The sequence below is a fragment of the Trachurus japonicus genome, chromosome 6, assembly GCF_045865225.1.
Source record: "Trachurus japonicus isolate A0001 chromosome 6, Traja_1.0".
Classification (NCBI taxonomy): domain Eukaryota; kingdom Metazoa; phylum Chordata; class Actinopteri; order Carangiformes; family Carangidae; genus Trachurus; species Trachurus japonicus.
The window spans coordinates 5658338-5797420 of record NC_140912.1 but is presented as its reverse complement, the minus strand read 5'-3'; the positions used below and the strand labels follow the sequence as shown (position 1 = coordinate 5797420).

General features: G+C 41.8%; 9 protein-coding genes and 1 pseudogene across 14 annotated transcripts; 4 read left to right on the top strand and 6 right to left on the bottom strand.

Moving 5' to 3' along the window:
- Positions 1 to 3354: 3354 nt before the first annotated feature.
- Positions 3355 to 11288, bottom strand: LOC146985465 (uncharacterized). Its single transcript, XM_085780433.1, has 2 exons — positions 11094 to 11288; positions 3355 to 3719 (listed from the first exon to the last, which is right to left on the bottom strand). The coding sequence occupies exons 1-2, from the start codon at positions 11143 to 11145 to the stop codon at positions 3355 to 3357; spliced, it is 417 nt and encodes a 138-aa protein (XP_085636559.1). The 5' UTR covers positions 11146 to 11288.
- Positions 11289 to 17760: 6472 nt separating this feature from the next.
- LOC146985464 (transmembrane and coiled-coil domain protein 3-like) lies at positions 17761 to 32354 on the bottom strand. The gene is made up of 4 exons (XM_085778460.1): positions 32132 to 32354; positions 21288 to 22291; positions 20511 to 20646; positions 17761 to 19647 (listed from the first exon to the last, which is right to left on the bottom strand). Exons 1-4 carry the CDS (start codon positions 32195 to 32197, stop codon positions 19342 to 19344), a joined length of 1512 nt encoding a protein of 503 aa, XP_085634586.1. The 5' UTR covers positions 32198 to 32354; the 3' UTR covers positions 17761 to 19341.
- Positions 32355 to 34619: 2265 nt separating this feature from the next.
- On the bottom strand, positions 34620 to 43804 carry nr2c1 (nuclear receptor subfamily 2, group C, member 1). Of its 4 annotated transcripts, none has more exons than XM_085778454.1 (14): positions 43678 to 43804; positions 42124 to 42258; positions 41750 to 41983; positions 40121 to 40199; positions 39842 to 40021; positions 39596 to 39746; positions 38793 to 38889; positions 37633 to 37820; positions 37115 to 37268; positions 36876 to 36997; positions 36618 to 36760; positions 35821 to 35958; positions 35622 to 35727; positions 34620 to 35507 (listed from the first exon to the last, which is right to left on the bottom strand). In XM_085778454.1, the coding sequence occupies exons 2-14, from the start codon at positions 42193 to 42195 to the stop codon at positions 35336 to 35338; spliced, it is 1836 nt and encodes a 611-aa protein (XP_085634580.1). In that variant the 5' UTR covers positions 42196 to 42258; positions 43678 to 43804; the 3' UTR covers positions 34620 to 35335. The 4 variants fall into 4 exon arrangements, with proteins under 4 accessions (XP_085634580.1, XP_085634583.1, XP_085634582.1 ...); XM_085778457.1 differs by having other exon boundaries at positions 37633 to 37817; XM_085778456.1 differs by lacking the exon at positions 43678 to 43804 and adding an exon at positions 43482 to 43621.
- A 2572-nt stretch (positions 43805 to 46376) lies between these two features.
- On the bottom strand, positions 46377 to 66122 carry LOC146985462 (FYVE, RhoGEF and PH domain-containing protein 6-like). Its single transcript, XM_085778459.1, has 21 exons — positions 65994 to 66122; positions 61215 to 63075; positions 57569 to 57710; positions 56856 to 56935; positions 56509 to 56539; positions 54401 to 54552; positions 53043 to 53199; positions 52790 to 52877; positions 52187 to 52237; positions 52045 to 52103; positions 51898 to 51969; positions 49778 to 49846; positions 48993 to 49076; positions 48805 to 48884; positions 48607 to 48709; positions 48385 to 48531; positions 47371 to 47476; positions 47139 to 47233; positions 46929 to 47057; positions 46704 to 46843; positions 46377 to 46624 (listed from the first exon to the last, which is right to left on the bottom strand). The coding sequence occupies exons 1-21, from the start codon at positions 66004 to 66006 to the stop codon at positions 46588 to 46590; spliced, it is 3696 nt and encodes a 1231-aa protein (XP_085634585.1). The 5' UTR covers positions 66007 to 66122; the 3' UTR covers positions 46377 to 46587.
- Positions 66123 to 69136: 3014 nt separating this feature from the next.
- LOC146985461 (uncharacterized) lies at positions 69137 to 80161 on the bottom strand. The gene is made up of 16 exons (XM_085778453.1): positions 80068 to 80161; positions 79881 to 79969; positions 79297 to 79796; positions 77872 to 78142; positions 77125 to 77337; positions 76852 to 77001; positions 76460 to 76580; positions 75220 to 75345; positions 75007 to 75114; positions 74519 to 74690; positions 74005 to 74224; positions 71719 to 71799; positions 71210 to 71582; positions 70746 to 70865; positions 69934 to 70076; positions 69137 to 69284 (listed from the first exon to the last, which is right to left on the bottom strand). The coding sequence occupies exons 1-16, from the start codon at positions 80122 to 80124 to the stop codon at positions 69152 to 69154; spliced, it is 2877 nt and encodes a 958-aa protein (XP_085634579.1). The 5' UTR covers positions 80125 to 80161; the 3' UTR covers positions 69137 to 69151.
- Positions 80162 to 80713: 552 nt separating this feature from the next.
- LOC146985460 (methionine aminopeptidase 2-like) lies at positions 80714 to 88973 on the top strand. 2 transcript variants are annotated; one of them, XM_085778439.1, is made up of 11 exons: positions 80714 to 81159; positions 81915 to 82028; positions 82257 to 82319; positions 82909 to 83011; positions 83727 to 83888; positions 84126 to 84307; positions 84545 to 84639; positions 85877 to 85973; positions 86065 to 86168; positions 88163 to 88278; positions 88385 to 88973. In XM_085778439.1, the coding sequence occupies exons 1-11, from the start codon at positions 80982 to 80984 to the stop codon at positions 88635 to 88637; spliced, it is 1467 nt and encodes a 488-aa protein (XP_085634565.1). In that variant the 5' UTR covers positions 80714 to 80981; the 3' UTR covers positions 88638 to 88973. The 2 variants fall into 2 exon arrangements, with proteins under 2 accessions (XP_085634565.1, XP_085634566.1); XM_085778440.1 differs by lacking the exon at positions 81915 to 82028 and having other exon boundaries at positions 80838 to 81159.
- A 3792-nt stretch (positions 88974 to 92765) lies between these two features.
- Positions 92766 to 96368, bottom strand: LOC146985459 (netrin-4-like; annotated as a pseudogene). Its single transcript, XR_015036050.1, has 7 exons — positions 96354 to 96368; positions 95788 to 95915; positions 94333 to 94498; positions 94099 to 94211; positions 93886 to 93954; positions 93334 to 93504; positions 92766 to 92902 (listed from the first exon to the last, which is right to left on the bottom strand). The product of XR_015036050.1 is annotated as a netrin-4-like (transcript).
- Positions 96369 to 102378: 6010 nt separating this feature from the next.
- Positions 102379 to 110629, top strand: cpa4 (carboxypeptidase A4). The gene is made up of 11 exons (XM_085778450.1): positions 102379 to 102444; positions 103100 to 103181; positions 104051 to 104185; positions 104352 to 104450; positions 105716 to 105817; positions 105970 to 106071; positions 106268 to 106378; positions 106546 to 106636; positions 108231 to 108430; positions 109257 to 109341; positions 109970 to 110629. The coding sequence occupies exons 1-11, from the start codon at positions 102380 to 102382 to the stop codon at positions 110155 to 110157; spliced, it is 1260 nt and encodes a 419-aa protein (XP_085634576.1). The 5' UTR covers position 102379; the 3' UTR covers positions 110158 to 110629.
- A 465-nt stretch (positions 110630 to 111094) lies between these two features.
- On the top strand, positions 111095 to 129192 carry smc1b (structural maintenance of chromosomes 1B). Its single transcript, XM_085778452.1, has 25 exons — positions 111095 to 111250; positions 111614 to 111802; positions 112346 to 112458; positions 112917 to 113120; positions 114296 to 114534; positions 114708 to 114960; positions 115230 to 115370; positions 117629 to 117711; positions 117812 to 118019; positions 118215 to 118400; positions 118540 to 118731; positions 119030 to 119176; positions 119283 to 119420; positions 119637 to 119753; positions 120070 to 120176; positions 120438 to 120579; positions 121159 to 121304; positions 122029 to 122182; positions 123607 to 123687; positions 123804 to 123957; positions 124083 to 124237; positions 127536 to 127687; positions 128210 to 128279; positions 128665 to 128775; positions 128866 to 129192. The coding sequence occupies exons 1-25, from the start codon at positions 111142 to 111144 to the stop codon at positions 128986 to 128988; spliced, it is 3714 nt and encodes a 1237-aa protein (XP_085634578.1). The 5' UTR covers positions 111095 to 111141; the 3' UTR covers positions 128989 to 129192.
- Positions 129193 to 130277: 1085 nt separating this feature from the next.
- On the top strand, positions 130278 to 137129 carry borcs5 (BLOC-1 related complex subunit 5). Its single transcript, XM_085778438.1, has 4 exons — positions 130278 to 130569; positions 132363 to 132506; positions 134274 to 134431; positions 136105 to 137129. Exons 1-4 carry the CDS (start codon positions 130512 to 130514, stop codon positions 136336 to 136338), a joined length of 594 nt encoding a protein of 197 aa, XP_085634564.1. The 5' UTR covers positions 130278 to 130511; the 3' UTR covers positions 136339 to 137129.
- The last annotated feature ends 1954 nt before the right edge of the window (positions 137130 to 139083 follow it).

The window sequence follows — 139083 nt, the reverse complement described above, 5'->3', positions numbered from 1 at the left end:
GGTTATGTGAAGTGAGGAGAGAGGAGAGGAGATGGTGAGAGCAGAGTGGGTAGAGAGATAAGAGGGAAATGTCAGTTGTCAGAAAGGTGACAACTTGATAAGCTGTTCAACCTTGAGGCATGACTGAATGAGGATGACACAAGCAGTTTTGTGTGTCTGTTGAATACAATGAGAGCAGAAGAAGCAATAGTGTTAGATTTGCTAGTTAATGAACTCATAAATATCTGTTTTCATTAGACAGTGCATCTAATAACATTTAAGGACAGCTGAGATTTAAAAAACCTTAACATCATTTATATTGCCATCAAATTGGGTACATATATATATGTAATCCTATTTGAAAGTATGGCATAATCCTCAATCCACATTGTTCTGGTACAATTGTCAGTCCATATTGTTTTGTGATCAATTTGCTGCAAACCTGATATTCCACAACAGACAGCTGTGTTTACTGCTTAATAACATAGGCTCATATTGGAAGGCTTGCATGTTAAACTAACATAAAGAACATCATACATAAGTGTTTTAGCATAAGTGTAGTGTTAGTATTAAGCGTCTAAAGCTTGTTTAGGCACAGCAAGCATGATTGGTCTTTAGTTCTAAATGTGTCATTAACTTTTAAATATCACAATTTTTACACAGGGGGACACACAGCAAAAACTCAAATATCCTACCAAGAATATTTGTCTTATTTCTAGTCAAAATGTCATTTCTAGTCAAAACAAATCTCATTATACTTAAAATAAGACTCATCACATTAAAAAGCAGCTTGTTTTTTAGACACATTTTTTAGACATATTTTCACTTGAAATAAGTAGAAAAATCTGATAGCGGAGCACGTTTTTCTTCCTTATTACAAGTACAAAAAACTTGCTTTCACTGGCAGATTTTTCTACTTATTTCAAGTGAAAATTAGTTTGAAACAAGTGAAAATGTATTATTTTTTAGGTGATGAGTGAGGTGATGTGGAAATAGATCAATTTTGACTAGAAATTAGACATTTTGACAAGAAAGAAGACACATATTCTCTGAAAGATTTTTTGCAGTGCATTAGGAAGACATATTGCTAGCATGGCTAGCTGTCCAGAGGAAAGTTAGAAAATATACTTAAAGCCATAAGTTAGTTTGTTGTAATTGGCCCCTTAATCTGCAAAACTAACCCCTGGTTTGACCACATTGTCATCCTTTTACTTTTCTTATTTCTGTCTTTTCCAGCTTCCAACTGCTTCAGACCTTCTAGTCATAAGGCAGCGTTCCTCATTCTGCTTGTATAGTATTACAAGTTACAACTAGTAAATAACAAGTGAATGTAGTGTAATCTACAGTCAGAAATGTACCCAAGTTGTTCTTTACCCACAACACAGTCCGGAGCCCCTTACCACCTCCAGCCCAACAACAGCTGCCAGTCAGTAACCTGAGCAGCTGACCATTCCCAGTGGGACAGTGACTTCTGGTTGTGGGACACCCAGTCTGGAAGTTTCCCTCAGCCCGCCCTGCACGCAGTTGTCTGACGAATGCCTTCACCACTGCCAGACAAACAACTGAGCTCACCGTGTCATGTTTTTAGGAGGACACACAGTCACATTACACACACACGTACTGATCTCACTGTAGCACCATACCTGAGGCCTTACTCACTGCTAGTGTCTCTGAACATTACGCTCATCATTTCTAAGATATGATGTGATGCTCCATTTAGCAGCTATGAGGAGCTGACCGTGTCAGTGGCTGCATATAAACATTTACGTTTCTACATGGTCAGCTCAATTGTGATGAACAGGCAATGTCTTAACTGGAAAGTTATGTTGTTCAGTATAGGGACAGGGCTTTTTTCTGTCACTGTTAAGCTTGCACAGTAAAACTCAAAACAAAATCAGGAGATAATTTCCTGAGAAAAGTGTTTTTTAACTTGTGAAAGTTTCCATAGTTTTTACTGTACAAACACCAAAAGGACAAGGACGGACTTGCAGTTCTGACCATATAGAGATTTTGCTCCTACAGATCAGTGTTAAATGGAAGAGATGTAAATGATTCCAAGACCCCTTCTCCTTGTTCTTGTCTTAAAAGAAAAAGAGCAGGTAAAATCACCATGGCAACCTCTGAGCACAGGGGGCATAGCTGTTTTGAAGTCATGGTTGGTAATCCTGTTCAGAAACACGTCTTGTTATACTGGGTGAAATGGTCCTTCTATCCTGAGAGAGAGTAGTCAGTACATTCTGGATTCAGAAAAGGAACGAAAAATAATCAGATCTCTGTGGCAGCTGCAGGACTGACAAAACTCTGACCAATCCATGCTTTTCACTCCGAAAAGGAAAAACCAATCAGATGCCTTCATGTCTAGTTCTGCCTACGCCCAATCAAGCTTCCATCTCTCTCTCTCTCTCTTCCTCTTGCGTGCACGACCAGAGTCTTCACCTACGTCCGCAGAAAAGCCACACTCCAGTCTGCTGGGTGGCAATGTAGCTCTGGCAATGTGCCTTTGGTGTCTTCACCTCTCTGGCTTCAGAGAGAAGAGACTTTTGAGCTAGAACCGTTTTTGTCCACAAGGTTGGCAGCTCCCTAATGTCAGTGTGATCCTGTAACTGTAACTCGGTGGTGCCACAGATTTTAGGCCTGTTTTTATGCTACTTCACCTGCTCTTGTGCTTCTTAGCCTAATCAGCCCCTCATTAATTTTATTAATTATTTTCAACAATTCAGCTCTTTTTACATTTTAGGTCATTCTCATATTTGCTGTTCTGTACATTTTTTTTACAACTTTTTTTTACACTAATCTTCAACAGGCATTTTCAACCATTTCATGTCTTTCATCCTGCTTATACAAGTTCTATTTTGAATCTTCAGTGATTGTCTTAGCTACTTCAGTATTGATTCAGTAGTGTTTTTCTGCTATCACTGTACATTGTAATGTGATAGCAAGGTTTTCACTACTCTGCCTTTTTAAATTTCTGCTGCTTCATTAAAGATTTTAGGCCATACATGTATGTTTAGACTCACAAATTCCACATTTCAAATATCAATTAGGCCGTCTCTTTAGCTACGTCCGCATTGCTTCAGTAATTTCATGCAGCCTTCAGCATTCACATGCATTCTTTTCAAGAAATGCATTTTGGCATTTTGTAGTTGTTACTCTTGCCAAAGTCTGCATTTCACAGGAAAGCTGGGAGGTGAAATGGTCACAGTGTAAAAAAAAACATGAGAATACGGGTCAGGTAGTGGTCAAGTGGTGGAATTTCTCTTTAATTGCAATAAAACTCCCAGGATTGGAGTATGCGGTGGGGTGCTTGAAGATGCATTAGGACCAGATCTTGAGTTATGATCAGGTAGCTGTTTGTAAATAATGGATTAAAGGTTGTTATGAAGAAAGAATAAAGATGAATGATGTCTCAGTTGTCTCACCTTGCAGCTCATGGAAGCTTTCTTGGTGTTTGATGGAGATCTCCCTGGCATCCTCCAGCTCCAGCAGCAGCTGCAGCACCTGGGCCCTCAGCTCCTCCAGCTCTTGCTCCTCTGTCAGCGGCTCATGCTCCTCTTCCTTGCTCCTCTTTTCTTCCTCTTCGTCTGCTTCCTCCTTCAGTTGCTTCTCTTCTCCCTCCTGCTCCTCCTCTTGAGCTCTCTCCTGGTCCATCTCCTCCTTCTCGTTGTTCTCCTCCTCCTCCTTGGCTGTTATCTTGTTGTCCATAGTGGGGCTGCTTTCTGTTTTCAGATCACACAGGTCATCTAATGGACAGATGACAGCGTATATTAGAGAGGGGTGTCTGATAGAGAGACAGACATGGAGATTTACAACTGACAAACCCCTCTGTCATCAGTCATGCTTTAAATGCAGCATAGATTTCATTCACATTGTTTTTCTTTGAATCAACAGCACCATCTTGTGATTGAACTTGCATGTTGCTCAGCAGATAATATCCAGCTTGTGTACCCAAATTTAATGTGTTGAAAAGTAACAAACAGCCCTTAAGGAGATTAGAGCAGAGGCTGTGATTGAAAGGAAACAAGAAAATCACTCAATTGTGGAAACATGATTCGGTATATAGCCTATGCTGAAAACTGTCAAAGTGCGCCAAAGGTTACATATCATTTGGATGTCAAGTGAAAGGATAAATAAATATGCAGCACATATTACACATTGTAATGGTGACTTACTGAAAATCAGACATCATTTTGTTTCATATTGCTCAAGATGCAAAACTGTGGGTTTAAATTTTTTTCAACCAGTAGGTGGAGTGAGTGAGCTAACACAATGCAGAGAGAGAAGAGGGGGAGGTGGGACAGTATGCTGAGGCAATCACTATGACTCACCACCCAGCAATGCACCCCAAAGTCCATAATAACACAAGCTACTACTCAGAGTAGGAGCGATGTGACAAACAGATGTCTTTCTCCTATCACAGTGTCACATCATATATGTGTGTTTGGGCTTTTCTGTAAAGGTTTTTCTTTGTCTTTGTAGACAACGTGGCGTGGGCTGGGAGCTGTAATTCATATGGGTCAATAAGGCCTAATGGGACATTGTATATAATGGAGGGTAATGCAAATAAACTTGATTTGACATAACCACGGCTCTTGTTTGCTAGAGCAGCTAAGGCAAATAAACAGGGAAATAAAGAGGTCAGAGGGTGCAAAGGGAAGTCATTTTGCAGCACAACAACACAACAGCAAATTCCCATTTGAAAACCCTTTTTAGTTGTATGAGATTTGCTGTGAAGGGCTAGAGCTCAATGGAGATTATATTCACTGGAGTTGTTTTAAAGTTAAACCATTATTTGTCTCCCATTTTCTGTCTCATCAAATTAAATTCTTCTTGCGTCACCCACACTGTGACCGGTTTTCCCATATTTCTCATTAACCTTAATATAAATTAGTGTTACATTGCACTTCAATGTTAGAGTGGTCTTCAAGTGCAACAAAAATTGCTGATTGTACTCAGAAGGCAAGTGTGAGGGTGAGCGAAGGGAGCAGTGCAGCCAGAGACAGAATAAAACATTAACTAAAGATATACCTAATTAAGAGTGATGTGTAATCTTGGCTCAGGGGACACCTCAATTTCTTGTGGTAATTATTTCTTTTCTTTTTTTTGTTCCCGGCCCTCACTAGATGTGACTTGCGCTTCCATCACAACCAAGCACGCATGCCAGATTTTCATCATATCTATCTCTGTGACATTAGCAGGATCCTCATTGTCTCCTCTCTCATAATAATGATAATTTTAAAGAATGGAGTTCCTGAGAGATGTGTGTGAGGTTTCATCATGGCTGGACTGTTTTGTCATTAAACACTGATCCTGATCTAATGAGTTAGTCGTAGAGAGGAGCGTCTGGGACGTGTGGCAGTGTGTAGTGGGCTGGAGCTGCTTGTACAGCCGCAGGCAGCTAAAGGCCATCAAGAGACAAAAGACTTCCTACTGAATATCACTCATATCCAAATCCTGCAGTGGTGTCCAGCTCTGGGTTTAATGACTTGGAGAGCTTTGGCTTGAGTGAATTCTGCTATGTTGTTGTACATTAACTTTGTAGAAGTTTTCATCAGTATCCTTCAGTGGACACAAACTACAGCTGATCAGGAACAAACAGTAAGTAATGTGCACAGTTTTACACACTGGGCATTGAGAAACTGCCACGGAAACCCCTTATAGGGATAGTTCACCCAAAATTCAAATTTCACTCATTATCTACTCACCCTCATGTCAACTAAGAGCTGTGAGAATTTTCAGAGTCCTCCGTGCCTTCTCTGAGTTACAGGGGGGTCCGTGCAGCAGTATTTGTACATATAATGGTTGTCAATGGATACCAACTTTCTTCGTCCAAAAAGACACACCAAAAAACATCCAAATACCTCTATACTGCTCGTCTGTAATGTCCCTCTTGTATTGAAGACCCGGCATGAGAAATTGTTCTGAAAAAAATTAAATAAGTCTATATTTTAAGCTTGTTTGTAGCGGAAGCTCCCAGTGTCTCGGTTCACTGCTTCCTGTGTCAGTGCAAATCAGAACAATTTTTCATGTCGGGGCTTCAATACAAGAGGGACATTACAGACGAGCAGTATGGAGGTATTTGGATGTTTTTTGTTGTGTCTTTTTGGACGAAGAAAGTTGGTATCCATTGACAACTATTATATGGACAAATACTGCTACGCGGACCCCCCCGTAACTCAGAGAAGACACGGAGGACTCTCACAGCTCTTAGTCAACATGAGGGTGAGTAGATAATGAGTGAAATTTGAATTTTGGGTGAACTATCCCTTTAATACTAGACAGATGTAGAGGGCAAGTTGTTCAATTTCCTTTGACAGCATGTTGACAAAATAACAAGTCACTATCATATTAGAGTGCCTCTAAACATATTGTGATCTAATCAACCTTATACAAACCCTTAATAGAGCTTCACCTACTATCCTTCCAGTGCTCCCATAAGCCTTGTTAATCATTTCACTACTTAAAACAAGCATTATCACCTTCCCTTGTGAGTGAATGTCAAACATAGTGTGCGGAGGAATCAGCTGCCATGACACCTGTGATCACTCCACTGCATGCTTGGCACAGTGCTGATCTCCAGTCACGCTGGGATTGCATTAGACATGGACGCTGCATGCATACAAGAGCAGGGACGGGCAGGAGAGTCATCTTATAGGAGCAGCATCACAGCTCCAGGGAGGGGATGGCTTTATCTAGCCACCGCACATTCCTTCATAATCACATTGCAGCAAAACTCATCGAGAATGCCAATGCAAACTTTGTGCCTCTTCAGAAAAAAGGACAACAGGCTTAGTGTTCTATGTAAGCATTTCAGAATACTTGTCTGAGATCACGTTTGTGGCAACACAAGGCCTTTGCTTTGCTTCTGACTTGGTGATCAGTGATGGATTGCGGAGCGTAATCAAATTTGCACACTGCAAAACCGAGGATTTTAGCAAACAGATGCATCCTGGAAGAAGGACGGATGTCAGACTTGAGAGCTGTTTCAACCTGGCAGCACAGGGAAGCTGTTTAAAATGACAAGAATAATTCAGCAGTGTGAGTAACAGTTAGTTATGCAGCATTATTCTCATTTTGCCTTGAGTCTTAATACTTCTTTATCTAATAAGATGGAGTATGAGTCAAAAATAGACCTTTTTAAAATGAGTCGTCTATCCTGTCCATATACATACATTATATCATCATCAAATCAGTGATCTGTGATCTGTGAATGTGGCATGAGTATATGAGTCTGTATGTAAGTATTCCTGTATTGATGTAGTTGCTTTTCTGCTCTGGCGCACTTACTCAACACAGCACAGGGAGGGGGAGGAGAGACCGGGTGAGAGCAAAAAAGCAAGGAAGGGAAGAGAGTAAGGGAGATGCAAGAGAGGAGAAGAGTCGAAGGAAGATATACACTTAGTATGTGAGTTTGTCTCTGTTGTCCAAGTCCAAAAACTCGAGGGTGAAGAAGAACAACAGTGGTAGGAGAAGACAAAAAGAAAGAAATACAAACCACAGGAACCTGAGCGTTGGGTTGACTCAATTAGGTGTTCTGTTATTCAAATGAAAAATGCATGTTTGCACTTCACAAGGGAAATAAGATAAAGTGGGTCAACAGGGTAGCAAAGTGTCACAGAATGCAGAATGTGCTTTTATCTGGCCCTACAACATGAGCATGCACAAAAAAAAGCTTCCATTAACAGTGAGCGTGTCGTATTCTAGCCTGTGAAGACGAGCAGGACGGAGGAGAAGGCAGTGACTGACAACATGCAGAAAAACAAAATGTTTGGGGCTTAATAAAGTAAAGTAATTCTCATCTTTAAACTCTGGGAAGAGAAGGCCAAGGCTGGGTTCACTCCAACAACAGACCAAATCATTAGTGAATGATAAATGATATGAAATGATAACAGAGACAGCAAAAAAAAAAGAAAAAAAGATTTTGAGTAAGGCATGGGAACATCCTCCCACTTTGGTTCCACTTAAACTGGTGTGAACGTGGGCTGGTTTTAGACCAGAACCAGAAGCAGAACCAGAACCGTGTGTGTCTGAAAGCATTTACCAGGATCCACAGTCTGACATTCTGACATGCTCACATTCACCTGACACGCATTTCTCTTTTATAGTTCCCCACATAATCTTACTGCTACATACCAGTATTAACAAATACAACCTCATCCACAATTCCTCCAATACCCGGGTGCCCCCGGAACTATAAAAATGGTGACTGTTGCCTGGGGAAACCTTTTGCCGGAACACCCTGGAGACGGTAGGCTACCATTTCACATGATTCCCGATGCACTGACACTTATTGCACAACATATATACCTGCCGGTGTATTATATGCTATATATATATATATATATATATATATAGCATATAATATAAATCCCATGTCCCTCTCTTGCAGGTGGAACCATGTGGCCATCATAGCACCTACCAGCACAGGTAACACTTTTCTTTTAAGGACAATAAATATAGAAAACAGTCAGTAAATATGATAACTATATCTATACCAATGGGCAAACATGCAATGTGCAAACTGTCTTGTGCAAATCCTATTATTTAAGGACATATACCAGTTAAAGTGCATGGTGCCATATTTACACAACCTCACTACAAACTCCAGGGAACGAGGTGCTCTTCATTACAGTGTGGTTGTTGATAAATAGCGACAAAGCAAAGCATGAAAACAAGTGATGAGTTAATTATACATCTGATCACAAATCAGTGCTTCCCACCTGAAAGCAATCTCCATGGTGGGATTGACATCACTGAAATCACAGAGGAAAGAGAGGATAGCACAGCTCACCATGGAGCTGCCAACTTCAAAAAGGATAAAGACCCAGAGGGAGAGAAAAGGAAGACTAATTACAGGATGACATGAATGAATTCAGAGCATTTCTGCAAGGGGGTGAAGAAGTTAAGAAACACCCATAGAATAAGATGTAGGAAGGAGACACATGCATTCACAAACCTTCTCTATTCACCTGAATGTTTTAAGACTTTTTTTCCATTATGCAACCAAGAGAGAATAAAAGAACATTGAGTTATGTCAGGGACCTGCAGAGTGCTTTGAAAGCTGTTTTTTTTGTTTTAGAAAAGAAGCTTGAAGGTCTGGTGGAGGAAAATAGGACTATTGTTGGGGAAAATGTCACATTGTTGAGCCTGAGAGTGGAAGAGCGTGTAAGATTAGTTAGCATTTTGCTCCTTGACCGGTTTATGTAAAACACTGATGAGGATCTTAAATTTTTGTTTTTCTCAGATGTCACTGCAGTTCCCCTATCTACAAAGTTTTCCCAAAGACAGCGACTTTGCTGTAGAGAAAAAAGTTCTGCTTGTACCCCGAGGTACAAGCAGAACTTTTTTCTATACTAATACTGCTGATGTGAATATTACTGTTTGAGGGGCACAACACTGAGAGGAGTGGACTGAAAAAAGGAGAGGAGAAATATCGTGTGGGCCGAGGCGCTGGCAAGTGCAAAGGTTTGTGAGTCTCTGTGTGTGTGTTTAGGGGTGCGTGGGCACTGAAGAGAGAAGAGGATTGTGACTGGAAGAGGGGGAAGAGATAGTGAGTGTAAAAGCAGAGAAAAGATGGAGAGAGATGGTTTGTGAGGAACAATATGGTGATGGGTAATTGTAAGATACACAGACAGCTTGCAATTGTCAAATAAGATGGTGATGGTGTTGTATTGATCAGTGCAAGTGTGAGAGTATCTGTATTCCTTGTTGGTAGATAAGAGAAGTAATATTAGTAGCACTTCTCACAGTGCAGTGTGGAACTCATCTCCAGCAGGACAGAAACAGCTCTCCGGTTAAAAGCCTCGAAAATAACAGTTGGTCAGGATGAAATTACCTTTTTTAAAGAATTAAGACTGATCCAACATCACTTATCCATGTGATCCGTGGATCAAAATCAGTGAGTCCCATCCATACAGCTGCAACTCAATCAACTTTTGATTTTCTGTATGTCTATCCTTATTATGGTCAATACGTCAAGATTCATGCTACATTCAGCTGCAGATGCTTGTTATTATAGCCGCTGAGGTCTAAAAACACGCCTCAGGCTGTGATGAGAGGAAAGAGTTCCCAAGAGTTAAGATAACAGGAACAAGCTTGTTAGGGAGGAGGAATTCCTCCTGAGACAGCATCCATGTTATGAAGGTCAATACAAAGACTTTACATAATAATATAAATGTTTCAAGGAAATTACTCACCAAGCAGCAAGTTTTACAGAGCAAGAAAACTTTAAAGAATAAATCCAACCAATAAGTGAAAGTTGAGTTTTAAGGCGGCACTACGCAGGAAGAGGAACCTGGCTGCTGGTCAGAGGGCCGTTGACCCGTGGTACTCTCTCAGCCCCTCAGCACCAATAAACATCCTTCTAGCTGTGTCCCACACACACAGATAGTTGCTCTGTCTGCATGGTCATTCACAACACGCAAATAACACACACTTCTTCCTTGTTCGGGCCCACAGACACAAAAAAACATTCCACACATTCTTCTCTTGCTCACAGTCACACAGTACTGATTCTGTATAAATGCATCCACTGATATAAAGTTAGCAAGGAAGCTCAACTGCAGCATTTTTTTTTTTTACATAATAAGCACTCATTTGTCAGCAGAAAATGATTCAAGTATGGAGTATAAAAAATTTCAAAGGTGAGGTAAAACAACATCTTAACACTGCATAACTGCACACTGCATCAAGCCTCAGAATAACATATGCATCACTTCTAACACAACCTGGACTAACGACTGCATTATTTTCCTGCCACCGGCTGCCAGTCATCCATTACCTGGCAGTGTGTATAGCCTCCATCAAATGTGAACAGATGCCATAGCTGACAGTAATGCCCACTCCTCAGTCAGTCTGGCAGCTTGACTACAGCTCCTAATGAAGACAGGCTTCCACATTAATTGCCCCACCACGTACCTCTCTTTAGCTCTTCTGCCTCCTCCACCCCTCACTTATAAGGTGTAAACACGCTTTCTCAAGCCCGAGATAAACATCGACCCCTCTACCTTCATCATATCTGATCTGTTAGTGCAGGGCTAAAAATAGCCACCCCACTACCCAACAACTGCAACAGCTTATAGCAAGATGAACAACACTGACAAGACAGCCGCACAGACCTGTAGAGTCCAGAGCCTCCTCGATGAGTGGAGGTAAACGCAGTCCATCCATAGTCCCCCGCTGTAGCTGCAGTGAAGAGGGAGAAACAGAGAGGAGAGAGTGGGCGAGAGAGGGTCAGAGGCTCCACACGCCCACTTCAGCTGCAGAGAGAGAGAGAGAGGAGGGGGGAGGGGGGGGGGCAAACACACGGAAAGTACTGAGCACAGCGTTAAGTACTTGCACACATGCAGGCATTGAAGTCTGCACACACACAAACAGGCTGTACCTCGAGAGAATTTGGGAGGGTCCGGGGAGCTGAAGGCTGAGCTCCGGAGCATGGGAGAGATGCCGAGAGAGAGAGAGAGAGAGAGAAGAGGGGAGGAGCACAGAGGAGGGAAAGATGCTGTTTTCCAGACGGAGAGCTCCGTTTCCATGCATGAACCTCCCTCTCTCTCTCTACTGCTCTGTTTACACGCTGTTTACCAGGCTATTCACTTGAAAACACAAGCAAATTCTGCAAGGATTAATGGAGTTGCCTTTCACCTCATGTCCTATCAGGGAAAAATTATAGAGCTCAATCCATTTGTATGGAGGAATCAACATAACAGTTACATCCCTAGTGAATTAGACAGTTAGCTAATGCAAAATATGCTTTATCAAGTGACTTCCAACCATCCAGTCAAGTTCCTGATAACATTTAGTCAAGGATGTCAAAACATGTCAGTATAGTATGACGAAACAAACTAAGAGATTTCCAAAAGGAAACTCTGATCATCACTTGTCCAAAACTTCTTTTCTTCTTGAGGCATTCATCTGTGTCTTTTCTGAACACACACCTTCGGGCTCTAAGGCACATGATTTCATAATGAGACTCAGACAGGTTGTAAACACACAGATGAAACAGATAATTTCCCTTCCAATGTTCATTTCCCCCCCTGCCCTTTCTGAATCTTCCTCTCTCTGTTTACTGTCAATAAAGAGTGGCTTCACAGACAGACCATCAATAACCTACCTACCCCATCACACACACACACCTTTCACCACTCACATATCTCTTTATCTCTGTGTCCGTCTCTCTCTGTCTTTTTGCTGCTACTGCGTCTGGCGACTTGAGTGCAGAACATCAGAACCCAGAAATGTGTGGTGTGTCGCCAAACAGTCCGAAACAGACAGAGAGGAAGTGGGAGGTAACTGTCTGCTCGCCCTGTAAGAGGATATTCCTATCAGAGTACTGTCAGAGTGCAGGAAGTGCTTTGCAGACACACAAGTCAAACATGCCCACATATTAAACCTGGTGGCATTTGAAAGAGGAACTGTTTCAAAAAAAATAAAAAGAATAGAAGTTTGTATGACAGAAATACAACGAGGCAGAAAGTCTGTCCGAGGCTCAGTGTGTGTCTGTTTGCACCTGTGGTTTCTCAGGGACAGACAATGGGTAAAAAGGCAACTTTCCTCGGGCAGCTATTCTCCCCAGACAAGAAGACTGAATGTGCAGGCATCTTTTAACTTCACATCACCAGGGGCGGGTCTTCCATGGTGGCACAGGGGGGCACCTGCCCTCCCTACAATCTGATTGGCCACCCTGTGTGCCCCCCCCCCTCAATGGTCACTGACTTGTGGCAATGTGACATGTCAATCATTGTGTAAAGCTCTTCACCACTGTATGTTCACTGTAGCTACAAGCACTAACTTCTGACTAAGGCTCTTAATCAACTGTATACAGCAAACATCCCACTGTTCTGTCTAGTAAATAAAGAAAATGCATGGTGTAAGATTGTTGTCGTTGTCAATTTCACCATTTGAGTGATGCTTGTTCTGGTTATTCTACATACATTGACTGTTACACAAAACACTGAGATGTTTATTGTTCAGGGTTGAGCTCTAACTACTGGGTAAGAGTATAAGATATTTATTTCTGTTCACAGTGAGAATTTATTGTGTTGCTTATTCTGCTAAGACTTCTTATTTACAAGATAGAGTTGATTAGTGATTGACTATAATTCTAATATTGACAAGTGGAAAATGAAAACGTCACAATGTGAAAGATTCAATGTGGCCAATAAAAGCAAGATGAAGACACTGCCTTCATTTTTGTTACTTTTGGCTGCCCCCCCCCCCCCAAATTTACTGTTGTTACCCCCTGTGCCCCCCACCAGAAAATACTCTGGACCCACCCCTGCACATCACCCTACAGTCTCCTCACAACACACAAGACCAAAATGTTTTGTTGGATCTGTCATCGTGCCACAGGTGTCATTTGGCTGAGGTCTGTTGGCCCTTCTGGAGGAGTGTGTCGGAGATGAGCTGTTGGTTGTGAAACAGAGAGAAGTCCCACAGAGTGTGAGGTCATGTGAAGGGAATCTCTCCTCTCTCCTCATACTGCAGTCTTTGTTTTGTCCAGATTCGACAAGTCATACGCACGGCGCCCACAGTTACATTTTAGACCGCAGGAATGTTAGTCTTCAATTAGCATGGATATAGTCGCGCACGGACACACAAAGGGCCGACAGTTTCTTAAAGTATCTGCAGTGCACATCTATGATTTTACATCACAACAAGATCAGAGCTGTATCCAGTGACACTCAGTGACTGGGAGTGTTTAAATGGATTAACAGAGACTCTTTTTGATTTTGCTGACATTGAGCTTCAAGGCACAGCGGTGCAGTGGTTACCCTCACAGCACCAGAGTTGGCCTGCTTGGGTTTCTCCACAATTCCAAAGACATGTAATTCAAAATTGTCTGTGGTTGCATATGTAAAGTATGAATGCTTGTTTGCCGCTATGTATCAGTGCCTTTATCTACCTGCAAAATCCAAGTTTCATACTCTCTGTTTAGCTTTGTTTTGGTCTCCACCAACCACTGAATGAAGCTTCTGTCTCTTTAGAAGCTGAAAGCTGTGTCCTTACCTAATTGTAGGGGAGGGAGCATCATGGAAACAGCTGACTGTAATGGCTGGAAACAAGGTTAATGAGAGCAGGGAGACCAAACTGAAGATTTGAAAGCTATAGAGTATTATGAATAAGAGATGCCCTATAACCATTACTTCATCATGAAGCACATATGAAGTGCATATGAAGACCTTAATTTACTATAACAACAAAAGATTAAAAGATCACCACAACTGACTACCTATTGGCACTGGTCAGATACCCCAAACCCTATCACAACTGTTCAGCTGACATCATTTCCTGTAGATACACCAGAGGGATGAACAGGCTGCAAAATGTCTCTCCTGTGTCACTGTATCATTGTCAGTGTCAGCTGGCCATGTAATGGAACCTCAGAGCTGTAAAGACAATGATTCACCCCACAATCCACTTTACACGACCGGGCTGCCAGCCTTTAACTCTGTGGTGCTCTGTGGTTGCCTAGCAACTCCAGGAAATCTGAGGTGCCTTTGAATTAGGGCATTTTAGGTGGTGATTTATTTGAAGACCTTGATGATAAATGTCTCCATTAATCTGAAATTTTCTGCCTCTTCATTATTGGAAGTTCTAATTCTAGTCCTAGACGCCGCAACGTCAGCGGACTGCAGGGCTCGTGCCAGAGGAGTCGGTCTGAGACTGGGGCTCTTTGCTACGTATATATGCTGGGTACATTTTTATGTTATAGTGCAAAAGCATGAGGGAGGGAACATGGCCTGTTTCCATGACACCATAAACAGGAAATAGGAAGGGCCCAGTGCTGCCAGAAGTCTAAATCAGTGTGGAGGTTGCCATAGAGGTCACAACTTTCCCATAATGTAATAGATTTACAATCATAAGAGACTGATACACACAAAAACCATGCTCACACATAAAAAAAACATATAATTAAAATGACCAAAATGAGACCAGTTAAGGCAGTGGTTAATCAATAATCAATCATGTATCCACTAATCATGTGAACCACATTATGCTTTTCATGTCTGTCACTGTCTTATGTCCATATCCTGTTTTCCAATGCTTGTTATTGTTTGTGCTGTTTCCCTATGTTCGCCATTGCATGTCCTGCTTTTTAATGTCTGTTACTGTTTGTGCTTAATGTCATAGCTATATGTATTAGCCTATCTGTACTATATGTAATCTACTTTTCTTTTCTTTTTCTGTCTGCATGCCAGTGTTGCTATGTGTCACCTGCCTTCATGAGCTGTTGTTATGTACATGTCCTAGGCTATTTGTTATTATGAGCTTTTAGGTAAATTGATATGTAATTTCAGCTGTATTTTAATGCATTGCTGAAAGCAGAAGTAAGAGGAATGTTTGTGTCAATATAAGTCTTAAATAGTTCTATCTTCCAACAGCAATCACTTACATAGAGTGTTTGGTCTGAAACACGGGTCTGTCAGTCACTCTGCTCTGCTGTAAGCCGAGGAGAAAACTTTCCTTGTATCCTACAACCTTTATCCAATGAGGAGAGAGAACGGCATAAAGGGGCGGTCCTCTCTGTGTGTGCAGCCAAGGGATGCACGTGAATGTGGTGACGTAGGGACGAGGGCGGGGACTGCTAACTCCATCGGCTGACAGGAAGTTAGCCAAAACCACCGGATCGCTTACTTCTGCTTTAATTGTTTTTTTGGTTCTTAGGTTGCCTGTAACATCTGGCCAGGGACAACGAATGAAAATTAGCCTTACTGGCTAACTCTGGCTCATTTGCTGTTTTTTTATTTATTCTGTTGATCAGTGTTGCACTGTCCCTGTCAAATAAACCAATAAAATTAAACATTGCCTTAAGCTAAATGTATTTTACCTAATCTAATATAATCTATCACACTTCCCACTCTCTCCCTCTTAGGTGTAAAAAAAAAAGAAAGAAAAAAAAAGAGTGTCCCTCTCACTCACCCTCAGAGCAGGAGTGCTTCTGTGGCGGTTCTTTTGGCGGCCTCTTCCATGTAGGTCCCATCTCCTACAGTCACCATGCCAACTTGTGTATGGAGGAGGTTTAGCTGCAGGCCCAAAGACACATGATGAGGTCCTGGGATAATTAACAGCTCATTATGGAGCCCAGTGAATAGGCCGATGAGCTCCAGGAGCCACATGGGAGCGTGCAATGGAAAACACACAGGATCCGATCTAACATCAAAAGGAAGTGCTCATGTTTTAGATCATCACACAATACAGAGGAGGGAGAGACTGGGGAAGAAAATATTGCTCTCCATTCACAATGACAAATATAGCTCATAATCCCAATTCTTAAGCCCCTGTGTGAGTGCGTGCGTGCGTGCGTGTGTGCATGCGTGGGTGGCTGTGTGAGTGTGTGTGTTATTCAGGATATCTGCATCACACAGATCTCTGTATTTTTTTCTCCCCCCCAGAGGCCTGAGTTGCTCCACAAATGCATGAAACACAGTCCACCTACACAGATGCACGACGCACCGACACATGTGCATGCAAGTCACACCTCATGCAACGAATCCTGTCTTTAACACAAGCTCTCACAAAATACAGGAACTCTGTCCCCAGTTCAACTATCCGTCTATCATGCTCATCTTTTCTGCTCCTATCTCTCCGTGCTGGCAGGCCGCTGCGTCTCTGCAGGCAGACACTAGTCCTACAGTCTAAAACATGGACACCACCCATGCCAGGTGGCCTATATATTGTGGTGCAACCTAATGTATCCATGCATTAGCTTCATCTGGTGTAAATAATGTATGTGTCCCTGCATCTAAACCTACTGCTCCCTGAGTGAAACAGGGCATTGACACTGATACTGCAGTACTATAGATTTCACATATATATTGTAGCTGTATGAAATGTCATTTTTTAATATTGTGGCTGTAATGATACGGTTGGAACTGTGCTTGCTCATCAAAGTGGCAATAATTGATTGCATCTCTCTCTGATCATCTGCATCTCGGGAGCCATATTAGTCACCGTGTGACCTACATTTGATGTTTCAGAGAATACAAATAAACATGCTGCAATGGAGCCATGCACTTGAGAAATGTGTAGAAAAGCTGTGGTTCAATCTATATTTGTCACAACAGCAGAGGCTGGTCTTCAACAGTGAGATGTTACTGCCTTGTCTCCATTTTCAGTGTTAATGTTACTCTTTATGTTTGTGTGAGGTGGTGACAGTGATTTAGACAGAATAGTAATTAATATTTTATACATAAACATGCAAAAAATCTTGCTGGTATGTGTGCAGCCTTCCAAATTAAAATCTCTCTCATGTCAACAATGCAGCACCTACACCCCCTAGTGGTGGTGAAGAAGAGAAAATGTGGTACTGTGAATACAAATGAGATGTGTGCCATGTTAACGCAGTTTAACTTATTAAAAATGAAATGCTCATGAGGTTTTTCTCATTTCTCTTGCTGAGTTTGCATACACCTCAATGTCTTTTTTTAAATGAGACATAAAGTAATGTCTGATTTTCTGACAGTTCTCCTCACTACCCAGGACCGTTGTGTAGGGTAGAAAGGTGATGATAATTCTAGGGGCCCAACCCCAGTAGTCTAATCTTTGTATGACTGATTTATTCTGCATAAGACCCTGACTAATAGTAATGCTGCATTAGCATCAAAACAAAGTAAATAAAAATTGATAATACATAGTCTAAGAAAAAAAGTGGACAAGTCAGGGGACAGGGGCCCACTTTAGTATTCTTTCAGGGGGCCAAGAATTCCTAGTCATGGCCCTGTCACTACCATGATGACTTGATGACATACCAACCTCTCAACACTCACTTTAAACATCAGTCCCACTTTGATTAAAAAGGTTGTTTAATTTAAGAGAAATTGTCAGAGAAAGGCACAAAATGCATAAAAATACAACTGATTGATGTCAGTCCACTGGAGATGAAAATAGAATGTAAACCCGATCTGTAGTTCTGCAGGTAAACCTTCCTAATGCGTCAAAATAAGACAAAAAAGACATGATACAGTCAGTAAAACAACAGAAAGGCCAACAAACATCAACATATTGACAAACATTAAAAAGTGGTCCGTAGCTTCATGTGAGATCCTCATAGGAGACATTTGTAAGACAAACATGTAATAACACATTAGTCAGTCCATGAAATAGGCTCAGTTCATCACCCAGAGCCTGTGATGTCCTTCTCGATCATCATTGGACCACTAAAGGCTCTTTGTTGCTCTTTTAAAAACAACAGAATTGCCTTTTCTTCAGAAAAGGCCTTGTATCACAGTATAACCCATTCACTCTCTATCACATTATTTGTAAATGACAAACATCAAACTGGGCAAAGCCCACGAGACATGTAAATACAGAGAGCCAAGTGTCTGACTCAGTTTTTGTGTTATTTGGGTGTGTGCGCATGTGTGGCTGCACTGGTGAGCTGGCATGTGTTGCTGTTACCAGACTACCAACACAGTAATGCAGTTGGATTGATTTTTGGCCCTTGAGACAGGAGACAGCTGGTCTTATCTGGGCCCAGCAGTGGCTTGAGTGGTTATAGATCCCCCATGCCAGCATTGATGACACTTCCAACACCCGCACTGTAAAACATTGACTTCCTACACTTACACCTAAAAGAAGTGCTCTTAAAGATCAAATATATTGCACAACAGGAACAGAACAAAGAATAACTTTAAAAGATGACTGACCACACGGGGCAGACAAGACGATCAGAAATATGAAAATTAAGCATCAAGAAAATTGGATGTCTCTGTGCCTCTGTAGATTCCTCATTAAAAAACATACAGATTTCTGCCTATTATTTTCAGAAGACCCTCTCTACTCATGTCTGTAGGCTGTTAGTTTGGCACAAAGTCTTGAAACAGGAGGGAACAGCTAGGCTAGCTCTGTGTGTCTGCCTGGCAGCACCTCTGTTAACAGACATTAGATTGGTGTCCTCATCCAGCTCTCAGCAAAAATACAATTAAGAAAATTTCCCAAACTGTCAGGCACCAAGCTCAAGGTTTTCTTAGTGTCTACATGTGTGAAGCAAAATGAGAGAGAAGAATCATTTGCCTCATTTTTACCTCATCCATGGATAATTTCCCTGGAAAGAGTTCCATGGTGCTGCATTATAGTGAAAATACACTTCTTAAGTGATTAATTCTTAGCAATCACTGGGGAGGCAACTACATTGACTGTTATATAAATAGAATTTTAAAGATTACATGAAATTATTAGCTACATTCAAACTTAAGACAAAACACAGATCAGAACTTCATTTTAGTCTATCTTTTAAAAAACAGTGACTTCTGTAAATGCATGGTGATCGAGTCTTCTGACGATTGTACAACCAATCCTCTTAGACAGTCGTATCTTGACAATTGACAGCGTCCGTGTTATTGTTGCTGTAGTATGTTCTCCTCACTGTCAGCCGAGCACCAGCACCCTGTCTACGGTATACTGTAAACAGTCCCAGTGCTTCCAGAATATGGTCAAAAAGCAAATCCCCAGGAAGGTAGCTACCACGTGGTGTCGGCTCCTCATCAGCGGAGCGGCAAACTTGGCAGCGGTGGAGACGCAAACGAGGATGACGGTGATGATGGCCAGCATGATGTTGATGCTCTTCCCCAGCAAGACCCGGGCGTCGTGGGTCTCGAGCTGGACTGTCTGCTGCTGCTGTTGCTGCTGCAGCTCCAGCTTGGATACGCGTGTCTGACATGACTCAAGGGCTTCCTAAAAAACACAAGAGAGAAAGTTGGAGGTTTGTGCATGATATTTTTCTGACCTTTTAATACTCAATTACCCAAAATCCCCCAAAAGACTAATTATCAATTAAGCTTCAGTTCACTGACAAAAAAAGAAGCACATTTGTGCTCTTAAATGTCAACTGGCAAAACAGATGTTTGTTTTGTAAAGAAGGAAGTACACACAGGCAACTACTACATTTACATGATGGCCCCTTCTATTACTATCCGGTGACATTTTCCAGCATCATATATCAACCATGTTTCACCAGTGTATTGAGATCTAGTTGGAGACCTATTGATCCACCAGAATGTCCGATTTTTATGAACCGGCCTTAAAAGTTTGAAAAGAAAATTCAAATTGCACTCATTATCTACTCACCCTCATGTCGACTAAGGGCTGGGAGAAGTTTCAGAGTTATCCGTGGCTTCTCTGAGTTACAGGGGGTCTCGGCGTAGCAGTGCATGTCCATATAACGGTTTGTTGTTCAGAAAAAAACAAAATAAGTCTATATTTCAAGCTTGTTTGTAGTGGAAGCTCCTCTTCCTGGTCCGTCCAATACAAGACGGACATTACATATGAGCACTATGGAGGTATTTGGATGTTTTTTGGTGTGTCTTTTTGTTACGAAGAAAAGTGGTATCCATTTGCAACCATCATATTGACAAGCAGTGCTGCATGGAGCCCCGCTGTAACTCAGAGAAGCCACGGATAGCTCTGAAACTTCTCCCAGCCCTTAGTCGGCATGAGGGTGAGTAGATAATGAGTGAAATTTAAATTTTGAGTGAACTATCCCTTTAAAGGCTGTAGTATACGATACATATGAACTGAACAGATGTATTTTGATATACCTGTATATCTCTGGCTCTTTCGTGTGCCTGGTAGGCCACCCTCTCCTCAATGCTGGCCAGCTCTTGCTTCAAATTAGCCATCTCATTTTGGTGAAGCTCCGTCAGGTCGTTAAGCTGGTCTTCCAAACGCTCGTACCTATTGATAAATGCAGAAGATGCAGTTATAGTATATTACATCCATCCATCTATTGTTTATATTTATGGTGAGGGTGGGATACACTCTGGACAGGTCGCCAGTCTATTGCAGGGCCACAAATGCACACTCACAATCATGCTTATGAGTGATTTAGAGTCACCAACTCGACCTAGTGTGCATGTTTTAGAGTAGAGTAGAGTAGAGAATAATTTACTCATCCCTAGGAGGGAAATTCAAATTAGTCCAGTAGCTCACACAACAATGACACAAAAAAGAAAGAAAGATGAACACAAAAAACATTTTAAGAAGTGTTATGTAACATGATTGCAGCAGGAACAAATGACCTCTTACATCTTTCAGTTTAGGACTGTGGGAGGAAGCTGGAGAGTAAACAAACAATCAAACTCAGATAGATAGATAGATAGATAGATAGATAGATAGATAGATAGATAGATAGATAGATAGATAGATAGATAGATAGATAGATAGATAGATAGATAGATAGATAGATAGATAGATAAAGATGTAGAGATAGAAATATAGAGATATAAAGATGTAGAGAGAGAGAGAGAGAGATCATACATAAACATCAGGCGTGCTATATTATTGAGGACAATGAACAGTTAGTTATAGAAACATACCTGAACCTCTCTTCCTGCAGTGTTTGGCTGACAATGCCGTACTCTCTCTTGAACTGAGCCTTCAGCTCCTCCATGTCCTCTTCCAACTGACCCTGGACGTCTTTGATCTCCCTGACCTCCTCCAGGCTGAGGGCCAGATGGCTGTCTCCCTCTGCTGGCTGCCCCTGGCTATGACCCTGACCCAGACCCAGACCCAGACCCTGACCCTGAGCCTGCCCCACCGACCCTCCTCCCCCCGCCGGGTTCCCGTTACTGTCTGCCGAGATGGAGGCGCTCCCCGAGGAACACTCGTCATCGCTGGGGTACTTGGGTTTGCCCACCATGGAGGTGCTGCTGCTCAGCCCCTTTGCTGCGCTGTCGGTGGGCAACGGAGAGGAAGTATCCAGAGTGGTCTTGAGGTGGGCGATGTTGTCAGCGCTGCCGAACTTGTTCCTGATGAGGTTGGCGAACTCTCTGGGTTTGCTGAAGAAGAAAGGAGGGGAGAGGGAAACGCCCGGTCCGATGGTCTTGATCTTGTCCATGGTTGGGTGTCGGCCGCTGCCGGTCATGTCCTTCAGCAGCTCTCTGGCCGACTCCCTGGGTATGGTGCTGTGTTTGACGGTGGACAGGTGGGGGACCGGGCTGTGGTGGATCTCATTGTCCTTCATCTTTCGGTGATACTGCTCCAGTTTCTTTTGCATCTGAGCGATGTTCTGAGCCGATTTCTGGTTCTTCTTCTCAAATACCTGCTTGATGCGCCCCACTTGCTGCTTGTCGGCACTGTTGACCAACTTCAGATACTCGGCTACATTTTCATCTCGCGCCGTTTGCTCGATCTTCAGTTGCTCTGTGACTTTCAGGATCTTCTGCTGAAGGCTGTCCAAGCAAGAACGACTGCGCTGGACCTCATGGCCGAGAGCAGGGCCTGGACTTTCATCAGTGAGGTCCAGATCCAGGTTGTTCTCTGAAGAACCTCGCCGCATTGACCCAGAGCTGCTCAGATAACAACCCTCAGTACTCCGATCCTACAAGGAGGAGAAACAAACATCAGAAATGAAGCATTTACAGGTATTGTCACCAATCACCAAACAGTCATCCATCGCCAAAAATTCAAATTCCATGCATTCAAATGTTTTCTCAAATTAATTGTAATTTTCCCATTTTCAGCAATCAGGCATGTTATGATACTGTAGACAATTAGTTCCCAACCTGGGGTCCGGGCCCCCTTAGGGGGCGTCAGAGATTTCAGGGGGTCCACAGAGCTTTGTCTGTTCTGAGGTTGTGAAGTTATCTATATTATATTTCTGCATATTGAAATTTTAAAATCCCAATACCACACCCAATTGGATAATCCAAATCATGTATAAACAAAGACAATAGGAACAAAAACCTACAACCTACCTGCTTATAGGGACATGATAACAATTATGACACAACAAGGAAAATGGACAGGAAGATAAAATAAAAATAAAACAAAATAAAATAAAACAAAATAGATTAATAGATTAATAATTCAGAATGGATGCTAAATGTATGGGGCTACTCATTGTAAATACATGACCTTCTATCAAGTCTACTTTTGCAAATAAAAGTTTGTATCACATTATTGATTATTGATGCATCTGAGCACAGGCAGGGGTTGTGGATGGGGGGGGGGGGGGCTGGCAGGGGGGGCTTCAAGGAAAAAAGGTTGGGAACCACTGCAGTAGACAATTGCATCATGTATACAATGTAAAATAAACAATTTATTAGATAATTTCAGTGGATTACAGTTTATTGATTGATTTTAGGTGTTGCTATGGCCCACAGACTCCATTATGTCAATCATGGTGTCTCTACAAAGCAGCTAGTTAGTAAAAGGTTAGTGAAGATGTCTGGAATGGAAAAAAAAACAAGTTGTTGTAATAATTCTTTAATGGTTTCTCTCCCTCATGTTTGAAATTCTCCATGTACCATTTACATGTAGTTGTTGCTCCTGCACTGTCCTGCACCGTTCTCCCTGTGAAACCATCTGGGCGTGTGTCTAACGTCCTTATTTGGCACATCTGCTCTGTTTTAGTGGCCAGACTTTAATCCTGTCTGTTTATTGTACCGCCCGCACATGACACAGATTATAGATCTCGGAGCATAGTTATTAATGTGTATGAAGGGAGTCGAGTACGTGCACCAAATGTAGGCCAGTGATGATGTCACACAGGTCAGGAATGTGGGAAATCCCTTTTCCAGACAAGGTCTCCTAGTTTTACAGCAAATGACCCTTTTCTTAAACGAGGCTCAAGATTAAATTCAGTTCGATGTGTCAACATTTCACTGCTGCACAGAACTCTCTGCTGTGGATTTCAGGAAGTGAAACAGAATAAAAATAAATACTGCACAAATAAGCAACTTTAACTATAGACAGGAAACTTGAAGAGGCTCCACTCAGAGGAAACCAGCGAATCAAGAATTTTGTTTTGTCTCAAAGCTGCATTTTTAGAACGTACATGTTGTGTTACGAGAAAAATAGCAAGTGGCCTCTGAATCTTGCACAGTGCAACAATGACAGCACATGTAAGCTGATAATGCCTAATACAAAGCACTGAACAACAAGCACTCTGGGCTGTACAAAGCTGAGCTAATCCTTTACAAATGTAACACTGCTAGTTTCAAGCAAATAAACAGATCACATCTAACTCAAGCAGACTTAGGGCTCAGGCCGTCTTAGCATTTCCACATCAACACGTAATAGCTAAATATCGCAAGCTTGTACAATTGACTAATGCATTAACCAAGTTCAACACACTCTGACGCTCCTTGACACATGACTGTCAGGTGGAACTGAAGAGAGGGTTTAACAATAATAAGGATATTATGTATGTATGCCAAGACACACACTGGTACACACACAGTGAGTAACATAGGCTACAGCTGACACTCGGACTGAAACAATGACACATTCAGTAGCACTCTAATGATTCATTTGGATTTAACTTATCCAATTACACACGTCCCTCCCCGTTTACTTGCCGCTGGCACTATGACGTCACACTCATTCAACAAGTCAGACTTGTTTTTGAGGCCGATACCAAGAGCAGCAGGAATTTAGTTTGTCGTCTCTGAATGTGTTTTCACCACAATGTGCGACAAAGAAACTGCTGTTTACTTGTTTTAACCATGCAGCATGGCTCGATCCGTCAGACTGAGATACCTCAACAACCAAAGAATCGATTGCCATTAGGTTTTTGAAGGGACACTTGTGTTCTCCAGATGATCAATCCTATGGTGATGACATGTCTTCCACCTTTAGATTGACATTTCATAAAATGTCTAAACCACTGGGATTAATTAACACTTAGGTCCACAACCAAATAACTGGCAAACGTATGACAACTCTGTAACTCTGTAAAATGGGAAGTATCACTGTGTGCCTGTAATTATACTGTACATATATTATGTAAGTGCAGTGTGTGAACAGAGAATGCTGTTTATTTCTCCAAGCATGCATGGGGTATTTCATCCTTTGTCCTCATCCCATTCTTTCCCCCTCTCTGGCATCTGTCCTTCTTGAACACAGGACCCTTTCTCTGCAGAGAAAAGAGCAGACTTTGTATGTCCTACCTCTGCTCTGTCCAGGATTCTGATGGAGCTGCTGCATATGGATTCACTGGAATGACGTAGCCTATAGCCTGAGGAGACTTGCACCCAATTGCAATCCCTCTTCTCTCGGAGACCATGCAATATGCAATATCTCTTGTCAAAAGAGGTTGACACGTAAGCTGCCCCTTTTGCTAGATCTGAAAAAGAAAGAGGAGCCCAAAAAGGAAGTCTGTTGCAGGCTGGTGTGTAGGTTGTTGTTTTATTTTTCAAACACGAAACACAAAGAACAGTTTGACCAGACAGCTTGCACTACATGCTATTTCTGCAATACTGGAAATAAGCTAGTTCCTCAGGCAGGCAGTCTCCTATAGCTTTTACTTTGAAATCTTCAATATTCTGTGCTGCAGCATTAGGGGCCAGATAGGGGTGTAAGCTGATTTGATCAAGGTGCTGTGAAATCAGCATTCAAGGGAAGAGAGTAAAACCGATGAAACCGTGACATGGCAGCCACCGACATCACTGTTGACATCACTGCCTGCAACAAAAGCAGACCTGGACCGGGTTGGGAGATTTTTTGGAAAGAGCACAACGTATTCACACTCATGCACCTGGAGCCGTGGCTGTTGAGCCCAAATTGTTTTGCACAGCTGGAATGGGAGGAGTGCACTTTGTGCCATAAAAACATGATGATTCGTGAGAAAAGCTCAAATAACATCGATTTTAAGGTTCTTTTACTAGTTTTTAGATGTCTACATGGTCTTGGGCCCTTTTATTTATCTGACTTACTTTTACCATATCAACCCTTGCAGACCCTGAAGTCCTCCAGTGCTGGCCTTTTTAGCTATTAGCCAAAGTTAGATCCAACTTGGATCTAACTTGTTGTTTCTTTTTCCTTTTTTGTTTTGTTCTCTTTCTTGTCTTTGTTGTTTTTAGCCTCTGAGGCACATTGTGTTGCTTTTAGCATGAAAGGTGCCATATAAATACAATTTGAATTTGAAATTTGAACATGGATAACACGACTCAGATGTTTTACACACAACAGAACCCAAAAGCAAGTTTGACATCCAGTGTCCTGATGAGAGGGTCCACAGTCCACACAAATGTTCCCATTTCAGTGTAATAAGCCCAATTCCACCACAGCTGCTGCTGACTAACCACTAACTACTGGAGCAATCTGAGTGGCTCTGTGGATGAGTGGGTCTGCTAAATGAATTAAGCTCACGCTGGTGAAAATGTCCTTCCAAATGTGCTGAGGAGCTGCTGCCCTACTTTCACTCTGTTAGTCCCAAACACTCAGGCAGGGGGTTTTGAGGTAGGAGGGCAACACAGAGCAATGGAGGTCTCTGGTGAGGGCTGGAGCTGACAGTGGGGGTGAAAACTCAGAGAAAAGATGCTCCGACACAGCAGATGGCAGCAATATAGTCTGACAGTCAGGTGGACAGTACTAAATGTCAGAAGTTGGAAACTGGTTAGAGTTTTACCACAAGGTCATCTATCCCTGACCTTGATCTTTTGTCTAATTTCATCTAGAGCTGCAACAATAAATCGATTAATCGAACAATAATCGATTATTAAATTAATCGTACATTATTGAAGTTTTTTTAAGAAAAAAAGTCAAAATTCTCAGATTTGATCTTCTTAAAGCCCCAGTATGTAACTTATTTGGCTTTTTATTAGTAAAAATCAAATATGTCTTTCATAAATACGTATTTCACTGAAGTCGAATCACACCCGCATACAAATGAAAGCTTTCTGGTACCTTAGAATGAGTTGTTACAAGTCGTTACAAATACATAAGTGGGCGACGCACCGAACCGAGGCGGCCATGTTGCATCGCCATTTTTTACATTCAGTGGCAGCGTGACCGTAGGTAACCACGGAAACTCAGCGGAGCTGTCGGCTCGGGGAGAAAGTTTTCCAGGTAGCGCCTGTTAAAACTGTCACCACTGTGTAGTGTGAGGAAGGACGGAGGCACTGATGTTGCATTCAGGTGCAGTCAGGCAGACGGCCGTCGGCAAACCAACCGGATGTCGTTTTACTCCACGAGAGAAAGACGGTAAAACGTGGGTCAGGTAAACAATACGACATCACCATGACAACATATTGTCACGCCTGTATTGTTTTGCCTCGTGCTGGCGGACCACTTGTTTACATAGACGCTTGTTTATCCTGTTACATGCAGCGTCTGTTGTCTGTCTGACGTCTGCCCGATTTCACGTGAATGCAACATCAAGAATACGTTCCGATATGCAACCACACCGCTAGATGGGGGGAATTCCTACGGATTATACCTTTAAATGTGAATATTTCTGGTTTCTTTGTTCCTTTATGACAAACTGAGTCTCTCTTTGGTTTGTGGACAAAATACATTTGAGGAAACACTGAATGATATATATTTTTTTTACATTTTATTTATTTATTTTATAACAATTAATTGATTAATCGTTTAAATAATTAATAGATTAATCGTTAGTTGCATCACTGATGTGAGAGGACCTTGTTATTTGCCTTTTCACAACAAACTATACACAAACTGTGTCTTTAAATTAACATGCCAGACACGCACCGTCTTCTGTGTGACTCACCCAGTGATAGTGTGTCAGTAGAGCAGAAGAGCAGACGGAGCATTACACAAACTGAAACTCATCAGAGATAAAGGTGACGGGAGAACAAAGAGAGAGGATCTGCCCAAAAAACAAACCTCAGCAGCGGCACACATGACCTCAATCATCATCATCATCATCTGGATCTACAGTAGTCCTCTGTTGCCACGGGTGCTTCCCTTCTCCTCAGCCTTGTATGAGCCCCCTGTCCCTCACATTGCCCTACATAGCACATGTCTATGAGGCATTATGACCTAATTAATATTATCTGGCCTCACCAGACAGCATAACATAAGGATGCATTAAGCATAAGCTGCATTAGCCCCAATCTTAACTCAACGAGCCAGAGCCCTTGTGTTGTTCAGCTTGCAAAATCTGCCCCAAATTGTTGCAACTTTTTTGGCACAAAGTCAGAAAACTGCAGATGCTAGTTATCTTGCAGTACAGTGTTCTCTTCCCCTCTCTCTTCAATGATCAATGATCTACAAACTCAATTTTTCCACACGTAAAAAAAAAGAAAAGAAAAAAAAGTCTGCTCACTGCAATACCAGAAGAGATGAGACACAGGAATCAAGAAGCAGTTCAACTTTTAGCTCTTGAACTGGAGTTATGAAAATGATTTAGGGTGGGGATGCAATGACTGTAAACTAAATACTGAAGTGTATTAGTGCTATTTAAATATTGGTTAGGATTATAAGAACATACAGTAACTGAGCCCGTTTCTCATTATCACACTCGCTGCCCCTCCCTGGGCATTATTACAACCACAGAAAAAACATCTGCTAACAGGAAGGCACAGTCCCCTTTACCAGGAAGTCATGTTTTTACCTACTCACAGCTGTAATCTAGCAAAACCATCAGCTCACAATGTAAGATCAGGTCATGCGGGCAAACAAGCACAAGTATTTACAGCGAAGTGGGTCATAGGGTGGAACTTATTTATCATTTTCTGTGTTATTGTCTCCCCAGACAAACAGAGAGAGGGAGAGAGATTCTCCAGCACAATATCTGGTCAGACTCAGCATACATAACCCCAAACAAAGACCAACACTAACAATGTACTGACTCACCGACCATCAACTACAGGTTGGAAAAGGTCGGCATAAGAAAGAATGGAAGCCCAGAGAATTAAGAGTCTGTAAACACAGTTCTTCAGGAGAAATAGAAGCTGAGGCCCTTTTTCTCCTCTCCTACCCCCTGCACCAAACTGAGAGAGAGCTTTTCCTACAGCAGATCACTGCAGCAGATCCATCGTATCAGGGAAAACATGTGATGAGTTAGCTGCACAACATGTAACACTCTGCCATGAGACTAGAGAAACACATGACAGCTGATCACAACCATTATTGCTATGATATAATATTGTTGTTGTTTTTCATTTCATTATTTTATTATTATTATCGTCATCATTTAATATGAACTGTATATATATTTTTCATTATATATAACAACTTGCAACTGCCTTTTTTTGGTTGTGGTATATCCTATTTGATTCTATGAATTGTATTTGTTTTGTTTCACTGATTCTTGATGCTTTGGCAACATAGCTCTCTTAACATTCATGCCAATAAAGCAAATTTGAATTGAATTGAATTGAGAGAGAGAGAGAGAGAGAGAGAGAGAGAGAGAGAGAGAGAGAAAGAAAGAGAAAGAGAGATTGCAAGAAAGAAAGAAAGAAAGAAAGAAAGAGAGAGAGAATAGAGCTGGCACAAACCATCCCTTAAGAAGAGAAGAGAGACACTGAGGGGAAGAAGCCCGCAGTGCTTATTGGTATTCCCTCTAGCTGATCCTCATGGATACAGATGGTCTCCCACTCTGGGCTCACACAGGGAACCACAGAGAAGAAAAAAAGAGACAGAGAGAATGAGAGCAACAGGGAGCTCATCTGACCCAACACATCTCCCCCTCCTCCTCCTTTCATCTGCATCCTGTGGTCACACTTTGATTGCTTTCTTTGGAGGCAGAACAGTATTTCTCATCAGAATAAAAGAGGAAGAAAGGACGAGCACCAGAGTATACATTTTTAAGATTTCTGAATGACTAATCCTCAGGAGGGCAGTGAGCTATGAGCTATTGTCTCATAGACAAGCTGGCCCAGGATTAAATCAATAGCCCATTAACACTCCCAGCATCTGCCGCGGCCATGGACTGGAGGCGTATTGAATAGGATTCAATTAATAAAAAAATATGCAGCTATGTTCAATGTACTGATTCCAAGTGAGAGAGTAAGTACAACCCACTCACTTGGTGAAGAGTCAAGCAGCTCATTAGCCAAGAAGAAAATAATATAAAAGGGAATAAAACAGTGTACAAGAGTTCCAATTCAATGATTCATAATACATGGAATAGGCTGATGGTTATGTAGATATAATGGCTGATATGTTTGCCTTTGGCCTAGAAATGGCTACTACAGGTGAAGCTAATGGTTCATATAAGGACAGACAAGTCACCGAGGAATGGCACACACAAGTCTACAGAGTCACTAAGGGTTCAAGACATTTTCTGAAAACAAGCCACACAAACACGATTGTTGCATCATCTTTGGCCTCTAACCCACTAAATTCTGCACAAATGCCTTTTGAGAGACAAAACTGATATGTAGTTTGCGGTTACCAAAAAGAGGAAAAGCATACAGATGTTCTAATATATTGCATTGTGGTAACACAGAGGCTACAGGGAGTATCAGACTCCTTTCCATTTTTGCACATTTGAGTTCATTTTAGTAGAAAATTCATTTAAAAAGCTGAAATTCATTTTTAGGACAGGTAAATTGCTGTCAGGAGCCTTCCATTAACCAGAACTTTGACCCTTAGAACACATTAAGAAATGTTTTCATGTTGTTATTATGGAGTATTGAGGGTATTAGAGTCTGACTGAGGCAAAAATTGTAACTTCATTCAATGAAATGAAATGTACATCACAATGAAATGAGGCAACTGAAGGCGTCCGAATACTTCCTGAAACCACTGTCTAATAGCTGACATAAGAAGCTGGCTCAAGTTATTTGTGAACAATTATTCTACAAAGGAAAACCTTTATCCTTTTATAGAAAGGACGGTTATGGCTAAACCTGATGCAGATACTCAGAGGGCAGCAGGGGAGGTTTTACAAGGAGCTCAACATTCAAAGGAAGACCCAATACTGATCTCTTTTGCAATGCATATTATGCTATTGATAGGCAAACAAAACTCAATTTCTACTTTAGAATAATAAAAGGTGACTGAGCGGGTGTGAGAGACATACACTACAAGGAGAATCAACATGCAGCATGATATACTTGACTTTCTGGCTGCACAGGAATCACACATGACCGAGTATTCCTCTCCCCAGTGTCACTGCGACCTGTCTTGAACATGCTTAGGTTTATCTGTCACAGCCATTAGGGGATTTCATCACACATACACACCCATAACCTGTTAGTGTTAGTTTAAATGTTTTTTTGGGAGAGGCTTTTAAGGAGAGATGAAGCTGTATATAATTATTATCATCTCTTCCTGGTGGTTTTCAGGTGAACTGAAAGACTAAGTGATTTGACAATTAGTCCTACATGATATCAGCAAAATGTGCAATGACACTGTTTAATACTGTGATGCCGATATGACTTACAATAAATGAGCACAAATTTTAGTATGAATATAACCATATGTTCCAGAGTCTTTCTGCTTTAACAAGTACCCTGCTAATAGGTGCCCTGAACCACTGAATAGTAGAATAGAAAACATTTGAGCATACTTTTATTTATCAGTTAAACAGAACATGAATTTAACCCTCTCCTGCCTCCTCTCCTTACTCTAAATACAACTAATCAGTCATCCCTAGGCTACTAACAAAAATTCTAGATGAGGAGGTACATTTAGATACATAGTCTGACAGTAATCAGCACTTTTGTCTATGTGATCATGATGACCTGGCTTGTTTGCTTGATTCAGAACTGCCTTCGAGGCAATAAATGTATCTGAGACACCAGGCTTTGGAGGTGTAGGAACTACAGTAGCCTATAAAAAAATCATATAGATTAATACAAGTTTCATACAGGACGGTTTAAGTGGACTAAAACATATAGCCTACATGGTCTATTTTTTTGGTTATTTGGCCTAGGTCTTCTATGTTAAAATCCAAAAAGATGCCTACCAAATTCAGTTCAGCTGGCATATTTATGTTTAATCTTTTCATCACCTGACACAAAATTTACTGGTAGGCTATATATCTGAGACAATGATTGAATAATTTTGGCAATTTAAGACCAAATCCTAAATTTTCAAACCACTGGATTATCCAAAAATCTTGGTGTTAGGGACAGTTGGCCTATTTCTACCATTTCGTAGGCTAATATTATATTTTTAAAAAAATGCAAGATCGATCTACAATGCATCTCTAGGCTACTATATAGCTACATCTTCGGGCATCAGCACAGAAATCCCATGACCCATGAACACATCATTTCAGTACGACAACAGCAGCTACACAGACAGACAGACGTGTGTCCCTGTCTCTGAGACATTGCCCGTATGTGTGACCGGCTTCTGGGGCTCTTTGTTGGAAGAACCTGCAGCTTTAACCGCATCTTGTTGGGTCGGGGACGGGGTGGGAGATGAGGGGAGATGAGGGGAGTCCACCAGTGTTGAGGTGGACCAGCTGTCCTCAGAGACACACTAACACTACCGCTGCACTCACAATGACACTCACCATCCGACTGCTGAAGTATTTCTCCACTTCGGATAAACTTCGCACGGACACGTTCGCGCTGGGCATAATAATCCCGTGGAGGTGGTCACACAGACAGACAGGCAGCAGCCGCCGGGTCTTCACTGCAGAGCCAACACTTGTTCACAACAACTAACAACGCCTAATCTCGTAGCCATGTTTCCCTCTCTCACCCTCACATACCCCAAACACACACAACACACACACACCCTGCTCTGCTCTCTCCAACGTACAAAAACTATGTGTGAATGTAAACTCCGCCTTTTTGTTTCTGCAGACTCCCGGAGGAGGAGGGGTTAACTGTCCCAGCGCACGTGACCAACACAACAGCCTCCTCATTGGTCCACGAGCTGTTTCTTGAGTAATCATAATTCTGCAATATACCTTCTTTATACAGTCTATGCAATATACCCACAACGGTTTCAAGTGTACAGTCCACATCTTTAGTCTAGTTCTGTTCATTTTCATGTGGTTTATGTGGTATAGGCTACATTTTTCAATTAATAAAGTTGTCTTTTGTCATTTGCAATAGTCACCAACTCTACCTGTGCATGTTTTAGGACTGTGGGAGGAAGCTGGAGAATACACAAACAATCAAACTCAGAACCTCAGATAGATAGATAGATAGATAGATAGATAGATAGATAGATAGATAGATAGATAGATAGATAGATAGATAGATAGATAGATAGATAGATAGATAGATGACAGTCAGACAGAGGCTAGAGATAGAAATATAGAGATAGGTATAGATATAAAGATAGATATATATATAGAGAGAGAGAAGATAATTATGCTGAAGAAACCACATACTCTCAGGTCGTCATTTCACACCTAAAGATAGCCGAGTCTAAATTTAAAGGTCTAAACCTTTACCTGAAACAATCGTTAGAAAACTACATGAAAACCAATACAGTTTGAGAGTGGTATGCATATCTGAAATACATTGTGAGGACTAATATGCATTAGTGAAATGAGGAAGGCAAAAAGTGTACATTGAATAAATATTAACTATGATTGTAATTTGTCTGGTACTCCTTATGATGAATAAAGCATGAACCCTATAGAGTATACTTGTAATGAGCCGTACAGCCCATCTCTTTTCAGTCTTTTGAAAATCTATAAAATTAATACTGAATGTAAAAGTTGCTTGTTATTTTTCATAGAGTTCTCACTCTGCTTTGTTAAACCTTCATGACTTACCCACAAACAGTTAAACCCGAACCCCCACAAGAGGCCATGGGAACCGTCCAACTGGCCCTTTCACTAACATTCATTCAGCTTGGAATGAGCTAATCCACCTGACCACAAACACAAAAGCCTATGTTGCATCACAAATCCCTTAACCTTTACAGATACAGACATATGGACAAGAGATGACAAGCATATGTGCTTTTGTCTGCACAGAGCATACACTGAGCACACCATACATTGACATGCATTAACATCTGAGGTTCAAAGAGGTCGAATCAAGCCACACAGAATGACATGATAGGGGTTGTGACTTTGGATGTCCAAAAACAGCATTCAGTCATCAAGTTTAAATGCTGCCATAATCAGCTGGAGAAGTTCAATGGGTAACTACAGCAAAAGAAAGCTTACACAGGAACTGTCCTCTCTTTATCCATATTATCTGCTGAGCCCTAATGAAAAATTGATAGGCTAGTAACACTCACTGAAAGTCTAGGCCCACCTTCACGTCACTTGACACAAAAACACAGCAATAAGTCGCTGGGGTAGGACGCAGAGTTTTCATTATTTATTCAAAAGGAACACGTTTACAATCTGGTGTGTTTATGGAAGCAGGGACAAACTAGTTACTGAGTTTTCTTCATAAATGTATTGAATACATTCCCAGAGCCCAAAGTGCAAAAGAGCTGTTGTGAGTTTTACTCTGCAGCTCTATCCACACCATTTAGTAAACCTGCTTCCTGAAAGAGCCTTAATGTGTCACATTCTGTATTAACTAACCCTAACCACTTCAATGAGGTAGATGCTAACTTGTTTACAGGACACCAGGGGTCACCACCCCAGAATCAAACTATACATTTGGTCAGTTTCAGGGACCAAGTTTTACTTGGACCTGGTCAACAAACACCACAGAAATGCCACTCACTCTCAAAGGGATCTGAATGACAAAGGTCAAATATTTAGTTTGGTGCATTTTTGTCCATCTGACATTATGTCAGAATTAGACTAACTTTTTCACTGTTTAAAAATGCAGTAAGTTTAAAGGTATTCTGCAACTGTTGACTCAGACTGTCGACTTCTTAGTTTTTCCAAACATGACTAAGCACAAGTCCCACACATTGTATTTTTGGAGGCCTATTTTGCAGCCCAGAACTGCTGTGCAAAATCCTAACACAGCACATACAGTATCTAAAAAGCTGAACCTGGAGTAAAGACTGGGAATCAGCTTCAGTCAGATGCAGTCCATCAAAATGAAAGCTCAACCGATAACAGGGAAACGTGATTGAAAGACGTTTTTATTGTCAAATGACTTGACAATCATTTTCTGTCCACATTAAGTTGTCCAAAAGGTTGAATCTATGAATTACCAAGTGGCGACCATTCTTGGTACATTCTATTTACAGATCTATATACACAATGACCTTGGGTTCACATGATGTCAAATAGCTGACAAGTGATGCTGCCCTATCCTTTGGATTGGCAAACAAATAAGAAATTAAGGTTATAACTTTTAGCAATAACAACATCTCACAAATCAATTCACAAGACACGTTCTTTTTCTTCATAATCATTAGAAAATAAAAAAGCATGGCCATGTAGGAAAGCAGTGAAAAAGAGACCATAATTCTTCAAAGTACAAACAAGATCTGCAGAAAAGGAAAGGCTTGGAGGCAATGAAGCATAAAATACTATGTACAATAAAAAGCACAATCTACTATGCAGAATTCAAGGGTTCGTTCCTCAATGGGCAGTAATTGGAGGGCTTTCTTGTCACTGGCGTTGATTTCTTTGCTCTCTTTGTGAACTGTGCTCTACTGACTAGTTACCGCACAGTCAGAAGGAGGAACAAGGTGAGAGTGAAAACAAAATTCATAATCGGATGTTGTCATAAATACAGTATGTTATGACCACTCAGAGACCAGTCTGCAAGCGCTCTGATTGGCTAGCTGTTGAGTTTCCACAGCCCAATGTTGTTATTAAAGGTAGCCCATTGCGTCAGACGCCAGAGACTGCCTGGCTATTATAGTCGGTGGACTCCATTTTCAGGATGTAAGGGATGATGCTGTCAATCTGCACATTGCCGATGAGCCCGGCGAAAAACAGTTCCTCTGTCACCGCTGCACTGATCAGCCTGAGGGCTGGAAGACGCAGCAACAGTTTGGATAACCTGAGAAAAAGGAGAAATGTAAATACAACAAAGCAAGTACTGTATGTATTAGTGCATCACTGCCATTCCAGCAGTGACTTAGCATTATGCAGGATAGAGGTAAACAGGACAAACCGATAGGAATCTTCTGGGTAGGTCCTGGTTACATAGTCCTGCAGCTCCATATAAGCTTTTTCCTGGAACCTCTCAATCTGTGGGGTGTTATCTATGCCTGGGTGGTCTGATTAAGAAACATACACACAGCTGGACATGAGGATACAAAAAGAAATTTGAAGCCATTATCATTTTGTAAACTGGCCAGTCATGTACACACCAGGACTGAAGAGAACAATGGCTTTGAGGTAGGCATATTCATAGGAATCTGGTGACAGCTTGGTCATGCTGTTACAGAACTCCTGCATCCTCCAGATGTGCTCCATTACTAGTTTTACCCGTTCTGGGGACAGTTTATCTATTGAACAAATAAAAAACAAAACAAGTTCAAAGGAAACAGAAATACAAGGAAGAAACTATTATGCCCCTTTCCCAATGGCCAAAAAACCTGTTTAAACCTTCTGACGGCGTCCATGTCAACCGACTCTGTAATCGATGCGGGTTTTAATTGGCTCGCCTCCAATCGTCATGCAGTGGGAGCTTTGCACCCTGGTCAACCTGCTAGTTCACATGATAATGTATAGTGTGTAGCTACCCTTTTCCATCTCGGCCACAAATTCCATTTGATTGCATTTCATCAGTGCTTGAAAAGAAATTTGAGCGTGTCAATGATTTTGAGGAGGGACAAAAGTCCAGAACAGGAAAAGACACTGACCACCACCTCACTAGCTTCCGTTCTACTGTTCATGTTAACTTAGCTGTTTTCTGTCGCCGCGGTGGAGGTGAATGGCCACGCAGCTCGCCAGCTGGAGATCAGACCTTGGTTTTCTGGCCAGTGGGAAAGCAGCTTTAGTGTATTTGTTGCAAATTTAACACCGACTGTGTCACAAATAATGAAAACATCACATTTTTAAATGTCATCATTATTATAAAGTTCAAGTATGCAAAGGTCAGTTGAATTGCACATTTGAAATTGGTTTGAAACAGGCAGGCAACAACAGAGTCCTTCCTACCTACCTTCCTGTAAGCTGGTCTGCAGATGGCTGATAATGGCACTTAAGATGGTACCAACATTCATCACATTGGAACACTGTGCCAGACCCAGGGCAAACAGTTCATTCCAGCAGGCTTTCATCAAGTTAATGTCATTGTCTTGACTTCTGCAAAACCAAAACGAATTCAGATCTGTTATTCAAATTGTAATTTTTCTATAACTGACATTTATTGACAATGATTTAACAAGGTATATCTATGAAACATGTGACAAAGGCTTACCCAAGGGTTTGAAAGGCAGGTATGGAGCGTGCCCAGTGCATAGAGAGAAAAAGTAAGCGGGAGGCTGACTCACAGATGTAGTTGACATTGAGGTACTCTGGCACAGGCAAAGGCATCATGAGCTGTAGAAACAAGTAGTAACACAGAGGGAGCAGACATTACTCAGTGGAAATCAACATTGTTTTTCAGTCTAATTTTAATTTCCTCCTGAGGGTCTGGGTCAGCATCTGCACTTTTACCTTGAAAGGGATATGGCTGTCAGAGAGTAAAGGTCCCTCCAACTCCACCACAGGACCTGATTGGTCTCCTGACATCAGCTGCATTGTGGCCTCCAAGGAGTCCCCTGTTGGACCATCACCAGGGTGCAGGACTTTGGCCAGGGTATCGAAAGCGCTGGCATACACAAAATATGAAAACAGTATGTTCACAAAAGAGTCACATTTTGTACATTGAAGCTCATTAAGAATAGAAAATAGAGTATCCAACAAAGTACCACAGTGCACCCTAGACATAGTCTAAGATGGGCTATTTTTTAATAGACTACGACCCAATCTAATTAGGTTTGTTAAAGCAGAGTCAGGAACCACATGGCCTTGCAGGAAATTCAATTAAAGCTTTTTGACAAACAGAAAAGAAAAACAGCAAACAGCCTCTGGGTTTCTCTCCAGTGCTCCTGTAGATCTCCATCCACTGTATCAACTTTTTCAAAGACTGGTTGGTATCAAAACTGCTTGATTCATTATGGCATCTCCCTCACCGAGTGATATCACTTGCAGTTTGCTCATCTCCTTGGATGTCTGCTATTGAGCCATCGCCATTGCTAAGTGTTTCAACTCCCATCAGGTCGTTGCCGCCGTCACTTGCCTCCCTGGTCTTGTTGAGGTGGGCCAGGGAAGTCACTACGTTTGCCAGCGTACCAAGGTCACCTTGAGATGGATCCTCCTGCTGTGGATTCATATTTAACAATGATTATTAAATATGCTTAAAAAAAATACCAACTTTGTATTTCTACATTAACTGTTTCGCGACCATTGACGAGTAAACTCGTCAAAACGTTTTTTTTACAGATTACGATAATAACACTCTGAGGTACCCTGTGTGTGAATATGGTAGTCCTCTGATATGTAAAACTGTTTTAAACTACAATCAAAACATAATGTTTTTTATAAACTGTGTGATCTTGGGTTTGTTTGAGTAATCGTTCTCCTTGAACGCTGCTCTGGGGACAGCGTGCAGCGCTGTGCAGCTGTCAGCTACAGTGTTGCGACTTTCTCGCTGAATCTGGCGACTTTCCAAACCCTCTTGGTGACTTTTTTTTTTACAAAAGCGACCGACGACAAATCTGTCGACTTTTTCCGGTGCTGTTACAAACGTTTCTGGTTTGGAGACTCGGATCTGAAAGCACGTTATCACTGCTGTTTTCACGGTGCAGCGGAGCGGGCGCTCTGCAGCAGGCGCTGTGCAGCGGGTGCTGTGAGCCCCCCCGCCCCAGAGCACCCACCGGCGGCCAGTCACACAGGAGTGTCACCGAGCTGCTGCGCTGCGGCCAGAGACCCACACCGCTGCACCGCTGCTCTCCACGCTGCCACACCCCCCAGAATTGCCTACAAATAAAGTGCGTTTTTCTCTGAAACTAGAGCGGGAGCTCCATTTTTGGAGAAACCCAGCTCTCTTCTTCTACTTCGTACCCACGAACGAAACGGCGGAAAAACTCGCCGTTTCTTCGAGGAGCACGTTGGAAAGTCACTCTTCAACCACGTGAAGACCGTTTGTTTCTAGGTGATGTACAGAGTTCGGTTCGACGTGAGAAAAAGGTAAACAAATAGCCAAAAACATGTGGTCCGGAGCGGATGTGCTGAGGAATTAGTGTGGTCGCGAAAGAGTTAACAAAGAAACAGTTGATTTTATGAGTGTCACCTTATCAGGGGATGCTGGGATCAAGATGGTGTTTTCCAGCTTGGGGAAGGGTTGTTGGATGTTGAGCAACATGCTTGATTCGAGCAAACTTGTAGATCTGCAGTGAGAGATTTGATTTTTCATATATTTTTCAGACTGGGCAGTAGCAAAAAAAAGATATTATGAAAAACATGGCTTTAAATATTATTATTATTTCATATTATTGCAATATTATCAGAGGGTGTCTCCTATAGCACATTTTGCCATGTTGACACATACACACACACTCTCACCAGCCATACTGCAACAGTGTTGGGTAAGAACTTGCCAAACCATAAACAACACAAACTGAATGTTTTTACTGTAGAAAAAAAACACCACCCAGTTTTTTTTCAATTGTAATTTAAGATTCTAGATTCCTGCATGTTTAGCATGGATTTGTCCTATGCTTTAACTTTAGAAAACACTGACTAAATTGTAAATGCTTCTTGTATCATGTTACATCTTGTTAAATGATCAAAGTCATCCCTCAAACTCTTACTGCTTTATTAGATCTCAACATTCTTAACCATATAATGGTCAGATAATGACACTGCATCAGAAAGGTGCTCATTCAGCTCTATAGTCATTTTCTATAGTAATTATTCAGGTATATTCCTGCCTTCAAAGACAAAAGACAGCATGATGCAGTCCAATACAATGTCAAAGTTATTAGAAATGTAACAAAAATATTATTATCAGCAGGACTATTTTGTGTTGAATTAAATTGTAGAGGTGTATCTGATGATCTGGTATGTTAGTGTATATCGTTATGTAGTATGTACCTGGCAGTTTCCTTGTCAGATACAAACGTGGGTGTGGCAGCCAGAGGGCTACACAGGTTCTTGCGGATATAGATCTTCTCAGTGGAGGCAGCACAGTTGACAGATTTCTCTCTGGTGGTCACTTCCACAGGCTTTCTCTCACACTGCACAGCTAAAACACAAAGACATTGCACTTTTTTGTTTACACAAGTCCTAAATAATGTATCCACAACCTCTATCTATATGATAAATATTATAGTTTCTTACAGTCTTGCTTCATGCCCAGAGCTATGCAGCGCTGCAGTCGACAGTACTGGCATCGGTTACGGTGAAGCTTGTTGATAGCACACTCTCCGGAGCCCCTGCATGTGTAGACCAGGTTCTTCCTGATGCTGCGTTTGAAGAAACCCTTACAGCCTTCACAGCTGACGGCTCCATAATGACGGCCTAAAAGAGGAGGGAGAAAACAGGGTCGCATTGATGAACACTTGCTTAATTATTACTGAAATATCTTGACATTTAATGAAGCAAATTGTAATGTCCTACCTGAAGCCTTGTCCCCACAGACAACGCAGTACTCCACAACAGGCTTCACCATAGACTGGTCTGAGCCTTCAGTCACAAACTGAGAAACAATCCAAGACAGTGGAATCATTCACCACAACAAACATGTGATCAAATTTAAGTGGGGTACACACTACAGGATAATGTCCCTGTTACGATCAAAGCCAGCAAAGGCCCGATTATCTGATGTTTGCAAACGACATCGTGTCTGATGTTCCTGTGGTGTGGGGTGTGTTAAAGGACAATTCCGGGCAAATTCAACTCAGGGCTGTATTTTCGTAACATTTTAGGTCTAAAAGAAGGAATCTGAAGATTTTCAGTTTAATTGCTCCTGTTTTGCGGTAGTTGTGTCTGCCCCCGCATCGCCACGGCAGCAATGAATGGGAGTGGATGTAAGTTCCGCTGTTTAGGCTGTTTACAGCCCTCAAAGCCGCATTTTTTTTTCCACAGACAGCGTCAGATGGCGACTCAAACATGCACCGAGAAGTTTATTTACTTCAAGCAAGCCGACATGTTTGTAAACCTAATTCAAAGTCTCCCAGAGTCTCGTGCGAGACCCAGTTGCCGTGCGCGGTGTGTTCAGGTGCAGTGGGAGCTTCCGTTTGTGTCATAAACACAGGAATATCAACCATTGACTTGCTTGAAGTAAACAAACTTCTCGGTGCATGTTTGAGTAGCCAACTGACGCTGTCTGTGGGAAAAAAATGCGGCTTTGAGGGATGTAAACAGCCTAAGCAGCGGAACTTCCATCTGCTCCCATTCATTGCTGCCGTGGCGATGCGGGGACAGACACAACTACCGCAAAACAGGAGCAATTAAACTGAAAATCTTCAGATTCCTTCTTTTAGACCTAAAATGTTAGGAAAATACGGCCCCGAGTTGAATTTGTCTGGAATTGTCCCTTAAGAGTGATTCTGTCCGGTCCGATCCGCTCGGACGGCGTCGGAAGGAAAGATCGTAGATAATGAACATGTTTAATATTTGCGACTAGAAATCCTGTAGTGCGTGTGGTGTTCCGAGCGGAGCCGAGCATGCACGGTGTTATAATGTCATGTGTACCAGACCGACAGCCAATCAAGACGCGAGCTGAGTCAGCTGACTGACTTGTATTTACCTGTTGCCACGGTGACTCAGGTATCAAGGCCAGGGCGCACAGCGCTGCTCTCCAAGCTACTGTATCTGTAATACTAGTGACTCGCGCTGTAACGCATACAGCCACATTCCCGCCGTCTCCATGACTTTTTCTATGATCGTTTTGTTTTTCTGTGTGTTTTTTCAGACAGTAATAGGTCGAAAGCAACCACCATGGCATCTTGCTGTTCGTCCGCCATGTTTGTTTACACTGAAGTCACGTTTGACCCCACGAGATATGGAATACTGAACGTGAAGAAGCTGAAACTCTGCTGAAGAATCGGTTAGTGTGTGGTGTGCACTACGGAGCACACCACTATAAGATCAGCAGAGAGAGATCTTGTGCAATCTGTCCTTTGTTATGATCAAGTGTGTGGTCTCTTAATCTGCGAAGGTTTGAAGAATCCTGTAGTGTGTACCGTAACATAACGCATTCATCAAAACTGACTGGAAGAAGTTAGTAACATCCTCTGGTGATACCTGAATCTGCTGTCCTGCCAGTTCAGGGGAGGCAAACAGCAGCTGGTTGACTCCAGAGCCATCTGGAGTAGTGAGGATGACCTTGTTGGGTGAGCCCTCCTGCTTGGCCAGGATCACCTTCCCACCAGGGGAATAGTCAGCATTTGCAAGAATAAACTGCTGCTTTCCAGGAGACGACGGCTCGAGCGCTGTTACAATCTGAATCTTCTGGCCAGTCTGCTGATCCGTTACAATCTATTTAAAAAAAAAAAAAAAAGTCACAATGAGGGATGCAGATGCTGTAGATCCATAAACAGTGACTGGGGTTAAATGTATTCATGTGCACATTGAGCAGATGTGTTTGTTCAAACGTGGTGTACAAGCCATCACATCACCTGGATTCTGTGTCCTAAAGCCATGTTGTTGTCTGCAGACACAAGCTGAATCCTCTGAGTCTGTCCATCCATTCTGATGCTGAACACACCTTCCTCCAATGCTCTTTACATCAGTGCCCCATGAAGCAGGCACACCTATTGAAAGACCATATGTCATACGTCTTATTGAATACTTTGAACTTCATACAGGGATATTCTCTATATTTTACCAACTTAGATTTAATGCTTATCAACAGGTGCACATTTTCATATTTATATTATATATTAATATTTTCGTAAAGGCAGAGTATTTTCCCTAAAACAGCTATGCAGTGCAGTGCTCTCATTGGGAGTAGTGTTTGTAAATGTATAATCGTTAACAAGTTGTATAGAGAAGCCAGATGTGGGAAATTGACTGATATTAACTCGAGTAGTGCTCATGGTAAGATAGTAACTCATCACACACGTTAGCTGGAAAACGGACCTCCATGGGGGCGTTGATGTCAATAAAACAATAAACTAGAACCTGTTCCTATACTTTGATTTGGGCTTAATACAATTACCGATAAGAGAGTACCTAACAGCTACTGAACAGCTACTGTTATTCTGTTCTGTTTACTCACTGCACCTTTAACTGGGCCACAACTTTAATCTATATTTCTAATAATGTTGATAGCAACCACAGTGGAAATCATCATGAAATTACCTGCGATTAACCAGCATTATTCTGCATGTATCTAACTAATGTTAATGTGTGGCCTATGCTAGTCATTCTAGCCGGCGCTAGCTCGAAACTGCACTAATGGTAACGTTAGCCCCATCTTAAAATACACCCAAATATCACTGTAAAGGCGACAGCAAACAAGCGGTAATGGTGTAGAAGTTACACAGACAAGCTCTTGACGGCCAACTATTTCAAATCGATACGGAAGATAAAGGTATTTCTTTTCCTGTGGGTGAAAGGTCAACATTGAAGGGTTAAAGCATGCTAGGGTTCAAGGCCCGTGACGCCGAATCGCAAACTCAACACGGAACTCCGGTGTTGACAACCGGGCTAAACTTGCATTACTTCTTGCTCTGGATATCCACGTTACTTGGCATTTCCGCAACACAGCTGGCGATGCAACACTAAGAGGCACCGCTGTCGCATTTCAGACTCAAATGAGTAGTGTGGTAATTAAGTTAGCGGGGACTGGTTAGCTACGCTAGCACAGCAACTAACATCAGCTAGCATCTACGCCGCTAGCTAACGCGGCTAAGCTCACTAGCATGTTCGCTACCTGTGTTCCTGCAGCCGAATTGCCGCCAGTCGCGGTAGGTAGACGTTTGCTAGGAAAGCAGCAGCTAAATCGCACACTAATACCAACACTATCACATACTTGCCAAGTTGTAGTGTTGTGCGCCGAGGTTCAGACTACCACACCAACAAGCTAGTTTAGCTTCAGTTAGCCTGTAGCTAATGGCAGCTTCCCCGCTGTAGATGTGCTGCTGAACACTCCCTCCCCTCCCGTGTTACCGTCACTCGTGTCTCTTTGAAGAGCCCCTCGTGTGTCCGCATGAGTAAATGTTTCTTACCTGTCGAGGAGCCCTTAGGCCAGATAGCGTATTAATTTAAATAAATTAATATTTTAACTGTTTTGATGCAGTTGGTGGGAGGGTCAGAGTTCGTGACCTTTTCTCATCAATAAAATGACTTGTACACATGCGCACTGTGCTAGCTCCCAGTCTGCACCGGCTTGTGATGCTCGAGCCGCAGAAGAGACCTGTCAAAATGCACCTATCTTCTTATTTGCCTTCGGTTTTAACAGAACTCGTCTTGAATCTCGTAAGCACATCATACCACACACAGTATGTAATGACAATGACAAATATATGTTTTAGTTGTATGCCGTACGGTTGTGCTACAAGCTGTCACTACAATAAAAGCAGACCCATCGTGCTGTTATATTTTACTTAAAAGTCGAGCGCAACTCACCGTCATTGGATGGATCATGTAGCAATTGCCACTTTCTAAAAAGCAGTATGATATCGCACCTTGTCTCCAAAGGCAACTATTATCCTCATTTACAATTGATTTATGATAATTAAAGGCATCTTTTGTGTTAACAAATGAGACCCTCCATTAGACTGTTTGATCATTAATCTTCTGGAAAAGGCCTGCACTACAGGACCAAACACCATTATTAATTTGTACATAGAGATTGAAGCTGTTGATGTATGTAGAACATTTTATCATATTTAATGAGAGAGCAGTTTTGATAATAGGGGCTAGTTAAAAAGTCCCCATACTTTTGAATTAAAACTAATGTAGGCCGATGTGTTTCTGTTCAGTCCTACTCAAAAGGTGGTAAAGGGTTTTACAGTTTTTTTCATAAGTCACAAGTTTTTTGTGGATATATAAACGTCCGTGTGCCACCATTAACAGGCCTTGTGTTTCTCAACATCTAAGGCAACATTAGAAAAATTCTGTCTAGTCATTCATCTGCAACTCCAAATTTTGATAAATCATGAGTTCTATAATTCTTTGTGTCTGGAGGTGTGAATCTCAATAGGTAGTATGGATTTTGGTCCAGATGTTCAGTAGCCCTTTAAAAGAATCTAGAGTACATTATCAAACAGGAGAGGTATTCACAAAGGCAAAGTGTTCTGCAAAATGATGCAAAATTTGTTTCAATAAATTCTTTGTAACTTATCTAAAATAATTAGTAAATGGTGTTTTAACACTAAACCTTACCTTTAAATAATGATTTATCAGAAGTGGTACCAATATCCTGATTTCATATGATAGAGAAAACAACAATTCAGACTTTTTTGTTAACTTAATTGCGATATGGAGAGCGACCCGTCTCTTCCTGCTTGTACGTGGCTCTTAAAGACTCTGCTGTTAAACAGCTGCTGCTTTCTGCTACAGTAACATGTTTTTAAGCTGAAATTTGTGTGATTGCAAAGTATACTGTTTCTGGAACAATTGAAAATACTGGTGAAAATAAAGTATTCATTTAATTTGTTACCCCCCACACACTGTGTGTTCTATTTGTACAAATGATCATGTGAGGCACAGTAAAACAGAAATTTATTAAAAGGTCAGAAGTGAAAAATTAGATTCATATACACTTAATAACGTTATAACTAATCAATATTTACAAATTAATTGTACAGGGATGTAATCTATTCTGTGTGCAGCCCTTTCAGTAACTTAAGTGCAAAACACATTATGGTACATTTATGTATAGATACAGTTACTGTTTGTCCAAAGACTGAATATTCCCCTGATACACCAGTAAGATTTGAGATGAGACTTAGACTACAAGTTACACAAAAACCTGAGAAGTGCACATTGTGTGCTCTATAACCAAATAATTATAATTCCCAAACAGAAAATGTCTGCATGATTTGTTAAGACTAGCTATTCTTGGGGAAGTGTGAATCAAAATGACAGTATTGGTTACAAATCTATAATCTATACAAATCTGACATTTAACTTCATTGTCAAATCTGTGCTATGGACATTCACGCAGGCTACTAGACAAATAAATTAAAAAGATTCAACAAAATCAGTGTGTAAAAGTCTCTAGAGGCAACAGATGATTGTCAATCATTCTTAAAGGGATAGTTCAATATTTTGGCAAATTGGCCCACTGCCATAATCCCTATAGTAGCTATTAGGAGTAGGTTTGTTACCTTTAATTGTCGTTGCAAGCTATTTTTAGAACGGCGGAGCGGAGCCATGAACTGCTCAGAGCTACGCTACGGAGGTTAATGGGATTTCTTGGTTTCCCTCATCAAACTTATCATCAAATACACAATCCAACAACTCCAAAACGCTCTGGTGGACAAGTTGTGACCTGCACATTCACCACGCTATGAGATAATAATGTAAAGTTACATACAGAGTTGTTTTCAAGGTAAATCCATGCAAAACCGCTGATGCACGTTCCCATCAGGGGCAGTTTTTCGGCAAGCAGTCTCTGTATTTGCTTTGAAAACAACTCTGTCTCATAATGTTACGTTATTATCTCATAGCGCGGTGAATGTGCAGGTCACAACTTGTCCACGAGAGCGTTTTGGAGTTGTTGGATTGTGTATTTGATGTGTTTGATGAGGGAAACCAAGAAATCCCATAAGCCTCCGTAGCGTAGCTCTGAGCAGCTTGCGGCTCTGCTCCGCCGTTCTAAAAATAGCTTGCACCGACAATTAAAGGTAACAAACCTACTGCTAAGACTATAGGGATTATGGCAGTGGGCCAATTTGCTAAAATGTTAAACTATCCCTTTAAGCTGTAGCCAATACTACATAAATGGTTAACATACAAAAATGGTTGTTCACTGTGTGTGCTCTAAAAACTATGCAAACTGGCACAAACCTGATAAAAACAATACATTACTTTGTATGAGTGTTATTCCATATGGTGTCTCCACCGGAGCACTGAGGTAAAACATTTTCAGGCAAGGTCAGGACAATACCTTGACATGTATCTTGAATGTATTAAAGCACAGTGGCCTCTTTGAATGAGTTGATCCATCTATATAGGTAAAAGAAAATACAATTAATATTAAATGCCGTCATATGCAATAATGGGTAGCATCTCTTTTACACTATACCTCTGGACTGTTGGTTCATCATCAGCTTTAAAGATGAAGTAAAGTGTGTTTTTGTGGTACAGCTTGAACTGTAACTTCTCAGTAGAATTTTCTTTTAACATAAATCCTAACAGGGGCTGACTCTCTAAGGCTGCAACATCCTGCATGAAGACAACAAAGAACAGATGTTGGATGGACAAGAAATCAGTTCCATGTTTGTCCAATTATAACATTACATAACCTTACCTCACTTGCAGCGTATGTGTACAAGACTTTGTCTTTGATGACAAACCACAGCCTCTTCCCCTGCTTCTTATTGCCCTTGGACCTCTGTAGATACCCACTCATGGATGAGTTGTCCGTGTTCGCTGTCACCTGAAATGAGTAAAAGTTATCTGACTTTTCTGGCCATAATAAACAAACAATGGACCCAAATCAGGACAAAGTATCAGCTACCTCTGTGAGGGCAGCAGGTATCTTCTTCTGCTTCCTGGAGAAGGCAAAGTTAGATCTGTTTCCAGGAGATACACCTGATAATAGGGACTTTTCATCTGAAGAACAAATGTGCAACAGAACGTGGTTTAGTACACAGAGAATGCACAGCTGTGTTGAATTCAAGGTGACAGCATAACGTGAAGAAAACTGTATATTATCACTGGAAACAATGTTAGAAGGAAGTCACTCATACTTGTTTGCTGGTTAAGAACGAGGAAACACTGGTCACACACTCGAGCTGACTGGTTCTTAAGGTATTCAAGGCAGTATTTCTTGGAGGAACAGGACTGGCACACCACCTGGTGGGATGAAAAAGCACAAGATACAAAGTTTTTCTTGTTTGTAATTTGATTTGTTTCCTGTTCTTATAGGCACAACTAGTCCTTTTTAGAAACAAGCTCATTTGCTTTCTTAAAAAGTTAGATGAGAAGATAAATAGATGAGATTAATAAATGTCTGTACAGTAAATATGATGGAAACAGGACACACAACTTAAAGGTACATTGTGTAGGAATTACTCCCGTCTAGCGTTGCAGTTGTATATCGCAAGCAACTCAATCGTATTTGTCATGCTGCATTCACGTGAAATTGGGCAGACGGCAGACGGACGACAGCCGCTGCTCGTAACGGCATAAACAAGCCTCTATGTAAACAAGTGGTCCGTCAGCACGAGGCAAAACAATACATGTGACAATATGTTGTCATGGCGACTTCTGTGACTAAAATGACATCTGGTTTGTTACCGACGGCCGTCTGCCCGACTGCACGTGAATGCAGCATCAGTGTAACGCTCCATTCCTCCTCACTGCGTTACCGCGGTGACTTTTCACAGACGCCACCTCCACCTGAGCCGACAGCTCCGGTGTCTCCGCTGAGTTTCCGTGGTTTCCTACCGTCACGCTGCCACTGAAGGTAAAAACATGGCGACACCACATGGCAGCAGCACCGAGCTTACCGTCTCCATGGAGATATGAATGATATGAACGGCTCATTCAGAGCTGAAAGGAACACTTCAGTTTGTTGATGGGGGGATTACTGGTTAATGAAAAACAGACTTTTGAACAAAATAATCGATTTTGTGAATAGATAACAGGAGAAGTTACACAATGTCCCTTTAACCTTTTGTCATGGCCTGTATGGATGAAATAAAAAAGATGTAATGTGTTAATGTGTTGAGCGCTAAAGATGCCACTTTTTGTCATCTCACCTTTCCACAAGCTCGGCAGTGGTGTCTCCTCCACGTTAGGGAGAACTCAGAGGTGCAGATCATACACATGGTGGTCCGCAGGTCAGGTATCCATATTGGGGCTTTGGAGCCCAAAGGATCACCATCACCACTATCACTCAGCTCCCCCTGAGTGGAAGTACAGAACCTTTAGTTTTGGTCCCCTTATACTTTTCAAACAGGGGATGTATAGGGTGTGTTTACCTCTTCTTGAGCTTTTCCTGATGTAAAACTGTACTTCTTTCTGGTGTAGTCATTGATTGCTTTGGAAATGGCCTCGAGCCATTCATCTCGCTCTGTGGCTGAACTGCAGGAGGAGAAAACAAAGTGTAACTACACAGTGACCTAATGCTATGTAATAATGAATAATGAAAGCAATATCTTTGGTGTCTGATCAATTACCTTGCAGAGAGAATGAAGGAGCGCTCCACACTCTCAATGTTCAGCTCATTCTGATAGGCTTCTTGGCTGGGTTTGCTAACCTGTAATTATTTTCACCATGAGTAGTGATGTGTGGCAGTGTGTAGCTTATCTTCTGTTAATGTGTATGTGAAAATATGAGAAGTGTGAGAAAATGAGAAAAGTCTCACCCTCATCCCAGCTAGACACAACATGTTGTTGACCTTGTACTGGCCTGACTGGACAGGAGTGGTGTACAGCAATGTGTCATTGAGCTAAAGGAAACATAACAGACATGTCATTAGTCAAGTCTTGACAAATATAATCTTCTTCATGGGTAACATGCTCTGTATAATCAATGGTTTGATCACCTTTACACTGCAAAAACTCAAAATCTTTCCAAGAATATTTGCCCTGTTTCTTGTCAAAATGTCTCATTTCTAGTCAAAACAACCCCTTTCCACTCATCACCTAAAATTAACTTGTTTTTAGATAATTTCCACTTGTTTCAACACATTTTCACTTGAAATAAGTAGAAAAATCTGCCAGTGAAAGCAAGTTTTTTGTGCTTGTAATAAGGAAGAAAAACTTGGTCCACTATCAGATTGTTTTAAGTGAAAATAGGCTTGAAAGAAGGAAAACGTGTCTAAAAACAAGCTGCTTTTTAATGTGATGAGTCTTATTTTAAGTATAATGAGATTTGTTTTGACTAGAAATGACATTTTGACTAAAAAATAAGACAAATATTCTTGGTAAGATATTTTATTTTTTGCAGTGTAATCACCCATTACAGCAGCATAACACAGAAATACAAGGAAGTATTGACTATACAAGAAACCCGTCAATAAAAAGGAAGCCAGATGGAGCATGGAACCTGAGAACCTGCATCTGATCATAATCATCCTCTGCAGAAACAATGGGGCCAAAAAGAAGATGGGGGAGTGCAAGAGAGGAAAGAGACAGATGTGTAGCCTACCAGGAAGAACTTTCGGGGTTGCATGACCTTCCTGGCCAGTTTCATCAGGACACCCTCTTTCAGGAAGATCTGCAGCACAAGAACACATTAAGTCATGTTTATTTATTGTTTCACATCTTTAATCATTTTCTGAATGATCAGGATGGAACCATCTGATGTCATTCTTCAAATCAAGCACCATATTATAAAGTTGGTGCTAAAGGCAACAAACCATCCGTTGAAAAAGGTTTACAGCCAATAATGTTGAGGTTTCCTCTTCATCATAATAATCATTACTCTGTTATTTCATTATAATGATATGAATCTTTATATTTTACAGCGTTTTACAGAGGGTCTAGTTAATTTTGTACCTTCGGAAATTTGAGATGATGTTACTTTGTCAGCAATTATATTCAAGGTGCCCAAAATGCAAACTCTGAATTAACTACTTGGCCAACTTGGAAGAAGTCTAAAGAAGATGGAAATCTAGACATCTGCTGTTCCATGACAAGTGCCACAGCATCTCAATCAGATTCAGGTCTGGACTTTATCTAGATCACTTCAAAACCTTCATTTTGTTTTGTTTTTTAAGCCATGTGGACTATCATTGTCCTGCTGCAGAACCATAAATGTGTTTGACCTTGAGGTCATGAACTGACAGCCGGACATTCTCCCTCAGGATTCATGGTTCCATCAATTCCTGCAAATCATCCAGGTCCTGAAGCAGCCAAGCAGCCCCAGACCATCACACTAACACCACCACATGTAACTGTTGGTATGATGCTCTTTTTATGAAATTATGTGTTAGTTTTACACCAGATGTAACAGGACCACCTTCCAAAGTTCAACTTTTGTCTCATCAGCATCAGTCCACAGAATATTTTCCCCAAAGTCTCGGGGATCATCAGGGTGCGTTTTGGCAAAAGTGAGATGAGCCTCTGTGTTATTTTTGGTCAGCAGTGGTTTTCACCTTGGAACTGTCCCATGGATGCCATCTTTGCCAGGTCTCTTTCTTATTGTTGAATCATGAACAAAGGCCTGCAGGTCTTTAGAAGTTGTGCTGGGTTCCTTTGTGACCTCCCGGATGGGTCTTTGGAGTATTTTGGTTGGCTGGCCCCTCCTGAGAAGGTTCACCAGCGTTCCAAACTTCCTCTATTAGTGGATAAAGGCTCTGGCCGTAGTTCACTGGAGTCCCAGAGCTTTAGAAATGGCTTTGTAACACTTTCCAGACTGACAGATGCCAATGATTTTGTTTTTTCATCTGTTCTTGAAGTGATGTGTTGCTGTTTGAGATCTTTTAGCCTCCTTCACTTTGTCAGACTCAACAGGTCTGGCAGTGATCAGGTCTGGGTGTGGAGGGTGAACATGAACTCTTTTCAAAACATTTAGTTTATCACTTAGTTCATGATTTAACAAGGGGGGGGGGTTACTTTTTCACACAGCGGCAGGTAGGTTTGGATTAGCCTGGCTCTCGCCAGACCCTTGTAGTTCAGCAAAGCTACGCCAGAGGCGCTACGCTCAGCTTCGCACAAGGGTCTGGACTCGAGGCCAATGCAAACTTCTTCCCCGGAGCAAAAAATAATGAACCAATCAGGATCGCCGGGCGGGACTTTCTGAGGTGTGACGTAGCGCTGAAGCGACTGTTTGAGTCAAACAACAATGGCGGCTCGCAGTGAGTGGCTGAAGTAGCACGTCATTCAAGATAACGGACAAGTGGTTTATCCAATCACATACAAGATTTTTTTACAAGGCCCCGCCTTCTGAAATGAATCGCCTATGGAGCAGTCCCAGACCCTTGTGTGGAGCTCAGCGTAGCTTTGCGGAACTTAAGGGTCTGGCGAGAGTCAGGCTAGGTTTGGATAGCTCTTTTCCCCTACTAAATGAAATCATGATTTATTTTTATATAGCATTTTATATTAACTTTGGTTATCTTTGTCTAATATTAAAATTTGTTTGATGATCTTAAACATTTAAGTGTGACAAATATGCAAAAAGAGGGGCTTTTCTTTCACGGCATCGTAGATACATGTCCTTGTGATTTACATTCATGACACACACACACACACACACACACACACACACACACACACACATACACACAAAACATAAATCCAAATATCAATTATACAGTAAGAGCTTACTCGTCCCGGCTGAACTATCTCACGGTGGCCACTCAGACTGCACTGCACCTGGATCAGTTTCTGGAAATTATCCTGAAAAAGAAAAGTAGAAATAAGTCAAACCTTTGTGGAGAATTTTGTGAAGAGTGTGTGATGATTGTCTCTTACCCCATGTTTCATGATGTCATTGGCATGATTGGCCACCTCTTTTACAAGAGCAAGGGCAGCTAAGTGGAAAGAAGTAACATATATATGACTCACACCACCACATGGACTAAATGTATGGAGATGTAAAAGGTCCTCGGTTTACCTTCTGTGTCCTCGTAATCATCTGAATCCTCAGATAGGTTTTTCAAATAGTCTGAAATGACAAATATCACAAAGTCAGGTCAACGATGCGACCGAATGAGTGAGAAAGTAAAGTACTCTGGGTCACAAGTGCTCAGTGTTGTGTTGTAAATTCCTGGAATGTAATCTGAAGTTAAAACCCTGGATACAAATGTTTGCAGGTGCTTACATAATGAAATTATACAAGAGCGACATGAGGAACATTCTTCACCTCTGGCACCGAGTGATCAATCCTGATGTATTAGACTCATGACAACCTAAGCCCACTTATGTTAAAGCTTGTGTTATGTCACTAAATCTGATTTGGACTGCACCGCACTTTTATTATCTGAGGATTGCAGGGGCAAGACAGACCTATAGACTAGTTTGTGTTCCTGCATACAGCAGGGGGCAGCATGGTGCCTATGATGTGACATCACAGGCTGGTTGAACATACAGCATTGAGGAAGCTCATATCTACATGGATGAAGGGATTAAAAGCTTAACAGTGACTCAAGAATGGTGTGCTAAAAAAAATGGATTCACGGTATGTAGTGCAGTGAAACCGAGGCTTCATGTGATATACCTGTGAACAACAGCTGATACTGAGGGATCCTCTGGACAGGCTTCAGGAGGAAATGCCTCAGAGCAAAGTTGGCACAGCGTGGACTTGTCTTGAATAAAAAAGAATAACACAGGAAATGAAAAACACCAATTTCAGGAACAAACAGGCATACACCGTTCTCTGCACAGACATAAACAATGAAGTGTCATTGATCCAAGTCACATGCCCTCACCCTCCCCGGCACAAAAAAAACAGGTCGAGCCAGTGTTGTCACCTCAAATTCCCGCACCACAGCTCCAAATGCTGGGTTTTTTTTACTCTGCTCTTCCAGTAGAGCCACATTCTTGTCATACTCGCGGATGTAAGTGGAGTACATCTTTAGATAGGGTCCTTTCTTCAGGAAGATGTCTGCTAGCTGCGAATTCTCATCCCTGTACAGAGAATAAAAGAGAGAAAAAGCATTGCAAAGACTTGAACATTATTATTTATGTTTAGTCACATGTTTGGGAGTGAGTGGAGAATACCCTGCAGAGGATATGTAGGCTACAGTTCGTCTTTGTGTAACACAAACAATACAAAACATCTCTCTTTCTCTCTCTCTCTCTCACACACACACACACACAGAAACACAAGATAAACTCACAGTAATTAGGCTAAGCGTGTGTCACATATCTGGAGTACCTGAGTATGGTTTGTATCGGCCGCTAACATCAGAGAATGCCGACACCCACACATCACACCAATATGAAATTGTTAACATTTAACCCACAGGCTAGAACAGCCTCCATCTGCTGTGTTCACATCATATGGGATGGATGGTAGTGATAGAAAAGATTCTTCAGTCAATGATTTACAGTCTACAGTATCTGACAACTCAAGAAATGTAACTGTTATATGATGGACACCTCCAATTTAGGGAAATACCAAGTGTTTTCAGAATGATGATGATTTGGAAGTTGACATGAACTCACTTTACAAGTTGAGACTGGTAATTACAGTAACTGAAATACTGTAATACTGAAACTGTTGGTATGTTGTTTGCTCACAATCTATACGCTTAGCTAAAAAGATATTTTAAACCAGTCCTTTATTTTTGATGATGAATATCATTATTGTGGAGGTGACTTAATGCTTAGGATAGGATTTTAGTTCAATTTTAAGGTAGTTAAGATTTGCTGCTAGACATTAAAAAACCTTAACAAACTGTTCCAGACCTTTACTGTATCTACTGCTCTAGATCAGTGTTTTTCAACCTTGGGGTCGGGACCCCATGTGGGGTCGCCTGGAATTGAAATGGGGTCGCCTGAAATGTCTAGTAATTGATAAAAATTTTTACTGATATTTTTTTTTTTAAGTAATTATTATTCTTTTTAAAATTATGATTCAAAACTCCAATTGTTTTCTATACTTTCACTTTCTTGAATATAAATCGAGTTCAAATAAAATGCAGCATATAAAAATATCTGAGCTGGTGCATCTTGATTGACCGCCGTGATCACATGACTGCACGTGATCGCAGGGTTGCCAGAAATTTGTGATGTCAAAATGGGGTCAGGAGCCAAAAAAGGTTGGGAAGCAGTGCTCTAGATCACTAAACATAAATGTAAAACCACTTGTGTGATCCTGTTGTACCATTTGGCCAGTCTCTGCCTCAGCTCTCTCAGCAGGTCTTGGTTGAGTTCGTAGAGTTGTGGGAGGTAGTAGAGGATCTGGTTGAGTATACGCTCCTCTATTACAGGCTTCCCACTCTGCTGAGATGCTTTAGACACCGCCTCCCGAAAGTCCTGCAGGTCAGAAAGTCAGACAGATAAAGTCAACCCAGAGTAGCAACATTTGCCTGAGTCTCTTTAGATTTTCTCCAAAAATCCAGTTCAGTCTGAGATTCTCCAATAAAAAATAGAAAAATAGAATTGAACTGAACTGAAGTACCGACCTAAACATTATCTGTTCTCTAAATTTTGTAACATGGTTCCAAAAAGAAGCCTATATTAGATGAGCTCCAGCAATATAAAACAAGGAGGTCAAAGAGAGAGGAATGCTGCTGACCCATGACCTACACAGACCTGACTTGCATTAAGCATCCCAAAAATGTACAGAATATGAGCAAAAAAATGAGCACAGATGAGCCTGAGGGCACAGAACAGGTTAACATGTGAGGTCACTTCCTACTACAACAGCTGACAGTGATGGAGGTGGCTCATGTGGTTGTTAGTGAAACATGATGATTCAGAAGAGAAGAGATTAATCAGCTTCAGAAGCAAAGTGAATGTTTCTTTGTGTTATTATTAGACTTTACAGAATACGCTTTTATTTTATCTCTACAGTAAGCTTTCTCTAGTTCTGCCTAAATAACTTCAAGTCATTTTTTGTTTACTGTCATGATTTTTTGTGGTGTAGCAATGCTGCCCTGTTGGTCCATCACTCTGACATATACAACTCTGAATATCAGTGGGTGGACTGAAATGACATTTTTCTGATTCCCTCTGAATGAATCCCTCTGATACCGGTCGTATCCTGACTTTTTTAGCACCACTCTGACATTTATGGTTTTGAGTGAAGTGTCTGGACAAACACTACATGGACCACAATACCATGAAATTTGAACATACAATCATAATAACTTTGGTGTCCACCTGATGCAAAATATCACAGCAGGTGAGCGTGATGATGTTAGCATTTCTCTAACCTCATAGACAGTGGCCATGGCTGTATATTCATTTTTAATTATCCTTTCTTGGGTTGTGCTCTATATTTGATGACCTGTCTAAGTTATATTATTCTATCTTAGTTTGGTTACTTTTAGTCTGAAAAAGCAAGCAAGTTCCTTCATCAGTTCATGTGCTGTAGCCTACATTATGCTGTATAGTTATTAAAAGTGTCTACAGATGCAGACTGTTTCATTTGTGAGATTAGAAGTGACCAATTGTTTAGGTTGTTGTTGTACCTGTTGCCCCACATTGAGTTTAGTCAAGTGTCAACATCTTAAAGGAAACAGAGCACAGAAAGAAAACATCATGACTCAGTTTACGTTCAGTGTTAGTTTGATTGCATAATGAAATTAATACTGCCCTACAAAGGCAAAGCGCAGTATCTGCATTTTTTCAAATTTTTGTTTTTGACCAATCAAAAGTGTGGCATATTTTCTTCAATCTGGTAGAATTAGATATTGGTACTGCTGACATTTCCAGAATTATTGGGCTTTTTATTTTGCTGTCCATCTAAAAAAAAGCACTGTGAAACCGAGGCAAAGTGCAGTATCTGCAAAGAGTACTGTACTCCCTACATCCTATAATTTACTCTATAATTCCATTGGAGTAAAACCAAGCCAAAGTGCAGTATCTGCCATAAAACCAAGGCAAAAGTGCAGTATCTGCCATAAAACGCTCAAAATTGGCCAGAAACAAAATACATTTAATTCAGTCCACCTTTATCTAATCAATTATAGACTTGGTAGTTATTCATAATTTGATGCTTAAACCTGACAATGAAAAACACAAAAAGCTGTTTTTCTCAGTCCGGCATTTTTACAGATACTGCACTTTGCCTTTGTAGGGCAGAATAGTGTTGGGGGGGGTTAAGTGTAATGAAAACACATATGGACACTGTGAACTCTCACAGAAGACTGATACTAGATAAAAACATATAGAGAACACAAGCCTGTCCTCATCACAGCAACATGAAACCAGATTTTGAGTGAAGCAAATCACATAAAGGACGGGTGATGTGTGTGTGGTTCTTACAACATGAAGCAGCTTCAGGACGTCAACAAACCTGGAAGAGAAAACAAAGCACAACGCAGCAAGTTCAATAACATACAATTATAGCGAAAAAATTCAATGGACAGATGTCTGTCCAATAGTGGTTTGTGTTCCACAATATACAGATCTCAAGTCAGTTTTCAGTTATAAGAGAAATAGTCTCAATGAAGCAGTTGATACATAGTATGTGGATCATTAGAGAAATAGGGTCACTTAGACATTAAACCCATCTGCTTGCCTGGACACCTCCACTAATAAGTGAGAAAATGTTTCTTTTTCCTTTTGTACTTTGAGTGAACCAGTGTTTTAATTTAGAAAAAATGACTTACACACTCTCAGAGGACATGATCTCTGTAGCGATGTGGTGAATCTTGCTCTTCTTCTGTCCACCCTGGTGCAAAAACACAGACTTTTATTACAGTGCATTTAGAATCAAGGCACTTATTCATTTCATACAAGACAATTCTACGGTGGCCCTGAGGTGCAAATCACAACAGCAAATTAGAACAACAACACAAAAAGAGAAAACACAACGGCAAATTAGAAAACATAACGGCAAAAGAGAAAACACAACACAAAAAGAGAAAACACAACGGCAAATTAGAAAACACAAAACAAAAAGAGAAAACACAACAAAATAGAAAACACAATGACAAATTACTAAACACAACAACAAATTACTAATTACTTGCTGTTGTGTTTTCTCTTTTTGTGTTGTGTTTTCTCTTTTGCTGTTGTGTTTTCTCTTTTTGTGTTGTGTTTTCTGATTTGCTGTTGTGATTTGCACCTCAACAGCACCACGGCATTAGTATTGGCTACGTGTTCCTACAGTAATAAACTGGAAACTGAGAGTACTTTCAGGAAGATATTTGTCATACATAACGTCAGTGAACACGAGGGAACAAAGTGTCAGAAAGAAGAAGCGTTTCCCCTTCTGGTTCAAGACAAAACCTTTATCTCTCAGAACAAATCCTGGCAGAAATGTTTCTCGGCGCACAGCGGAAAGAAGTCATAAATCATTAGCCTGGTGTGCTCTCCTCACCGTGCTCTCCTCCTCCGGCTGCTCAGCCTCTCCTTTACTGGAGACGGAGCTGCTGTCGTTCTCCTCGTCTGAGGATGAGATGTTGGCTATGATGTCATCACTTGAGAAACCGTCACCCAGGGAGACCTCGTTGGCAGAGCTGCTGAAAGGACAAGGTGTTATGGTCAGGTAAGAATGGAGACAAATACAGAAGCATATGCACATCCTGTGGACACACAGAGGCAGCTGCAGTGCAGACACGTATTAAGAACAAAGACAGCTGTACAACTGAACACAGCTTTAGTCATTCAAACGGCAAATACCGTTTTTCTCAATTGCTAAAACACTAAACCCTACAGTATTGTCTGAACCAAATGCTCAGTTGCCTGAACCCACTGATTGAATCAGTCGCTCTTTTGGCAAAACCATCAGCACTTTTCACCTGTTTAGACACAACTTGCCAACACATTTTCATTGTGATGCACCTGTGTTGCATAATGCTGAGCACAGGTGGCAAAAGACACCACAATTCAAGCACATGTTTCACCGGCTGAACACAACAACTCAAAATTGATCACACTTGTGGCTAATGATGTGAGGGAACAAATATAAACCAGTTCAGGATGAAGTCTTGTGGCCTGACCCAGTACGGAGAAATGATGCTGTGGCTGAGTAATGCACTTCTCATTTCTATATTTTTGTACTTTATTTTTATGTAGGCTTACTGCATACAAGTGCTTAATGCACAAGATTTCTGTTTTTTTTTTTTACTAAAGTATGCACAAGTGCTAAATGTACAAGTTTTTTGTTTTGCAAGAGGAGAAGATGAGAGACGACAGGATGAAGGAAGAGAGGATGAGGGAGGGAGGGAGTGAGGGAGAGATGAACTGGGAAGAAAAAAGAAGAAGGAAGGAAAAGGGGATGAAATGAATGTGGGGAGGGAGGGAGTGAGGAGGGTGAAGAAAGGAGAGAAGTGCTAAATGCACAGTTTTTTGTTTTGCAACATGCATTTAGCCTACAGTGAACAATAAACATTTATTTCTACAGCTTCATGTCCTGAGCATTGTGTTTTCTATGTAGTGTTTAGTGACTGCTCAGTAGTGGTTTTAATTTTGATTCACTCAGGGCAGATTTGACAACATACTTCAGTTTTCATTACTTCGGCACAGATTAAACTGTTTAGAGGTGAAAGTTTGGTTTTGCAATAAGAAGAGTCTGAGGTTTTGTGAATGTAGCTTGAAAATTGGGGTTTGTGCTCACAGTTTAGAGAAAAGGAGAGCAGCTTTTGAGAAATGTGTCTTTAGCAATCGAGAAAAACTGTAATTAGACGGCTGCAAGAAAGTGAGGATGTCATTCATGGAAGAGATTAGGCTGAAATAGAAACATCTATGTCAGCATACCATGAGTGGGAGTGTCTACCACTACCTCTCCAACATACCCATACCACTAGACACAGCTGGAAAAACAAAATGATAATCATGAACACTATCAGATATTCCTAGCTCTGGTCCAGCTGTGCAGTTCAGGTCACAGAGCAGCAGTTTGGCTAAATGCTGCCAGGCCCAAAAGAAACTAGCTCTACACTGCAAAAACTCAAAATCTTATCTTATTTCTAGTCAAAATGTCATTTCTAGTCAAAACCAATCTCATTATATTTCAAATAAGACTCATCACATTAAAAAGTAACTTTTTACTTCTTTCAAGCATATTTTCACTTGAAATAAGTAGAAAAATCTGTTGTTGGATCAAGTTTTTCTTTCTTATTACAAGCACAAAAAAACTTGCTTTCACTGGCAGATTTTTCTACTTATTTCGAGTGAAAATTTGTTTGAAACAAATGAAAATTATCTAAAAACAAGTTAATTTTTAGGTGATGATTCTTATTTTAAGTGAAAAGAGTTTAGTTTTGACTAGAAATTAGACATTTTGACAAGAAATATAGACAAATATTCTTGGAAAGATTTTGCAGTTTTTGCAGTGTAAACCCAACACAAACCACTTGCTGCTATCATTACACACTTTCCTCATTGAATCATGCAGCTGGCAAATAACACAATGTGAAAAGAGAGAGAACCACACCAGAAAGATACTACACATCCAAAATACTTCAATTCCCTGAGGGAGCGCTTCATATGAAGGCACCTCCCTCAACTAAACTGCAGAAAAACACGCTGACCCCAGCTCAGCTCAGCAGCAAACCCAATAAGCCAGAGTCAGTTATGTTACATACTGTGACGTACTTATAATAGCTGATGTATTTGAGTGCCACTGGTCTGTATTTGTGAGCCGCTCAACGTGTTTCCAACATGTGATCGCCACACTGTTCAACACACTAAACTGTGAGAGGCTGAGTGTACAGTTACACAAAGTGTAATCCTCATTTTTCCAACTGTCTTCTGCTCTTTCATAACACATTCTACTCCAAAAACTATAAACATAGGCTACAAGTTTAATTAAGCTAATTTAGCATCAAAGTGGTTGTTGTGGCCAAACTCACTCACCCAAAATCTTATTCTCTCACCTTCTCCAGGGCTGCTGTAGCTATCAACAGATCATTCTACTTTTTATCCTAGGATTTGTGCTTTTAAAATCACATTCTGAAATTCTGCTCCAGTGGTTGTGCTGCAGAAACAATGTCTCTGTTCCACTGCTTCATTCACAGAGCTGCTTGTCCATTTGTAACTATTTCTTTCATATGAACAAGTTTGGAATTTGTTCAAGACAGGCTTCAAAGATCATGCACGGCAACAAGGAAGGAACGAGGAACAGCTGCTGCGTAAATGCAGCGCAATGCACCTGTGGTTTACTGTCAAAACCTGGTGCTTATAGAATGCTAAGAAATGTCAAGAGCAATACACACATGCCCCTGTCAATCTGCATTATACACAGTGCGATATGAGTCTTAATGATCTTTGATTTTTTTTTTTTACAAATGAAAGTCACACGCTGTCATTTGCTTTACAAGTAATTGTTCTCATGAAGTCTCAGGTGTTTCCTGTTCTCATTTTAGAAAAGATGATGTGCATTTTGCATTAGTATTATATCATTTTAAATGATGTATTGGCACCCAAATTATGTAGCACAGTATTTAACATAGATTGCTCCTTTTTGCACTTGTAGCGTATATTCTATTGTTTTAGACATTGTAGGATACATTTTATCATATACTCCCTCTTGGTATCCTATCAGGGCCGTAGGTGATGATAATTCTAGGGGCCCAGCGCCCAGTAGGGCCCACAAAAAACCCCAGTAGTCTAATCTTTGTATGACTGAATTATTCTGCATAAGACGCTGACTAATACTCATAGTAATGCTGCATTAGCATCAAAACAAAGTAGGCTAAATAAAAAATGATAATACAAAAAGTAGTCTAAGAAAAAAAGTGGAAAAGTCAGGGGGCAGGGGCCCACTTTAGTATACTTTCAGGGGGCCCAGAATTCCTAGCAACGGCCCTGTATCCTATTATCTCCCCTGCACATTTCCCTTTGGAGCATCCTGGCAGAAGAATTTTCTTTGGATGAATAAAATGATATCTATCTATCTATCTATCTATCTATCTATCTATCTATCTATCTATCTATCTATCTATCTATCTATCTATCTATCTATCTATCTATACTCAGGTAAATTCAGGATTTTATGCAAACAGCAAGCCACAAAAATCTACCTTTCACAGTCTGTTGGTGTCGGACACTGCTGGTGTCCAGGGTTTTTCTCTAAGCACATATATGGCTCCTGCTCCTCGTAAATGCCCTCATCATTATACAAGTCATTCTCCCACGTCGAAGGCTGCACTGAGGAGGCCGAAGTAGGTGACACGTTAATGTAGTCCGATATCTCCTCGTAGATACGGATGTTCTCATAATGGTGAACGGATTCATCCGATCCAAAGTTTAAATCATCTCCGTCCACACTTTGCTCTACTCCAATCACAGGGCAGGAGGTTTTACAGTTAGACCCAAGTTGCTCGGGGATGTTCGGACATCCACTTTGCTCATTATCATCCACAATGCAGTCTGGGCTCTGGCCTCCTCTTACAACCAGCTTGGGCAACATCCTCACTGACAGCTTCAAGTCCAGCAGTTTCCGGAAAGAGTTTCTCCTCAGGCCTTCGCAACGAATGATATCAGCTGTGGAGAAAGACTTGGCTTTCTTCTTCCCCAAGTTTCCCCGCGCAGGCTTGATTCCACCTGTTACAAGGTTTCTATTCATTCTCTCATGTGGAAGTAAAGGCAGCTCCCTCGTCACTCCCTCCTGCGAAACACCATCTTGTCTGGGAAGAACCGGCCTTTTCTCATCGGCTTCTTTTTCCTCATAGGATTCCTGTCTCCGTGTACATGGCAACGGGCTGCAGCGTGCAATGGGGATGGCAGCAGGCTGGCTGAGCAAAGAAGAAGGAGGAGGAGGGCTGTGGTGGGTGAGGTTGCTATAAACTTCCTTCCCTGCCACCTCCTCATCCTCTTTGTCAACAGATACGCCTGTACCATAGACACAGCTGTCACAACCCAGATCTTCCTCCTTCACGTTCTCTGGCAGGGTTTCAGGAGCAGACAGGGATGGCTCTTTCTTGGGTGGAGGGGCCGGTGGAACAAGGGCTTTCCTCCCAGACTCAACAACATCTGACTTCCCGTTTTCACTCACAGATACACTGACATTTAGGGAGGAGCTGACCTTCCTCCCTAATGACACCGTCACCTCTTCGGTGTCCATTCTGCTGCCTTTTTGGTTTAGAATCTCTTCCTTCTCCTCCTCCTCCACCTTTTCCTGATGAACTAAAACAGCTGTCTTTGGTTTCCGTGGTACAGGGACGGGTTTCCTTGGGGCTGCTGAGACCGGTTTGTGCTGGGCCACACTGCACATTTGCTCCGAGCCAAGAGTATCTTCCTCTGGTGCTCGTCCAGGTGCACTCTGAGGTATTTCATCACCATTTATCTCATTGGAGGCACCGATGTCTGTGTTTAGATTTTTGTCCAAACTAAGCATCTCTTGTAGAGGTTTATGGTTGTTAGAGGCCAGCTGTGGAGGGTGAGTGCTCATCCCCTGGCTTTTGACAGTGGATGTTCTCTCCCTACTGTCCATGACACATTGATATGTCGGGGGAAGTTTTCTGTTGTCTTCAGTTTTACCTCTGTGCAATTTTTTCAAGTCTTTCTCAGTTTTGTCTCTGCCTGTTGGCGTGTTTTTGATGCACTGACAGTTTTCCTCGCTACACAGGCAAATAGGAATAATATAATCCCAATCTGGCTTTTTGTTTTCTTGCTGTACTCCATTGTTTTGCCGGTTCAGTAGGCCAATGGTACCGGGGTTTCCTGTTGTTACAGATGTCTGGTGCTGGTTCTCTGAAGCAAGACGCTTGGATTCCAGTTTGGAGAAACTGGGTTTGGGGGCCAATACTGGTTTAACCCTTACTGGTGGTGTGGCAGGAGATGGAATAGGGAGGCCTTCTCTCCTGGGGGATGAGGGACTCGGCCTCGGCCTTTGGGGCGGCACCAGCTGTGGTTTTGGGGCCAGAGGTGGCTTGTGCCTGTCTGAGGAGAGAAAAACATAAACACTCAGTCAGACTGTCTGCTACATGTTAAAATGATTGAAACTCTAATCCTACACAATGAAAAAAGTATAGTACAGAGGACCAAAAAATGGCTTTTCCTGATTTTAATCTGTCAAATCATAATATTGCTCCCTGTAAAAAGGTCAAATACCTCGGCCATTTCCTTACAGAGGACATGACAGATGATGATGATAATAGAAGGCAGTGCTGCAAAATGTATGTGCAGGCTAATACTCTTGTTCGCAGGTTTCATTCGTGTACAGATGACGTTAAAATATCTCTGTACACCGCATACCTGTGGCGGGTTAACCAGGGCCGTTGCTAGGAATTCTGGGCCCCCTGAAAGAATACTAAAGTGGGCCCCTGACTTTTCCACTTTTTTTCTTTGAATACGTATGTATTATCATTTTTTATTTAGCCTACTTTGTTTTGATGCTAATGCAGCATTACTATGAGTATTAGTCAGGGTCTAAGCAGAATAATTCAGTCAAGATTAGACTACTGGGCGCTGGGCCCCTAGAATTATCATCACCTTTCTCCCCTATACTGTACAACGGCCCTGGGGTTAACTACAAGAAAGCAAGCATGAAAAAATAACAGGTTGCGTATAACGATGCATTAAGAATCTTACTTAAAAGACCTCGATGGCTGAGTGCGAGTGAAATGTTTGTAAATGCACATGTCAACACCTTTAACGCTGTACTCAGAAACCTGATGTATAGATTTATGTGTTGGCTTGATGCCTCAGAAAACCATATAGTTAACAACAGTTTGATCTACGTCATCAACTGCAGTTCCATCAGGTATCAATCTCTGTTCTGGAGACACAGTTGTCTCTTTTTAACTTTATAATAATTCTATTTTTGATAGGAAATCCCTATCTCTATGTTTTAGCTCTATTCTCTTTTATTGTCTGTGTTGTGTGTCTGTTGTTGTGTTACGTCTTGCTATGGCAGGGTTGCCAACTCTCACGCATCTGGCGTGTGTCACACGCTTTTAGGTCCTGTCTCACGCTCTCACGCCACTCAAACAATTCTCACGCCAAAATCAAGCGATTCGGCAAAAAAAAAAAATTAAAGCAAGCTTTGGCACTCATCAATAGGCTCTCTGATTGGTGTGCGTGATGCTTATCCGCGTGTCGATTGGACAGCTGCTCAAGCCTGTGATCACAGCACATAGGACGGGGAGTTATCGATCCGCGACCCCCCCCCCCTCCCCCACCAACAGCGGCACGGTGCTGAAGCCTAGACCCGACTTGGTCCGAATCCGATGGCCAAAAAAAAGAGGGAGAGAGCGAAGCCCGAGACACAACCTGACCTGACTGAGTTATGTTTTCAGACTGAACGCGGCTCGAACTGACGCCTGCGGTCGGGCTGGTTGGGCCAGTCCGTTGAAAACTATAAAATCAAGATGCAGACTGGGTAGCACAAAAGTACAGCCAGGCAGCTCAGTCCAGAGAGCAGAGGAGAGAGAGACAGCGCAGCAACGTGTGTGTGTGTGTGTGTGTGTGTGTGTGTGTGTGTGTGTGTGTGTGTGTGTGTGTGTGTGTGTGTGTGTGTGTGTGTGTGTGTGTACGTGTGTGCGCAACTGCGCATGCATGCACGTGGGCCATACCTGCAAACTCCGAATGGGTATGTAGAATGTTTATTACAGAAGAGAAACACACATTTCAGGACCTGACTTGTATCATCAGGCTGTAATAGAAGACTGAAAATCACAGGACATGTCTGTTCTGTCCTTTCATACATTAATAGGCTCAATAGGCTGGTCCAGGCCAAAAGCCAGAGCTCCCCACTAGACCAGTTTCATACACTCCAGCCATACAATGATAGGAACCACAGATCTGCTTTTTCCCCTCTTATCTGAAGCAAATGTTGTGTTTTCCCTTTATTTTCTTCTCAGAGTACACCAGAATGCTTCAAATACATGTTAAAATCACCATTTTTTTCCTGGGGGGGGGTGCCCCCAGACCCCCCTAGAGGGATATATTTTGTCACCTATTACACCTCTAGCCTACTCAGTTTGCAGGTATAATGTGTGTGTGTGTGTGTGTGTGTGTGTAAGAGAGAGAGAGACAGAGAGAAAAACTACAATAAACATAACTATTATTATTATTATAGACAGCCCCCCCCCCCCGCCAACAGAATCTCACTCCAGCCCAGGACCAAAAGTTGGCAACCCTGTGCTATGGACCCAGAGTCTAAAATAAAGTCCTAAATAGGCTAAATAAAGATATACTGTATATGACTATCCAGATGGCACATTTAATGTACTTTTAGACAGATGTTGCTCTGATGGGGTTTTACTCTTTAACTCTTTAAATCTGCTTGGCAGCACTGATCCTAACCTAGTGATAGCTGTTGTTAAGCACCCAACCAACTCCCCAGCGGGGGGCTCCAATATCACATGGCTTTTGTTTGCCCCTGCACACAGCAGCACAGTAATCCTGCTAATGGTCCATGTCAACAGAAAGAGGAGGAGGTGAAGAGTGGGAGAGGAATGGAGGAGGAGGGGGGGCAGCTAGGGGCTGGATGGAACAGAGTCAAGACAACTTAAATGTGTGTGTCTGGGCCAGTGCCCTGAAAGTGTAACTACTCTGATCACCTGAAACAGGCACTGATGTTGTTTTTATAACTGGGCACCACATGTTTCTAATTAAGCCAAGGGTTCAAATTCTGCAACCCCAACAATGAGATAGAAAGTAACATTAAATCACATTGTATGACACAATAAGGTCAACATTTCAGCTGTAGCCTATCTGCTTTCAGTCAGTCTGGATCTGTTGTTCATCATGAACCCGTTGGAACACATTGGTCTGATTTGTTGTTAACCGACAGTTTAAAGCCCCTCCAGCTACAGCTGTTGAATTGTAGCCCACTACACTTGACTATCACTTACCTGACTTCATCATCGCTCCGCTCCTTTTGAATCTCTGCTTGTTAATTCAGCACAGTGAGACAAAAAAAACTTCCATTATGTCCGGATACATCTCACAAATCACACAAACTAGTCAGTATAGGAAAAAATCCGCATTTCCCTCCTGTTTGTTTGAACGCCACTCAGTCAGTCCGTCCTGTTGTCAACACTGGGTCTCACTGCGCCTCAGCTGCTGCTGCCTCCACTGACTCTGAGTCTGAGCTTCCTGTGTGTTTCCACCTACAGCCACTAGAGGGCCTTAGCAGACAGGACAGGCTGCGGATCAGTCAAAACTACATCATGTAGTTCAGACTGGCAGTAGTTAGTTTGTACAAACTACATTTTTACCCCTGGAGAAATGTAGTTTGTGAAACTACAGCCAAAATAAGTAGCTCTAAAATCATGTGTTGTAGGATAACCAAATGCAGCCTAATAGCCTACGAAAAATCCACATGCCAGCAGAAATATGCCTCAACTCAGCTTTATTTTCTTAAAGAGAAAAAGCTGACATAGGGGAGACCGGGGTTGGTTGGCACACTTTTCACTCTTTGCCATAGCACTCTGGCATCATTTATGTGAGAATACTCAAACCAGCATCAAATGAAAGGTTAAGGTGTCAGCTTTAACTAAACACATTTCCATGTCCACAGTTATATTCTAAAATCAATTTATTTATGAATAAAATCATACTGCGCACTTGTGCCAACCAGCCCCGACACGGGGTTGGTTGGCACACTTCATGGGGTTGGTTGGCACATTGTAAAAATGAATGGATGAAGCAACCAATATAATAATAAATTGGAAATTTAATTCCAATATATTCAAATTTAAGGAGATAGCATAGTGCATGCATATATTTGCATGTATAACACTAAAACAGGGCATTTAAGGCCACAAACAAGATAACACGTACACAGAACATCAAACAGTAAATGATTTGAGCTTCTTTTTTTTTTTTTTTAAAGAGAAAATATTCAATGAACATATAATTTATTCTTAAATATAGCATATCACCTCTTTGTATTTTTATGTCTTTCCATCTCACTGTGTTTTAGATTTGCTGTGTGGGGTGGAAGCAGATTATTTACATTAAGGCCTATATAGAATCACTGGAATTACAGTATTGGCATATACAGGCTTTGTGGCCCATTTCACTGCATAAATCATGTGCCCATTTCTTGCACTCAGTGCACTGAATTGTATGAAATTATGTTTAATCACATTTAATATATGTATACTGCATTTTGGGGTTGGTTTGTGTGTGCCAACCAACCCCGACATGAGTGTGCCAACCAACCCCGACCAAAATAAACCCACTTTTGTGAATATATGATGTTGCCCAGTTAACATCACTCATCAAAGACTTTCAAGTTTCATATCAAATTGAAGCCGACTCCTATCTCTACAAACTGGAAGTAACACATTTCCAATATCTTTATCCAAAGCAATTTTATAACACTTTAAGTGCGGGGGGCAATTTTTTACTTTTGGTACTAAAAAACAGATATTTTGCCCTCAGCAAAAAAGTGAGTAATTTTCAGATGTTTTAACAAACTAGATAAGTGCAGTTCAAAAAGATGGTCATTTTGATGTCACATTTGTGAGTCTGTGACCAACAGGAGGCCAGAAAACAGGGGTGTGCCAACCAACCCCTGTAGCCAACCAACCCCGGTCTCCCCTATTTGTTCAACATAGTGTTGTTTTTCAACCTTGGGGTCGGGACCCCACGTGGGGTCGCCTGGAATTCAAATGGGGTCCCCTGAAATGTCTAGTAACAACTGTATTCTAGACTTTAACTTTATCGAATATAAATAGAATTCAGATAAAATGCAGCATTAGCATATAAAAATATCTGAGCTGGCGCATCTTGATTGACGTGCAGTCACATGATCGTGGGGTCGCCAGAAATTAGTGATGTCAAGCTAAAGGGTCACGAGCCAAAAAAGGTTGGGAACCACTTCACCATAGACATGTTGGGTAATATAAAGAGAAAATGAAAATCCTACCCCAATACCCACTGGTAAATTAGAAACGTAAATCAGTCAACAAAAAATGTAATAAATAATACAAAGAGGTCGACATATTCTAGATCAGTGTGTCTTGAACAACAATGTTTAAAACCATGACACTAACACTTGTCGCTTGATGACACCACACATGAGCAGTCTCTCCAAGTTTTTATCAGACAGCCAATGCCTTCATGTCTAGTAGTTGAAATACTTGACGCAGCATAAAAAATGAATGTGTTGAAAGAAAAAACCCTGAAGGCTTTGAAATGATTCCGTCAACCCCATCCCATCACTCTAACACTTCATTTCCACCTAACTGCATTATGAAAATTGCTTATCATCATTACACAGAAATGTTCCATAGTGCACATATGACACATATACGTCATCATTAGGCTACTATTATTAACAATGCTGGTTAAGGCTAAAAGGCCAAAAATACAAGAATAAGCCAGCTGATACTGATGGTTAGGGAAGTAAAACTGAAAAGTCATCATCCATTGGCTGTGCTTTCATTATGTCATAACAGATGAGTCAGATGAGTGTACGGGAAGCACCTTTGATAATATAGCAGGAACAAGAGGTAATGAAATGGCAGTAAAGGCCAATGCTGTGTGAGCTATAATTAAACAAGAACAAAAGAAAAGACTGACGGTTTAGTGTCTTTATTACTTCTGCTCATCCAAGTGAAAAAATACAATAAAATGTTACCTATGGATATTAACACAGGATGAAAACCCCACTATTCAGACAACACTGAAGCATCTACTCTCATCCCTGATGCCCACAAGTGTTGTGAGTTTGTTCCTACTGTAAAAGGTTGAAAGCAATGTCACCTCTCAGTAACAGAGGGGTGCAAACCTGCATACAGTGATTCAGAGTAAAACAGCAGAGACATAAGGAAAAAACAGGAGTCTTCTTTTTCATACAACAGCCTCTGGGTCACGAGTGTCATGCCTCAATGTTTTTTTCTGTCAAGGGAGAAAACATGAAACACACAATTCAATCAGACATATCAAAGACTCTGTTAAGGAAAAACACAGCCAAAGAATCTGTCAGCTGGCAGCCAGACAAAAAGAATCTGAACCATCAAGTTACAGTTTAGTGCCATTAGTCACCCAGAACGATGAATCACTTGGTTTTAATTACAGTATCAACATCGGTCCCAAACCTCTCGTTGGTTTTGTCCACTGAAGAAGACTGAGATGGGCCATCTCCTCCTTTCAGCGTCTCATGTTGTTGTGCAGGGATATTCACTGTGTCACTGCAAGTAAAGCACAAAAGACAATAACAGTAAGAAAAGTTCAATTAATTAATCTCATCCGTATTACTGAATCTCTTAAAGGGATAGTTCACCCAAAATTGAAATTTCACTCATTATCTACTCACTTCTCGAAGCTCCTCTTCCCGGTTCGTCACATTTGACGAACCAGGAAGAGGAGCTTCCGCTACAAACAAGCTTGAAAAATAGAATTATTTAATTTTTTTCGGGACAATTTCGCATTTTGGGGCTTCAATACAAGACGGACATTACATACGAGCAGCATGGAGGTATTTGGATGTTTTTTGGTGTGTCTTTTTGTTACGAAGACAGTTGGTATCCATTTGCAACCGTTATATGGACATGCACTGCTACGCCGAGACCCCCTGTAACTCAGAGAAGCCACGGAGGACTCTGAAACTTCTCCCAGCCCTTAGTCGACATGAGGGCGAGTAGATAATGAGTGAAATTTCAATTTTGGGTGAACTATCCCTTTAACCAGGGATTTGTGAAGATTATTTTAATTTAATTAATTTACTGTTACAAATCTAATGCTGTTGACGACTATACCCTTTTCAGTAAAAGTGAATTCAAGAAATTCTACAGTTTCATGTGGTTAAAAAGACTGGCAGAGGGGATGGTGCTGTAGTACCTGAACTTGTGGTCTGGTGGGAGGCTCAGACCTAATCTGTAGTCTCCCCTGGCTCTGGAGATTTGCTCCTGAAGGTCCCTGACCATACAGCTGCGACCACTGAATACGTAGCCCACAAACAGCAACTTCCCTTTGATGTACATCTGTCACATTCACAGGGGATAGTTCTCATTGCCCATGGGGAAATGGAGGAAAAGTGAATCACTGCAATGACACACTTTTACAGACACATTTAAAAACACAGAAGTAGTTGGTGTTAATTTTATCTTTTCAAAACAACTCATATCAATCATGTGGTAATTTTTTATATTAATATTTCTTTTATCTTTCACCACAGAGGAACATATAGTGTGTGTGTGTGTGTACATGTAATCCTGTCAACCATAATGACTGCTCCTCCTGAGCCTCTGAGTATTTAAGTGCAAATGCTCTTCCATGTTCCTGATACTAATAAATTCTGTTTGACTTATGGGCTCAAGGAGGAATTTTCATCTTACAGCAAATTTCATTGGAACAGCTGTCACGACTTACGGGCAAAAAAAAATGTAAGCTCCCTTTTGTAATTAAGAAGTGTCATCCCTCACTGCCATCAGCTCACAGCACTCTTATAATAAATGTCTGGCTTTCTTGGAGAGGGCAGCACCTTACTCTGGGTCCTGATCAGTCCACCCCACCCCCACCGCTGACACCCCTTCTGCTCTGCCTCAGCTCAGACAAGCACCGCTGCTGCCTCCCAGTGGCAGCCATCAGAACATGCACTCTGGAGCAGAGACTGCAGCTTCAAGCCAAGTCTGCAGTGGGTTTATACTGACCAGGACCATCCCAGGAGCAGCATTGTGTCGCTGCTGTAGCAGTATGTTCTTCTCGCATCCACAGCTCAGCTCGTCTGTTGACATCTCATACCTCACCAGGCGGAATGAATCCATCTGGCACTGCATTAAAAAAGAAAGAAAGAAAAAAAAAACATACTGATACTGTTACTGTTTGCAGAAATATGCAGTATAATGAGTCTGGTGTAGCACGTCTTGTTCTGACATCTTTCTGTGACTTTGTTGTTAGTGCCTATGCAATGCTGTGCTGTCCTTGCAAAATGTGCAGCATGTCTGCACACTTGCTGATTAAGCTGGACTGTAATTATGCAACAAACAAGGGATGTGTGCACGCTATGGATCAAGAGTCTGTAGAGATCTGGATTTCAGCTGCACAAAATAACACATGTGCAGCTTATTGCTCTGTAAAAATGCTTTGGATGTGTTATGTTTTTTTGCATTCACACCTGACTACATGGCATGGTTCTGTGTTTATTCCTCCTCCTGTAAAGCTGCTCCAGTGCGTCCCGGCCAGGCGCTGCATCTGTTGTGTTGCTGGTGGAGCTGGGCTGCCGTGGCAGAGTCACACACACCACCAGGATCTGTTGACTGTACGGAGGCTGGCCCATCACAAAGGTATCGTACTCCAGGTCCGTCACCACTGGCATCAATGTCACACTGCAGCAGCAGCACCGCCTCCGCCTCCCCTCCCCCAGCAGGGCAGCTCGCAGCAGCGCGGGGCACACTGTGAGGGGGACGGAGGGGGTGAGCGACGACGGGGCCGGGCGGCAGGTGACGGCGGCGGGCAGCAACTCTGGGCTCTTTGGAATAATCACTGACCTGGCAGTGGTGATAGTGAAGTTGTGATTATGGGGAAAAAAAGCCCTTAAAACATTAGTAAATGTCATCTTCTACGCAGTAACATTTAAATGAGCTATAACTGTTAGTGCCTGTCAATAACACAAACAACTCTTACTCCAGTCTGATGGTGCCGTGAATTTTAAGAGGTCCTATCTGTGTGACAGTGGGCTCCTCCTTGGATCGTTTTTTTGGCATCCTGACAACAATCAGATTAAAGAAGTGAAATGGCCCTGATTAGGGTCAACATTATGCAGCATACACTGTTCAAAGTCAAGCACAGCTTAAGCAGCTGAAACTGATCACAAACAGCGTGTCCCTATTGTTATTCCAACATCAACCACTGGCCTTTGTTTAAAGGGACACTGTGTAACTTCGCCTGTTATCTATTCACGAAAATCGATTATTTGGTTCAAAAGTCTGTTTTTCATTAATCAGTAATCCCCCCATCAACAAACTGAAGTGTTCCTTTCAGCTCTGAATGAGCCGTTCATATCATTCATATCTCCATGGAGACGGTAAGCTCGGTGCTGCTGCCATGTGGTGTCGCCATGTTTTTACGTTCAGTGGCAGCGTGACGGTAGGAAACCACGGAAACTCAGCGGAGACACCGGAGCTGTCGGCTCAGGTCGAGGTGGCGTCTGTGAAAAGTCACCGCGGTAACGCAGTGAGGAGGAATGGAGCGTTACACTGATGCTGCATTCACCTGCAGTCGGGCAGACGGCCGTCGCTAACAAACCAGATGTCATTTTAGTCACAGAAGTCGAGAGAAAGCCGGTAAAACGTGGGTCAGGTAAACAATATGACATCGCCATGACAACATATTGTCAGGTGTATTGTTTTGCCTCGTGCTGACGGACCACTTGTTTACATAGAGGCTTGTTTATGCCGTTACCTGCAGCGGCTGTCGTCCGTCTGCCGTCTGCCCAATTTCAGGTGAATGCAGCATGAAAAATATGATTGAGTTGCTTGCGATATACAACAATATATCAACAATTCCTACACAATGTCCCTTTAAGGATAGCTGGCTAGATTAGATGGGGTAAGGATTAGGTATGGACACACCCAAAAAGGTATCTTGGTTCTACCTAGATAAATTAAGCAAATGTCACAACACTGGTTGTTGAGCTATACTGTAACTAAACTTACAGCTTTCACACCAGTTTCAGTGTAAAAACAATGAATTATTCAACACTACAGCCATGTCCACAGTCCAAAGTCCACAGTTTGTGACACAAGCTTTGTGTAGTAAATGTGTTGTCCTGAAGCCCTTACTGAGACAATGCTGATAACATCACATGGGTATGGACCTAGTGGTGATCAAGACCTCTAATTATAAGCAGTTATCTGCACAATTTTGTTGTAATGTAGATGGATGTACAGTATGATCATGGAGAGTTCGTGCATAAGAAACATAGGAGTCCCTTTTGACCATATCAGGGAGATTACCAAATCAACCTTTTTCCATCTCCGGAACATGGCTAAAATTCGCCCAGTTTTGTCTCATGCAACGCTAAAATTGTCCTCCATGCTCTAGTGTCTTCTAGATTAGACTATTGTAATGCTCTTTTCTCTGGCCTCCCTGCATCAGCTACTCGTAGTCTTCAGCTTGTGCAGAACACTGCCACTGGAAGTTTGACCAGAACCAGTAAATTACAGTCATATAACTCCTGTCTTAGCATCCCTGCACTGGTTGCCCGTCCAGGCCAGAGCTGATTTTGAGATCCTTCTTTTAAAGTTATAGGTGGTAATCCTGTTCAGAAACACATTTTGTTATACTGGGGGAAATGGTCCTTCTATCCTGAGAGTAGTCAATACATTATGTATTCGGAAAAAGGAACGAAAATAATCAGACCTCTGTGGCAGCTGCAGGACTGACAAAACTCTGACCAATCCATGCTTTTCACTCCGAAAAGGAAAAACCAATCAGATGCCTTCATGTCTAGTTCTGCCTACGCCCAATCAAGCTGCCGTCTCTCTCTCTCTCTCTCCCTCCTCCCACTTGTGCGACCAGAGTCTTCACCTACATCCACAGAAAGGTGAAGAATCCACCTCCATTGCAAATTTTTAAAACACTACGTAAAGCACACGTCAATGTTTTAGATAAATCTTAGTTTTCTAATTGCTTTATCCACGTCTGTTTTTTCCTTTTGTCTTTTTGTGTGTTCTTTTGCTTATTTGGTTGTCTACTCTTTCCCTTGATTGTTTTTATTGAAATTCATTCTGTAAAGTGTATTGAGACCATGGTGATTTTACACTTTAAATACACTAAACTGAACTATTCTTCTCAGACTCAGCAGAGCTCTTCCACTGAACATTGTACATGTTTTCATAAGCTCTGCAATACTTCCCATGATCACTAAATTTGACATGTTAAATCAGTCGAGTGGTCTTGTGTGTGCACCTTGGCAGTGTAAGTGAAGCGTCAGCAGGTCTTTCTGCTGATGCTGACAGGTGTCCGTGCAGCTCCTGCGGCTCGGTCCTGTCCTCGTTTGGCTGGGTTGATTTTGTGTCTGCCCACTCAGGTGGGTTGAGAGAAGGCAGAGCAGCTGACTGCACCTCTCTTCTCAGTCTGCTTCTCAGTGGTGCAGCTGGCATCTGCTCTGTGTTAGGACACTTAATACCTGAAGGAGAGGAAAAGGTCACTCAGAAATGCACACAGACGCTAAGTGACACGGCTGACCGTGAACAAGATCCTGATGGAACTATTCAATAATGTTGAGACTGCAAGAAGTGGTGATACTGTAACTTTTGCTTCACCGAACTACTCGAAACCGTACCAGATTGGCTCATTGAGCAGCGCACTAAATACTTTGATCACTCATACCCATTCTTTGGTGGCAGGGAAGAGTGAGAACATGAGTTACATACTTTGGAAAAGCCAGAAAGACAAAAATCTGAGCAGGTAGGTACTGTACCAGTGGCTGCACGATAAAAATCCAGCCACACTTCCAGGGTGGTTCGTACTCTGTGCTGTAGCTTTTTCAGCACCCTGCTAGCCAGTCCTGCTCTTCTCCACCGTGCTGATGGCTCCTCCTGCCCCTCCAACTCTCCGACCATCTGGGAGACCTCCGGTGGGCACACGGACACCTGCCATACATCATTATCATAGTAAAATATATGACATGGAACAACACCAGCCGTTTAGCAATATGTTCTACACTAAGTCACTCAGAGAAGGCACCTGCAAAACCTGCAGAGACTCAGGGAGGAATCAAAAGTATTCATGCAGCCAATAATGTTTTCTCTGCTCAAACAATAAGAAAGAACAAAAAAAAAAGATTTTCTGCAGATTGTGTAAATTCTATATCTGATTTCTGTTTCCCCAGCAGCTCGTCTTTGCCTTTACTTAACTACAGATCGGCACTGACATTCAAACATCACACTATTGTAATAAGTGTTTTACAGCTGCGAGTGTCAGGTTCCTGTTGCTCTGTACGACCACAGCGGGGGATGTCATCTTCCTTGCAACCAAGAGATCCTGAGCAGCGTCAGATATAAACTTTCCATCAGCCTGCAAACAATGCAGTAGAAATGAGTTGAGATGGTATAATCAAATGGACATTTTTTAAAAATCATACATATTTATATAGTTTGTACATTGAAAACATAATCTTACCATTTCCTTTGATTGCTTAGTGTTAGGCAGAGCAGAAAGAGGAAGTTGAACACTTTCATTGTTGCACCTGAAGTTGAGTATGGCTGATGTACCACTGAGCAACAACACAGAGATCAGACCTGATAACTGGAGGACACAGAAAGAAGCATGTATAGATTATTTAAAAATTCACACAATCTTAAAAAATGTCAAATTCTCATGGAAATGTATCCATTTCCTGTGCATGAAACACTTTTCTTCTAAATATGCCAGCTCAGCGGTCATTATGAAATGTGAATCACTGTGAATGTTTGTGTTTCATGTGATGTGTTCATCAGTAGGTCATACTGTACTTACCCTACACAACAACCCAATACTATGTGTGTGACATTTGCTTTATGAATATATCAGGTCCTCTGATTATTATTATTTAAAGTGCAAAATCACCATGGTACATAGTCTCAATACACCTTACAATAAAAACATGGCATCATAACAACATCATAACAACATCCTCTGCCCTGTTACTTCTTTCATATTTAGATTTTCCTGGTGGATGAAGACTTTTAATGTAACAGGTTAAAGCCCCATTGTGTAACTTATTTGGCTTTTTATTAGCAGAAATCAAATATTGCTTTCATAAAAACGTATTTCACTGAAGTCAAATCACACCCGCATACAAATGAAAGCTTTCTGGTACCTTAGAATGAGTTGTTACAAGTCGTTACAAATAATAATAAATGGGCGACGCACCGAACCGAGGCGGCCATGTTGCATCGCCATTTTTTACGTTGAGTGGCAGCGTGACCGTAGGTAACCACGGAAACTCTACTAAACTGACTAAAACTGTCACCACTGTGTAGTGTGAGGAAGGACGGAGGCACTGATGTTGCATTCAGGTGCAGTCAGGCAGACGGCCGTCGGCAAACCAACCGGATGTCATTTTACTCCATGAGAGAAAGACGGAAAAACGTGGGTCAGGTAAACAATACGACATCACCATGACAACATATTGTCAGGCCTGTATTGTTTTGCCTCGTGCTGGCGGACCACTTGTTTACATAGACGCTTGTTTATCCTGTTACATGCAGTGTCTGTTGTCTGTCTGACGTCTGCCCGATTTCATGTGAATGCAACATCAAGAATACGTTCAGATATGCAACCGCACTGCTAGATGGGGGGAATTCCTACATATTATACCTTTAAGGAAGATGCTGTTTCCTTTAAAGTCACTATCCTGTTTCAGTGGCTGCATCCTCACCTCTATAACAATCTTCTGCTTCAGTGCACAGTCAGTCTGCCAATTCCACTCCTTACTTATGTTCCCATAGTGGTCACTTATGAACCCACCATCCTGGTCCCACACTGCTGTAATAGATGAGCTGGAGGAACATAGAACACAACACATTTTACATTTCAAGTCATCACACATAAATGGTTTTAAAAATGTGCTAGATATGTGCCACTAATATGGATCAAACTCAAAAAACAAAAAGAAAAAGGAAAATAATCCTACTTTTCACATAATCGTGGAAAATCAGCGTTATTTTCAGGTTTTATTATTATTATTATTATTAGTCTCATGATTAGTAAACTACAGATTTGGTGTAACATCAGTTACAATTTAATCTTACATAACAGCATTGAACTTACGTGACAGGGTGTGTAACAGCTCCATGTCCAAATGCTGTGATAGTTGCCAGGGTAACTGGGATCTCACTGTCACTGAACACATTGGTGTAGAAACCTCCACATGACAGACCAGAGTAGCTCTGGCACACTGCCATACAACCAGACGGATAGCTGAGAGGGACAAGGGTCAGGGTCAAAAAGTAAGCTGCAGTGACATTTATCTTATTTGCCATATGTTTGCTTCTTAGAAAACTGCTAAAATTATTATAAATAAACATGATGAGAAACGTATACTATATAAATGAGGAGCCGTCGTCAATCCTGTAGTGGAGTTTCTGCTGTGCTGGGTCCTGTTGTGCAACTTCTGGTATCTGGGGTATCCCGTCCACAAAAGTGACAGGCTGCTCCTTTCTCCTGGCTCTGCTGTCCTTGAGTTTTGCCCTTGATTCTCCATAGTGCAGGAGTATGAGAGGCTTGTTCAGGTTCTGTCCAGGTGTTTGCAGTTTTCTGTGTAGGATACTCCAGAATGAGAGATGGCATTTTTGTGGAGTAAGATTGAAAAGGTAAACATGCTTTTGAATAGCTAATGGCTATGTATAATTTAAGAGGGATATTTTAATTTTCATGTTCTAATAAAAACCAGCACCACACAAAACTGAGCTGAAGATGACAAAGCTATTGAAGTGAAAAAAGCTCAGAGTCTACAGCCAAGCTACTGGCTAAAAGACTATATTTTCTACTTCTTGTAGTGTGTGTAGTATGTTAACGTACATTTACTAATTAGTACAGCTGAGGCTGATGGGCTTGCAGGCATTTGGTCAGAAAGTGCTGGACTAAGAACATTTTTAACCAATGAGGTTTGAGGTTGCTGCATTTACACTTGGACTGGGCACAAGAATGTGTGTTACACAAGGACTGAAGGAACAGACCAATCAACTGATCACTTCCACTGCTAAAAAAAAAAACAATTTGTCAAAAATGAAATTTTGGAATGCAACCCCTTGTTAATCCACTTTACAGCAGCGCAGGTTAACAACGCACTCATGATTTCTTGCCGACCGCAGTCGCTCCACCACCCACTGACACACAGTGATGTGCTGAGGCTGGTCATAGGAGGGCTGCCTTGGCTGAAGGATCCAACCTGGAAAACAAATCACATCTAGCTGAGGCAGCAGAGGCTCAGCAGTAACACAGTCAACCAGAGTCACATCAGCCAACAGTAATACAAAGCTGCAGCTGTATGTCATACCTGCTGGGTCTTTACAGCGGCTGGAGGATGAGATGGAGAAACTGGCGGTTGAGAAGTTGTGAGCTGGGGAGTGAGAGAAGGCTATCCTTAGGTCTTACACTCACCAGTTTACTAAATGTGTAGTGACAACACTGGTCATATACAGTAGGCTATGACTCGCTACAGGTGACATCAGGAAACCTAATGACGTAGCTAAATTGTCCCGTAACTGGCAGTATATCTGTACAATTCAAAGAGGTTCATGAAAATAATTTAGGCCAACTGGCTTTCACCCCTCTGCCATTCTCATATTGTCTCTTATCTCGGCTACATTCACTGATTAGATGTTGAGGACAATAATCAATCAAACCTAAATTATACAGACCTTGTCATTTTCATTTTTAATGGATTTTGGTCCATATGCTGTTTATTATTCTTTAGTTTTTAAAGTGTCAACTTATTTACTTGCTGGGGGGTTTAGGGAAGTGATAATACAATGTGGGAAAGTAAAAATAAATAAATAAATAAATAAAAAAGGTTGTGATAGGCCATGTGGCCAGTCTGGAGATAATACCTCATAATCAGTGGCGTGCTAAAGTGGGGTGCTAAAGTGCCCCCTGGGTGCCAAAACGCATGCTTAAGTGCCCTCATGGCAGCCAAAAAATGTGCTAAAGTGCCCTCTAGGAGCCAAAACGTGTGCTAAAGTGCCCTCATGGGAGCCAAAACGCGTGCTACAGTGCCCATGGCAGCCGAAACATGTGAAAGTGCCCTCATGGCAGCCAAAGTGCCCTCATGGCAGCCAAAACGTGTGCTAAAATGCCCTCTAGGAGCCAAAACGCGTGCTACAGTGCCCATGGCAGCCAAAATGTGCTAAAGTGCCCTCATGGCAGCCAAAACATGTGCTAAAGTGCCCCCTAGGAGCCAAAATGCGTGCTAAAGTGCCCTCATGGCAGCCAAAACATGTGCTAAAGTGCCCTCATGGCAGCCAAAACATGTGCTAAAGTGCCCTCTAGGAGCCAAAACATGTGCTAAAGTGCCCTCATAGCAGCCAAAACGTGTGCTAAAGTGCCCTCATGGCAGCCAAAACGTGTGCTAAAGTGCCCTCATGGGAGCCAAAACGTGTGTTTAAGTGCCCTCTAGGAGCCAAAACGTGTGCTAAGGTGCCCGCTTCAGGATATGTGCCCCCTTTCTTTTTTTCCTTTTCGCCCCTGCCCTTCGGGACACAGAGATTCATTTACCTCGACTGGACTTTTGTTTGCGCTTTTTCACACATGGATTGGGGGGTTTGACTTGTGGTCTTCTCTCTGACGGGACCGAACCTCCCACACCTTCTCTCTCCCTCTCTTCTCCTGCCCCCCTCTTGCTTTTGGCGGACACCTGGCGGGAACTTGCTCCCAGCAGCAGCAGCTTCTTCCCCCTCCTCTGTGCTGCTGCTGCTGCTGCTGCTGTCTGTTCAGGACTTTTCAGGTGCACCATCCCTGCTGTCACATCGTGCCAGGAGTAATTCAGAATATTTACAACCCCGCGGGGAATACTACTACAGTAACCCCCACCGGTCCACTTGTGCTGTGAGAGAAAATGAGCCAGTTCGTTTAGCAGGTGAGGGGCTGCTCGCTTGTACTCGTCCAGCAGCAGCAGCACGCCGCCGCCGTCCTGAAGGCTGTCCCCGGTGGACGAGGGCTCGGGTTTCTCAGCGGACAGCCTGTCAGTGAGCCCCGCGCTTTCTCTGTTGTTGTTACTACGTGATAAAAACCAGATAATAATCAGACACATACCAAAAACAAACTGTAAATACATCACTAACTAACTAACTAACAATGACCTCTGTATGGAGTCGTCAGTTCCTCCACGTGCCGCATTAAAGTGTAAGATGTTGCTTCGTGTCCCTTTAACTCGGTTCGGTCTTGTTGGCTGCAGGGACGTAAATCAAGTTAGTTAACGACTCACGGTTTCTTTTAAAGCACAGTCAGTCAGCAAAATGATGAGTCTTCGTCTTACAGTAAACCCACCTGGTCAAAGAAATACACAGGACCTGTTCTGTATTTTGCCAGCTGACCAGAAGTCATCCTTTCTTTCCCTCAAAAAAGAAAAAGAAAAACTAACTTCCCTCCTCCTGTTAGAAGAAAAACGCAGGGTCTGCACTGTGATAGCAGAGACACGAGTGACGTGCTTTAAATGCACATTTCACTGGTGAAAGTGCACCTGTCCTGTCTGTCCCATAGGTCTGTCCACGCTGCGCTGCATGGGCCCGTTGCCTGGATACTCAGTTCTACAAATGCTCGCGTTACGCACCATTAATGATCTGACCCGGGCATTACATTATAGGCTACTAGGCTATACCTGTGAGGGACCAAATAAAACACAGCTCAGTCACAATAGCAGACGAGGTGTCGCGCGTTTTGGGAACGTAGATGGAGAAGTGACAGAGGAGGAGGAGGAGGAGGAGGAGGTCACAGGTGTGCACAGGTAACCTGAAACTCGATCGCGATTACACATTCAGAGGAAATGATGATTCCAGCATGCAGTGCGGCGGATCGGGACATGATGGTCACACACACACACACACACACACACACACACACACACACACACACACACACACACACACACACACACAGAGAAGCATTTTTTTTTCAGCCTGTGCTGGATGGATAGATGGATGGATGCACGGGGATCGCGTTGCTCCTGGAACTGTTTGTCCTAAAATGTCATTTTCAGTACAGTGGGGGTGAGGGGGGATGATGATGGTGGTGATGGTGATGATGATGATGAATGAAAGTTTTTATCTCCTCGGAACAGAGGCAGATCGTCTTCCCTCTATCCGGGTCAAGTTGTTGCACGGAGATTGTCTAATAGCTCATTATTGGTTCAGCTGCCTCCAGCACTCTTTTCTGCTCTGACCACTGGAGGCTCTCAGCAGCTTATGCGTCACTTCATCTCTCAGTCGCTGATCATGGCGGAGGTACAGCTAGTACAGCACGAAGTGGAGCCTCAACTTCTCAACGGAGACGACCTGAACGAGGAGAGAGAAGACGCGGATGCGCCAGAGTCAGTGAAGAAAAGGAGAAGAAAGAAGAAGAGGAGCAGGACCACCGCGCCAGGTAGGAGGCATCACTTTGCGGTTAGAGAATCGAGGATAAAATAAGCACAAAATCTGCCTGTTCTGGCACCAGTAGTCGATATAGCAAAGAGCATCAAATATGCGGGACAGGAGACTTTTCAACCTGTCAGATGGCACTGTGTAGTCCTGCTCAGCTGTTCCAACTCTGAGAGGTGAGGGCGCTCATCTGTAAACGGGACAATCTTTGAAAAACGCTATTTACCACCAAAACAGTCTGGAAGAATTTATCTGAAGATATGGGTGGAATAACATTTCATTTTTTACTCCAGATTAAATATGTTCTATCCAATAAATCCCCCTAAGCTGCATGAAATTATGTAATAGAAGTGTCCACATGCAAAAAAAAACAAAAAAAAAACTGTGATGATCATTGCAGCCTCAGAAAGGAGAAATCTAAAATCACAAAAAGCCTCAGTTGTTGAACCTGCCCTAATTTAAATGTGGTCTGCACAGCACTGTCTTTGAAGGGCTAAATGTCATAATGCTGCAAGCTACATATGCCCTTGAGAATATTGACTCTCAAGCTATAGAAAGAATTTATGCACAGACCCTGCCAAGTTGGGAAGGTAGAGGATGCACTTTCTGAAGTGACTCTGAACCCTGAACAATTTACTCACTGTTTGTGTGTGTGCATTTGTGTGTCTGTGTGCATGCCGTGCATGTGCATGTATGCCACTGGTGTACACGTGCGTGTTTCACCTGCACATGTATGCACGACGGCGTGTGACTTTGCAGCAGGGACAAATGAGGCTGAGGGGGGTGGAGAAGTTGGAGGTGTTGGTGATGTGACAAATCAGTTGGAGCAGCAAACACTGGAGGACAAGGAGAGAGAGGAGGATGGAGAAGAAGGTAACTCGTCACCACTACAACCACTAACACCTCTACCATCATCATCATCATCATCATCATCATCTGCAGTTGGTGATTCTGCTGAAATTTAAGTCCCTGAGAGAGTGCACAGCAGAATTTCATATCGCCAATGAAATATTTGATTTTCCGTAGCACACTGGGAATAGTGCCCAAGCCCCTGTCAATATTTCTCACTTTACAGACTGAAACTAATGGTGCTTTCAACAGATGGGGACGAGGGAGAGAACTCAGCTGGAAAAAAGAAGAAAAAGAAGAAAAAGAAGAAAGGATGTAAGTCACAAAACTGCATCTCTCTGAGGCTCCTTTAAATTGAACTGAAACTGCAGTTTGAAACAGTTTCCATTGTCACCTGCTCTTGAAATGACCAGATAGAACGGCCACGGCTACATCATAATGAATGGACTGGTTTGGTTGATGATACAACAGTTGCACCAAAGCAGTTTGACTCAGTTAATTAGTGTCACATGAGTGGCCTGATGCAGCACTGACACAGGAGGTGTAGGACAAACTGCTACAGGACCTTTCATGACAAGCAGATTATCCTAAATTAATGAGAGCAAGAATCATCATTAACCCATACATGAAGCATTACAGTAAAGCCAGTGTAACAATTTGAACTCTGAGTAAGTCCTACATGATCTCACATACCTAGATCAATATAACCTGCTGTTTGATACAAGTGCTTTTGTAGTGGCCTTGTCCTGGGTTTCTGTAGCTCACTCAATTAGATGTGTAAGTCAGGAAGTGTACATGTATTCCTTAGCGGAGTTAAAATATCAGTGTCGTGAATTTAGGAAGGGTAACTTGTGTTTTCTTTCCTCTTTCCTGCTGCTTCTCCTCCTCTCTATCTGGGCCACAGTGAAGGGACAGACTGACCCTCCCTCAGTCCCTATTTGTGAGCTGTATCCCAACGGAGACTTTCCAAAGGGAGAGGAATGTGAATATCCCCCGTCAAAAGATGGGTATGTGACCTCCACTGTGTGACATGCTTTGTTTTATTTTGATCTCTCTGCTTTTTGCTTTCTATTAGTGGATGCCATAATTGGGTGCGTTCTGTGGATGTCACGATTACTGGTACTTTTTACCACAATTAATTGATCGTAAAGATTCCTAAATACCGTCACTTTCCGAAAAAGATTATGTAGGAACCATATCGGCAGATGTGCGCCAAAGTAAAGGAAAATGCACAGATACTGGTCCATTTATCTAACGTAACACTGAATTGGTAGGAATTTAAATGTTAGCATGTCATTTGTATTGTAAAAAAAATGATTACAATTAACTTAAACATTTGGTATAGATGGCAATTAATGACTTCAATATTTCAAACACTTCCCCCTGGGGATTAATAACTGGTCCTATGTTAAGAGATTACTAATGTAATTATATTTTGACTATATTTGATTTTACACATTCATAGTGTTGTGAAATGAATTTATGCATAATAATCGCGATTATCGTAATACAGTGATTATTTCTCTGACAATAATCGTACCAAGAAAATCTATAATCGTGACATCCCCAGTGCGTTCTTTACCATGTAGTTTAATTTCCTGTTTACATGGAGTGTAGTGGAGTTGTAGCGTGTGTGTGTAATACACTCAGGGTTAAGATTTGTACAATAGGAAAGTAATGAGTGGCTCCTCTCTGTGGTGTGCCTCCTCTGCCTCACACCAGGCGCAGTGCAGCATGGCGCACCACTAGTGAAGAGAAGCGGGCCTTGGACCGGGCCAACGAGGAGATGTGGAGTGATTTCAGGCAGGCGGCTGAGGCGCACCGACAGGTCCGCTCCTACGTCAGGAGCTGGATCAAACCAGGGATGGCCATGATTGACATCTGGTGAGACAGGCACTGAAATAATTGTCCTTGGGCTCCTGTTTAAATTTCTTAAAATCCTGGCCCCCTCATCCCGACTCTGGACTGATATTAATACGATTAAAATGATTTCAAATGGTCACAGAAAGCAGGAGAACTTCTTTGTAGTTTCAAACTCTTGCTGCTGTATTTGTTTTGACAACAGTCTCTTTGTTCCTGTCATCTTACTGTCTCTTTTGTGCTGCCGTCTGTTTCTGGCAGTGAGAAGCTGGAGGACTGCTCCAGGAGGCTCATTAAAGAGAATGGGCTGAAGGCGGGGCTGGCCTTCCCCACTGGCTGCTCCATCAACCACTGTGCTGCCCACTACACCCCCAACGCAGGAGACCCCACTGTGCTGCGTTACGACGACGTCTGCAAAATTGACTTTGGAACACACATCAATGGTAAAGCACGCGCTAATAACTTTTTTAAGAGCCTTTGGAGTTATGCTGTGCCATTTCACACTTTGCATTTATTGTCATGCAGTAAAATAACGATTGAATTATAATTCTTACTGCATGGGGTTGTTCTCATAAGTTAATTAACTTCCACTTCTCTAAATTAATACACATGGACCATTTCTACAAAAATGATCACCTCATGATAACTGTTCTAAACAATCAAACTGCTTGGTCTTTTAGGTCGAATAATAGACTGTGCCTTCACCGTCACCTTCAATCCAAAGTATGACGGGCTTCTTGAGGCTGTGAGAGATGCAACTAACACCGGCATCAGGGTAACGCAGCTCCTTCTCTCATGCATGATGCTTCTCTGCATTGATGGTTACACTTAATACTATGAAACACAAAATCCTGAAGAGATGAGAATCTAACAAATATTCAGAGAACATTTATATTCATCTATATATTCATACTCATCCATAGAGTAATATTTGTTACAATTTAATCGTTGAAATAATACTACTGTATGAAGACTAAAATGATTCTTGAGATGGTACAGTAGGGGCATCATATGGTGAGGATTGAATCTTATTAGCATGACATACACTTATACATGAGATGACAAACAATTATTAACTTATATATAAGCATAATGAGAGAGCACTGATTAGCATAATATCAGCTTTTGATCTTAAATCTTCCCATCCAGGTGCATTTTATTGTCACCTCAAAGTTAAGTGCAAGAGCGGATGCATATGATAGATACAGATAACTTTAAATACAGCTGATGTGAGAGAATTTGAAATGCTCTTGTAAATGCTTGATAAATTACTTTAAAAACAGCACAAATAGTGCAGTAAACTAACAATATTATTGTTAGAGGTTGAATATACTATCTACATAAATAGTTACTGCATAGTATATTGTGACTCAATTAATCAGCAGGTAGGCAAAGTAGGTAAATTGCAACAAATATCAATAAGGACATCACAGGTTTGATTGGTTTGTGCTACTTATAACCTGGTTCAAAACTCAAATCCACGTGTGACACATACACACAGATTTATAAAGGTGTTAAATAGTATAGTAGCTCACTAAAATAGTACCCAGCTGTCAAGCAACAACATATATTATATGTAACAAATAATATATTATATTACGACGGAGTATTAGGGCCACATTGAGAAAAAGAAAAAAAAACCACAGACTTCGAGAATAAAGTCATAAATTTACGAGAATAAAGTCGTGCATTTCCTACGAGAAAAAAGTCATACATAACATTACGAGAATTAAGTCGTAAATTTACGAGAATAAAGTCATAAATTTACGAGAATAAAGTCGTAAATTTGTTTGTGATTTTTTTATTTGTCAATGTGGCCCTAATACTCCGTCGTAATTATAGTCTTTAAAGTGGAGTTATGTGAACTACTAATCATATATGAGCTGTTAGATCCTGATTTGTTTCTTGTGGTGCAGCCCTGCGTGTAATCACCAAAGAGGGCAACACATATTTCTCACTACAAAGTTGTCTGCATGGACTGATGTGTGTGTGTTAACACCTCTGCATCCCAGTTTGCAGGAATCGATGTGCGCCTGTGTGACGTCGGCGAGACCATTCAGGAGGTCATGGAGTCATATGAAGTGGAGATAGATGGGAAAATGTATCAAGGTAAAATGAGGCCATTTATCACTGTACTTCATGTGCATGTTCAGAGCTGCTGCATGTTTGTGAAACCTGTACGTGGTTATTCTCTTTACAGTGAAGCCAATCAGGAATCTGAATGGCCACTCCATTGGACAGTACAGAATACACTCAGGGAAGACAGTCCCTATCGTTAAAGGCGGAGAGGCCACGAGGATGGAGGTTTGTGCACCAATTAACACAGCTTATTTTATTCAAATATAAATTGTCATTTTAACTGAGACATATAAAGCACGGGCCAGGACTGTAGGCTTTTTTTTTTACTGATGTGTCTGAAATGAAACCTTCCAGAGATGTTTGACCTTGCATATAAACAAACTTTTTAATTCTTAAGTGTAATTGGAAGAACATGCAGCTGGTTAGGGTTACGATGCGGTGTGGAGAAATGTTCCAATTCATTGCTCTAACAGCTTCTTAGTCACCCTCGTCAGCACTTTAATTACACCTTTAATGGAATTACCAGCTGCATCGAGTAGCAGCTCGTGTTTAAACTCCAGCCCCCTTGTTTCACTGTAACAGCGCTGAATGTGGGCATCCAGAGTTCATTACCAGGCAAGGAGAAACACGGCTCTGCATTACGTTACATCTCCCTGTACTAAGCTGAGATCCATGCCTGGCTTACACCTGCACAGCTGCTGTACATGACTATTTGGATAGAACTGGACATTTTAATTGGCAAAAGCTTTTTACCTGGTGCTTCAAAGAGCTGACGTGGCAGCTTTGTGTTGTGTGTATTTAACTGAAGTATGTTGGTGTCACAGAGGCATTACCCTCTCTGAGAGTGCACGAGTAGAGTGGCAGCTGGGTGTGCCATCAGGCTGCTAGCACTTTGACTGATTATCGGTGCAGTGAGAGAGGGTGTTGCAGTCTTATCAGCTAATACCACAGGGACTCCAACAACAGCCACATGCTGATAGAGACACAAAATGTCAATGAAACCCCAGCCAATCAAATGGCAGGAGGCGCTGCTCTAGAAAGGACACTGCTGTCGTTAATAGACTTCATGAATATGTCAGTCACAACTTGAGTTTTTGTTAAATGTACTCTTTGCCTCCTGGAGTGGTTTTGTTCTTCCTCCTAACCCTCTATTGCATGAAATATTACTAAGGCATGGTAAAAAATGTTTTGCATCTTTTTATTACTTAAAATTGTCTAAATAACAGAAATATTTTTAAAAATCTTAAAAAAAATTTAAAGGGGGGGGGTCGTTGGTAAATTGTTGCCATATGGCAACAATATGCAATCGTGGAAAGTCCCATAAAATCAACATTTCTGACCAAAAACTAATTTTATTTAAAGCAACACTCAACAAATCCATCTCATACTGAACCAAAACTAACAAACAAACATTTATAACAGTTATCTAAAATGTCTGAGAACCTGGAACCTGGAACCCGTCTCAATGAAGTACATTGAATCACTCATTTTATTTCATTTCATTCAGTCATCTAGAAGATATAAGTGCAAGTCCATTTAGATAATATGTTACAAAATACCTTTAATCACAAAATATAAAAAAAATATAATGTTTTTACCTTTAAAATATAAGAAAAGGTTGCAAACATAGTCTCAGGGTAGGTTCATGCTATGTAAGTCAATGGGACTCCATTGCGTTGAATGCACCAGGAATTTTCCCTATTTGCATACTGTTGCCATATGGCAACAAATGTATTTTAGCATATTACAAAAATACTATTACATCAAAACTGAATTAAATGTTAAAAAAATAAAGTTTAATTTCCCCAGATAGTGATTTCAATTTTTTATTTGATGAAAATTTTCCAAAATTCTGAATAAAAGACAGTCTTCGGGAGCCCCACACAATGATGTTTAAATGGCAAATGTCCATGAGCAAAAGGGACTGGCAAACAGGATATCTTGGTCATTTGACCTCATAACTTGTATGTCCTTCAAAGTAAAAGCCCCCTTTTCACACCTAACTGTAAAAACAAAAAAGTATATCATAGCTTTTTAGAAAAATGAAGATAAAGTAATTGTTGCCATATGGCAACACTATGCAATAGAGGGCTAATGTCATACTTATTCAGTGCTGCATGAATGGTTACGTGCTTTACAGTGTTTAGTTAGATGTGGAATTGTCATGTCAGCAACAAAGTGAGAGTGGGTGTGTGTCTTTGTTTTTCTCTGCCTCTCAGGAAGGTGAAGCTTATGCCATTGAGACATTCGGTAGCACAGGAAGAGGTGCAGTCCATGACGACATGGAGTGCTCACATTACATGAAAAACTTCAATGTTGGACATGTGCCAATAAGGTTGCTGCTTTCAACAAATTCTAAATATGAATTATTGACAGAATGATTCATTGGTTTCATAGATTCACCCTCTCATTCCTCTCTCTGTGTTGTTGCTCTGCTGCAGACTTCCGAGGGCTAAACATCTGCTGAATGTGATCAATGAGAACTTTGGCACCTTGGCCTTCTGCCGTCGCTGGCTGGACCGCCTTGGCGAGAGCAAGTACCTGATGGCGTTGAAGAATCTGTGTGACCTTGGCATCATAGACCCGTACCCACCTCTCTGTGACATCAAGGGCAGCTACACCGCCCAGTATGAGCACACCATCCTACTCAGGCCCACCTGCAAGGAGGTAGTGAGTCGAGGAGACGACTACTAAGCATGTGCCAGAAGTCGAGGCGAAGCAGAGGGAGCATGACAGCTCAGAGACAACAAAACTCTTCAGACTGATCTCAATTATGCAACATTTCTCTGACCTAAATTTTCACAGCTTGAGTACCTTTAGGTAATTGTTAGCAAGAGCAAAAGACTTGTGTCATGGCAGTAGCTTAGTAGTACCACTTTTTTCCCCCAAAGGAATAAGCCAGTAGACAAAGGACATTATCTTTGAGAAAATGTAGTAGTTGTCAATTTAGTTATCTTTTGATGTGTTGCTTTTAGGATATATGCAAAAAATGAGGCACTTTTTATAAGAAATAAATTATTATAAATCTTGCATTGAATGATGTGTCCAGATTAATATATCTCACAACCTAGCATATGTTATGAGTATATACACAGTGGCCAGTTTATTATGCATACCCATCAGTCCTGTGATACTTTCTCCTTCATGTAGGTTAGAATATTAGTTTTTGGTTCAAACAGGTTTAGGGCAGTTGATTGGACAGATAATGGTATTAGTACTGGATTAATAGGTTGTTTTTCAAACCAATTATTGTCAATGACAGTAGGCAAAGTAACAGAGGATCTCTGTATGAATTTCAACAGCACCACAACCTCCAACCTCCAAAATAAAGCTGAATCAACCTCTCTAAAACTGGTTTACCAAAAACTAAACATCATGACCTAATAAAGTGGCAACTCAGTGTTAACAATGATGTCAATGTCTAACCATGTAGAAGTGTATTTCTCTCTTTTAACCAAAGGATGGCGGTACTTAAACATGGGTTACACAGGAAGACACATGAGGCTATTCATAGCCTTGTGCTTCAGCGTAATGTGACCATGGAATGAAATAGACTTTCCCCAGGAGCATTACGAATGAGCACACCGACACAGAGTTTATGCAATTTAGATTTAAAAAAAAAAAAAAAAAAAAAAGGAACATACAGGACACACAGAAACAGCAGTACAAATATCCGAATGACAGCAGGGCACATTCAAGCACCCTAAATCACCACTTTGTCCTTTACAGGGAAACGTCCTCCTGGTTTTCTCTTGCTTTAGTAAAGTCTTTGTAACAAGGACAAGGCAGTGATGTTGTGACTGAGGGATGCATCATGCCTCCTCACATAGTTTGTCCTTCTCCTTGGAGACAGCTGACCAGGTCTATTCTTAACTGGGCCATGCTTAAAAATGGCCTGTGGACGATCTGATGTGATACACTGTGATGTCATATACCCAGGCTTTTAATACATATTAACTCTGGGGCAGCAGGAGCCATAAGCCAAAAAGAGAAACACATGTTAAGAGACTGTGTGTGCTCTAATTATCATAAACACATACAATGCTGTGCAAAAATCTCACACCCCCATTATGTTTGTTGTTCTAACAAGGCTATAATGATCAGATATAATTACTTCTCAGTCTCTTTATTAGAATTCAAAGAGAAAATACAACTTCTACGGACGTCAGTGTGCCCTCCCCTTACATTCGAGCAATAGCAAGAACCTGACTCAACCTAAATGGGATGGAACCCTGTTTAATATAATTGTTCACACCTTGACATGCTTGAGAATCACATTAAGATGCTGTATGAGTTGGAAGCTGGCTAATATGTATAAAACCACCTTATCACATCATTTCATTGAAGATGCCAAAGATCAGAGAATTTTACATGACATCTGAATTTTGTATCAACAATGTAACTCTCAAAGAGATTGCAGCAGACAAACTGGATACTAAAGATGTAGTATTCAAGCTGTTATCAAGAATTTTGAATAATCATTAAATCTGATTAGAATTTCTTCTTTGAGAGAATGAAGAAGTCCAGTAAGGACCTGGCTCAGCATCTATTGTAACAGCTTCATGGGTGATGATCTTTGTGGACGGGTAGCAGCCAAGACACCACTTTTTCAGCAATAATAATGATCCCAAGCACAACTATTATGCAGTGAAGTTATATTTGGAGAGAAAATGGGAATGGGATCACTTGGACAGAGAAAGAAATAAGAGACAGTCTAAATCTTAAGAAGAACTCTGAAAGTGCTGGTGGAAGGAAACCTGGTATAATATAAGAAGAGATTTCAGGTCAGCCTCAGCGAGAGGTCAAGATGCGCTCAGTGCCAAGGGAGGTCACATTAAATACTGACTTGAGCCATTTGGTTCAGAATATTTTTGTTTTTTTCTGATTTTGTGTACATGTTTCCTGTGTTTCTGTTTGTATGTTAATAAAGAGACTGAAAAATAAATATGGCTGGTCATTAAAGCTTTGCCAGTGTTGCACAGTAGCTACTTACACACACTGGCTCCCACAGGGTCATGTTCAGAGGGGGGCCAAATTGATTCCTCCTCATTTTTTAGAAGTAGGTCTTTTGAGGACAGCAGTAAAATTCCCACATAATCAAGTCTGACTAAAGCAGCCTGACAGACAGTCCACTCCTGTAACTGAAGTGGAACACAATGGCAAGTGCTTTAGCTGGTTGTAGCCTATGTACTGCATGTACACCCAGAAAGGGTGGAGTGGAGTGTGTTTTACTCTTGTCAGACAGCAGTGAGCAGTGAGTGTGCCAGAGCAGAGCAGAGCTGTTCAGATGAAGCTGCCTGATTCCTCAGTTGTTGTTTTTCATCCCAGGAGTTATTTGTTCAGACCTACCCCATCTATGACTTAGCACCAAGGACATCAAGCATTTGCACTCATCTGCACTCAGGTACATGCACACTGATGTTGACTCATTCATGATTTATCGCAAATGTGAGACCACAAGGATAATATAATCAGGGCTATTGGCAGATTTAAAGTTAAAGGTACATTGTGTATGAATTACTCCCATCTAGCGTTGCGGTTGTAGATCGCAAGCAACTCAATCGTATTTTTCATGCTGCATTCACGTGAAATTGGGCAGACGGCAGACAGCCGCTGCATGTAACGGCATAAACAAGCCTCTACGTAAACAAGTGGTCCGTCAGCACGAGGCAAAACAATACACGTGACAATATGTTGTCATGGCGATGCATTGTTTACCTGACCCACGTCTTCCCGGCTTTCTCTGGACTTCTGTGACTAGAATGACATCTGGTTTGTTACCGACGGCCGTCTGCCCGACTGCAGGTGAATGCAGCATCAGTGTAACGCTCCATTCCTCCTCACTGCGTTACCACGGTGACTTTTCACAGACGCCACCTCCACCTGAGCCGACAGCTCCGGTGTCTCCGCTGAGTTTCCGTGGTTTCCTACCGTCACGCTGCCACTGAACGTAAAAACATGGAGACACCACATGGCAGCAGCACCGAGCTTACCGTCTCCATGGAGATATGAATGATATGAACGGCTCATTCAGAGCTGAAAGGAACACTTCACTTTGTTGATGGGGGGGATTACTGATTAATGAAAAACATACTTTTGAACCAAATAATCGATTTTCGTGAATAGATAACAGGAGAAGTTACACAATGTCCCTTTAACGGTCCAGTGTGTAATAATTGTCACAGTTTATTGGTAAAAATCTGAATATACTACCCATGATAATTGTATAAGTGTATAATCGCTATAAAATAAGAATCATTTGGTTTTTGCAGCCTTATAATTATTCTTTTATAGATACGGTCTTGCTTTAGAGAGTGTCGCCATCTTGCGCCGCCATGCTTGTATGGCAGCCCGAACGGAAAATTAGCCAGTCAGAGCACGTTTCAAGAGTTTCGAGTCATAAATAAAACAATGAAGAAGCAGGCGTCCCAGTCGTAGTAAACAAGTTTTTTTGTCCTCGGAGGCCACCGTCACTTTGCCGACGGGAGGGGTGAGTGCAAACGAGTGAGTGAGCGCTGCAATCTCGAATCTGCATAATTTGAGTATTTGACATACACTCCTTCCTGCTCTATGAATAATCTGGAGAGAATGATGAGCCGAGGTGCGGTTGCTTTGTCTGGATGAAGGTCTTAAATGTGCTTTGCTCTCTGTGATCTATGTGTGACCCCTGTCTTGTGCATGTTTCCCCCATTGCTTTCACTTTCATGTCCAAGCAATGCGTAATTCACACACTATTCCATTATTTCACTCATCCAACACATCATCTGTATGTCACAGCTGTTCCCCTCCGTGCCTCTGTCCATTGCGGTTCTTAGTGATGTCCTACCTACAGCCTTTCCTGAGGATGTGCGGGATTTTGTGTTTCAGGCTTGACTTCCACGGTTTGACAAGGCTCTTGGTGTTGACCATCAGTCGGCCGATCTTCCAGTCTCCATGACCCGCCACTACATAGTCAGATCCTGGAGAGGAGACAGAGCAGAGCATCAGTGAATGTCAAGTCTACTGAGAACGCCACTAAAATAGAGAGAACAGGGGGAAAATCACTGTGGGAGGCCCCTTGTGTAAAAAGAAAAGATCTTATTATATAACTATTAACAGTGAGTTAAATACTGGTCTGCAATGGCTGGCTCAGATGAATGTTGCCAGAAAGGATTATTGTGAAGTGTCAGTTGTGAAATGGTCTCATAACAGAGAGGTGGCTCGCGTCTTCAAGCTGTAAATGTCTAATCTCAATGAGTGATGCTGGGTTACTGGCACTTGCTCAAAGTCTCCGTAAGAAGCTACAAAGATCTTCTATTCAGCATGAAATTGTCTGCATAGGAGTCAACTAATTATCAGCTTCTTGCATTGTGAGCTATAAAGTTTCTAGTGCAAACTGCTTACAACTGACCTGGGCTGAGAATGGGGCAGGTGCACACTTTGATGGTCCAGGATTCTGGGTAAAGGGTGACACTTCCCCTCTGGAGCATCATCTGAGGGCTTCGGTATAACACCTTCCTGACCTTGACCTCCACCTCTGCATGGGAGCCTTGGTCGTGAGCTGACATCACCCCCTGCAGCACTGCCAGGGAAGCACATCAATAAATCACTCATTTCTTAGAGAGATTTCATAGGAGAACTCCACTCATTTTATGAATCAAAATCACTCTACTGTTCATTGGGGCACTGAAAAAAACTGCAAACTGCAGCAATGCACCAACAAAGGGGGGAAGAAGAGTACCACTATGTGTTCAGATTATTCAAACACTTTTGATTCTGGATGAGGAAAGAATGTGTTTATTCAACCTCCATGTTTGGGTTTACCCCTTTAAGTTTAAGAATCATGACAAATGGTGGAGTGGAACAACAGCAGGCATTTTATCATTTTAAGATTTTATTAAAATGCCACAGATTATATCATGTTGTTAGGATCAATTCATTCATTATGTCAAACACAGCTTACCATAGTCGTACTCTGCAGCACAGAAGTGTTTGGGGCTCCCTAGAGTCACCTCTACACATTCACATTTCTCTGGAAAAATGATACACAATCAATACGATTAAAGTCAATCATTCCAGATGATCAAGAACAAAGGAGCTGCGTTTTTATTGATGTGGGTTGATGAGTGTGCAGTATGAAGTAAGAGTATGAAGTGTGATATGACCTGCGACTCACCAGAGTGGTGCAGTGCAGAGAAAAGCTCCTCTACCCTAAAGAGTGCCGTCTCACTATTATTGCTGCTGTGTCCCATGTGGCCAGTGGCTGTATAGAAGACCTCCACATCTGAGCTGCAGCACAGAGATAAAACCGGCCAGAGCCAGGGCTCCAGTCAGGGTTAATACTCTAACTCAACATCACTTTATCCACTTTTATATGTGCCAATACATATAGCTAAGTCTTGGCTCTCACCCAGGAATGCGGTCATCAGTATAGGGGTCACAGTCCCCTGTGCAGTCGAATGGGCGGCAGCCATATTCATGAAGCCCCCGGTATCCCATCATGCAACTGTCACAATGAGGGCCTCTGTCGGCAGGCTTACAAGTGAACACTCTGCTGCTAGGGTGGCAGGGACAGGCTGCAGGGGACACAGAGCAAGAGGATGCATATTAACACTTCTGTCTATCAGCCAAAACACATTTATTTTGATTCTGGCAAAACTTGCAAGCAGTCAGTATACATAACTCAGATGGCATATGAAACAAAAAGAAACATTAAAATACAAAGTGAACAAAAAAAAAGTGAATAAAAGTTAAATGTATTTAATCATCACCTTGTAACAAGCAACAAGTTTGGCATATGTGCTCAACATACTCCAGCAGCTTCAGCAATAACAAACAGTAGCGTTACACTGATGCTGCATTCACCTGCAGTCGGGCAGACAGCCGTCGGTAGCACACCAGATGTCATTTTAATCACAGAAGTCGAGAGAAAGCCGTTAAAACGTGGGTCAGGTAAACAATACGACATCGCCATGACAACATATTGTCACGTGGACCACTTGTTTATTCCATTACGTGCAGCGGCTGTCGTCCGTCTGCCGTCTGCCCAATATCACGTGAATGCAGCATGAAAAATACGATTGAGTTGCTTGCGATATACAACCGCAACGCTAGATGGAAGTAATTCCTACACAATGTACCTTTAAAAATGCAGCAGCATGCTTGGTGGGGGGGAAAGGGAAAGAATGGGAAAAATGTGCTTGCATGGACGATGGGAAATTCCTCCATTATTTGAAATTAAAGTCGCATTCCAAAACAGGACTATCATTCCTGCTAAGGAGCAGACTGGAGTCTTCCTACTATCATATCACAGGCAGAAAGGTGCTGAGTGAAAATACCCTTATCAAAGAGAAATCAATCTGCTTTAATTTGGAAGGTCACACACACACACACACACACACACAAAAAAAAAATCAAATATCCATTACCGTCCTCCAAATATCAAAGGCTGCTCTTCTTGATTGGAATTCTCAGCCGGCATTCATCCAGACAGAGCTCTGGATGAGACAGAGGGCCTTATGTTTGCAGGAGTCAGGGGCCGTTATGGACGACCGGGGTCCCTGAAGAAACCCTTAACTTACCCTTACCCTTACACTTGCACTCTGTGTTGAGATGCACATTTGCCATGAAAGGACAAATGAGACGTTTTTCTTCACTCAGCTCATCTTGCAAAACCTGGTGATAGCGGTGATGGCTCTTATAGCAGCTGACAAGAGCTGAGTGACAAGATGAACTGCTCTGCTATTCATCAAACATCAGTGTCTAAAATGTTACATGGGATTTATGATGCTAAATTCATTTTGGAGATAGGTCTACATGCTGTTTGTCCTACTCTGCATTAGACTCTCTTGGACTCATCACTCACTCTGGCACTTATGTGGTGTCCCCATGATGCCATTGGCAGCCTGCCAGGGTTGGTTGTTGTAGAGTGGTGCACAGCGCTCACAGTGGTCACCAGCTGTGTTGTGTCTGCAACACACACTTACCATGGACCTGCCAAGCAAACACAACAGACACAAAATAACCCATTACCCACACACTTTGAGTGCTTCAGAGGGCATATTTAAATTGTCAGCAAGTATTGCAAACACATGATTTATTGTACTCAGCTCTCACTGTGTGGGATTCATGTATCCTTGAGAGTTTCACTGCTATTTGTTAATTGATCTAGGAGGTATATCACCCTGGGTAGGTCAGCATAAGCCTAACAAAATATACAGTACATATACACATCCCTATGATGATTGATTGTATGATTTATCTATGACAATTCGTATATCTCATATTATTTGTATATCTATCTTGTATTTTTCTACCAATTTAAATTATTCTTGCAGCACATTTTACTTGTGTATTGCAAAATATGGGCATATATATGCATAATCAGTGTTTACATGCTATGCAGTCTTTTACCACCTGTGTAACGTGTACAAAGCCCCAAGCCATGTTGGAATTTAACTCGTGCTTCTATTCTCCATTTACAGTACAGTGGAAACATGACAGAGACTATGTGCTGTTAGAGCACTAGGCTGAGCACTATGATCAAGATCTCCACATCCTTAAATCCCCATAATGGTGGGTAAAGCCATGGCCTAATATCCAGTCCTCACTGCAACCCTCAGCTTCAGCAGCACATGTCAGAGCCCAGCTGAGTAGCCTAATGTGGGAGTGGTGGGAGCAATATTCCAATCAGCAAATAAATTGAGACAAACAGAAACTGTTGGTCTGAGTGAATGTTTGCAACACAACAAACTGCACAAGAGTGTTTTGTTGGTGAAGCAGGTGCTTCTGCAAGCTATGTTCAAAGAATCCAGCTCTAAATAGCTCACCATGTTACCACTGCTCTGTTGCAGGGGTGATTCTAGATACTCCCCCTACCACCACCTCCAACCGTGGCCACAAATGTTAAAGGTGTATACAGAAATGGCTGTTTGTCCTGTTTGTTGCGCCGAGTTGTCACGAGCTGCAACACGAGTTTACCCGAGTAAGGAAAACGAATTTGATTGGTCGTTATCGAGCGGGCGGGATATTCAAAGCTTGGGGCAAGACCGAGCTCCGTGTGTGTGTGTGTGTCTCAGACGTTTGAATGACGGATTACGGATCCAATATCAGTGGCTGGTGAATCGTGCCCAGGCTGACGTATAATCCGTGCGCCTGCATTGTCCAATGTGAAAAAAAAAATACACACTTTCATCCCAGATTTACTCAAAAATAGAATTTTGCACAAAGTTTTATGATCCAGAGTGGGCTCAAATTCAATTTTCTTTTCTGTACACCTTTAAAGGATAATTACCATTTTTTACAATCTGGACCTTATTTCTAGCATAAAATACGATCATTTACTCGCCCAGATAACTTTGGTGTCATTACAAGTCGACATTAGATCCAGCCGAGAGCATATATATCCATATAATGCGAATACACGGGCACGCAATGCAGCCTCTAAGTAACACATTATCCGCCGCGAAACTCGTTCATTTCACCAATATTTTGTTATGATACACTAGTGCTATTCCCCTCTGAGTCTGGGTCTGGGGTTAGCTGTTATCAACATCCGGGGTCTGTAGGTTGACCTACTGACCTCTGACCGGGATGATGTCATTGTAATCTCAGACCGCTGCCTGGCGTGGCTTGTTGCTACCGCTAATGCTTTGTTTCTGCGTGTTTCGGACTTGTCAGAACAAAATGAGCAGCTGGACGAAATTCAGCTTCCACAGGCTTCCTCTCCACAACCTGGACTCACTAAAGCTCCAAGTAGTTGTGCTAAAAATGTACCCTCGTAAACCAGCCTCTCGCGGAAATGCATTTCATTTCTCGGGAGAGTCTGGCCTCACCCCCCCCTAAGCGTTTGGGGTGGGCGGGAGTAGTAGCAAAGACGGTTTAATATCTTTGGAAGTAGCGTTGACAGACAACCCCATTCAGCCAATCAGCAAGTTGGTGTAGTGACGGGGCTTTGCACCAGTCGGTCCCTGATTGGCCAACGTGCTGTGTCAATCACAGCGGGCGACGCTGATTGGCTCGGCCTTCTGAGGGTTTCAGTCGCTTAGAATGGGGATGAGGCCAGACTCTCCCTCGGAATGAAATGAAATGCACTTCCGCGAGAGTCTGGTTTACGAGGCTACTAAAAATGGACCCGAATGCCGAAGCGGAATCATATCAGAATGAGCCGGGCAGCGGTCAGAGATGACATCGTCCAGGTTGAGTCAATAGAGCCAACATGGCGCCTAATTAGCATTTTGTAGCCTACCGCTAACAGAGGTGTCTCATTCCACTCGAAGCCTCACACAATGTTTCACCCTGACAAACGAACAACATATTAACAGTTTGTACTAGAGGTTTTTTTTTCTCTCTCTCTCTGAATTTCTGGTTCTAAGAGTGCATATTCCATACCGGGGAATCATCAGTGGGTGAGTTGTTAGTGTGCTCTCTGTGCTCTCGGCAAAAAGAGTAAACACAGGCTGAGAATCTTTCTCACAGCGCACGCGCCACCCTCTGGTTGGGCAGGGAACTGCACTACTTCAACAGCAAGCTCAGAAACCCATGTGGCCTACGGTAGGCTACTCTGAGGATCTTGTGATTAGTTTGCTGATACAAACTTCCAACTGTGGCACTACTCTCAAGTGGCTTCTCAGAACCAATGACAGAAAGCATGATGCACCCAAAGGTGTCACGTCCTCTGTGTGTTCCCCTGTTTAGTTACTGTTTTCTTCTGTTCTGTGTTTTTTCTGTGTTTCACCTGTCTTGATTGCACCACCTGTGTGTCTTCCCTTGTGTAGCCTCGGTGTCTCCCTGTTGGACTTGGATCGTCTGCGTTCCTGTGTTTCCCTGTGCAAAATAAACTCTTTTTGTGCACCTGAAACCTGTATCTTGTCTGCATATGGGTTATCCCCAACCTGACACAATGTCCTCTAATTTGCCTTTCGTTGATGTACTGTCGTGGAAAAACAAGGGTTTTCCCTTTTTCCAGAATGCTGGATACTGTATCATCTTTGCTTACAAAGTCTCTTGTTCCACCCCCAGTAGCCCTCCTTACTTGTGCAAGGCCAGCTGTATATTCAGTCAGTGTCTGACTGACATCATGGCAACTGCCGTGGCCACTACAACATTTAAAAATAAATAAATAATAGTAGCCTTTGTAATTTGATTTGTGACTGTCTTTATAACAAGGCAAACTGTTTTAACTGAGTCTTTTGTGTCTTAATGCTGTTTTCTGTTCAGATGCAGTCAAATCAACTAGGACAGAAAGGGCTGCTCGATGCAGGATTCAAACTGGGGCCGCCTGCAGTGAGGACTGTAGCCTCAACACATGGGACGGCTGCTCTACCAACTGAGCTAAACACCACCCCCCATCTGTTACTATTCTTGATTGATGGTAGCATGATGTCTTTACCTCCAAACCTTTTCTGGTGAGAAAGAGATGATGGTCAGGGGTGAAGGGGTGAGTTTATAGTCAACAAATATGGATACATTGGGTAAAAGTTGGAGAAATCTAACTCAATAATTCTGTGAATTACAGGTGTTCACACAAAAATGGTTACAACCACACTCTCTCTCCCCTCCATGAGCAAATGTACATACAAGAGCTGTCCCGTCAGAAAACTCTAGGAGCAAAAACTGATGAAGTTTGTATTCTTGGTCTAATTTTTATATTAGTGGGTTCAGAGAGCCCGGCTGTGGGCTAATGCTGCAGATGGCACATCTCTGGCTTGGTGTTGACATGTGAACTGTTGTTTCCAATTTGGAGTCAAACTAAGAGTGATCACATTACTGGCAGACTATTGACCGTAAATGACTGTGAATTTCCCCCCATTAACTTTTTGCCCTAGTACTGTATGAAATATTGTTTTTATCAATACATTTGACATGACATGAATGTTGGGTTTTGTTTCTGTGTGACACAATTTTTCTGCTGTGTCTGGAAAACAGAAAATGATTTGATCTGGTGCAGGGTTGTTGACTGAAGGAAATATCTTTCATTTCACAAAGTAGGGGAATGTTGCCACCTAGTGAATGAAATTGGATCTTGCCTGCAGCAACATCTGCAATGCTCCAGGGGACCACTGATATGTGACAAGATCTTTGTGACACCACACTGAAGATAACCAAAATTAGGAGAAGCTGTAATAAAACCAACAGGAGACCACTGTTATACACAGAAAGGCCTGGAAATCGAACCCACAACCTTGTTGCTGAGAGAATATTAATCATAATGTCTATTGTAATGGGGAAAAAACATTCCTGTTATGTAATATTGAACTGGGAAGTTTGAATCTGGACGCTGTATGAACTTACATTGAAGTATTCAAAGCTTACTTCACCGACAGCAATGTCGAATATTGTTGTTAGAAAGTTGTTTCAGTGCTGGTAACATTAGCTTTTAAAAACCGCTATCAATTACATGAAGGAAGTTAAGTGCAATTGAAATCAACTGTCAAGCAATCACCTGCTTCACTGCTAGTGGCCTTCATTCCTGCATAGTTTTAATTGGCCGTGAGGGTAGCACTAAAAGTGTTCGATGAAATGCCCCAAAACCAACATGATAAACATCTAGTTAAAGTTTGGATTCCACCCTCTTCACACAACCCAACATAATTCATTTTTAATCACCATGTCGTTCACAAAACACTTTCAAATTTGAGTAATTTTGATCTGGTGTCACAGCTGCTGTCACCCTGTGGTTACACACTCATACACCCAATTTTACCTTTAATCTGCCTTGGGTCAAACATGTCTCGTATATCAGTTTAAAGCTCAGCATTTCATCCTTCCGCCAAATTCTGCCGTTCCATCCTACATGTAGCACAAACTGCCCATTTAAAATCCCAATTAGTGTAGTCAGGGTAAGACAGCTTTCAGAGAAGACAGCTCTCAGTTTACATAATATGCTTTTCCAGAGGCCTGGAGCCACCCTGTGTTTATCCTGTGATATAATCTGAATTCTTAATCTACTTGACATTGAACTTGTTGCATATCAAATTAAAACTCACAATTTGAACCCAAGAATTTTCATCTGTGATGTTCTGATGACTCACAGCATCTCGTTTGGTAACTTTGATCTGGTTTTACAGCTACTGCAATCCTGTGTTGATGATGTAATGCAGTTGTTAATAAGACATGTCACATTACATTATAAAGTCCCTTGTTCTGATGCCATATATCTGATTTAAACTTAGATTTAGAGCTGTGTGAGTTATCTGCTGTTATTAGTTGGAGCATGTCTGCTGTGGAGGAGTTTTTGCAGAATCCCATTGAGGGCCTGTTAGACTATCTGTAAAGGATCAGCTAATTAGTGGAGAGCATTTTTAGAACATACTCCCCCAGTCAAGAACATGAAGAGCATCTTTTGTGTGCCAGTGTGGTTGAGTTGGGGTTTTTGACCCTGCTGCTAAAGTGTGTGTTACCTGTCAAAGCCCAGGAAGCCTATTCTGCTTTGCCTCAATCACACTATGAGAGCTATCTCAAGGTAAAACCGGCTGTGTTAAAGGCATATGAATTGCCTGAGGCTTACATGTATCAGCAGAAGTTTAGCAGTGCAAAGAGGCAGGACAGGCAGACGTACATAGAATTTGCCCATAGGTTAGCTAGCTGGCAGCTTTGGTGTCTACAGTAGGGATTGTGGTCTCTCCATCTAGTAGACAATTGATAATCCAGATGATGGTGTGATGCAAGGCAGACTTAAAAAGTCACTGAGAAATTTGTATCTATTGTTTTTCTTATTATTGTTCTTGCCTGAAGCACAGAGGAAGGAGTTGTCTCATTTTGTTATTTCTTTCTTTGTTGTTATAGACACACCCTCCTGAACCCGACTCACAGAACATGCAAGGCAGAACTAGACATGAAGACATCTGATTGGTTTTTCCTTTTTGGGGTGAAAAGCACAGATTGGTCAGAGTTTTGTCAGTCCTGCAGCTGCCACAGAGGTCTGATTATTTTCGTTCCTTTTTCTGATTATATAATGTATTGACTACTCTCAGGATAGAAGGACCATTTCACTTAGTATAACAAACTTCACAGACTTCTTCTCATAACTTTAATGCCATATCTGCTGGGTTTTTTGCCCTCTGGTTGTTTCAGGTGTGTTTCAGAACTATAAATCTGTGAGTTTTGTTCTCTTTATATCATAGGCCGAAATTTAAAAAGCAAAGTTCAAACACGTCTGTCACCTTAAACACACACATTCCTGCACATGCTGTGACCACGTCAGTTGGGTAACATCAGTACAGCAACCTGGGGAAAATGCCACTATCTGCAGCTGAGTACCACACAGATTAAACTGAGCTTGATCAGCATGTTTGCTATTGAAAATAACTATTTTTCCACAGCGAACAGCTGTGTGACTATCAGCAGAGCGAAGTGACTCTCCTGTATGGGAACAGCCCACCTGTCTGCTGCTGGTGATATTAAGTGACCAGAGGAGTGGAGGCCTGACACATACTGTAGGACATCACACAGACAGGATGAGGGGCCTCTGGTTGGTGTTGGTGCTTGTGGCTGCGGCTACAGCTGAAAAAGTTTTCCCTGGGTAAGTTTATCTGTTCACGCTACAAGAAGAAACAGCTACTGGTTTTGTAATATGGACAGTTATAATGCTTTCTGTAATACCTTGTAATACTTCTTCAAGGATGCAATCAACATATCTGACACCTAAGATCTCCAACTATCAGAAAATAAAGAGATTGCTTACTCATGAAACATAATTTTATAACACTTTGCAGCTGCTTCATAGAACTGTATCATTGTAAGGACGTACAACTGGAATTATACAGTACAGTTTCTTGAAAATTAAATAAGTTAATTTCAGAATCTGTCTGTTTGGCATTGAGTTTACTTTCTGACTCTTTAGCTGGCCTACCTCTTAATGTTAAGATTTTTTCTATACTACTGTAGATGCCCTATGTTACACATAAAATAATTACCTAATCTGAACAAGTACAAGATTAATAGGTAAATTCTGACTAAGTGTTATGTGTAGAGAAAGGTTAAGTCTGATTATTGAAGAGAATGGAGGAGGAGTCATGGCATCTCGCCTGTATGATTTATTGTTATATTTGTAAGTAATCAAATAAATCCCCCTCCATTGCTGATCTCAATGAATAAAGAAGAATCCACCAGTGTGTATAAATAACATAAAAGTCTCTTTATATAATAATGTTGAGACATAAACAAATGTCTTCCAGAGACCAGGTTATCAGGGTCAATGTGCAGTCTGAAGAAGAAATCCAACTCCTGCAGGCTCTGGAGACCCAAGAGGAGTGGGAGGTACACACACACACACACACACACTGCAAATACCTACACTTGAGTTTTCTCAGCTGCTTGTACCAGACAGTTTTCTCATGAACAAGGCCAAATCCAATTCAGCCTGAAATAATCACACAGCTCCAGCGTAAACACAATTTGAGTAGAAATTACTTGGTGGAAGTGTGGCACCAGCCTTCATGCCCCCGAGGATGACATTATTGAATTATTTAAGGGAATATTGTTATCAGTCTCATATCAGAACCTATGACTTCTCAATTCAATTGATTTCCAGTCTTTCCTTCAAAAGAATAAAACAGGGTCATGTCTAAGTGTAGAGCAGGGGTCGGCAACCTTTAGCCTAGCATTAAAAGAGCCGTTTGGGCCCTTTCCCACCCTATCGAAACCCACTCGGAGCCACGTTTTATTTTGATGTCACATGAGCACCTCAATCTCCAAAGAAATAACTATTACAATGAACAAGTGAATGGCCATTATTTTGCCTATCTTTTTTTTTTCTTCCCAAAATGAGCTCGCCCTCTCTAAACCACGAGAGCCACACGGGAGCCACAGCAGAGTGACGAAAGAGCTGCAGGTTGCCGACCTCTGGTCTAGGAAGATAACCAAGTCCAGTTAAATTTCCTTGAGATTCTGGAAAATCTGTTTGTGTTTTGGAGAATAAATGAAACAGGATGTTAATGTTTATGCTTTTAACTTAATTTTCCTCATAGTGATATAATATGTGATGCCTACACACAGAGAGGAGTGATGTATTGATGCCTACAGGATCTGTTGAAGAAATTATTTTTTGAATTGACTGGCTCAGTTCACTCATACACTTCATGTTGTTCATGGTGATCTGTGATTCCTCCTTGTCTGTCTGATCCCAGCTGGACTTTTGGCTCCACCCAGTCTCCACTGAGCTTCCTGTTGACATCCATGTGCCCAGCTCCAGCTTGAGCTCTGTGAAGGAGTACCTCAGTGCCCACAACATCCCCTTCGCTGTTATGATTGACAACCTTCAGGTTTGTCATTCCCTGTGAGCAGTTCATAATGCTGATAGATGACTGTCTGGTTCAGGAGATTAGTTGTGCTCTTATGTCTAACTTTAGCCTCCTGATTGCTTAATTTGATGCTGAGAATCAAGTGGTTATACTGCTAACTATCAGATATGTTGCATGTAACATGCAGGAGGTCCTTGATGCGGAGAAGGCTGAGATGGAGGAGAACCAGATGAGGGAGCGCAGCAGCAGGAGCTTCAACTTTGGAGCCTATCATCGTCTGGAGACAGTAAGATGTTTACACAAACACTTCATCTAAACTCCTGTTACCCTCATAGCCAACACAGGCTTATAACCAAGAATTGATTGACATGTTTGTTGAGAGCACCTTAAGTCAGGCCTGTAAGGCCTCTGTATGTTTTTAGACATGCTTTTACACAAGCTGATCTTTAATATAGTAGCTAACAGCTAAAACAACTGGTCCTGGTTTTGGTCCCTGTCTTTACTATATTTACCAGGCTCCTTTACTGTGGAACCAGCTCTCTCCATGGGTCAGAGAGGCAGACACTCTAACTACATTTAAGTCTAGGCTTAAGACCTTCCTTTATGACAGAGCTTTTAGTTAGGGCTGGTTCAGGTAGCTTTTAACCATTTTATAGCTACGCTGCTATAGACTTAGACTGCTGGGGGACACATCTGGTTACATGGAGCCCTCTCCTCTCCTCTCCTCTCCTCTCCTCTCCTCTCCTCTCCTCCTCTCCTCTCCTCTCCTCTCCTCTCCTCTCCTCTCCTCTCCTCTCCTCTCCTCTCCCACCAGAAGTTGCCTTCATCAACTCTTGTTAACATTTCCATGTCTGTGTTATAAACTGTTTTGTTGTCTGTATACAACATCTATTGCACGTCTGCCCATCCTGGGTGAGGGATCCCTCCTCTGTTGCTCACCCTGAGGTTTCTCCAATTTTTCCCTGTTAAAAGGGTTTTCTATGGCGTTTTTCCTCAGTGGATGTGAGGGTCTAAGGTCAGAGGATGTTGTTATGATGCCATGTAAAGCCCTTTGAGACAAACTGTTTGTAAAAATGGGCTATACAAATAAAATTGAATGCCTTGCCTTGCCTTACTCTCTGTCCACATCTCTCTGACAAGGCAAGGCAATTTTATTTGTATAGTCCATTTTTACAAACAGTTTGTCTCAAAGGGCTTTACATGGCATCCTAACAACATCCTCTGTCCTTAGACCCTCACATCCACTGAGGAAAAACTCCCAAATGAAGGGATTCTTCACCCAGCAAGAGCGGACGGGCAATAGATGTTGTATACAGACAAGAAAACAGTTTACAACAATATGGAAAAACGTGGAAATAGATGCAGTTAACAAGAGGTGATGAAGGCAGCTTCTGGTGGGCAGACTGGGCCATATAAAGGAAAGGCAGGGAGAGCAGGCCAGCTTAATGGGAGTAGTGGATGGCAGGCTGGTTCATGAGCAGGGGAAAGGACTTGATGCAGGCGCCACTTGGTCCCTGCAGTAGGCTACTTGAACTGTCTTCTCTCATACAGATCTACAACTGGATGGACACCCTGGTGGCACAGTATCCTCATTTGGTCACCAAGCAGGAAATTGGCAGATCCTATGAGAACAGGCCCATGTATGTGCTCAAGGTAGGATGAAAATACCTCAACACTTTAAGTACCCATTATCTACTATTTAGCAGTCTTCATCCATAGTACATCAGATGTCCACAGTGGGGAATTTAATGTCATAGATGACTTTGCTTTTGTCTGCATTAAAAAAAATATGAATTGGTTTTTAGTTCAGCACTGGTGGCAATAAGCGTCCTGCAATCTGGATCGACACAGGAATCCACTCCAGGGAATGGGTGTCTCAGGCTACCGGAGTGTGGACGGCCAACAAGGTGAACATGTTTGCAGAATGAAGTTGTGTTGAACCAAAATGTGCTCGAAACCATCAGAAGAAATTGTTTTAATTCAAAGGTGCACTTTGAATGTTTAAAACATGATAAATGGACCTGAAATAATCACATGATTGACACAAACTGTCACAGGCAGTAAAAATGTAGTTGCTTTCTGTTTACTGTTGTTCTTGCTTAGATTGCCACTGACTATGGCAGAGACTCCTCCCTGACCTCCCTCCTGAACACCATGGACATCTACATGCTGCTCCTGGCCAACCCTGATGGTTATGCTTACACCCACACCAACGTACGTCACCAGTCACTGGGACAGCTGCATCATCTTTACTCTGCCCCTTGGTTTTCACACAGTATTTAAATGGAGTCATGTTGCTCAACAGCCACATAAAAATGTTGTGCAGTGTATATTGTAGGCAGAAAAACCACTCACGCTAACTGAAGCTGTCTGATCAACAGAACCGTATGTGGCGTAAGACTCGCTCCATCGTCCCAGGCTCTGGATGCCGTGGAGTTGATCCCAACAGGAACTGGGACGCCGGCTTTGGAGGTCAGTACAGATGACACAGTAAATAACTTGTTGTATTTAGACAGAGAGAAGACCAATTCGTAGTAAATAATAAATATGTGTCACATCCATCATCATAAACACATAGGCCTACATACCTCAGGTTCTGACTTAATAACTTAAAAGAATAGTTCACCCAAAATTCAAATTTCACTCATTATCTACTCGCCCTCATGTGGACTAAGGGCTGGGAGAAGTTTCAGAGTCCTCCGTGGCTTCTCTGAGTTACAGGGGGTCTCGGCGTAGCAGTGCATGTCCATATAACGGTTGCAAATGGATACTAACTGTCTTCGTAACAAAAAGACACACCAAAAAACATCCAAATGCTTCCATGCTGCCCCTTGTATTGAAGCCCCGAAATGCGAAATTGTTCCGAAAAAAAAGTCTATATTTCAAGCTTGTTTGTAGCGGAAGCTCCTCTTCCGAAGAAAAGTGGTATCCATTTGCAACCGCAGTGCTGCACAGAGCCCCGCTGTAACTCTGAGAAGGCACGGAGGACTCTGAAAATTCTCCCAGCCCTTAGTCGACATGAGGGTGAATAGATAATGAGTGAAATTTCAATTTTGAGTGAACTATCCCTTTAATAAGCCTCAAACAGTGATGAACGGGCACTTATACTCTCTTGCCCTGTGGGGGAGCTCGCAGCACACTACCTGAAGCATTCACACGAAGCAGCAACAGCCAGACTCTGCGCTCAGGCATTAAAGGGATATTTCAACATTTTGGCAAATTCACCTATTGCCATAATCTCTATAGTTATAGGAGTAGGTTCATTACCTTTTAATTGTCTGTGCAAAGCAAGCTGTTTTTAGATCGGCGGGACAGAGACGTGAGCTGCACGGTATTTCCACATTTCCCTCATCAAACTAAATACACAATCCAGCAACTCCAAAACACTCTGATGGACAAGTTGCGACCTGCACGTTCACCACACTATGAAATGATGAGCGGTCGTAACAGTATAATTATGACACATGAAGCAAATACTCTGAACTACTTGCGCTTTTGCAGTCACTCTGCCAAGTTTCGGCTTTGCATTTGCCTTGAAAACAACTCTTTCTCGTAATGTTACATTATTATTCCATAGCGTGGTGAATGTGCAGGTCCCAACTTGTCCACGAGAGCATTTTGGAGGTGTTGGATTGTGTATTTGATGAATTTGATGTGTCAAAGGTGGAAATACCACGCTGTGCAGAGCTCACGTCTCTGCCCCGCCAATCTCAAAACAGCTTGCCCGACAATTAAAGGTAATGCACCTACTGCTAAGATTATAGGGATTATGGCAATGGACAAATTTACCAAAATGTTGAAATATCCCTTTAATGAGGTCTGCAGGGACCATGTGCCTCAGCAGCTCCTGCTTCACCCACAGTGCCCATCATCCATCTCTAACATCTTACTGTCACATTTAACAGTTGTTGGTCACTTTTTCATACCATCAGCATAATATTGTTTCTATAGTGCACAAGGCTATTTGAGCTTTGAAGCTTCTTTGACTGGACATGAAATCCTGCTGCTTTCTGCTAACTGTCATTAATTACATTCTGTGTTGTTCATGTGTCTCATCTCCTTTCAGGTCCTGGTGCCAGCAAGAATCCCTGCTCTGAGTCCTACCACGGCCCCTCAGCTCACTCAGAGATCGAGGTGAAGAACGTGGTGAACCTGATCAAGAACCATGGCAACTTCAAGTCCTTCATCTCTGTGCACGCATACTCCCAGCTGCTCATGTACCCCTATGGCTATTCCTGCAGAAGCGTGCCACATCAGCGTGAGCTGGTAAGCGAGGAGAATCTGTAAGCTGGTGCATAGCAAACCACGTAATCCTTTAAAAGTTTCTTCCAAATTAAAGTTTTATATCCAAAAGAAAAAGTAAATAATTTCCCCTGAGAGTTGAGTTGAAGTTTAAATTAACGCTACAAAATTGAATAGAGCTGAAATAATAAGATGACAGAGAGAAATGAAATGACAGAAATTTCAATCATTTTTTCAGGAAACCAGCCTAATCCCTCTGCTTCCACCGTTCTTGATCATTTTTCATTGTAAATTGAATATCTTTGTCTTAGTTGCATCAATTAACTGACAAAAAATCTCCAGATTAACAGATAGTGATTAAAATGTTAATTTGCAACCTTAGTAATTTTGCAAGTGTACTTAGTGAATTGACTAGAAACCAACACCTGCACTTTGATTAAATTTATTTTTCATTTCAGCCAAGTAAATTTCTGAGCAATATTCTTCCCCAGGTTCCTACACGGTTTATTAACATGAGTCAAGAAAAAGTTAAAAGCTAAACTCTAAAGCATTTTTTGTTTCTCTTACTTTTTGCTTTGTACCATTGTTTTATTCATTTTCAGCTTTGCAGGGCAAAATGACTTGAAATTCTGTGGAGATATTTACATAAGGTTAGGATGGTAGCATGGAACTTGTTTTTTACATAAATTGCAAAGGCACCAATAAATGGTGATATCTTTGTAACTGATTTAGTAAGCCTGGTTTGAGATAATATAAAGATGTCAAGGTTGACTGAGTCCAGATTTTGGGAGTGGGTATAGTTGGCAGTATTATCTCTTACCTTATTTGTCCTCTTTGTCCTGCTCCTTAGGACTCTGTTGGCAGAGCTGCAGTACAGAAACTCACTTCTCTCTACGGCACGAGGTACAAAGTCGGAAGCATCTGCAACATCATCTGTAAGTAACTTCGTCGTCCCTGCTGATAACCACTTCATCAGGACTCACTGTACTGCTACAAACAGATTTCTGCAATATGTGGATGTAATGATGATAAGTAGCTAATCAGTGGTGGAAATGAAGAACATTTACTCAAGTTAAACTACAACAGCTTTTTAGGGTCTTGTATTTCTATTTTAAGGCACCTTCTACTTCAACATTGAAGAACAGTAGCCTATCATACTTTTAGTCAACCATATTCACTTACAGTGGATTAGAAACTATTTACTGACATAAACTTTACACACAAGTGACCAGCTTATTAAGTCTAATACCAAATGTATTGCAGCATAAGCAATATAATTTAATTAGGCTACATTTCAATTACATTTTTGAAGACTTTGTTTTTGTAAATGAATTGTAATTTGATTTTGGTGTAAATCATGCAAATGAACATAATATGATGCTTTTATAATGATAGTATTAACTAGCCTACTGAAATAAAACTCTTGAAAATCATCTTTAGAAAAATAAGAAATAATTATTTTTTTTCCAAAATGGAATAAGAAAATATTAAATAGGCTACAGTGATTTTAAAGTACTGGTAATATTGTTGGCACTTTACTAATACAACTATTACTCCATGTAGATCAAGCCAGTGGCGGCAGTATTGACTGGTCCTACAATATGGGCATTAAATACTCCTATGCCTTTGAGCTGAGAGACACTGGTCGCTATGGTTTCATCCTGCCAGCAAATCAGATCATCCCCACTGCTTCGGAGACCTGGCTGGCCATGAAACACATCATGGAGTATGTCCGTGACCATCCCTATTGATGACTGTAACCCTGGAACCACAGATCTGACTTTAATGTTGACCAATAAAGTCACAAAAAGCCTACCCAGTTTTCTTCCTTTCAGAAATCTCTGTAGAGATATAAATAAATGAATGAACAGATAATACATTTGGCCCCTGTGCATAAGCCTCAGTGGGGCATATGTTTTTACTATTGTCATGGTAACAAATACCTGAATCAATGAGTAGCCTAGCCTAAACACATGCATCTGATATGGTTTCTTATGGACTCTATCATCAAGTGTTTATAATACAGTTGGTCTGCACAATCTGAAAGCAGCAGATGTGACAGATGTTCAGCCTCCATGGGACTGTGGACAGCATCACACTCCCCAGTCCCAACAGATGGGTGATGGAGATTGCCCAGATGTGGCCTGATGTACTTTTACAGTAGCTATAGTTTTTTCTCTAGTGAACAACGAATGATCAGTAGCCTAAGTTACACCAAGGCCAGTAGGCCACATAATGTCATGCCAGATGCATTCCTCTAATTAGCCTAGCTACTACTGTCTAATTAATAGGGCTAGTAGGTCCATGATGAAGCCTAGCCTACTGATAGTTGTATAAGTGTATAACGAAATATGTAATAAACTTTGCCGCATTTTGTAATATGTTGTAACATTGCACCGAATTATTACATTTATATATTTTTTAAAAAGTGCAACACCCACATTTTGTAATAATTCGGTATATAAGGTATTACAAAATGCAGCAAAGTTAATTACATAGGCCTATTGCGTTCAAGAATTTAATTCCAAAATGTGGCAGATTATAACAAAATGTGGCCGTATCACGAGGTGAAAATGTATTACCGGTACATAATGCGGCGTTAATGCCGCGCTTTAACACACCCTGTTGAGGAACGACTCGTTTCCCGCGTCGGTCTGATCTGGACCAGCCGCCATCTTGACTGACCAACAGAAGAAGCTGCTGACTCACGGCAGTTAGAGCCACCTTCTTAAAACATGGGTTATCTGAGACAAATTGTTATCGAAAACTTCAAGTCATGGCGAGGGAAGAAGGTTGTCGGTCCGTTCATGCGATTTAATTGCATAATTGGTACCAATGGATCTGGTGAGTGACCCCCCCCCCCCCAGTGGGCGTTAAGTTAGCTGTAAGTTAGTGACCCATGGCTAACGTTAGCTAGCCAATACTCGGACAACCCCAGCTGGGAAAAATGTGTTAGCTTGATTGATTTTTGTTCATACCTCCTCCTGGACAGGATAAAAGTATAATAAAAGTTTTCTGAATACCCTTATGACAAACAGTTGCCTTAACGCCAGTATATAACCAGTTCCAGATAAGGAGCAGGCCTGGACTAATGTTAGCTGTAACTTAACGTTACACGTCAAAGAAGTCATTGCATTGTATTGTCCTATAACCTCACTGTGTAAACGTTTCACTAAATACAAATTAAACATATCGGGGCCAAACCAGGCAAGTCTAACGTGATGGATGCCCTGGGCTTCGTCATGGGGGAGCGGGCGGCCTCCCTCAGAGTGAAGCACCTCAGGGACCTGGTCCACGGAGCCCACGAGGGGCGGCCCGTGACCGACACTGCCCGCGTGTCCATGTGTTACCGCGATGATGAAGACGAGGAGACCGTCTTCTGTAGGACGATCACCGGTGAGATAAAATTACTAAGCAGAAGCATGTTTACTATAGGTTTATCTGTTTTTAGGACGCTGCATTAATGCGTTTCCAACAAAAACGATGAATATTGAAAACATAGCCTATGTCACATCAAAATGCATTATGTAGTTATTATTCGTCATATATTGTAATGCACAATTTAAACGAGGTTGCTATGAATGGGGCTAATTTGTAATAATATGTGTACATGTATGTGACCCTGTGCAGATGGTCAACCCAACAGGTATTTGAACTTACTGGTCCTGATGCAGACCTGTCTGTATACAGACTGAGCTTTATTGATATTTCTTCTGTTGTAGAGCAAGTTACATCTTAATCATTTCACTTAACACAAAACTAATTAGACTGATAACTGGAAATATGTGTTTTTCTTTCATAAGTACAGTAACAACAGCAGATACTGTGTATGTTATACAGTTATTCAATGAGGAGTTTGGTTCCTTCTCAAAATAAATGCCTCAGTCAGTTTTTGGTCAAAGCTGTCTTAGCCTACCTGCCATTCATTGTATTTTTCAGGTGACTCCTCTGAGTATCGGGTCAATGACGTGCATGTTGCTCTTGCAAAATATTTTGAGGAGCTACAGAAGATTGGCGTTGTGACCAAAGCTCGAAACTGTCTGGTGTTCCAGGTAAAGTTTGAAGGGACTGCACTGAAATGTACAAATAAACAGAAAAACACTCAAAGGGCACTGATATCTGCAGATCACAACATTGTAAAGTGTTATACATACAGTACCACTTAAACTTATATTTGCTGCTTTTTGGTCTTTATGGTTTATTTATGTTGTTGGTTTAAAATCTTCACACTGCTTTGTAACCTATTTCCAGTCTGCACAGAAAGCAGGACCTGGCCATACGTTAACAAAATGTAGATGATATTCTTTCTATTCAGCACATAGCAGATGTGGTTGTGTCTTTATGGTGGATATCCAATGTGCCACAAAGTGTTTGAGTAAAAACAGAGATGAACTAAAGCAATTGAAAGAATATATGAAATAGTGGCATATTGGAAACAAAAAATGATAACATGAAAAGTGAGGTGCAGGCACAATGAGTAACAGCTGTTAAACATTATACTCATCACTAGGGGGCGGTAGAGTCCATAGCTTTGAGGGATCCAAAGGAGAGGACCAAGATGTTTGAACTCATCAGTCAGTCAGGGGAGTTCGCTGCAGAATATGATAGAAAGAAACAAGCCCTGCTTAAGGCCAAAGAAGACACACAGTTTCACTTCAACAAGAAGAAGTCTGCCACTGTTGAAAGGAAGCATGTTTCCCTGGAACGAGTAGAGGTAAGTTTACACAAAGATAAGAAAGATAATGTTTCTGTCAACCAGGAGAGTTGTTAACTCTCATCATCCCCAACATTACATCACACTTGCCTGTAACATTCATAAACACAACAGGCTGGCATTCATTTATTATCTCTTAAGACAAAATGCTTCAGGAGCGTTACCACTAACAGAAGAGCTCATAATGCATCCATGCTATGATGAGGTGCTCAAAAATCTTCAACAGGAACACAGGTACAGGTGTTGAAACTGTGATGCAGTGTACACCTTCCCACACCCACTAACCCTAACCCCACACCCCACAGTAAGCAGATTTTGTTAAAGCCCCAGTATGTAGGAATTCCCCCCATCTAGCGGTGCGGTTGCATATCTGAACGTATTCTTGATGTTGCATTCACGTGAAATGGGGCGACGTCAGACAGACAACAGACGCTGCATGTAACAGGATAAACAAGCGTCTATGTAAACAAGTGGTCCGCCAGCACGAGGCAAAACAATACAGGCGTGACAATATGTTGTCATGGTGATGTGGTATTGTTTACCTGACCCACGTTTTACCATCTTTCTCTCGTCGAGTAAAATGACATCCGGTTGGTTTGCCGACGGCCGTCTGCCTGACTGCACCTGAATGCAACACCAGTGCCTCCGTCCTTCCTCACACTACACAGTGGTGACAGTTTTAACAGGCGCTACCTGGAAAACTTTCTCCCCGAGCCGACAGCTCCGCTGAGTTTCCGTGGTTACCTACGGTCACGCTGCCACTGAATGTAAAAAATGGCGATGCAACATGGCCGCCTCGGTTCGGTGCATCGCCCACTTATGTATTTGTAACCACTTGTAACAACTCATTCTAAGGTACCAGAAAGCTTTCATTTGTACGCGGGTGTGATTCGAATTCAGTGAAATACGTATTTTTGAAAGCAATATTTGATTTTTGCTAATAAAAAGCCAAATAAGTTACATACTGGGGCTTTAAGAAAGTGTTGACTGCACTGCATCTACTTTTTCCTTCTTTTAGAAAACTAGGATGGCTTCATCTCATTTGACATTGCAACATGTTGCTCTGACTCTCAGGAATAGCACCATGGACTGTTTATTATCACCTGAACGGTTATGTATATTTAATTATTATCTATTGTCCATCAATTGAATGGTCCCATCTCTTGCTGTTCCAGGCTCAGAAGTACCAGGCACTGGTTGATGGGCTTGACTATAATCGCCTGCAGCTGAGCCTGGCTGGACTCTACCATAACGAGAAGGCCATCGACATTCTCAGCAACGATCTGAAGGAGAAACAGCAGGCTGCAGCTGCAAAAAACACTGAAATGGAGAAGTGGGAACAAATGTTCAAATCACACAAGAAGGAACATGGACGCCTCACTAGAGAACAGCAGCAAGTTGAGAGGGAAATTCGGTATGTTGTGTGTTGGAGAGTTTTGAGTTCATTTTTATGGGCTGTTTTTTTCTGTGAAGGGATGTTAATTAGGCAAGCATTTGATTCCAACTTAATCCACCAAACATTAAATACAAATACAGAGGTTGTCTATGACAGAATTAAGCCAAGCCTTGTCTCACTCTGTTACCCAGTTCCCAAGAGCATGTGCAGTCCCAGACTCAGTCTCAATACATCAAAGCCAAGGTTAACACATCCCATCACATGAAGAAAGCTGAGGCAGTCCGTGATGCCCTAAAGAAGAGTCGGAAACTGCTTGCCACTAAAAATCAACAGCTGGCACAAGGTCAACAGGAGATAGCTGAACTGGAGAGGACCTGGAGAAATTACGAGAAGCAGCAGCAGGCAGCTTATCGTGGAAGGAGCGCTGAGCTGAAAGAGGATCAAGTGAGTGTGTGTCAGAAAACGTCTACGTCCAAAAGAAAATTGCTTGTAAAAAATCAGCAGCTTGGGGCACCGAGTGGCGCAGTTTTTTTTTTCTTTCTCTACCTCCCTGTTTCCTGTCTCTCTCAACTGTACTATCTAATAAAGGCATAAAAGGCCTAAAAAATACTTTAAAAGTCAGCAGCCAGCTGGAAAACACCAGGGAACAATACATTAACTAGTGATATCATCATCTCATCATTATCATGTTTTTATATGTGTTTCTGCTACAGTTGGAGCGATACAAGGAGCTGAAGGAGCTGATCCGAAAGCAGGGGGCTGTCCTCACCCAGCAGGCAGAGAAAGTGAACTGGGAGGTGAAAGCCGACTACGAAAAGTTGGCTATCGACTTGCGCAGAAAGAAGGAGGTGGAGGTAAAGTTGGACATACATTTTTGCTGACACTGCACATTCATTCAGAATTCAAATTCATGAATATTCACAGACTTACAGAGGAACTATGCAGGATTTGTAGCTTAACTATGCTGCATTTTTACCTCAATTAAACAGCTTTCCAGTAATTGTGACAGTTTAATAAATAGCTTAACTTGTTATGAGGCTGAAAAACAACTTTGCAAGATCAGAGCCTCCGACCCGGTGTCCCAGCTCTCGTCTCTGTGGCACCGCCACACAAACGCGCCCCGTAACCTGTAATCTCTTGTTTATGACAGATAATGGGTCGTTCAGACCAAAAGCGTCAAAAGACGCTCTTGACGCTTTTCCGCGACGCTGGTGGTCTGAACACCCTGGCGTTTTGACGCGCGTCAAAGAAGTTGACGTCGGTTGTGGTTGGTCATCCATTTAAAGGGGCCGCGACATCTACACTCTGATTGGTTGCCGCTGCTCCGCATCATCGCTCATTAGCATAAAGTTCAGGAGATTTCAACTTTCTCCTGACGCTCTCGCCCCCAAAACGCGACGCCAACGCCTTTGACGCTCTTCAACGCTCCTCGACGCTGGTTCTCATTGAAAATGAATGACTTCCGGCCACCGCGACGCTCTTGACGCTTTCGGTCTGAACGTACAGTAAGACTACACAAATTTACACGTCCTAACATCGTATATGATATATAACTTTATCTACCTCTCTATTGATAGATGTAAACAAATGCACATGGCCAGGAGGAGGGTTAGCAAAACAGTGGAAAAGCGACCGGACTTACATAGTTTCTCTTTAACAGCTGGTGAAAAAGACATGTTTCATACTACTGAATCAGTCATGAGCCCTATTCGCACGGGATTAGTATTACCTAGGGACGTCTGGTAATTTGTAAATTACCCCCCCACGCCTGTGTTTCTTGCGGTGCATTCGCACGGGATAAGTGAAGTCTGTATTTTTACTCGAATTTACTGACATAAGGCTCCGATATGACGTCAGAGCTGTGCACGTAACATCCCCTGCTGTCACATCCATGTGCGAAGCAAATGTAAATAAAATGTCAAAGCAGCAACGTGACTTCGCAACAGTGCAGTTGTTGTCGCAATAACGGGCCGTCATGGCATTTGTATTAAGCCTGTTGCATGTCATCCATCTCAGTATCCTCCTAAATTTTGCTCTTTTTATGGATCTGAGCTGTTTATTTAAATGGGTCTCCAGTAGGGCTTTGACATTTGTCCAAAAAATCATATTCGAACTTTGTTTGTTTATTAATATTAATATTCGAATATATTCGAATATTTATGGATCATATTTTTTTAATATTTTGACCCCCCGCCCGAAGCGACCGGATTGTCCGACGGGGGGGGGGCGGCGGCGGCGGTATAAGTTTCGCTTTCACTGTCCTGCATGCGCGCTTCTCTCTCTGTGTGTGTGTGTGTGTGTGTGTAGTATGTGTGCGCGCGCACGCATGCCAATAAGAAACAGCGCTATGCGGAGATTAATGAACGGATGACATGCTGCGGTGGTGTATTTGCGACAATTAAAAAAAAAAAACGGCCCTCCACTCCTAAATGAATGTAGAGGAAACACATATTTCAACTTCTCCCTCCGTGGTTTGTAGAGTATCTATGGTGGTGGCACTCGCAGCCTTTTGCTCCGCCATTGTTTATCAGTAAAGAAGTGTGAACAGGCGTCAGGCGTTAACGAAGTGATAAATAATGCTTATTACAGGTTCGAATATTTAGAGCTGCCCTAATATTCGTTCGAATATGGTTATTTTTTTAATATTCGAATTATATTCGAATTTCGAAGTTCGTTGTCAAAGCCCTAGTCTCCAGCACTGATACGAGCCCGTGTTTGCACCTAAAACGCCTTTGAAAATGCCGCTCATTTTTTCCACCGAAGCCTCCATGTTTCAACCTGTACAGTCTGGTTTCAACCGGGGAAGAAGTAGAAAAGGCGCGCAATAAAAACAACAAAACAAAAAATGCCCCTCAATTACTGAGATGCAGAGTTGCACGGGACTAGTTTTACCACGGGACGTCGGTCTTTGGTGAAATATAGTAGGTCATTTGAAGGGTATTTTTACTTTACAAATTACTGACATGGCGCATTCGCACGGGATTACGTAAAATCACAGACGTCCTTCGCAATTATTACAAATTACCAGAGGTCCCCAGGTAATACTAATCCCGTGCGAATAGGGCTATGGATAGATAATTAATTGTACCACACCTGAAACTGTTTGCTGTAGGTTGGCCTCAGAAACACCCAGACTCAGCTGGAAACTTTCACACAAAGAGCAGAGAAGCTGGAGCAGTATGTGGAGACCTGCAAGTATGTTGTGTGGACACATCATGCCAGATAGGAAGACACATGTCTCTGACTGAGGAAAGGATGTAAAGTCACAGAAAGAAACACTCTCACTATGTCGTAGGTTATCCCTTGAGGAGCAGCGACAGCAGGAGGAGAGCCTGACTGCAGAGCTGCAGCGGGGCCACCAGCGCAGCCAGGAGGTGAACGAGGAGCTGGGTCAGGTGCTGGAGGAGCTGGGGAACGCCCGCTTAGACAGACATGAGAACCGTCATCAGCTGCAACGCAAAGAGCTGTTAGAGAAGCTCTGCAGACTTTACCCAGACACTGTGGTAAGAGACAGACTGGCATTAAAATGAGACATACAGTCTCATTTCAGCCTAGATTTAGTATTCTGAAAGCTGGCAACCAATCCCCACAAGTAGAAAATGTGGCTGTATAATTTCGGAAAATGTTCTTACATGTAAAATAACAATCTTTAATCTGTAGAAGTTATCCTGAAGTAGTTTGTTCCCTCTCCTGTCCAGTACGGTCGACTCTCTGACTTGTGCAGTCCCATCCATAAGAAGTATCAACTGGCTGTCACTAAGGTGTTTGGTCGCTACATGAACGCTATCGTGGTGGCCACAGAAAAAGTGGCCCGTGACTGTATCTCTTTCATTAAAGAGGAGCGGGCAGAACCGGAGACCTTCCTGCCCATTGACTACTTGGATGTAAGTTGAAACTGTTTCCAAAGTGAGTGCTGACTATATGGCTGAAAATGGAAAGCCCTGTTAAATCTGCAGTTATTGGTTTCTTTGTCATAAATACAGTACATAGAATCAATTCTAACCCTCATCCTCGTGTGTTTAGATAAGGCCTCTGAATGAGCACCTGCGGCAGGTGCCAGGTGCTAAAATGCTGATGGATGTTGTCCAGATTAATGCTGCCTCAGCTCCCGCCCATCTGAGAAAAGTGCTTCAGTTTGTCTGTGGCAACGCCTTGGTGTGTGAGACAATCAAACAGGCCCGGAGTGTGGCCTTTGACAGGAAGGAGCGCCACAAGGCAAGCTTCAACCTTGGTCATGCACATAACAAAATGCAACACATGTTATTTGGTTAAGTCACTGTTATTTCTTTTTTGCTATCTCCATCAATTTCCCTTGACAATACACTGAAACAAACATCTGACAAGAATTTTCAAAATTAATCACCACACTTTACAAATTGTAAAGAGGAGACAAGTTGCATGCAGCTATGCAAAATGCTCAGACTAAATAGTAAAAATCTAATCTAAGTAAGAGGGGACAAATAAGCCTTTTTAATATTAAAACTTGAAGTTAATTCAGAGGTGTTTTCTGTAGACCGTATCTCTAGATGGGACACTGTTTGCAAAGTCAGGTGTGATCTCTGGAGGCTCCAGTGACCTGCGGAGCAAAGCCCGCTGCTGGGATGACAAGGCCATGGCGGGTCTGAGAGAGCGCAAGGAACACCTGACAGCTGAGCTTCGCGTGAGTGAACACATGATCTAAACGGCAGTAACCAAAACTTTTTAGCTAGTTCTGTTGATTTCATTTACTATGTACAGACAGAAGAGCTTCTCCCTGTTTATGACAGGATCTGATGAGGCTGAAGCGGAAGGAGTCGGACCTGAAACAGATCGTTGCTCATGCTCAGGGTGTTCAGACACGCCTCAAATACACCAAAACTGAGCTGGAAAACCTCCAGAAAAAAAACATCCTCAAATGTCAAGCGGTATAATTTCTACTTTACTATACTCTACTGTTCTTTACTGTATGTACACCAGAGCCCCAGATGTATCACTCTCACCTTTAATTTCACTGATATTGTATAACAAAGCAAAATGTTTGTATAAGGGCATATTGTATCAAGATAACACTGGATTTAGATTCAGATTCACAAGACATACTTTTTATGTCATGTCCTGCCCTGCATGTCTTTGGTTTACAGGAGATTTCTCGTTTGGAGAGTGAACTAGCAAACCTGGACTCTCAGATCCAGATGCAGCAGGAAGGTGTGGAGGCTAAAGATGCAGAGATGAAGAAGATCAGAAACCAGATTGACCAGGTTCTTCTGTCTGTAGATCTTCACATCCTGTTAATGCATGTCAATTCCAACCGCAGTTCATTTCTTAGCCTCGACATTGTCATGTAAACCTGATAATTGTATAATACCTCATTAATTCACCTCATTTCCACAGGTCATTACAGTTATTAAAAAATGTTTTTTTATTTTGTTGCTGCTTTGTCTCATTCCAGAATCAAAAGATGAATTGTTTTCAGCTGTTAAGAGTATTTCATTGGCCTCCTTAGCTTTTGGCTGGTGGACAACCCTGGTAGCAGAAAATGTAACTAGCTATGTACTCTGTGATCTGTCCATTCAGATGGAGGATTTGGTGTTTTCTGACTTTTGTGCTGAGATCGGTGTGGACAGCATCCGCGAGTATGAGCATAAGCACCTGAAACTGCAGACAGAGCTCGACAAGAAACGGTAAGACAAACAACAGTACAATAATTTGTGCTGAACTCAACCAGCCAAACCTGGAAATATTTCAAAATGTCAAATGTCCCAGCAAAGTTCACTTTTGCTGGTCTTTCTGGTCTAATACAATTCCAACAAACATTTCAGTTTCAATGATTTCCATACTAACTACCTTGCAACCGTACAGTTAACAGTATTTGTCCAGTGTCTTCAAAATTCCATGTATTTAACAGCATAAAGACAAGATGCATCATACACCTCTCCCTTCAGGTTGGAGTTTGAGAGTCAGTGTGCTCGCCTGAATGCACAGTTAGAGTATGAAAAAGACCAGCTGGAGCAGCAGAAGAAGAAGATCCACCAAATGGAGGAGACCATCAACGGGGAGGAGAGAGCCTTGGCAGAGCAGAGAGAGGTATTACCTTATGCTTTCCGTTCCGTGTTAGAGTTAATGTACAACAGTTTAGTTCTGTTCGACCATCTCTTGTGATGTGGCAGTGGGTAAAACAGAATGACTGTTTTCGGTGTAGCAGCAGAGCAAGCTGTTTGCCTAACTCCCCCCTGAATATTAATCCTGCTCCAAAGCTGTAATTAAAGGGATAGTAGCATTTTTTTTAAAGTGGGGTTGTATGATCTACAAATAGCCCCTAAGTACTTTAATTGCAGTAGAAGACTCTCTGCACTCCTCCCGTTAGCAACGCCAGCCCATAGTCCTGCCCAGAGATTTACGACATACAGTGTTGTGAATGGACCCAAAGTCCAAAGGGTCCAAATAAAAACTGTGTTTTTCCTGCACTTTGAAGGGCTGGAAAAAATTATATTATAGCGAACGATGGAACTGTGTATTTTTTTTTCACGTAAAACCTCTTTTAGGCCACGAGATCATACAACCCCACTTTTAAAAAAAATGCTACTATCCCTTTAAGGTTTTAGTAGACACTTGAGATGTTGCACAGCACATCAGATTTGGTCATTGTATGTTTCTGTTCTACAGGATGAGGAGAAGTTGCTGGTGGCGGTGGAGGAAGTTCAGAACGAACTGTTCAGGCTGAAGAACCAGCTGCTCTCTAAGAAGAGCCAAGTTGCCACTGCCAAAGCTGAACTAGACCAGAAAACTCAAAGCCTGAAAGGGATCAACAAGTAATGTTACAAGCTAACACAACTAATGCTGTGGCTACTGATACTTTGCTGCTACAACTGTTGTTACTGCTAATACTGAGGTTTCCATTGTAATGGGTACATGAAGTGTAAAGTACTGTAGTGGTGGGTAAACAGGCCAAAAGGCCACATGACAATCTGTCCACTCCAGGTACAATCACCGCCATTGACCTCACTATCACCAGTTGTGCATATGGCTGCCTCACACAAAGTATGTCGCTTCAAATCTGTGCATCTTGTTTCTATGGTGACTTTATTCTGAAAACCTTGACCAGATGTTGTGAATTATATCTGTATGTGATTGTCTGATTGTAAGTTGTAACAGTGAAAAATAATAACAGTTATATACAAATCTATGAGCTCCACCAAAAGATCAAATCACATGATTGGAACCTGTTACTGCTGCTAAATAAGTGTTCCATTATTATAAAGAATACCACTGGAGAGCTACTTAATGTATAATATAAATGTCTTCTGATGAACTTGAAAGTTCATTTTCATCATAAGTATTTGTAAAAACATTACTTTAAAGCATCTCCATTCTCATTGTAATGGGGTATTTACACTCTGGGGACTCTACATTATTATACAATTTTGATTTTCTGCAATGTGATTAGTTTCTGGTTGAACTTTGATACGAGCATGGAGTATAACATCTTGCTGGTGCCTTTTGGTGAATACTTTTTTTTGTCTTTCTTTTTCCCAGAGAGTTGGTGACACTTCAGCGTGAGGTGATGAGAGCAGAGACTGCTTTGGAGCAGAAACGCCTGGCCAGACACAACTTATTGCTGGACTGCAAGATCCAGGGTCTGGTCATCAGTCTGCTGGCAGGGAGCCTAGATGAAATCAGTCAGGTGCAGGTAGGGGGAGGAGCTCTGTTTTGACCATTCAAACCTCAGTACTGAGCAGTTTTGTTAATGTTTTACATGTTAAAGGTCCAGTGTGTAATAATGGCAAGGTTTGTTGGCAAAAAGTGTATAAAAGCGATAAAATAAAATTAGTTTGGTTTTCGTAGCCTTATAATTATTCTTTTATACTGTGTAGTATATGTAATAAGGGTGTTTTAAATTATTTAAATTACAATGTCTGTATGTTAATCACAAACCACCAAATTCTGTAAGTTCTTTTTTTACGAGGGTGAGCAGTACTCAATAACCTAAACACGTTACACAGAAAACAACTTGTTTTGCCAGATAGGAATAATAACTGGTTGGGGCAATGTCTTTTCTTTAAATGGGAGGGCTTCCTTTTAAAAGTAAAATGAAGAGATTAAAGGGATAGTTCACCCAAAATTCAAATTGCACTCACTATCTACTCACCCTCATGTCGACTAAGGGCTGGGAGAAGTTTCAAAGTCCTCCGTGGCTTCTCTGAGTTACAGGGGGTCTCGGCGTAGCAGTGCATGTCCATATAACGGTTGCAAATGGATACCACTTTTCTTCGTAACAAAAAGACACACCAAAAAACATCCAAATACCTCCATGCTGCTCGTATGTAATGTCCGTCTTGTATTGAAGCCCCGAAATGCGAAATTGTTTCGAAATTTTTTTTATAAGTCTATATTTCAAGCTTGTTTGTAGCGAAAGCTCCTCTTCCTGGTCCGTCCAGTTTGGACGAACCAGCATGGAGGTATTTGGATGTTTTTTGGTGTGTCTTTTTGTTACGAAGAAAAGTGGTATCCATTTGCAACCGTTATATGGACATGCACTGTTACGCTGTGACCCCCTGTAACTCAGAGAAGCCACAGATAACTCTGAAACTTCTCCCAGCCCTTATAAGGGTGAGTAGATAATGAGTGCAATTTGAATTTTGGGTGAACTATCCCTTTAACAGTCCGAGAGCTCACGACCACGCTCACAGCTTTCATGTCCAAAGGCCTATACACTGTTGGTGGTGTCTCTGGTTGGCCCTCGTGGTCTGCGTCTTTATAAAGAAAAAGAAAAAAGCACACGCATCGGGCTACCTGGCCTGCCTATCGATCAGTCTGTGGGCCTGTTATAACAGCCAGTAGGCTGGTGCAGCTGTCCGTCAAGAGATTGCATTCACTGCCTAAAATAAGCGAGTGAGCGCTGCAATCTAGAATCTGAACGCTGGATATCACGGTTTTCCCCTCATTTTACACACTGGACCTTTAATTATAAATAAGCTCAAATGATCATATTTTGAATTGAATAAAAGACACTGTTGGAACCACCTTACCAAGTTTGAGGGAAAAAGTAATTGAAGGGCTTGAGGAACTTTTGGTGTCATTGTTTCCTGATGACTGATTTTTGTGGTTTTACAGCCGGACAGCAGTTCAGCCAGCATCTACGAGAGAGAGGCACAACTAGTCATTGATTACTCTGAACTGATGCCAGAGCTGAAAGTGAGACATCAAGTTTCATCATTATCTTCAATTCTTTTGTGCTGTTTATTCATAAGACCAGTATACACCAAAACATTTGCACAACACACCAATACACTAAATATGTATATGTACAGAATCTACAGGGAGAGGAGTTGGAGGCGTACCTTGAGAAGCTGACGGAGTCTGTGTCGTCCACTGAGGCTGTGCTGCATCGCACCACTGCCCCCAATCTGAAAGCTCCGGAAAAAATGAGGGAGGCGAAGGAAAAGTTACAGGAAGTGAGGGAAGGTATTTCACTTTTCATGGATCAAGTGTTACTGTACCTGTACATTAGGTTTTATTTCCACATGAGATTTGAGTTGTAATAATACTGATTTGTAGTGATCAAGCTCTGTCTCACCCCCCTCATTCAGCCTTTGAAGCCAGCACCAAACTAGCCAGAAAGTGCAGTCAGGAGTTTGAGCGAATCAAAGCCCAGCGCAGCAACCTCTTCAGCCAATGCTTTGAGCATGTGTCTGTTGTAATTGACCAGATCTATAAAAGAATTTGCAGGAACAGCAGTGCTCAGGTAAACCAACAAAACCTTGGTCACAGACTCAACTGTACCTGACTGACATTGTTGGCCTGGTAACCAACCACTATACTATACTAGGTACGAGTACACTTAGACGTAGACTTATGAAAGAGCGCTGGAATTTTATTTGTTCAAAGGCCATAAAAGGCACTACAAAATCTTTCATTTAATTTTGACTTTGTGTCTGTATGTTTAATTTAAGCAAACAATGTCTGGAGCGGTCATGATACTATTGCTCCAAACCTCTTAGCTTCTTTAAGACTCATGTATAGACTCTACATCTGTACTTTGAAAACAAGAACCAGGTCTCATCATTCTCACTAGTTTTAAAGGACAATTCCAGGCGAATTCAACTCGGGGGTGTATTTTCCTATCATTTTAGGTCTAAAAGAATGAATCTGAAGATTTTCAGTTTAATCGCTCCTGTTTTGCGGTAGTTGCGTCTGTCCGCGCATCGCCATGGCAGCAATGAATGTGAGTGGATGTAAGTTCCGCTGTTTAGGCTGTTTACATCCCTCAAAGCCGCAATTTTTTTTTCCACAGACAGCGTCAGATGGCTACTCAAACATGCACCGAGAAGTTTATTTACTTCAAGCAAGCCGACATGTTTGTAAAACTAGATCTAATTCAAAGTCTCCCGGAGTCTCGCGCGAGACCCAGTTGCCGTGCTCGGTGTGTTCAGGAGCAGTGGGAAAAGCTATAGTTTGTGTCATAAATAGAGTTGAGCCGGATACTCGGCTGAAACGAGTATCCGGTACGGATAAAGCACTTTTGCCGAGTACGAGTATTATACGAGTAATACGAGTCAATATCTGTGCTCGGAAAAAAAAAAAAAAGATTGAATGAAAATCCTCATTGGGTAGCTGGCTGTGTCTGCGTTCTGTGATAGGCTACAGCCCCTCCCCTACACACATGCAGGTGAGTTGCTGTGTCCCGCTCTGATCACTCACACACAGAACAGCTGACAGCTGTCTGTCTCTCTCTGTCTCTCCCTCAGTCACTCAGGTCTTTTCCCTTAACGTTTAGGCTTTCTTCAGCTTCAGCTTTGTTATTACTTCAGTCACTTACTTATGAACCAGTAGAGTTCTGGTAAACGTGGGTTCGTTCAGACGTGGTGCCGACTCGCGTTGCGTCTCTGCCTTTCGGTGTGGAAATAAAATAAAGTTAAAAATTAAAAATCACACTGATCATTTAAAAAAAAATTAAAATAAAAAAAAGAAAGTTATGTTGAGTATGAAAACTCTTGTTCATTACATTTTACTTAATAATTGCAACCACATGTGTTGTATTCATTGTTGCAAAACTTGTTGTGTAAATGAATAGTTTGTTTGCTATCATGATCAAAACCGCATTGATCTGAAGCTCAATGCTGATGCTGTCCTGTAAATAGTTTTCTAATCAGCAATAAATATAACAATTTCTGATCAATCCATATCAATTGCATGCTTAAAATAACATACCGGTTAAAGCCTCGCCCATTTCAAGACAACCCGACCCACTTCTGGGTTAAACCCCGCCCACTTCCGGTTTAGGCCCCGCCCACTCCTAGTACAGATACAGATACAGATAATTCATATGGTTAACAGATACAGATACAGATACAGATAATGCTGTACTCGCTCATCCCTAGTCATAAACACAGGAATATCAACTCTTTACTTGCTTCAAGTAAAAAAAAACTTCTCGGCGCATCTTTGAGTAGCCATCTGACGCTGTCTGTGGAAAAAAATGTACACTTCAAGCAAGTAAAGAGTTGATATTCCTGTGTTTATGACACAAGCGGTAGCTCCTACTGCTCCTGAACACACCGAGCACTGCAACTTCGGGCTCGCGCGAGACTCCGGGAGACTTTGAATAGGGCTGCAGCTATCGAATATTTTAGTAATCGAGTACTCTACTGAAAATTACATCGATTAATCGAGTAATCGGATAAAACGTATTTTTGCTTGGTTAAAGAGCAATTATGAATACACAAGAGAAAATAACATATTTCACTCAATAATGAATGACCAATTGGTTTCCTTTTGTAGAATCAACTGTTTTTATTTCTTAAATTCACAAGCAAGTATTTTCTGGTCTTGAAACATTACTAAAGAGGCGACTGCTGCTAACATAAATAAGAATAAATAAAACACAAATAAAAATAAATTAAATTAAATTACTTTCAAGATATCAAAAATAAATAAAATTAAATTACTTTCAAGATATCAAAAATGTTTTCTGTGGAGATGCTGCAACATGGAAGACGTGCTGCTGTGGTATGCAAGGGCCGTGTTACAACTAGAGTGCCTATAGAGAGACATTTTCTGTCTTTTTGTCGCCTTTTTCCTCCCTCAGTCAAACACCCACGTCCGCCCCCCCCGTTAAGGTTTCTACCGAATCAACGGTCTCACCGCAACAGATGGTTCACGTCATGATAACTTAAGTATTTTGGCCATTCAAGCTACCACAGTCCATAGTCCTTTTCTTTGTTTGATATTTCAAGAGACTTTGGTTAAGTAGCCTAACCATGGATAGCTCCTAGGCAGGATTGTTCTGCTGTGTTACCGCCACTCGCCACCGCCCCCCCGTCATCGCGGCCATCGCCTCGCCGCCGCCCCCCTCCCCATCTCCGCATCTCCGCCGTCATCCGCGGCGAACGGCCGCGCGGGGGGGGGGGGGCGTGCACGGTTACGTTCATAGGTTACGTTACGGCGCACGTTGTGCCACATTGAAAGTCCGTGCGGCCGCTTGAACTACAATTAAATTAACGATTCCTCGAGGCAGAAAAAAATCCTCGGACCATTTTTTGTAATCGAGGTACTCGAATTACTCGAGGAATCGTTTCAGCCCTAACTTTGAATTAGATCGACTTTTACAAACATGTCGGCTTACTTGAAGTAAATAAACTTCTCGGTGCATGTTTGAGTAGCCATCTGATGCTGTCTGTGGAAAAAAAATGCGGCTTTGAGGGCTGGAAACAGCCTAAACAGCGGAACTTACATCCACTCCCATTCATTGCTGCCGTGACAGACGCAACTACCGCAAAACAGGAGCGATTAAACTGAAAATCTTCAGATTCATTCTTTTAGATCTAAAATGATATGAAAATACACCCCCGAGTTGAATTCGCCTGGAATTGTCCTTTAACTCACAGTCTTTGGCCATGGAAAAGTTGTTCAAGTTCAGAGAGATATTAAAAAGTATCTACATTTAACAAGGTATACCCTGCAGAAACCCTGTGTAGGAAACAAGAATAAGATGCTTTGAATGTCACCATAAAATAAATTAATACAGATTTGATGTGCTCCAGGCCATTCTGACTCTAGACAATCCAGATGAGCCATACCTGGGAGGCATCAACTACAACTGTGTGGCGCCTGGAAAACGCTACATGTCAATGGATAATCTGTCCGGTGGGGAAAAGGCTGTCGCTGCTCTGGCCCTGCTATTCGCCATCCACAGGTAATCCTGAAAGCTGAGTGCCAGAGACTAGATTACATTATATACTAGCCCAACTCTGAACCTATCCCTTGCATGAAATGAGGTAAAGGAATCACTAACAAATTGTCTGTAATAGCACCTCATTATGACTAGAGTTAACATTATAACTCATTTATAATGACAGATTAAAGTGCCACCTTCCTGTTTCACCAAAAGTGATTGAACAAAATCAACAGTTCCTTGGTGTAAATTGTGTGCTGGACCGCTGGATAATACTCCCAAGTTCAAAACAAAAGAAATTGCTCACACCATAAAATATCCTTCATATCCTGCAGAGTTTAGCTTGTAATGAACATGAGATGTTAAATCGATGAACGTACTAATATGGTAAGGGTGGATCTTTTCTATCACATCATCAACTTCAGTTGATCAGTTATGTTACGTCAGTGATCGGCACTGGCTTGGATGTTTGGCCAATGATAGTGCTTACTGTACTTTGCCTGCTCTGTTTAGCATGTTGGTATTTTCTCTCATTTCTCTCAGCTTCCGGCCTGCTCCTTTCTTTGTCCTGGATGAAGTGGATGCAGCCTTGGACAACACCAACATCGGCAAAGTAGGTTTCCAGCTGTATTCAGTTTGTCTACTTCCTGCTAAACACACAACTGTGGACACACCTTGTGAAATATGCCAATAGAAATGCCATGGTATTTTGATGTCATACTCTCCGGCGTGTGTATTTACTGCTTTTCTGTGTTTCACATGGTTAGCATCATGTATAAAAATAGCAATTGGGGAAAAAAAACATCCAAAAAATGGGTATAGGACAGGTCAGTTCAGGCTCTTTGAAATGTGTTTGACACAAAAGCTGCAGCACTAACACCACAAACCTGAAGTGTAATTAGGTTCTGTGTGTTCATCTAAGCACTATTACCCTATAATACTGTTCATGGATTGTACTTAGATGTGGTATCTTGTGTGGGTGTTTTGTTTTCATCCAGGTGACCAGTTTCATTCGAGAGGAGTCCAGAGGAAACATGCAGATCATTGTCATCTCCCAGAAGGAGGAGTTCTTCTCCAAGGCAGACGCTTTGCTGGGAGTCTACTCAGATGTAACACATGTTTATGACTAATTGTAGAGAAACTCTTTAATTTCTTTACATGTCAGTGCAGTGACTACATTATTTCACTCTCCCTCACAGTGTGATGAGCGCATGTTCAGCTGCATCCTGTCCCTGGACCTGCGACCCTACCCCATGGTTGAAGACGACAATGGGAAACAGACCGACATGGAGAAAAGAGCACAAAAGACCAGATTAATATAGCCAGGAGTCACATGCATGGTTGTTTTCATTGATCATATCTGTTCTCAATAATCATTAAATAGTGACTTCTGTGTTCCAGTTTAGGCTCCTTTTGTTGTATTGATTTTACTGAACAGATGTTTGTAATTTGTTGAATCGTTTTCCTGGGTTAACCGTTTAAATCTCACGGTACTTAGCATTTGAGTGGATTCCTGAGCGGTGTGTGTTAAGTCTTGAAAATCTGTTCATGAACATGACTGAGAGGTGACAAGGGAAGAAGAAACCGCTGAGACGATCTTAACCACATGAATGTTGATCCTAGAAAGTCAATTAAAATAGAAGTGTGGACAGAGAACTTTAATGTTTATGGCTGTTGTTTATCCTCTGGGATGTTTTATGTTACCACAGGTGATACAGTATGTGCAATCTGTTCTGTAGTGATGTTTTATGTTTAAATGGATTAATGTCTTGTTCATTAAATCTACAGAAAAGAAGACGCTATGTGGCCTATTTTTGATACGTGTATCATTTTCAGAAGGTGTCAGTCAGGCACAAGGGGGCAGGATTACACCGGGAAATTGAAAGATGTTGTCATTTATATTACTGATCAAGAATAGCCTTACATATCAAACGTATTACCTATATTGCTATAATTTTATATTACCGTAATCTCCCAATGTGTAACCTCAAACAAAAAGAAGAGACCCTGAGCATTTTGTGTGTATTTGTTAATTTCATGCTTTACATGAATTTCCTGAGATGGGTTGTGGTTTTTCTGTTTTTTTTTTTTTTTCATCACTTTGGGATAGCTTTACTTGTCTTAATCTTAAACTGAGTTTTGTGACTTTCAAACAAGAAATATGAATCCTATCTTCATACGGAGGCTCGGGTCCAATGGCCCATTGAACCTGTCCAATAACCCTTACATCGATCACATTTGTTGAATATATCAGTTACTAAACACTAACAGAAACATGTTAAAGCAAGATGACCATATGGTCTGCAACACTGTAACCAAAGGTGTAGAAAAGTGTTGTGGGTTAGGGTTAGTGGGCGGTACCGTTTAGTCTGGAGCAGACCAATGGGCGGTCTGGAGACACTGGACAGACCCCGTGACCAGTATTTACGGAAGTGTCCCCTTCCCTCGTCATGGACTACAGCTAGTGGTGTGTCGTAGAGCAATACCATAAAGACTGATTCATTCCTTAATTCCGGCGTCAGGGCTCAGCTGTCCTAAACCAACGCTACAGCTCCTTGGCCTGTTGCCCCGGGACACTGCAACAGGAAGAGCTGATAGTTACCTCACCGTTAGCTCGCATAGCTAGCATTGAAACTGCAGAGCACCCTGACTTTCAGTTCCTCTCCTGGCGACATGACAGTGTCTTTGTCAGGCCGAGTGGGTTCGGAGGTCCTGTGAGTAACTTAACTTACAGCAGCTGGTCCACCATCTACTGTACCATCTATTCGCGGTTGTCCAGCTGCATTTTCTGATAACGTTGACGAAGGCTGACCGCTAGCTAGCTAGCTAGCCACACGGTAACAACATGGGAGCTGAACAGAGCGGCGAAGCCGAGCACAAACACTCCGACTACAGCTCGTCAGGTAAGATTATCCTCTACAACCAATACACATTATATTCAGGGGGTTTGACCGGTGTCTGTGCAGCTAAACCAAGGTTTCTAAGCTTTCTGTGAGGTGACAGTGCGTCGCTGTATGTCACTACTGCTGGAGGAGAGTAAGGTCAAGAGAGGTTACTGCATACTGACCCCTGATTCATTACACCTCCAAATGATGAGAGATTACATAACTTACATGTGTTTCTTACCACGTTACATCTTTTACCTGAAAGATACACAGGCCAGGTGCTCTTTGTAATATGAATAATTCAAGCTCTAACCTACGGAAGAGGATTAGTACCACTGTGGGAAAAAAAAGTGATAAATTGTGACTTTTTTTTCTCAGGTTCAATGGGCCACTGGACCCGAGCCTCTGTATGAAGATAGGATTCATATTTCTTGTTTGAAAGTCACACAACTCAGTTTAAGATTAAGACAAGTAAAGCTATCCCAAAGTGATGAAAAAAACAACAACATAAGTGTCATGCACATATTTTGTGTCCAACCCACATGGGTTTACAAGACACTAAGTATTTATACATTCAAGAATAGCTATGGCTATGGCTTAAACAAACAACAACAACACAAACAGTTATACGTTTGATATGTATACTTGTTAATATAAATGACAACATCTTTCAATTTCCCGGTGTAATCCTGCCCCCTTGTGCCTGACTGACACCTTCTGAAAATGATACACATCAAAAATAGGCCACATAGCGTCTTCTTTTCTGTAGATTTAATGAACAAGACATAAATCCATTTAAACATAAAACATCACTACAGGACAGATTACACATACTGTATCACCTGTGGTAACATAAAACATCCCAGAGGATGGACAACAGCCATAAACATTAAAGTTCTCTGTCCACACTTCTATTTTAATTGACTTTCTAGGATCAGCATCACTGTGGTTAAGATCGTCTTAGCGGTTTCTTCTTCCCTTGTCACCTCAGTCATGTTCATGGACAAACACATTTTCAAGACTTAAACACACACAGCTCATCCAATCAAATGCTAAGTACTGTGAAATTTAAACAGTTAACCCAGGAAAACGACTCAACAAATTACAAACATCTACTTAGGTGAAAGAAGAAATTATTATGCCATTCAAAGTATCTTAACAAACAAACAAAAAACATCAAAATTCTGAGAATAAAGTCAGATTTCTTGACAAAGGCCAAAAGGACTGGCTGACTAATCTACAGAGTAAATGAATGTCTCAGAATGAATCTATTACAGCGTCTGTGCAAATTTCTAACACTTTTGTTCGTGGCTGTGATTGGGTTATTATCCAATAACAAAAATATACAGTACATAGTTTTTGCTTGTTTATTTGTTTTGATTAATCAGGCAGTCCTTTGCCCAATCAGATGTTTGGCCTTTGTCAAAAAACTACCAAAGCCCAATTTGGCCCAATATTCAAAGATCATTTATGCAAAGCATGATACATAGGTTAGGTATGTATCATCATAGAGGACCCAGGAAACCAGATATTTGATATTTGCACATTTCTAGAAATAATTACCAATTGTTTGTTAAGATACTTGGAATGGCATAATTTACATTGTGCTATTTTTTTTTTCATCTAAGTAGAGGATATGAGTGCTACTCATGATTTTAATATGCACCAGATGTAATGCATTGTACTTCAAAAAACATACTGTAAGTATTGTCATTGCCTTTTTCCCAGCTGGTGCTTTGAAGCAGCAAGTTGAAGTGATGTGAGGTCATTTTTGTTTTTCAGTATTAACAGGAACGTTATTGTCATTGCAGTGGTGCCATCCCCAGCAAAGCAGAAGGCAAAGATGGATGACATTGTGGTTGTGGCCCAGGGGACCCAGTCTATGCGGAATATCCACAACGACCCAGATGTCATAAAGCTCCAAGAAATACCCACCTTTCAGCCGCTTTTGAAAGGTACCATTTACGTTTCCCAGTTTCTGACAACAACTTTAGTGTCATCTTTCAGACAGTTTATCATCTAAAATGAAGTACAATTTAATACAGTCACAACGATAAGTTGTTTATGGTCAGTTCTTTGAGACTGTACGACTTAACCTTGATGGAGGTAGGATATATTGCAGGGATGTAGTCTGAATTGATCATTCGTGTACCTAATTACATGATAACTGAGCATGTATTCTGATAGATACTGTATGCTGCTCACAAAAATATCAGCCCATAGAATTTCAATGTGTTGTTGTGTAATGACAAGTAGTCATTATTCAGCCACTAATACTAATTCAGGCCACTGCACAGGTTTAGGCCCAATCCCATTTCCCCCCTTGGCCCCACCACTTACCCCTACCCCTCCGTTTTGCACGTTCACGTGTAGGGGTAGGGGTGTCCCAATTCCCGTTAGGACAGAGGGGTAGGGGGAAGTGGTAGGGCTACATACCCCTTCAAACGGAGATTTTTCAGAGGCACACTTCAAACGGAGGGGTATGAAAAGTTTCCCAGAATGCAGCCGGCAGCAGTAGCTGTAAAACGAAAAGCTGTTTTATTTCTTGCTGTAGCGCTGTTATTACGTCACTTTATTAAGTTTTAATATTTTTTCTTGCGAGAAAGTAACTGTTTAGGTCCTAAATTGTGCGGTTAGTTTATCCAAATGACGGCTGGTTAGAAGTTTGCTCCGACGTTTTTTCTGAGAAGTGAAGCTCCATGAGGAGCGTCTCCTCACAGAGGCAGCAGCCGGTCTGCAGCGCTGCTCCACCGGCCAAACTACGTCCTTATCCCGGGAGAGAAGGCGATCGCTAATTAACTTACCTGCAGGTTTTTAGAGGTTTACTACCGGCTTATTAAATTCTTTTTAGGAGATAAATGTTGGTCTCATTGATGAAATCTAACAATTGTGGCAGTAGCATTAGTTTATTTGAATGAAAAGTGAAGCTTCATATTCTTGGATAGAAGAGCAGCGCTGCCTCGGGGCTCTGTAGCCTACATACATTAATCACCACATTTACAAAAATAAATAAATGTTTTACAATGAACCGATCAGTCTACATTAAGTTTTATTTTATTAAGTTATATGGTACAAGGCGATTGGATTTCTGGCAAAAGCTCTCCGCATCTGCTTGCGTAAAAGCCAGTGGAGACTACGTGATGACGTATGTGATTGTTGAAGGGGTGTCCCAATTGAAAGAAGTCTGACAACTGTCATCTAAATTGATTAAATATGATGTAGTAATGTTTGGATCTCCCTGGTGAGTCCTGACAGTGACAAAATTTGAATGTTGCTTAAAGTATATTTTTTGGGGGCTTTTTATTGCCTTTAATTGACAGCATAGTGGAGAGAGAGACAGGAAATGGGGAGGCAGAGAGGGGCAATGACATGCAGGAAAGGGCCGTCCCTTTGACGAAGACAATTTCATGATGAGTTACAGAACAGATCTTTTGTCCGTTCTATGATTTCAGTTTTCACAGTTTCGTCTTATTTTCAACTAGTTCCCAACGGTCCTTTTTCAAATACTGTGCAGTGCAGCTAATTGTCGCTGCAGCTCATTAGCACCGTGTTAGAAGGTGGATAATGAGCCAAGTTCCCTGTGTTGTCAGACTCCTGAAATAGCAGGACGGGTAGCTCTGTCAGATCCTGTGCTAATTACTATCATTTGCCAAGTGTTGTGTCTTGTCAAGCGCTAACTCGAACACGTCCATGTTAAGTCCTCTGAACATCTCTCTGCACAGGAGTGCTAAGTGGTCAGACGTCACCCAGCAGCGTGTGTCTGGAGAGGCTGGATGCTGCTCAGGTTCTGCAGCTCTGCGTCCGGTACCAGGACCATCTCCACCAGTGTGCTGAGGCTGTGGCCTTTGATCAGAACGCCCTGGTCAAGAGGATCAAAGAGGTTAGAATACCACAGGACATTTATTATGCAGGATGTCTTACTGTCATTTAGTTTCCCAGGAATAATACCTACAGGATAAAGAAATGTCTGAACCACTGTTTTTATTTTCACAGCCCATTTATAGTCCACCAGTAGCATTAGTTATGAATCATTAAAGGGACATTGTGTAACTTCTCCTGTTATCTATTCACGAAAATCGATTATTTCGTTCAAAAGTATGTTTTTCATCAATCAGTAAGTGTTCCTTTCAGCTCTGAATGAGCCGTTCATATCATTCATATCTCCATGGAGACGGTAAGCTCGGTGCTGCTGCCATGTGGTGTCTCCATGTTTTTACGTTCAGTGGCATCGTGACGGTAGGAAACCACGGAAACTCAGCGGAGACACCGGAGCTGTCGGCTCAGGTGGAGGTGGCGTCTGTGAAAAGTCACCGCGGTAACGCAGTGAGGAGGAATGGAGCGTTACACTGATGCTGCATTCACCTGCAGTCGGGCAGACGGCCGTCGGTAACAAACCAGATGTCGTTTTAGTCACAGAAGTCGAGAGAAAGCTGGTAAAACGTGGGTCTGGTAAACAATACCACATCGCCATGACAACATATTGTCACGTGTATTGTTTTGCCTCGTGCTGACGGACCACTTGTTTACATAGAGGCTTGTTTATGCCGCAGCGGCTCTCGTCCGTCTGCCGTCTGCCCAATTTCACGTGAATGCTGCATGAAAAATACGATTGAGTTGCTTGCGATATACAACCGCACCGCTAGATGGAAGTAATTCCTACACAATGTACCTTTTAAAGTAGTTTATCAAGCAAAAGTGCAAAATATTCACATGTTCCCATGCCTTAGATGTGAGGGCTCTAGAGTGTTGGAAAACAGTAATAACCATTTTCACATTTTTTTTGTTTTATCGGCCCAGTAATTGGGTAATAAAATTAGTGAAGAGCATTGATTTGAAGGATCACCAATGTAGTGAATGTAAGTTAGTTTCAGTGTTAATATGATTTTAGTTTTGCATTTGACTATTTAAAGCAGAAGTAAGTGGTCCGGTCGTTTTCGCTAATGCTGCGTTCCAGGCAGGCTTTTGAAATCGTAAATTACAGCTTCAAGTCACAACTTACAACTTTGTAGCGTTCCAGGCAACCCACTCGTGTTTCTCCGACCTGTTTTACCGGTGAAAGTCACTATAACGGCCACTCGTAACTTCTGACCGGTGAACTCTTACCAGATCAAACTGGTACCACTTCACGGTCGGAAAAATACGAGTTTCCTTGAACGCACCATAACAGTCCTCGTCCCTGCGTCGCCACATTCACGGCGTTCCTTGGCTGCACACACAGCCCTGCATGCCGTTCTCTCTCCTCATTGGATAAAAACTGTAGGATACGATAAATGTTTTCTCTTCGGCTCAGAGCAGAGCAGAGGGACTGAGAGACCCGTGTTTCAGACCAAACACTCTATGTAAGTGATTGCTGTCGGAAGATAGAACTATTTAAGACTTATATTAACACAAATATATCACTTACTTCTGCTTTAATAAAGCCAGCTGTATTTGGGAAAGGTTGTGCTAAAAAAAATAATCATAAGACACATAGATTGTCTTTTTAACTACATTTTCCATTTTGTCACCTCAAAAGTGTCAACAAATGTGTCCCTCCTGCGTGTTTCTTTCCAGATGGACTTGTCAGTGGAAACCTTGTTCAGCATAATGCAGGAGCGCCAGAAGCGCTACGCAAAGTATGCCGAGCAGATCCAGAAGGTCAACGAGATGTCCATGATCCTGAGACGCATCCAAATGGGAATTGACCAGACGGTGCCGCTGATGGAGCGCCTCAACAACATGCTGCCGGAGAGCGAGCGCCTGGAGCCCTTCAGCATGAGGCCCGATGGAGATTCTGCCACAAAGTAGCAACACAGCTGCCCCCCACCTCAGTCTCCATGATCAGTTCCCTTTATTATTTCATAATAATGCAGGACAAATTGATGAGCACATGATCTTAATGAGCAACATCCTACTAACTGTAACACAGCTAACACAGACCTGAGTTTACTCACATCACTTCTGCTACTGGCCGCTGAACAGCCCCACTGGAGCAGCTGCAGACTTGAAAATGCTGCATTCAGGTGCACATCAACTCTACTCCCTTTCCTGCAGGGAACAAACCGGCTCGTTTACAGGCACAGACTTCTTTTTTTGCTAATCTGACAGAATATGAAAGTAACAGAATGAACTCCATATGCCCCAAAAACTTGTCCTGCAGCTGTGTTGCAGGTTTTTTTTAGAGACTCAAATATGTGTGAGCACCAGAAGAACATTTCAAAATGTTTCGTGCTGCTCTTGAGATTCATGTCCTCCTGTCAAAACACCAAGGCCACTTGAGAACTTGCCGTGAACTGATTTTGGATCACGCACGTCACATTACTCATTTTTCACTCCCACGCCATATCCCCTTGTTCGCTGTTTAAAGATCCCTGCTTGTATGCAGATTGACTGTTTATTGACAGTTCATCATCTTTGGATGTCGTGACAGAGACTTTTCGGAAAGTACAGAGAAGGATTGTTGCCTGTGGATCACGCAAAGAGCATGGATGTGCTTCACACTGGAGGAAAATGAGAGACCTCTTCTCAGACAGTGGTCACAGTGAACTTCAGCGATGTCTGGAGGAACTTCACTTTAATTTATTTTGAGCAGTTGTGTTAAGACATTTTGCATGCTGTCAAGGAAGGTTTTAAAAAGGCATTAAACGGACACTGCGGTGCTTCAGCTTTGCACATAAAATTGGATACAGAGGTAATCACTTAAAGGGATAGTTCACCCAAAATTCAAATTTTACTCATTATCTACTCACCCTCATGTCGACTAAGGGCTGGGAGAAGTTTCGGAGTCCTCCGTGGCTTCTCTGAGTTACAGGGGGTCTCGGCGTAGCAGTGCATGTCCATATAATGGTTGCAAATGGATACCAACTGTCTTCGTAACAAAAAGACACACCAAAAAACATCCAAATACCTCCATGCTGCTCGTATGTAATGTCCGTCTTGTATTGAAGCCCCGAAATGCGGAATTGTCCCGAAAAAAATTAAATAAGTCTAAGTCTATTTCAAGCTTGTTTTGTAGCGGAAGCTTCTCGAAGCTCCTCTTCCCGGTTTGTCAAATTTGGACGAACCAGGGTCCGTCCTCTTCCCAGTTCGTCCAAATTTGACGAACCAGGAAGAGGAGCTTCGAGAAGCTTCCACTACAAACAAGCTTGAAATATAGACTTATTTAATTTTTTTCGGGACAATTTCGCATTTCGGGGCTTCAATACAAGAGGGACATTACAGACGAGCAGTATGGAGGTATTTGGATGTTTTTTGGTGTGTCTTTTTGGACGAAGAAAAGTGGTATCCATTGACAACCATTATATGGACAAATACTGCTGTGCGGACCCCCCCCGTAACTCAGAGAAGACACAGAGGACTTCTCCCAGCCCTTAGTCGACATGAGGGTGAGTAGATAATGAGTGAAATTTCAATTTTGGGTGAACTATCCCTTTAACATTTTGATCAAGTTCCCCTGCTTTGTTCAACCACTCCTCATAATTATACCAAATTTCAGCATGAGCTTGATCTGTTTGTAGGATTTTCACAGACAAACAACATCACACATGCCAAAGATTCACAAGTCCCCTGTCAAGTGACACTTTTAACAGTCATCTTTTTGTCATTTTGAGGTCAGCAATGAAGTTCATTTCACTATTACATCTGTTGGCTGTTTGTCTGGTCATGCTTGTTAAACTTAAAACACATCCAGACGTGAGAGAGTTTTTGCATATTTCTCTCTTACCCCTGGACTGGTCTCCTCCAATGAAGATAGCTGTGGCTGTACTGGTGCAGGTGTAGTCATGTTGTCTGGGCCATCACATTACATCCACATAAATATCAACAGTAACACCTTTCCAGAAAGAAAAGTCCCAGATACATGGGATAATAAACGTAATACACAGTTGACCAGGACATTGCTCCAAAGACACATTACTGAATTGTTACATATAACTTTTTGATGACCTCAACACCACAAACAAAACTTAACGTACTAACTTTGTATTTGATGGAGGCAGGAATCACAGAGATGTATGATCATCCCTGATCAGTTTGCACTGCTGCAATAAAAAAACAGGACTCAAACTTGAATGTGTTACTGCAGCAGCAGCTTCATTATGGGCCTGTGGAAGTCCACTGGATGGTGCCAGAGGTCACTCAGCACAGTCTCTGGCATTTAAAATGTGTAGTCAAACAACACAGTAAAATAAGGAAGAACTTGAGCGTTTCTGTAGATAATAAAGTTGTGTTTGAAGCTTTTTGTTGAACGAACCAAGTATTTCAATTGACTAGATTAATTGATCATTATAATGATGTTTTTTGTAGCCCCTCATCACAGGCTGTTGCTTTACTATGACAACAAACAGCCATGAGATGTCACATTGTTAAAGGGATAGTTCACCCACAATTCAAATTTCACTCATTATCTACTCACCCTCATGTCGACTAAAAGCTGTGAGAATTTTCAGAGTTTCAGAGTCCTCCGTGCCTTCTCTGAGTTACGGGGGAGCTCCGTGCAGCAGTATTTGTCCATATAATGGTTGTGAATGGATACCACTTTTCTTCATCCAAAAA

Bases quoted from the DNA above. Each gene is read 5' to 3' on its own strand.
- LOC146985465 (XM_085780433.1), bottom strand. From the start codon at position 11,145: ATGGATGGACTGCGTTTACCTCCACTCATCGAGGAGGCTCTGGACTCT. The intron at 3,720-11,093 runs GTCTGTGCGGCT...TCTGTCCATTAG, and splicing joins GGAGGCTCTGGACTCTACAG to ATGACCTGTGTGATCTGAAA.
- LOC146985464 (XM_085778460.1), bottom strand. From the start codon at position 32,197: ATGCCCAGCGCGAACGTGTCCGTGCGAAGTTTATCCGAAGTGGAGAAA. The intron at 22,292-32,131 runs GTGAGTGTCATT...TCCTCCTTGTAG, and splicing joins AATACTTCAGCAGTCGGATG to GATCGGAGTACTGAGGGTTG. The intron at 19,648-20,510 runs GTATATCAAAAT...TGTGTTTTTTAG, and splicing joins AAAGAGCCAGAGATATACAG to GAAGCCCTTGAGTCATGTCA.
- nr2c1 (XM_085778454.1), bottom strand. From the start codon at position 42,195: ATGGATGGACAGACTCAGAGGATTCAGCTTGTGTCTGCAGACAACAAC. The intron at 38,890-39,595 runs GTACATACTACA...CTCTCACTGCAG, and splicing joins TCTGACAAGGAAACTGCCAG to ATCTACAAGTTTGCTCGAAT. The intron at 37,821-38,792 runs GTGACACTCATA...ATGAATCCACAG, and splicing joins TCCCAGCATCCCCTGATAAG to CAGGAGGATCCATCTCAAGG.
- LOC146985462 (XM_085778459.1), bottom strand. The intron at 51,970-52,044 runs GTAAGAGACAAT...TTTCTTTTTCAG, and splicing joins ATGACATCATGAAACATGGG to GATAATTTCCAGAAACTGAT. The intron at 46,625-46,703 runs GTATAGTGTAAA...TTACCTATATAG, and splicing joins GATGAACCAACAGTCCAGAG to ATGGATCAACTCATTCAAAG.
- LOC146985461 (XM_085778453.1), bottom strand. From the start codon at position 80,124: ATGACTTCTGGTCAGCTGGCAAAATACAGAACAGGTCCTGTGTATTTC. The intron at 75,115-75,219 runs GTAAGATTATGT...CATTGTTTGCAG, and splicing joins CTAAGCAATCAAAGGAAATG to GCTGATGGAAAGTTTATATC. The intron at 71,800-74,004 runs GTGCACACACAA...GATTGTTGTCAG, and splicing joins GCTTCACTTACACTGCCAAG to GATGCCAAAAAAACGATCCA.
- LOC146985460 (XM_085778439.1), top strand. From the start codon at position 80,982: ATGCGTCACTTCATCTCTCAGTCGCTGATCATGGCGGAGGTACAGCTA. The intron at 82,320-82,908 runs GTAAGTCACAAA...TCTGGGCCACAG, and splicing joins GAAGAAAAAGAAGAAAGGAT to TGAAGGGACAGACTGACCCT. The intron at 83,889-84,125 runs GTGAGACAGGCA...TGTTTCTGGCAG, and splicing joins ATGGCCATGATTGACATCTG to TGAGAAGCTGGAGGACTGCT.
- cpa4 (XM_085778450.1), top strand. From the start codon at position 102,380: ATGAGGGGCCTCTGGTTGGTGTTGGTGCTTGTGGCTGCGGCTACAGCT. The intron at 103,182-104,050 runs GTACACACACAC...GTCTGATCCCAG, and splicing joins AGACCCAAGAGGAGTGGGAG to CTGGACTTTTGGCTCCACCC. The intron at 106,072-106,267 runs GTGAACATGTTT...GTTCTTGCTTAG, and splicing joins GAGTGTGGACGGCCAACAAG to ATTGCCACTGACTATGGCAG.
- smc1b (XM_085778452.1), top strand. From the start codon at position 111,142: ATGGGTTATCTGAGACAAATTGTTATCGAAAACTTCAAGTCATGGCGA. The intron at 118,401-118,539 runs GTAAGTTGAAAC...TCGTGTGTTTAG, and splicing joins TGCCCATTGACTACTTGGAT to ATAAGGCCTCTGAATGAGCA. The intron at 121,305-122,028 runs GTAATGTTACAA...TCTTTTTCCCAG, and splicing joins AGCCTGAAAGGGATCAACAA to AGAGTTGGTGACACTTCAGC.
- borcs5 (XM_085778438.1), top strand. From the start codon at position 130,512: ATGGGAGCTGAACAGAGCGGCGAAGCCGAGCACAAACACTCCGACTAC. The intron at 130,570-132,362 runs GTAAGATTATCC...TTGTCATTGCAG, and splicing joins CTCCGACTACAGCTCGTCAG to TGGTGCCATCCCCAGCAAAG. The intron at 134,432-136,104 runs GTTAGAATACCA...GTTTCTTTCCAG, and splicing joins TGGTCAAGAGGATCAAAGAG to ATGGACTTGTCAGTGGAAAC.